The sequence below is a fragment of the Melanostigma gelatinosum genome, assembly GCF_949748355.1.
Source record: "Melanostigma gelatinosum genome assembly, chromosome: 7".
In the NCBI taxonomy this organism is placed as follows: Eukaryota; Metazoa; Chordata; class Actinopteri; order Perciformes; family Zoarcidae; genus Melanostigma; species Melanostigma gelatinosum.
The window spans coordinates 18,467,627-18,611,805 of NC_136640.1; the positions used below are offsets into that span (position 1 = coordinate 18,467,627).

General features: G+C 41.0%; 4 protein-coding genes across 6 annotated transcripts in view; 1 reads left to right on the top strand and 3 right to left on the bottom strand.

Annotated features, from left to right (window-relative positions):
• Positions 1–3,253, bottom strand: part of postnb (periostin, osteoblast specific factor b) — a 15,719-nt gene extending 12,466 nt beyond the window's left edge. The window contains exons 1-2 of the mRNA XM_079271931.1: positions 3,115–3,253; positions 2,482–2,580 (exon numbers count right to left, since the gene is read on the bottom strand). Coding sequence (XP_079128057.1) covers positions 2,482–2,580; positions 3,115–3,233 — 218 coding nt within the window. The 5' untranslated portion in view covers positions 3,234–3,253. The remainder of the gene's footprint in view (positions 1–2,481; positions 2,581–3,114) is intronic.
• Positions 3,254–7,160: 3,907 nt separating this feature from the next.
• On the bottom strand, positions 7,161–16,422 carry trpc4b (transient receptor potential cation channel, subfamily C, member 4b; the record flags this gene model as incomplete). Its single annotated transcript, XM_079272292.1, has 10 exons — positions 7,161–7,700; positions 7,785–7,874; positions 8,007–8,048; positions 8,339–8,533; positions 8,627–8,822; positions 8,933–9,246; positions 9,582–9,721; positions 10,015–10,360; positions 14,151–14,669; positions 16,045–16,422. 10 exons carry the CDS (start codon positions 16,420–16,422, stop codon positions 7,161–7,163), a joined length of 2,760 nt encoding a protein of 919 aa, XP_079128418.1.
• Positions 16,423–30,635: 14,213 nt separating this feature from the next.
• Positions 30,636–78,677, top strand: frem2b (FRAS1 related extracellular matrix 2b; the record flags this gene model as incomplete). Its single annotated transcript, XM_079271893.1, has 24 exons — positions 30,636–35,646; positions 36,620–36,709; positions 52,951–53,097; positions 56,134–56,364; positions 58,700–58,825; positions 59,075–59,326; positions 66,220–66,369; positions 67,203–67,412; positions 67,517–67,714; positions 67,827–67,991; positions 68,252–68,434; positions 68,525–68,655; positions 68,758–68,913; positions 69,167–69,470; positions 69,668–69,799; positions 69,977–70,308; positions 72,362–72,554; positions 72,672–72,776; positions 73,022–73,149; positions 73,226–73,360; positions 74,655–74,781; positions 75,374–75,561; positions 75,646–75,792; positions 76,395–78,677. 24 exons carry the CDS (start codon positions 30,636–30,638, stop codon positions 76,881–76,883), a joined length of 9,330 nt encoding a protein of 3,109 aa, XP_079128019.1. The 3' UTR covers positions 76,884–78,677.
• A 428-nt stretch (positions 78,678–79,105) lies between these two features.
• On the bottom strand, positions 79,106–93,849 carry LOC306779846 (tripartite motif-containing protein 3-like). Of its 3 annotated transcripts, none has more exons than XM_079271895.1 (13): positions 93,738–93,849; positions 86,149–86,321; positions 85,309–85,549; positions 84,955–85,106; positions 84,659–84,839; positions 83,832–84,561; positions 83,451–83,554; positions 83,198–83,365; positions 82,940–83,108; positions 82,303–82,362; positions 81,987–82,057; positions 81,397–81,537; positions 79,106–81,304 (listed from the first exon to the last, which is right to left on the bottom strand). In XM_079271895.1, exons 2-13 carry the CDS (start codon positions 86,292–86,294, stop codon positions 81,152–81,154), a joined length of 2,316 nt encoding a protein of 771 aa, XP_079128021.1. In that variant the 5' UTR covers positions 86,295–86,321; positions 93,738–93,849; the 3' UTR covers positions 79,106–81,151. The 3 variants fall into 3 exon arrangements, 2 of the variants coding, with proteins under 2 accessions (XP_079128021.1, XP_079128020.1); XM_079271894.1 differs by lacking the exon at positions 93,738–93,849 and adding an exon at positions 87,770–88,428; XR_013772124.1 differs by lacking the exons at positions 81,987–82,057; positions 93,738–93,849 and adding an exon at positions 87,770–88,428 and having other exon boundaries at positions 81,167–81,304.
• Positions 93,850–144,179: the final 50,330 nt, after the last annotated feature.

Consider the following 144,179-nt stretch of genomic DNA (forward strand, 5'->3'; position numbering starts at 1 on the left):
ATGATGGTTGACAAGGAACATTTAAAAGGTTTGATGGTCTTTATGTAAACATTTGGGCTAATCTGAAAAACAGTAGTACTACTGAAAAGTAGTGCTGGACAATAGCCCGAGGGGGGTAGTAAAATTCAAAGTGCAGCTGCAACATATAAACATGACTATGCCCCTTGGGTCAGCAGGTTTGAACATGTTGGAACTATATCATTGTTTCCAGCTCTTGGAAAAGCAGACATTTGGAAACGTACGATTCACCTCAAATAACTAACACCAATAAAAGAAACACAAGACATAAAGAACAGAGTTGGCTGAGGAGTGCGTTACTGTGGACTGCCCAGTAGAATCGTTAGAAAACTCGAAGCTGCTTCTTTTCCCCATTAATCAGCTCAACATGATTTAAATCATCTTGAAAAATAGTAAAAACATTATTCATTCTTTGTCTATTACAAACTGATCACTTGTAAATAGCATAATGTAACAAGTGGCTTTTCATTTGGTTGTGTATGGGAGTGAACAGAGCTGGTTCTACATGACACAAAAGGAGGAGGAAGATGAGGACTGGACCAAGATTTAGCAGTTTCCCTATGAGATCTGCACACCAGGAATGCTCCATATGTGTGCTATATGTAGTTCAAATCAGACAATTTAGACTTTGTCAGCATGGTTAGGGACAAACAAAGACATTCTTGGATTTAATGATTGGATGACTAAAAGATGCTACACGTGCAGTAATTGTTAATAGTGAGATTCCAACACAAAAAAAAGTTTTAAAAAGAAGAAGAAGAAAAACCTATTTCAACTGTCTCAGACAGGGTACAGGCCGACGCTTCTGGGTCATGGCTGACTGCAAATCTTGAACAGCTCTATTTGAATCAAAGTTGAATGGAGTTGGGGGTACTTGGGGATGAGATCACACAAGCCCTAATGGGGCCGAGTCAGCAAAACCCTCGCTACACTGCTCTCCCACACAGAGGGATTGTATCTGGCCATGGCGTAGGAAACTTTTGACTTCTCAGCATCGCTATAAAATAACTGTTCCAAGAACCATGATCATTTTGTCAAACATATAATAAACTGTATGTGCTTTTATTCCAATTCAACCCATCACTAATGGGCAGTTTAGAAGTTTGGTTGTGCAAAGTTTTCTTCTTAGAGAGAGATAGCTGCTCTGGAAGCCGAAATAATATTACTTCTTGAATCAGTGGGACATGTACAAGTATTTGGCTGGCTAAATTAAGTTGCACAGCATCAATTGCCAGATACCACTGTAAAAAGGGCAATCTAAGCCATATTAGATCATTTTGGTCAGTGAGTTAGCGTGAATTAGTTTATATGTTTGAGATTGTAATGCTTTCCTGCTGCTTCTCTGATACAGTAGGAGAGATATCTTATTTTATTTGATCTTATAGACAAGTTAACCTTGCTGCATAAGTTATACCAATTTCATTAAGAATAAACTTGATTCTGTTCTGATTGGTCTAAATCAGTGTGGGACAGAGACGCTGAAGTCAAAGGTGTATGTACTCTGCAGCAGGCAAAATCAACAGCTGATTATCGAAACAGTTTTCTTTTCAATCAACTCCACGAAAACACTCATGAAGGGTAAACTTCATCAATTAATTAGAACATTTCTGCCTCCAGTGCAGCTCAGTTTTGAATAAATGGGTGTAGCTCAAACTTGTAATTACTAGTTATATGTTGTGATTTTAGGACACCTTGCATCCTCATACAATAACCGGTGTAAATTAGTAATCCAGTCCACCATGTGAATTAAACTTTGGCCCTCTTATGTTTTGATTGATTCCTCAGTCCCATTGAAATAGATACAACTCTTTGGCTGTTTCCAACATTATCATTTGCCAAGTTCAATGAGCAGTGGGTATGCATCATAAAGAACTCAGCCTTTAGAGTGCTAAGCATGACTTAGGCATAATGCATGCGTCAAGGGCAAGCTGAATGTGTGTGTGGGTGCGAGTGAGAGAGCGAGAGAGGAAGCGAGAGACTGTAAAATAGGCATGCTTCAATTCATGTTTAAACACAAAAGTGCTGAAGGGGCTGGAATAATATGAAAAAGAGTCTGTCTAGTATGACTGAGCTGAATCATAGCCTGGAATCAGTGATTCACAACTCCACGACAACCAGGCTTCCTAAGTTATGAAAACCTGAACGCACAGTTTATAGGATCAAATAGGACAGTCTCCCATACAAAGGATTTAGGGCTGTGTCCACAAATGTGTTTTTCATTTTAAGCGGTAGTCTATTCAAAGTAAGATAACAGATGTCTGTCTCTATGGAAACATTCAAGTTTCCACGAAACCCTTAAAGAAGAAGCAGGAGAAGAAGCAGACACAAGATAAATGCTGTATTTCCAAAATACGTACAGAACTGAGCACCCAGTAAAACTTTTAGTCACTGAATTTGCTTAGAATGTTCATCTTTAAACAAGAGAAATAACTTGTCCTATTGGAAACATAAAAATACACTTACGCTTTCTTTCCACAGATGGTCCCGCGGTACCAATTACGACAAGTGCTGAAGTACTTCTTCTTGGTCCCCATGACTTGCTGGAGCGCGCAGACATTGGGTCTGATGAGAATAGAGAGTAGAAAAGAGTAATGAAGCATATATCAGCAAGGCAAGGCAAGGCACGTTTATTGGTATAGCACATTTCAACAACAAGGTAATTCAAAGCAGGTAGAACACAGGAGTAAGAATAATTATGTGACAAACAGCCCTGCTGGGTAAGACATCAGTGTGTCAAGTGTGAAGATTTGTATATTTGGCAACTGGCCCAGCTGCTTTGTGAAACAGTAGCAGTAAAATATTACTAATCACAACATCCACATCTGCTGGATATAAAATTGGTTTGTCAGATTTGGGTTATAATTTGACAACTATAACCCTGCTGGTTTGTACCTTTTCTAAGTGAGACGTAATGTTATGATATAAAATGTGTCAAAAATGAACAATTAAAAGCAGATTTAGCAGAGACAAATAAGCTGAAATGTTTAGAACTATGATTGTTGTGCTCAAGGCTCAATACCTTTGAATGCAACATGAACTAACATGACATTACAAGGGTGTACAAATATTCATAATGAAACATATTGATAAGCTTACCCTTGTTTTCTTGCCCTGACACGACTGTGGAAAACAATTTTGTCATAAGCTGAAGAGTCGGCCTTGTCAAATGTGGAGAACACAAAGAGTGCAAATGCAGCTACAAAAAGGAGCTTCATCCTTGATTTCTAAGCTTGCCCCTCCAGACCCAGAGTGATGGGAGCAGACTCAGCGTGGGAGTTTATATACGAGTCTCATCCTCCACTCATGGAGGATGGCAAAATTTCATGTATGCATGGACCACCCAGAACCTCTTAAAAACCACATTCTATGAAAAAATATACTGTTTTTTTTTGGTGTGATGAATTATGATGATTAGTATTTAAATAACTTATGGAGGACTATTTAAAAAATAAAATAAACGAGACCACCATCACATTCACAAAATGTTTTGTAATAAGGATAAGGATAAGGATGTTTATTGTCATCGTACAAACATACAACGGAATTTAGTTGGCGACTCATCAGTACAGCAGCAACAGTTAAAAAGTGTATAAAAACATTAAGACAAGAAGATTTAAAAACAAGACATTAAATAAATATATACAAGATAAAACAAGATAAAGCACAGTCATCAATGGCTCCAAAGTGAAAAATGTGCTTGGTTACAGTGTCGTGTTATTGACTATGTTTGTTTGTTAATATTTGCCTCTTTATGCATATTTAAAGATGCACACATCTCACAGAAAGCTTTGTCATGTCAAAACATTCTAAACATGTTTATTTAACCTGTTTTAATATCTTTTTCAGACGTCACATTACAGCTCTAGAACACTGGCAGTGTTATTTGAGAATGCTTTAACAAAAGAGTAGATTTTATTGCATTGGAAAAAATTTAAACATAAAAACAATTTAAGAATTTAAAGCTCAATATTTGGTTTTAGATGGATTTAAGTAAATATACTTCTCGCTTTCAGAGACATGATGGCATGCATAATCCAGCTGCATCGCTTCTGTTAAAGAGTCATTCATTTGGACCGCAAACAAAGAAACATTGCATAATCTCTGCTCTGAAGAAATGCCAGAACACTGATCATATAAATCTTTCAGAATGTAGTCTGCTCCACCAAGTGGTGGGAAAGAGTGCAGGCAGTGAGTGTTAATGAGTATCAGTATTTTAAGTGGATAATATTTTTTTTACATTGGAGAGGCATTAAACACGGCGGTAAATCATGACCGCCCAACCGTAACACCCAAACTTAGATGTAAAGTCTCAGTTCTTTTCAGTTCTAAATCTGAAAACATGTACTTGTATCTCTACTACATAACTGCTTTTATCATTTTGTCAAATGTATTCTCATAAGAGCCACACCAACCTTTCAAAGCCACAAAACTGGATCCAGATCTCAAACTGATTGACAAGTCTTGTAACACAAATACTAACAGGACACAGACATTTGTACTTTAATGTCAACAATCACATCTTACAGAAACAGCACTTCTTGTTGTGAGCAATTGTCTGTGAATTGGCACACACTTGTACAATGTGAAATCCAAGAATTATTTGAAGAAAATGATAATAAGCTGCAACCTACAAACAACATGAGCACACATGTGTCAAACGTATTAAATCCGCTAATTTAAAATATGCTATTGGATCTTCTTGATTCCTTACTAATAAGCAAAAGGACATATAGCAGCAAACATTGTAAGTTCTTTAAAAGTGCAGCTGTTGTTAAGCTTTACCAGTGGGTGTTGTTACTCACAGGATGCCCAAGTGGCATCACTTACACCATTCACTCTGCCACATGTTGTCCAACCTCCTGGCTAGACAGATGTTACAAATGTGTGCAGTCGATTGTTAGCTTTACAATCTACATATCCAACAAAAGTAAAGTACAGACTCAGTACTGGCTTGCATGGAGGAATAATGGTACAGATGAACTAGCTGCAGTGATAATAAAATGTGTTTTTACACTTTCACATACACTTTCACACAAACACTGCATGTGTCACAAAGAATGGGAAAAGGTCTTGGTCATGGGTAGTTTACTCTCTTTGTATCTTGGTAGTAAGCTCCTTTTTGGAGCGGAAATTTAAGGAAAAAAAATGACATCCAAATAGGTTTGCTTCCTAAAGACAGTGTGATTTGCTCACAGCTGCTATGTTAACAGAAACCTAAAGATTGCTTGCAGTTTTAAGCTATGAAGGTGTGAAGTTGAATATCTGTGCAAATACCGAATATAAGTAACTAAACTTCGATAGCACACCAATACAATTGATAATAATTAAACCCTACTAATATCAATAAACACTGTATTTATAGCAACAATACAGTAATTACTGTACCACAATAAACTCAATGTTAGTGGTTAAAAGCTGCTTAAAGGAAGACCTAACATATGTATGTGAATGTTCTGCACAGATTGATAGGTTTTCTTTCACTTTAAAAGTATTCATGGGTGGGTGTCCAGTATTTATACAGTTATGCCATATTTATATATCTTCATTGAGCCCACAACACTCCACTAGTCTTTTATATTCTTACATATCACTAGAGGGCGCCTGATGCTTGATAAGTAGTAATAATTCAACACAAAGTATTGAGTCTTCTAACCACATAATCACGAAATTATGAGAGATAGCTGGAAAACAAATATAATCAGTGTTGTTAAGTGCTACATTTTAACAGTGTTAAGGCCCCTAAATTAATTTAGTTAATACTTTAAATCAACGTCAACATGCAGAATTGCCCCTTTCAGAATTATGTTATTATTGGATGATCATCACTCAGTTTACAGCTGATTGGAAAGGCATGCAGGATGTGAATAATGTACCAAAGAAGAATTCATTCTAAAACTAAGAGTGCACCAGAACCTTGGGTAATGCTTGTTCTCTGAAGGTCTGAAAGAGAGAAAAGTCTCTCAGAAGGAGGACGTCGATGTTAACTGTGCATCTAGTGCACTGTGTTAGAGGGACCACTGTATATACAGCCAGAGAGAAGGTAGCAAACTATTTACTGAAATCTTTTCTGCAATAAACAACATGAGAGCGAACATTCCAGCCAAAAAGCAACTCAAGTGAAAGGCCAACTTAAAAAGTTCAGTTGTTTTCTTCTCTGTTATTGTGCCATCTTCTCTCTGTCCTAATGTTAGCAATATGCATATTTTGAAATGGATAGAGAGTACAGCATGTTGAAAGGGGTGGCAACAAATGACTCAACAAAAAAATTTAGGAACAATGTTTTTTGAATTACATTCTCTTATTTATTTGCAGAGTAATTTCATTACATTACAAGGAATAAATAAAATAGCACAGTAACACACAGTTCAAATAAGGGCCCTTACGCCTGCAACTTATAGTACATGGCACACCAGGTTAAGGAATACAGCTCGCAACAAATCTCAATTACCGGTAGATTGCATTGCGTGCCTCTTCTGCTTCAACGACAGAATACCAGTAAAATATGTTGCTCTCACCCTAAACAGGTTATGGAGTTCATGGTGGAGTAAAAGAGAAGCTGAGTCTACACTCTGAACTAGCTAGGTGTTACAGTGCTAGTTAATCAACAGTATTATTTGTCCAAGTTTAATATAGAATATAGAAAGTATTAAATACAACTAAACTTCTGTTAACTCAGTGGCGGAGGAATGGATACTGTAAGTATACGATGAATGTTACTTTTCTAAAGACATAGAGAAGATGAATTTGCATATCACAGTCAGAAGTTCAAGGTGGATGATGATAGGCAGCAGGATGTCAGGGCTCTTTGGAATGAAATGCTCATGGTAAAATAAGAATTAGGAACTTGCTTCACAATTCAAGTTAGCCCTTACTGAGGTCTATCCTCTCTCAGTTTTGTTGTATCTTCTATCAATCAGAGGTGAATGCATGTAATATAATGTGAGATAACATAATATTACTATACCATTATATGTATTGCAGGATACAAGAGTATTTTAACTGCACATATGGTTTAACTTATAATCATGAGATAATACAATCATTTTTGATCAACTGTTTTACAAATGGTAGTTGAATTACTGAAAGTTTCAATCCAAAAATGTTTTAAATCATTTTCAAAATCTCTCCATTAAAAACACAAATTAATTTTCATATTTCTTTGGACCATTTTTTACTTCCTGAGTGTGTTCTTTGCAAGAAATGTCAATCTCCTGAATATCCTTGTCCACTTTCTGTAGGACTTCAACGATCACTCTCTCAGTCTGAAGGTGTTTTTGGTTTTGTCCACCAAATCCCTCCGTATCTTCCTCTGAGTATATTTTATCATATTTCGGAGAAGGGAGTCCCTGTCCCTGGAGGGAACCAGAATCGGAGACATTCTTGGATAGCTCCTTCTGAATCTGTCCAATGCTGGACAGAACAACTGAACCATGTGCTTGCCTGTTAGAGCCCACAGAGCTGGTGGTGGTGCCAGCTCCGCTCTGCAGGGTGGGGGAGGTGATGTCAAACACGTTTAGCTTCTGTTGAGGCTCATCGGTAGGGAATTTGGGAGAATACTTGAATGAGTTTCCAGGATAAGCCAAGCTGGAGCTTGCGACGTTACCTGCGACCCCACCTTGAGGTTGACCCTTCATCATTCCGAGGACTTCATAGCGGAAGCTGGAGATATCCTGCTTGAGCTCCTATCAAGTGTTGAGAACCAGGGATTAAACAGCAGAGATAACACAGCCATGAAAAACAAACTTGAGTAATTGACTGCATACTACCTTGAAATTCTCTTCTGTTAGACCTTCCTCTGTCTTGGCATCTCTGATCATTGCTGCAACATAGCGCTTCATGAGGTTCCTCAAAACCTCCTAAAAAAGATACATAACGTCTTGAGGTGAAAAACCATGGAATTGTTTTTACATAAAGTTTCATCAAAAATGACCAAAGTCAAAAACAATACATCAAATCTTTACAGTTCATTGAGTAATACAAGTCATTACCTGATACTCATGGTTTAATCTTACATTTTCGGCCGCACGTCTCTGAAACAAAAAGAAAAAATGGAACATCAACCAAGTGACATGTTATCTCAGTTTGCAATGGTAGGGCGAATTGATCTTACTTTACTTGCCCTTGCTTATTACAAGGTTTTATTATGTTGACTAACTTAGCGACTAATCAAATTCTGAAGATAACAGGTGATTTATTTTACTCTTCATTCTTTTGGAGCCACCCGCTTTGACTCTATAATACCAGACATGCATTGAAAACATAGAGTATGCAATGCATAGGTGACAACATAGATCAGAAGAAATATCAAATATCTCCTTACCCCCAAAGTTTCAAAGGTTTCAAGCCTTTTTAAACTTGTCCTCTTAAATAAATGTGTATATATCCATCCAAAAAAATTATAAATTGACTTTGGACTGGGTATGATATTGAATGGAGATGGCAAAGTTCCCCCTTCTTCAAAATAGCTCATCCATAATTTTGTTCTTGCAAATTTCCACTCTATATCTGCATGATCCTGAAAAGAAAAAAAAACTGAATTTGTAAAATAAACAATACAAGACAAATTAGTGTGGTAAAACTAAAACAATATGTAAGCGCTAGCACTCACAGCAATGTGCTGGTAGGAGTTGTTCATCATTGCAATTAGCATGTTCAAAAGCACTACCAGGGAGATGACGTTATACGTGCCAAACATGGTGCGGCCTACAAACTCAGTGAATTCATGGGGTGGGTCCACATTGGTCACATGGAGGGGAATCAGGCCAAATATAGACCAAAATAATGACTGCAGTGTCTCGAACAGCCTGAAAAGCAAACAACCATACATCACACAATGCGCTGCTGAAAAACTAACGGTGTAATTACTAACAATGCAGGTTCGTCAGGGACAAAATATTTGAAAACTCCAACTTGCGTTGAGAAGGCGTTGTTTTGAACATCACAGCGAATACCCCTGCATTTAGTGCCCACATTTGTGTCATAATAAAAGTAGAGTTGGTTAAGGCCATTTGCAAAGGCTATCAGCACGAGACAATAGATGAAGAGGAACTTGAGGATGTCCAGGAGCATGCGGCCCAGTGAGATCTGTAAGGGGCCCAGATGGGAGTTGGCAGTGAAAAGGCAAATGAGGCGCAAGGAGCTGAAGATGTTGGCAATGGCAAACAATGCCTCTGCAACCAAAGTCGGATGCCACATATCCCAGCAGTATCTCGCTTTGGCCCCACCGTACTGTAAAAAAGAAGAGAACAAGAACAATGAATTCATAGAATTCATAAAGAGTTTCCCCACTGGGGATTAATAAAGTTTTTCTAATAGACTACCATAAAAAATAGATGCTGCAACATTTCAAGTTTTTCAGCACACAAATGAACCGTTCTACTTTAAAGTACAATACTGTGATACCATTTATTCTCTCTTTCCTCTTAATAGTAAACTATGATTGAGGCTGCAACAAAGTTAAAAGCTGGGGTTAACATACCTGTTTTTTCAATTACATTAAATGCTGCAATCTTTGATATACTGTGTTAATAGTCAAATACCTTGCACTGTAAGATGTACAATACCTTTGTAAAGGCAACAATCTTCAGAGAAATGGTTGCAATATACAAGGTGTTCATTATGAAGTCCATTAAGTTCCACCAGTCATCTATGTAGTCTTGGAAACCACTATCCCACATCTGTTTGATCTCAGTCCATATAAAGCCTCGGAGAGAAGAACAAAAGGTTATTTGTCAAAACCATCAATCAAGTATACAGTAGAAAAGATAAGATCTTTTCCACAAGAAAAGATATGTGACAAACAACTGGTGTGCAGATAGAACAGTATGGTCGTGGTCACAGTAAGCACCTTTGTTTGACCTTTTTCAAATGTGTGTGTACAGTGTAGAAATGTACAATAGTGCACGATAACATCAGGATAAACAGCAGTCTGTTAGAGTGTGTGTGTGTGTGTGTGTGTATGTGTATGTGTATGTGTGTGTGCGTGTGTGTTGTTACCAAGCACCCAGGGCAGGATCAGCCATTCCACAATGGTGGGTGCTGGGCCTTGATAGTCTTGATACTTCGAGGGTTTAAAGGCTATATGCTGCGAGGCCAACAGGAGCAGGAAGAGGAAGGTCAGGTAGGAAGCAGTGTGACAGATGAACTTGATGAAAGGCTTACGGATGAATAAGCCATAACGGCTCTTTGGAGCGATCATGTAGAAGATGGAGAACAGTGGAAAGAGGAGGCCAATGAAGATACATGTGATGAGTTTCCCTGCCCAGTGACGCCTCCTCCAGCCTGGGAACTCATCATACCACTGAGATGCCAGCAGCTGCTGACAGTTGGGCTGAGCAACAAACTAGAAGTAAGAGAGAGACAAATAAAGACATATCAACTAAAAATGAACTACCTCCTTGTCTGTGAATTCCATTCAGAAAATGATGGACAAATCAGAACAAAGGCCATTAAGCTACCTGCATGAGAGACCTGCAAACTGTACACAAAAACAAAACAATACATATAAAACCATCAATTAACAAGACATTAAAGGCTGTATTCAAAATGTTTGTGTCATGGTGCTCACTGCACCACATAGTATCTCCCTAATGTTGGGATGTGAACTTGAATTAATACAATTATCTTGGAAATAACGATCTCAGTACCATCTCATCTCTATACAATGAAATAAATGGAGGAAAAGCTAACTAGCATATACATGTTTTGATTTAAATAAACATGTTAAATAAATTATAATGAGAACAATGTGCAACTTCTGTTGTTTTTGTTCTCTGCAAACAAAACTGCTGACATAATTGCTTACTCACTGGATAAATGTTTATTTGTACTATTATGTTATTAAGTATGCTAAGAAGAGGCTATATGTTTTTTATATTTTTGAGAAGATATAGTAATAGCCCGTGTTTGTTTTATGAAGTCTAAACTGCCACTGAAACTGGAGGTATAAACACCTCAAATCAGATTCTTCCTCAAAGTACCAAGCTTGTCTGTCCCCTACAAGAGGCTCAATAGGACATGTCCCAACTACCGGTACCTCCATTTTTATACAACAACTCAACATCTAGAACCTTCATGAAATCTCTAAAACCATCCTTCAGGAACCCCTCCAACGGAGGACATTGAACAAACACGTAAAATAGATTTCCATTTTTTTTCTTACTGTATGTTGTCTATTTTATTTTTAGCACAACTTATCTAACATCCAATCGCAAAAGTTGAATCCAATCACTACATGACTGTAGACTCGTATGATGCAAAATGAATAACAGACTTTTATCTTGTGAGCATGCAAGGCAAAAATTTCAAGTGGGAAAACATTTCCGAATTGACTGTGAGATTTGATATAAACATCTGCTGGACATCTGCAGACGGGGATTGAAGTTAATTTCAGTTTAACCAAGTCACGGCCAAATGGATGTCCATTATGGTTCTATAAAGCATTACATGGGGGATGATGAGGTCATCTATCAATGCAGAATCTGACATCGTTAATGTTTCCTATTCGTCCTTGTGAGATGTTGACTTGCCGTTACATGACTGGAGGCAAAAGGTGGCATCTGTTGGGAACAGATTTTGCCTGAGGACATTTTTGGAGGGTGAAAACCCCTTCTTTCACATGTCACACCACTCTCCTCCTAAAAAAATATAATTAATTCTGTCCTAAGGCATGTTCTTCGTGATGACATACTGTGTTAACTGTCAGTTTACGTTTCTGTACATGCATATTGTAGATATAAATACAACAAAAACATATTCAGCGATTACATTTTTTTATTCAACACTTGACCATGTTTTGCACTTGTTGCACTTGGGGAGTTTTCTGAATGCTTAACCATTACAGTGACACAGCAGAAAAGCTACATGGTTCTGACCCTTTTCTTAATTTTGTCTTTTACAGAGCTAAGAGCAAATCTCTATAATGCATTCTAATTGTACATTTGTGAAATAAAAGGTTTATGTAAGCAACAGCTGCTCTTCTTCTAACGGAGGGTGGTCAGAGTAAAACGAACCCATTAAGCTGTTTGTTTTATCAAGTTCAATGATTTTTCTTGATTCAGCATCACTACAGGACACACAGGCCAAGTATTTCAATACAGAAGATAAAGTTGTCTTATGCATTATTGCATCCAGGATTTTACTGGCTGAAAACTGACAGCATCTCTGTTTCCAAAGCTTGATTCAACTCTTAAAGAATTTGAATCTCAAGGAAGTCAAATCTCACTGCAGAATCATTATTATCATTATCACTGCAATTATTATTATTATTGGTAGTAGTAGTAGCAGTAGTAGTAGTAGTAGTAGTAGTAGTAGTAGTAGTAGTAGTAGTAGTAGTAGTAGTAGTAGTGTGGTAGTGCAGGGATGATCAATATAAAATGTAATCCACAATTGACCAAAGAAATCTTGTCCTAAACACCCATCTGTGTTAAAACAAATAGCCACTGAGCCCTTGAAGTTGAGCGGTAAAACCTTTTGCCATGGAGACCAATTGTGGCACAAGGGGCTGCTAACAGTCACACTGATCTTTCATTCTCACATTACCAACTGTCACATCAAAGCACAACAGAAAAGCACTGCATGGAAAGACTCTTAGATGCTGAAGGCGAGACCAAATGTAATGTAGAAGGCAAGGCAAGGCAAGTATATTTGTATAGCACATTTCAACAACAAGGTAATTCAAAGTGCTTCACATAAAACCAGAAAAGGAGATTTAAAAACAATTTAGCACATTCATTAAAACATTAAAAAACAGTGCAAGAAATAAAATGCAGTAGTAAAATGCAGAAATGCAGGAAATTGATTAATATATGAATTGAACGTGGTTCAATTAAAGGCAGCAGCAAACAGAAAAGTCTTCAATCTTGATTTAAATGAGCTGAGGGTCTCAGCAGACCTGCAGCTTTCTGGGACTTTGTTCCAGATATGTGGAGCAGAAAAACTGAACGCTGCTTCTCCATGTTTAGTTCTGACTCTGGGAACAGAAAGTAGACCGGTCCCAGACGACCTGAGGGGTCGGGATGGTTCATAAGGTAGCAGCAATTCAGAGATGTATTTTGGCCCTAAACCATTCAGTGCTTTGTAAACCAACAGCAGGATTTTAAAGTCAATTCTTTGTTGGACAGGAAGCCAGTGCAAAGACCTCAGAACTGGAGTGATGTGATCCACCCTCCTGGTCTTAGTGAGGACTCGAGCTGCAGCGTTCTGAATCAGCTGCAGCTTTCTGACGGACTTTTTACAGAGACCTGTAAACACACCGTTACAGTAGTCCAGTCTGCTGAAGATAAATGCGTGGACAAGTTTTTCCAAATCCTGTTGAGACATAAGTCCTCTAATCCTTGATATATTCTTCAGGTGATAGTAGGCTGATTTTGTAATTGTCTTGATATGGCTGTTCAGGTTGAGATCTGAATCCATAACGCAAGAAGAGCATTTAAGTATGCAACTACTACACACTGTATGCAAACAAAACCCAAAAGCTTGATGTAGTCTCTTTAATGAGTGGAACAAATAAAAGACAACTGCTGAAATGAGTCTGCACTTTATCCTGTTGTGCAGGAACCAACAGAAAAAGCAAAACAACCCTGAGCTTTCCTCTACTTGTGTAAATGCAGTAAAATGTTATCGTGCCACATTTCCTGACCTCCCACTATAAAGAGAAGTCATGTTTACCAGCTTCCATTGTTATCACCTGTTGCTGTGTTAAGCAAAAAAAGTTAGCATTGCATCCAAGGGATACATACTCCAGAAAAGATGGTAAAATACAGTAAAAGGTTCCCGCCCTAATTAAAATATTATGAGTATGTATTTCAGGGAAATGGCCATCACTTATTCCATCATTATCCCCAATTATCCAATTGTCACGGGACTGTCTTAGAGTGCTACTGTAATGCATTGCTAAGAGCCAGCCTGGCAATTAGATGTTGCTCTAAACTCCCTAAGGACATCTCCACCCATCTGAGGCCATTTACAACTCATCTTGGAACCGTTATCCAGTCCATGTTGTTATAATAATGCAACAAGTAGTCCTTGTGTGTGTGTGTGTGCCAGTGTTACCAAGACAAATTGTTATTAAAATACTGTTGGACACTGCAATAATGTGAAAAACAGGATATCATAATCTACAAAGAGCTTACCTCCTTCTGGAAATATTTGATAGCCAGCTTCAGTCGGGCCAGATCATTGGTGATCTCATCCATCATAGGGTTGATGTCATCGCGGTAGTTGAGGATTATTTCCAACTCTTTAGAGCTCCGGGTCTGGTCCAAGAGGTCCTTTGCAAATTGTTTACACATTCGGGCCAGTTCCTCATACTCTGACTTGAACTCGTTCTCTACTGTGCTGAGCTCCTTCAGCTCCCAGCTGAGTTGAAACGCCGTGAGGAAAGGATCTTCACTGGAGAGGGCGATAAGAGACGAGCTGGCAAGGGCCTTGTAGATGTTAAGCCGGGAGCGTGAGTGGCGTAGGCCGTCCACGTCTGAACTGGACAAACACTCCACACAGTTGCAGCGCACAGCATGTGGCTGAGGTATGGAAACACCTCGCTGCAGAAGTAGTTTGATGATCTCGTAGTTGTTGGTGTGGGCTGCAAGGATGATTGGAGTGATGTCTGGGGTGAAGTCTGAAAACTGTTTGTCCAGTAGAATTTCTGGAACCTTTTCAGGAAGCAGAGAGAGGCAAAGAAAAGTTAGGAGGAAATGAAACGGAATAAATGGGTTGCTTTTGAAACCCCTCACATGAACTGAAACAACTGGTTTGAATGGGTCTAATTTCATTTGCCTTGGGTCTCTGATGATCTTGTCTAACAGCAAGCACACAGCTAATGGCTTGTGGTTCAGCTGGCCTCAAAATATCTTCCTGGTAGGAAGCAACTTCATCCTTTATTTTTTTCCTTGTCTTCACATAATACACCAAGTCCATTACCAGACCCAGCAGTGTCAAAAACATACAGTATTTGCAAAGATGTCAAGAATTTGAAAGCAACCCAAACAGTGGAACATCACTATTTGTTGTAAAAGCGGTGGCAAAAAAAACAACAGTAAAGAAAATATAAGATTCCTAAAATAAACACAGCCATGTCTGAAACTAAGAACAGAGGAAAGCGCAATCATTTTGTTTCTTTCTCTCTATCAGTTTTAGACTGAAGAATAGAATGACTGAAAACCTGTCACTGATAGCTGACATAACATTGACCTAAATGGTTATATTGTGATCTCCTAGTAGCTTAAAAGTATAGCTGTCCAGCTAGTGATAGTTTTGAGGAATAGCAGGCATGTTACCAAAGTCTAGGAAAATCGATTTTCTGAACTGCATTTGTTTCTGACAGTTCTGGAGTGTTGTAGTATAGTCCAGGCAAGCAGGGTGGAGTCTGGACAGGTTTCCAGTGTTAAAACAAACGTAACGGTAGCGAAATATACTGTACTCTGTTAAGTATTTTAAATCTTGCTTTATAGGGTGAATTGATTCATTGAAGAATAAGAATACTTGTTGCTAAACAGGACAGCTAAGAATGTTTTGCATCAAAGCAGATTGAAGGCACCACATATTGTACATGTGCCCACTGACTCCTTTTTTCTGTACAGTACGTGCATTTGCAAGTCAGACAAACTGTGAGTAGGATGTTTTCAAAAAGAAGTATCACATAATAGAAACAACTCTATAAGCCTAACTGGAATTCGTAGCCGACAGTGAGACCCCATGATTCTTCTGCCCTAATGAGTAAGACGACTAAGTGCCCTACCTCGACAAAGGTTTCTGGAAAATTGATACACGGGTTGGTGACAAATGTAAATATGAGTGTACAGTACAGTAATCACAGGAGGCATAACTGCATGGGCAGGTTGGTTCAAATTCTATTACGGAAGAAATGCGGCTCAGAAAAAGTCTTGTGAACAAAGCTTGAAGTCCAAAAATGAATGAAATGGAATTGACCGATGCCAGAAAGGTTAGCAATAAACAACAACTTCAACAACAAGAGAAACCCCTGTGGGAATGTAAACTGTACATGTGATGTGCTCATGCATCTACTACCTGTTTTTCCCCACGGGGCTTCTTGTGGTTGAGCAGCAGCTCCACGGCCCCCACCACTTCTTTGCGGATGGCATGTAGCAGGGCATCACCCAAATATAAGTTAAAGCTGAGCAGCAAATCAATGATCTCCAGGTTCTCATTTTCAATGGCAATGAGCAGCGCTGTGCGCCCCAGGGGGTCGATGCAGTTGATGTTGATCCTGAAGTAGATCTCAGCCTCCTCCAGGGCTTGTTTCACACTGGCATAGTCCCCCTTCTCAACAGCACCCAGGTAGGCCTTCTCCAGGGCAGAGAGCTCAGACTCGGCTCGCACGATCCGCAGGGGGATGCGGTCCCTGTATGACGAGTTGTCAGTGTTCCTGTAATACAGCTGTGACATTGCTGCTACAGCTTTAAAGTCTCAACTGAGAATGAATGAGAAATTATAAGACAAGGGAGAATATGGAATCAAGTTTCAGTGTTAGCTCTCATGTTTCAGACACAGTGGGAACAGTATCAGTATGGAACCTCCCAAAACAGTCTTTCTATAATCATCTGAGCAATCTAACTAAATTAAAATGTTACAACGGAAAACAAAGCATTTAGGTCAGTATTAGTTTATAAGCTTATTGCTTTTTTGACAACGCATTTTGCCTAAAAAGATGTATTTGTCTTTTTCATTCAAATTATTGTTAAACATGTTATTGTTAAACTGAAAACACTCTTCCACTAATTAACATAAACATAACCTGAAACATGATTGAAAGTATTTTTTTCGTTCTCAGTTTACAACGAGATAACTATATAGATGATCAAAAAAAAAAGGACACATTTTCGTTAGAAGCGTGCGTAATCACTCATAACAACTCGGCCCCCGCAATAACATTGCACAAATAAAACACGGAAACTTTACCTTCCTCCTGTTTCTTTCCAGTTGTGATTAAATCAATAACCACTCGACGGAGAACCAGATGATGGGGCAGTCAGAAAGAAAACAGGCGCATCATCATCTTATCAGTAAAAGTCTCCACTGAGACTGTAACTTATCACTGGCATGGCCCCCTCCACCCCTTTCGCTCTCGCGTCTGTTGGAGCATGACGCAAATGTTACTGCCCCGTCCTGCACGTCTCTGCAAAATACACGCGTCGAATCAGGTGACAGACTGTATCCTCTTATATAAACTGTTAATCGGCGGACAACGCATCTTTAGCCATCACCGCCCCTTTTCACTTTTCTGTATCAGTGTAGCCTAAATTTTACAAGGTGTAAGGGGGAGTTTCCCATCGAGGCAACCAGTTCCACCTTGTTATCCACTATATGTAAAAGTTATACATTTACTTTTTTATTAATATTGTCATATTGTCCAACAACAATGCAGCGTTGACAGTAAAGGTATCCCTTTATCTTTGCTCACTTGTTTTCTTTTCAGGTTTTATTGGCTAATTAAAATAAAACGTATATGTATCGTGGACATATAGGAATTCCAATAGTTTATACGTATTTATTTATGCTTTATTCATTTATTTTTGACTGATTAAAATCGTGAAGCCATTGCTTGCTACTAATCAACAAAACCCATGCAGATCAAGCCCTTGTTAAAGTCTCGTTGATACCACTTAAGCAAGTTAAAATAGAATTCACGATATAATATGAGCTAAGATATGTTTTAAACAAACAAACAAACAAAAATAGTCATTCTGCAAATGTCTGCTTAAAGGTGTAGGCCCAGTCACTGCAGCACTAGACAACTATTCATAGGTTCACGAGATGCATGCACTTCAGCATCGTATTCTCAAGACGGTTTCCAAGAGTTCTGTGTCTTTCACAAGTGTATACGTTTACCACAAACACAAATAAGCATGTATATGCGAGACTCCTACCTGGAAAGGAGAGCACTTTACCCGAATGAGAGATGCGCGGACATAAACTTTCCTTATTCATGTGATCAATGATCAGCGAGTGACCTGGAGGGAGGAAGCCGCAGGTGTCCCTTGACGGAGCTCAACATTGCTAAGATTCCCCTGCTGGTGGCCTCTGAGAACTACTACTACTCTAACGGCGGATGACGTTATGTAAATATAGCATAAGAAAACACAAAACGACTGTACCACGACTGCTGCAACTGGCAGTAAACATTGGAGCCATATAATTTGACAAAACTGAATATGCTCAAATTTCTGAACATGAAAATACTAAATAGGTAATTACAGGTTACTCTACTTAATCTAGCCTGCTGCAAATTATCTCATCTGTCAGACATGTGAGTGTTGATGTAGCCCAGCTGTATTGGCAGTACCAGTGCCACAATGTCAATAGCTACATTGGGCATACCCTGCAAGAAATTTCCACACACGGTCCTGCAAATGTTTCACTATAAAGCCGTATTAGGAATAAAGGGAATCTGTCCGATGAATGCTAGAGGCTGCGAAGAACAAATTAATACAGGGATTAGCAGGATAATGTAGTAACATGAATTAAAAAGGGCAAAAAAGAGCAGATCAGGAAACAATGAGGTTGGAGGTTGACTGTGTCTAACAGGACATTTTACGGGAAGACCCTGAGATCCAGGTCCTCATTCTGTAATGCAGAAATCCAATATGCCTTGCGTCTCAGGAGGGCTTCTTTCAAGTTGCCTCCTCTTCTGAATTTGAACTCTCTTAATTCCAGTCGGAGGATTCTTCATATGTGCAAAACGCAGGGCAACTGGACTGTCTTTGTTCGCATTGTTTGCAGAACGATGTTCCGCCATAGTCTTTAGGAGTTATTTTTTTCTTACCAATGTGTACTTCACCACAGGCACAGTTGATGAGGTGGTTGTACAGGAAATCACGTTTTTTTTAGCTGTGCCCTGTTTAAGTATTCATAGGCACTATACCATGGAAGACTTGGAGTGGCCTCTTTCCACTCTTGAATCTGCAAATACTTCAGTCAATGCTGTGTTTGGTTGTTCATCATCATATCCTCTGTCCTTGAATCTTGCCTTCATATTATCCACCTGTTGTTCTAAATACTTTGGTGTGATACAGATCCGCTGTAGTATGTGAAACTAAGAAGTAGCATCCTTATTGTACCTTCTCTAATAAATGCCTATTTCAAATAAGGCAAGGAACCATCTGCATACCCTGGCCACTATTGGAGGATTTATGGTAATAGTTCTCTCATGGGACTACGGATGCAGAGAGGATGAAAACAAGCGGGCAGGCGCCTTAGACTAGTTAAATATGCAGCCTGACTAGAAATGCACAAGAAAGAAGGCCTATAAACACAGAAGACTGTTTGTATGTGAGAAACTGAACTAATACTTGCCTTTTAAGATTGATTATTCAGCAGATGAGGGCCATCACACAGTACAAGCACATGGCTCAATAGAGACAATTAATCAAACCCAAAGTCTTATAAAGTGTAATAATCTGGAGTGCTTCAGACAGCTTTGTCTAAAACTATGACTAAAATATGACTAAAACTGAAACTTAGACTAAAGGGAACTTATCCACTGTTGAAAATATATTATATGATGTTTGCTGGAAACCACAAGGATGACATAAACATCATTGGAGAGTATACTGGGGGTATAAAAACACACAGTGGGGCCACTGTGGGGCCACAGTGGGGCCACTGTGTATTGACTGCCATTACAACATGCTTTACTGCAACTGAAACATGCATGTGCACAATTTGCCCTTCAGTAATGCAACACATCTTTACACATGAAGCACATCATTTGATGATTGTAGTCCCACATACTCTGTTTCACACTGTGGCCTTCAGGGTTTTCCCAGAAATCAAACATCCCCAGCCTCTAACTGTTCTGTGTCCAACCTTTCTCCATCTTATATATTTGCACTGCAAGGACTGTTTGTCAATATCCCCCTCACCCCCTTGAGATACAGCTGATGTTTAAGTGTGTATAGAGAAATGTTTTGTCAATGGCACTTTGACCAAACCATGGTTTTGTGTTTTTCTTTTTGCTATTTTCCTGTGATTTCATTGAAGATGTTTTGTAAAGCTAAAAGAATGGGGTAAAAATGCTCTTGTGTAGATGCACTCCAATGTGTGCAGTCTTGCAGGTTTGACAAAAAAAAGTGCATTAAAAAAATATCTAGGGACAAAGTTCATTACAATCTACATAGGCATAGTAAACATAAATAAACAATAAAAAACGTATGATTATACGATGTCAAAATTGAGGATTTTGATCAGCATGTGTTGGGTTCTGGAGAAATGTGTGTGCTTTTGTTTGATTCTGGCAGATACTGTTTGTGTCCAAGATGCATTTGCCTCCCTTTGAATCAACAGAATCCCTCACTTACAGGACTTGTGGTTATTTTATCATCAGTGCAGCTATTATCACGCCACAATCGTCATGAGACATCTGCAAGGCAATCTTGTTTGTGCTATTACCAACTCCATCACAGAATACCAGCACCATTATCTGGCAGCACAGTGAGAGACAATATCATGAACAGACACACGATTTAATAAGACTTTTCACATTATGTACTGTGAAACATAGCTGGATGATATGGCTCTAACTAGAAAATGCATTTCCTGCTGAAAATGCGTTGGAATGCTGAAAGCTGAAATTAATCTCAAAAACATTGTTTTTAAATGACAGGTTATTAAATGACAGGCTTCATCACAAGCAGTTCAGTTAGAATTCACTCTCTGGGGCTTTTATTTTGAAATGGGGTGTGGGGTGTGGGGGAGAAGGGGAGAGGAGACAGAATCATAATGTTAGATAAACACAAACCGGTTATTAAATGACAGGCTCATCACAAACATTTCAGTTAGGATTCATTCTGTGGGGCTTTTATTTTAAAATGGCGTGTGTGTGTATGTGTGTGTGTGTGGGGGGGGGGGGGGGGGGTGGAGGAGGGGGGAAAGACCTCTAAAGATCCCTAAGACGTATTAGTAATTAGAAGAAGTAGTAGTAGTAGTATCAGTAGTCGTAGTAATAGCTGTAGTAGTGGTCGTAGTATTTAATATAACAGTAGTAGTAGTAGAATAAGTCGTAGTAGTAATAGTAAAGTCAGTTTTTGAAGTAGCAGTAGTAGTAGTACTAGTAGCAGTCGTACTAACAGCTGTAGTAGTATTAGTACTGGTGATAGCAGGAATAGCCGTATTAGCAGTTGTGGTATAAGTAATAAGTAGTGGTAGTGTCGTAATAGCAGTAGTGGTAGTAATAATATTTATGGTAGTAGTAATAGTAGCAACAGAAAAAGTTGAAGTAGTCGTAGTAGTAATACTAGAAATATTAGCAGTAGTAGTAGTTGTCGCAGTATTAGTAAGAGCATTCATTATTTCAACAAAAAAGCCTAATTTTGAGCGAAACGTTTAAATACAGTGAATCCATGAGGCTTTTATTTTGAAAGGGTGGGACTGGGTGGGGGAGGGAGGGGAATTCCCTAAGATCCTGAATGACTGTATGAGAGACACAGAGAGAGAGGGAGAGGAGTGTATGTGCGCGTGTGTCTGTGAGTCTGTGTTTATCAACATCACTAATTGGCTCAATCGCGAACACCTGTGTGCCTGAAGCCATTTGAAAATATTCTCCATAGAGATCCCATTGAAAATAAAAAGCTTAATAATTCAAAATGTTTAAAGGTTCGAAATATGAAAAGTCATAGCACCCCTTAACAGCATTCCAACAATAAAGAAACAGGATAACAATAGTTGGAATGCTTAACAGCATTCCAACAATAAGCGGGACATATTTTGTACAATATCACTTTAAAACACAACTCACTCATTATTATTAATATTAATTACTATGACCCAAATGTGACATCCAGGAAAAAAATTTAAAAAGTCGGATGTACTGTATTGCCAAAATGATTAATAGTGTAATGAGAGTCCATTCAGCTTACTGCTCTCTCCAGTGTAATACGTTTCCTATTGGTTTTAAGTATTAAAATATGAGTGAGTCAGTCTCAAAACACGATCTTCTATTTGTCACTGGGACACGAGAATTCCCCAGAAAGTGAGCACAGAGTCCCTTCAAGTTTCAAGTTCAATTTGACATTAAAGAAGACGAAGAAAAGGTATTTTCTAAAGCCTTTACGGCCACAGCGAATATGCCCATTGAAAAAGTTTATAATCCACAAAAATGTATACTTTTGAAGAGAAGAGATCAAGTTGCAGTTCCACCACAAATGAGAATTTGTAAACATCTTGAGGTGATGAATACAACATTAGAGCTTCCTGCTTCTGTGCACTTACAGCCAACTAATTTAAGGTAATAAATACTTAAAGGAAGTCTGCACACTGTAGCTCCCTTAAGTGCACATCCACAAGTATTGTATGTGGACGTGCCAATAAATTACACTTAAGTGTCACAACGGTGTCCACACATTTACTTATGTTTTTATTGATGTGCGTTACCCCTATGCATTGATTTTACTTCAAATCTACACATTCATTTTTGATGCCAAGTAGCATCCATTTTGGCAGCTCAGAACATGTTGCATTTTCTTGTCTTCTGAGGTGTTCATCCTTTAGATTATTTATTCAGCTTGTTAAATTTAATCTAATACAGTTTTATTTAACTGGGAAAGCATAATGGCCAATAAAGTATAGCTAAATTGACCCTGTCATTTTGTTGGGAAGGTTACAGAAGTAAATAAAGTTGCTCAACTGAATATGAAGCATTGTCAACCCTTTTTAATTGAATATGGGAAACTGAGAATAAAAAATATATATTCTAGGTGTTTTGTGTGGTTAATTTTTTCATAGAAAAATGTCTTAAAACAGAAAAAAGCAATGACTTAATTAAGAACAAGACATTCTTCATAAAACCATTTTAAAGCAAAGAATGATTGAAAAGATGAACTAATTCATTCTGCCATTAATGATTCAGGCTGAAATTAGCTTAATGATGATTGACATGATCAATAGGTTCATGACATTTGAAAAGGTCTATGACAATATAAGCAGATGCTGCATCTGTCCTTTTTGGCCCGTGTGTCTTTTCAGTATACAGTCGAGGCAGCTGCTGTACAGTTCTTTGCCCTGAGGAGCATTTTGCAGACTATTTTCTTTTCAGTCCAACCGAACAAGTGAAGGCCAGGATGTGGCCACCTTTCAGATATTATATCTATTTCCTGGATGAATTTCCTGCCATAACACTCTGATGTCAATTTAGGTTCAGGTCACACGTGTGATCAGCTCATGTACTATATTTTGTATTTTTGGTCCCTTTTGTAGAGGACAGTTGTTGATAGAAAGAGCTGATGCCAGACTGCAGAATGTGACCTGTATTGCAATATTTTTCCTCTTCCTGGTCCAGACATAATGCAATAAATCTAGGTCTTTTTTACACCTTCTGTTTATTGCTCTGCGGCTAAGCATTTGGTTTTTCGCCTTTAACATTGTCACAGACCTGAAAAACAGACTCTGTTGGTAAGACCCCAATCAAAACCATTTTAAAGAAACCATCCTTGCAAACAAAATGTTATCCCCCACAAAATCCAGATATAAAACTATTATCAGTTGTGAGAAACACACAAATGCTATTTTTTTATTGAGAAATCATTCTCTTTAACTTTATGTGAATGTACAAAGTCTATCTTATTGAGCTAGTAATAATAACTCTGTGATTCACGTGATAAATTACTAAGCTCACTTGCCACTAGAGGGCAGAGAGAGATCCTGATGAGCCTTATCTGGAGCACAGATTTTTAAAGCCGCCAGACTACTGGCACTTTTTTAAAATTACTGTCTGTCTTATCTGCTCTTTGGTGGAAGCTAAGTGAGGGTTTCAAAATCTAGGCCACATGTTTGTTAATGACGTTTGCTTTTACTAAAGCGTCTTAGTTCTGACCCAGTTCCCGGTATGTTGATTACGACTTTCACCTCACTTTTCTTGTGCCAGCACTTGGGGTTTATGTCTTTAATCTGCATATGATAAATAATGAAAACTGAAGAACACTTAGAAAAAGAGTGTCTGAATTCTCAGCGGTAAACTTCATATCAGATTTCATGGTGAAATCAATGCATTTCCAAAATGTTGTTTTGTGTGTTATGCATGGCTGGTTTCACTTCACAGGAGGCCGTCAGTCTTTGCTGTGTGGGTGTAGAACATATTTGGCATTGCAGTCCAGCTCTCTGTCAATTAGATGCAGAATGTATCATCCATGTTTTGACCCCGCTTCTATAAATGAACGCTGATGCAGTAGTCAACCTGGCAACAGAAATTCAAAGTCATTAGATAAGATCTTGAACTAATTAGGCCTGCCCGTCTTTCAGCTGTGAGACGCTACAACACAGCTACAGTAAATATTTTCTACAGGTATGGCAGTAATGTTTAATGATGGTTATTATTCTCTCTCCCAGATCTGCCTGCAAGCAGAACATTCATACGTTTGCACTACATGTATTTAATTCTGTCCCATACCCAGCGCATGCACCATCATTCGAAGTAGACTTACAGTTTCTTTCATCTCTGTTTTTCGGTTAAGATGTTTCATGTTCATTATCAACCCATATATATGTACTTTACATTAGCTTCATATTAATCAATCAACGTTAATAGACATGAAATTACACTTAATTCATCAAAGTAAAGTCAGACATTATGTTTTAAATGATGTATTATTCTTTATTCTTAGACTGTCACCATCATTATATAATAGATGCTTTGCAACACACTATGTATAATGTGATGTTGCCATCTTCTGGCAGTGGTAGTGAAGTATATGGTAAATAATATTCACAGTTGTTATTATACACAAAATGTACATGTTTGAATATTGTAGCTTGCTTTCTGAAAATCTAAATCTAAATCAAATGTTGACTTTTCTCACTATCCAAATAAAACTGGTATATTGTTTGTCTCCAAATACTCTGCAGCAGTTTGTTATTTGCTTCCCGTGGAGGTGTGAAGATGCTTGGAGGTTATAGGTTCTGTTTATGTCTGTCTGCAGGGGTATTTACCAAACTCAATGAGATCAGCAACACCCCATCACCTGACAAAAAGGAGCAAGAGTTTGTCAGTTTGTGTGCTGGTGCTTATTAGCGCTGTCAGCAGATGAGATGTGTGTATGTTTGTGTGCAGTGCTGTGGGGTAAGGGGTTGAAAATCACCCTTAAATCTCATAGCTAAAACTCACATCTATCAGGGAGCATAAAAAGCACCTTGTTACACCAGTTAACTCTAACAGATGACAGCTGACTTTGGTGGCTTAGGGCTAATGGAAAAGATTAAGTCAATTACAGCTTGGCAGGGGGACTTTGAGACATTCCCCAGACTATTGGAACAATAGGCACCCACATGCTGTCGACACTGTCACTCCGAGGCAGTACATGTCATCATGTCAGAGTAAATCCAACACAATGTACTTTGTTCTCTTTCTAAAAAATAACAACATAACAATGATAACACTGAAAAGCAGTCCAAGAGAAAGCATTGCTGTCCCCACATGTGCAGTGTGTGCAGCTTTTTCATGAGCATCTAGTGAATGCACTCTGTTTCATCAAGGTGATATTGTTGCTGACTTAGTCCCCAACTTTTGATCAAACAGCGTTCAGCTCAGCAGAAACCGGGAACTTCAAAGGCTTGAGGAGCATAACATGTAGCAAAGAGGAATGGCGAGACTAAGCAGCTGCAAGTCCACTACACATAAGAAGATTCAATTCTTGAATTTAATTTAATTAAATTTAACGAAAATATCATTTCTATTTTCTAGAATTAAATAGTTTTCATTGCACTATTTAGTTGTTGTTTTTGTGAATCAAAGAAATTTCCTCTCAGTGCAGAAAGTCATACGCTACACAATTTGCACTTTGTTTTATAATAATCAAATCCGAAATCTCATAATAACATTTTTCTGCTGATGATGTGACAACATGCAGATGGCACAGAGTGAGTCCCATTGGCCGAATTCTCATTTTTCTTTGGTTTTGCGCAGTATAAATGAGTTCAGCCCGCAGGGTGGCCAAACATGTTAAGTGCCTCTCAGCTTTAAAACTCATCAGGAGAAGGAATGCCTGCGGGGTATCTGGCAGCAATCCGATTACATGATGTAACCTTTGGCCCGTGGGCGACTACACCTCCACAGGAAGCCCAAGATTTTGAGTTTTTAAAAACATAAAAGTCTGAAGTCAAAGAAGCGGTTTTCAGCTACGGATGAATGGTTAAATGTCTGCTGGTTGGCCTTTGCTTTTGTCCTTAACTGACACCATATTAGTCAGGTTAGTTAGAATATAATGAAGGCAGCTTTGACAGTGACCTGGTGCCCCTACAATTGTTTTTGCACTGTTAGAGGCTTTGTGGCACAGCACTACACATCGTACTACATTAAAATCTCTCCGTAACTTGCACCTTACAAGAGTGCAACAACATCAAGCAATTAATGTCACACATACAGAAGTATGTTATTTTTACTGAAGATTATCAAATGTGCCCACATGTAAGCAACATGATAGAAGCATAATGAAATGGAAAACATATTTAATTTGACTATATTAGATTGCAGACGGACAGAAAGGTTTAAATGGTACTTGACCATATTTTACAGCCAGATTGGTGTCTTTTAACTCAGAAGTCTGTGTGCAACATTATACAGAAATAACAATAGAATCACTGTATTTTTCCTAAAACAGAAACAAATCCCGATACAACAATCAACCCAAAAATCTACATTTATTCATATCTTACCTTACAATGACATATACGTATTGACAAACACAGAAAGTATTCAAGTATTTTCAGATTTCTTTTCCAGAATTTACATGACAAAGTCATCTATGAAACTTTGCATTTCTGAATTGTAAATTGCATCACATTCACGACTAAATAAGCTTCATATTCTGCAAAGAAAAATGTTTTTGAGGTTTGAAATTGGAAGACCGGCAAACATTATTCTGCTTGAATGCCACAACATTAGTCACGTAAGCACCACTCTCCATTTCATTCTGTGGTTTTACTCCTGCATTTTGATGATAAACCGCAAGTCCGAGGTTATGCCCTGCTTCAAGTGGAGGTCAACAATGTGGTCAGAGAGTTTTAACCAACTGAAACTTCTTATCTACACACACACACACACACACACTCATATTTTACACAGAGATTATTAGAACTCAATTTATTTATTTGTCTTATGTTTTGTCCTTGGATTTTCTTTGCCTCATTTGTTTTCCACAAAGCACCGCAGTGAACATATTTGTTAAAAGCAGGCTATAAATAAACCTAAATAAGACTTGATTTGTTTTGGAAGTAGTATGATTGCTCTGGCCATACATTATCTTAATACATGCGTCCACACACACCTGGGGATTTTGGGAGCACAAATGCAGAATATGATTCAACCTGACTGGTTCTGCTGGCTTTTTAGATATGTAGTATCCCAAGAGTATTATAAGCTGTGGAAGATGGATTTGGCTGCCGGTTGGCTCTGCTTTGTGTTTCTATGGGTTACACCATTTTCCTTTACAGTGGAGGACTTCAGAATAGCTGCTGCCACCAATCCGGCTTCAAACGTCAAAAGAATTGTCCCTGACAGAGTGAGGGACAATTGTAGCGGAGGAACTAAAATACCGTTCATGACATCAGTGGGGCTGGAGTTGTTTTGTCTCCAGGGAATAGCTACCAACAGAAATAGTCCTGATAAGTCCAAGGTATTGTTAAAATGGAGTCACTCTAGCAACACCACCACAAACAGTTGGGTAACACCAAAGGAGACAATTATCGAAAGTATTTCGAGCCAGGAAGGGAATATATTTGGGATTGATAAGAGACGCCGTCTAAATTCACATTTGATCCAGGATGTATGTCTGATCTTGACAATTGTATTTACTTTATTATTCATTGCTTTATTAAACACAGACAGTCAATGTTAGGGGTGTAGGGCTCAAGCATGCAGAGCAATAAAACATGTTGTTAATGTTGATAAAGACATTATACACAAACAAAACAATGATTGGAGTTCACTTGGCTGCTGATTTCAGCACTGAAGACACAGATAGTCCATCCAGCAGCACCTCATTATCCATGTAACAGGTTGACTTGATGTCACCTGTCAGAGCTAAGGCAGCTTACATGATGCCGATCTCTGCTAACCCGGGTACAATGACAGTGGTGTCAATGACAGCAGGGAACACAAGCCTGTCAGTGTTTGGCCTGTCAGTGTATGACAAGGCAGGGCATTCAGCTGAGAGGATATTGAAAGTAAGTATTTCTGTAAACAAGAGGCAAAACAGGATATTTTTAGATTGTGGGTACATCTAACATTAATATGTTTTATTTGGTTTCTAGGCAGTCAGTATCTTTGGACTGCTGTTACATGCAAAGTTAGCTGTCAGCTGAGTTATTGCAAAGCAAAACAACTTTAGTTTCTCGGTGCTAATAGCCACAAAGACAAAAGATGAGCTTTGAAAAAAACAGCTTTAAATGTTTTCAAATGTTCCGCAGTGAGAACATCATGAATTAATTAGCAACCGAAAATCATTTTTAAAATTCTGATCAAGATTTATATACGTGGTGTTCAAAAGTGAGCTGAGCTACAATATTACAGCCACAACCTGCACCATGTGTATCTTTGCCCAACAATAAATCACCTGCACATCAGTGTGACTGGCATCCTCACTTCCTTTATAGGCCAACAGTTCGATCTTCTAAGAAGGATAAATCTGATAAAAATGTGATGTGACAGAATATCATCAAACTTCCCCTCGCCTCAAAAAAAAGCCAGAAGGTTTGGGTATGATCCAATTCCCTCTCTGCCATCGCTGCTTTCAGAAAGTTCTATTCATCTTCTTTTTCATTTTCTCTTGTAACTAGGAGCTGTCAAGGCCTGGGGGCTTTGCCTTGCAGTTTGCTTGGCTATATTTATAATTGGACCCTGTCAACAGTGTCCAGTGCAACTCAACTGCACGGTTTATGGCAACTACTGTGTATACTGACTTCAACACATGCCAGCTGTGAGACGGTGTGTATGTCATTAAAGTGAAACAATAGGTAGGTGCAGACACAATGGTTGCACCCACTACTTTGTGGATGGAATGAAAAGCATCTGAAAGGGATCAGAGGGTACTGAGCACAGTAAAAGTTACATTTTTCCAGGTAATAAAAAGCTCTAGGGATGCTACACATTGACAGGTGGGCATTGGTATGTATGCATATATAATATATACAAAGGCTGAGGGCTAAATCAAACATGCAGAACAGCTGTTCCGTAGCTATGCACAAGAAAAACAACAGTTGAGTTCGATAAATCCGATTTTATATTTCAATTTAATGTCATTTGAAGTTAATTTAAGTTAACAGTAAACACAATAGGAGCCTAGGAGTAATGAGTGTTATGGCTCCCTCTGCCTTCAACATGTTTAGACTCCCCCACATATAGTAACCTATTCCAAAATATCTGTGATTCTTATCTTGCAGTGCAGTGGGGTCACCGTGCCAAAGTCAAACCAGGTTTTAATAAAATGTAGTGGTTAACCTGCTCTGCTGTGCTGCACAATGTCTGCGTGGGTGTCCTCTTGACTGGGGTCGGATCATGACTGGGCTTGTCAAGAGTCAGAGGAGAATGCACTGCTGGAGGAAGCGTCTGACACCTTGTGGACCTGTGTGATGAGAGAGTAGCATAGTAGGAAACAGGACATTGTCACTGCATGACTCTAGTAAATAGAGCTTTTGACTCATGCTTTAAGAGTAGATTTTGGGCTATTTTCCAGGGTGAATTCTGTGAAGAGGATTACTGTGTTGTGGCCACACATGGATTGGCTGCATTGCGAGGCAGTGCACAGTCAAATTCCGGCTCTGATGTGTATGACTGCGGACGCGACGTACCACCGCACACATTGAAAAGCTGCTGTAGGAGATTTACCTCATTGTGCGTCCACAAACAATATAGCAATCTATTGTATACTGTGTGGCACTGTGCATGCAACGCAGAACCTGTTTAAACTAAGCATTTAATGACCTGGTTTCATCAGTAAGAAGGTGGAAAATGTGCATAACATCGAGGTGGAATTTCTGCTGAGGGGTGTCGAGTATCCTCTCTCCTTAATCGAGCAAACCACGAGGGGGAGACAAAGCCTTTCTCCAGTTAGAATATCAGTGAAGACTCTTCTATACAGCTTATATATAGTTCTGATTGATAAATCCTGTCGTTAGGAGTATTTCTGAGTGAATAGCTTTAATTAGAGAACAAATGTAGATTATTTAAACAACATCCAACTGTGTAAAATTAAATATTATTCACATAATAACATTACTGGCCATACTGCAGGCTCTAAATCTCGCCTTGTGCCCCAAACACCGCTTTATTCTTTTATTTTTCTCACCTGATGAGGTCCAGCCCACGCGGCATCGTTTTGTCTGCCCCGAATGACACGAGCCACGTCCATTCAAAACCCGACAAACGCATTCCAGCGGAGATATTAACCAATCGGCTGAGAGGAAGGCGTAACTCTCCCTACTCCGGCAAAGCAGGAGTATGAAGTTTATGTTATCAGTGTACAGCCGCTGTGAGAGAATGGTGCACCTTAGTGCGCATAGGTGCGTGACATTATCCAACTCTGGTTTTATACTCTTGCAACTTTAACCGCCGTACTTAGTTTGTAAGGGTGTATGCGCAAAGTTCAACGTGTCTCCTTTGCGGTTCCACACTACAAATGGCTTGGATTATTCCCCCGCATCTGCACAGGACTGGCGCTGCTTTTGTTCTGCTCGCAGTGATTCTGACAGGTGATGCAGTTGCGCAGGTTTTTGACAGCTATGGATTATCATACGCCTTGAGGTCCGAGCCGTCAGAGGACACGATATTGGTTGCCAATAATGGGATCCGCGTGCCTTTCGGGAGATCAGTCTTCATTGATCCCATCAACGATTTGGTTATCCAAATTCAACCCGGTGATAGATGCACTATAACGGTCCTGGACAATGATCCCCTGTCTCAAAAGCCTGGACACCTGTCTCCGAAAAAGTTTCCGTGTGAATTTGGCCCCAACGACGTTAAGTATTCGCACTTTGGCTCCAGGAGCCCTCCGACGGACAGAGTGAGATTACAACTCAGGTATGACACCCAAACAGATACCATTATAATACCTTTCATGATGGAGGTGGAAGTCATTTTCACACAGCTGGAAGTTCTAACCAAAAATATGCCACTCACTGTCGAGAAACTGCTCGGCACAAGTAACCCCATCGATGGAAGAATTTTAGAATTCACCTATGATAAAAGTACACAACAATGCAAAATAGTCTCTCTCTCAAGTGGCAGCATGCTGCCCAGGTATGGAAAACTTGTGGATGAGAATAGCCTTGGAACAATGTTGGACTGTGATGCATTTATTACAATGAATATCCGTTATCAGCACACTTGTGCTTTCAAGTCACCAAACAGAGATTACATTCCAATGCTTGTGGAGTTACATGATAAGGAGGGCAATTTGCTCAAGCAGGAATTTTTCCAAATCTTGGTGAGGATTAAAGATGGAGAGGAGAACACAGCTCCGAAACCCAGCTTTGTTGCGATGATGATGATGGAAGTGGATCAGTTTGTAATGACAGCGATAACCATGGATATGCTGGCTGCAGAGGATGTTGAGTCTAATCCTGATGAATTAATTTTCAACATCACATCCACCCTGTCTTTTGAGGAGGGCTACATAGTGAGCACAGATGATAGGAATTTACCAATAACCTCGTTTTACCAAGGAGACCTCAAAGACTTGAAAATTGCCTACAAACCCCCTGCTGTGGATTCAGACACTGAGCGGATTTTCCAGATTGAGTTTGAGGTTGTGGACACAGAGGGGGCTGTGTCAGACCCTTTTGCTTTCATGATTGCTGTTAAGCCTATGAACACATTGGCCCCTGTAGTGACTAGGAATACTGGCCAGTTACTGTATGAGGGTCAGTCCAGGCCTCTGTCCAGCTCACAGAGTCTGGAAATCAGCGATGAGGACAGTTTAAACAATGTCAAAATCACTGTTATTGATGGCCTGAGGCACGGAGAATTAACCGTTCTGGGCTCAAGGAGGAAATTTTTCACCCCAGCTGACCTTGAGGCAGGAGTGGTCATTTATCAACATGATGGCAGTGACACATACAGTGATAATATTATTTTCAGAATGACAGATGGCACAAATGAGGTGGAGTTTCTGTTTCCCATCACTGTCGTGCCAACTGATGACGAGCCTCCCATAATCAATGCCAACACTGGTTTGGTTTTATTCAAAAACCAAATGATGCCAATCTCATCACTCATGCTCAGTGCAGCAGACATCGACTCAGAGGATTCTTCAATAAAATTCACAATGAAGCCTCCCTTTTCCACGACTGGGCAGGTGTTGCTGCGTCAGTCTGAGGCCCCAGAGGACCCATCAACCTGGAAGTTTAATACAGAGGATGAATTGTATGAGAAAGTAGTGACTGAATGGCTGCAGCAGGATATAACTGATGGTAAACTGTTTTACAAGCACATTGGGCCTCACAGCATCAGCACAGTCATGGATCAGTTTTTGTTCGGAGTTCAAGATGACAACGACCCGCCAAACCAATCAAGTGAGAGCTCATTCATTATCAAAATTCTCCCTGTCGACGACGTCCCACCTGAACTTCACCCCGACACGACTCTGCAAATGACTGTGCGCGAGTATCAGCTTACTTACTTCCGAAAGAAATTCCTCCGTTACACTGACCTGGACTCAGAGGATCGGGATCTGAAATACACGATCATCCAGCCACCGACGGATACAGATGAGAATAGCCCTCTTGTGTTGGGAGCTCTGGTCTTAACTGAAAATCTAAACATTGAAGTCACAGCTTTCACTCAGGCACAAATTAACCACCATAAAATAGCCTACAAACCGCCTGATCTTGAGCTTGGAATTACCAGTCATGTTTTGCAGTTTCGGTACACTGTGGAGGATGTTTCTGGAAATATTGTCGAAGGAGATTTCACTGTATTTTTAAAGCCTGTGGACAACACGCCACCTCAAATAACCAACTCTGGATTCACTGTGTTTGAACGCGGCACACATATCATTACGAGCATTGAGCTGGACACCTCAGACACAGACACAGACAGCAAACAGATATCCTTCACTGTTACTCAGCCTCCGCTGCATGGCCAGATCCAGTTTACGTTCACTGACATCACAAGAGGAGACACTTTCAGCCTAGAAGATATTGGAAATGGTAGAATTTCATACATCCATAATGGAGATGAATCAACAGTTGATTTGATACAAATAGATGTCAGCGATGGCATCCACATTGTCCCAATTATTATACAGATTAATGTGAAGCCGATTGATGATGAGACTCCAACTATCAGCCTTCCAGCTGGCACAATTGGCTCCTACATAGATGTACTGGAAAATGGAGCAACAGAAATCACAAGTAATGTCATTCAGGGAAGAGATGAGGACACAGATGATCTCCGTTTGACCTTCATCGTTGAGGACCCACCATCATTCGGTGAAATTCTGGTGAAAGGTGTCCCATCTGGCACATTCACCCAAGCTGATGTCATTAACGGCTTTGTCGTCTATGCTCACACCAGTGGTGAGATAGGCTTGACCACAAAGGAGGACTTTTTCAATCTCACATTGACTGACATGTCTGATGAGTGGACTGTAGGCGGAAATAAAATCACAGGTGTAAGAGTGCATGTAACTGTTCTTCCCCTGGACAGCCAGGCTCCAGAGGTCTTTGTGGGGCCACAGTTCTCTGTTGTGGAGGGAAGAAAGAACGTCATTCAAATTCTTCACATTAGCGCTGATGATGCAGACACCTCCAATGATCACCTCCTTTGTACAATCATTGTACAGCCGAGTTCAGGGTACGTGGAAAATATATCCCCTGCCCCAGGCTCAGAGAAATCCAGGTACGGGACAGCTATTAGTGCTTTCACCATCAAAGACATCAGACAGAATCACATTTACTATGTTCAAAGCATTCACAAAGGAGTCGAGCCAGTGGAGGACAGGTTTACTTTCAGATGCTCTGATGGCATCAATTTCTCTGAAAGGCACTTTTTCCCTATATCCATAATCCCCTCTAACGATGAAAAGCCTGAGATTTACATGAGAGAGTTTGTAGTTATGGAGGGCACGAACATAGTCATCGACACTCCCATTCTGAATGGTGCTGATGCAGATCTCCCCTCTGATCAGCTCACATTCATTATTTCCAAACCCCCCAAGCACGGATTTATTCTCAATCAGCTCACCACTGGCACTATCCCTGTCTCTAACTTCACCTTGGATCAGATCAGGGAGGCCTCCAGCATTGTGTATGAGCATGATGACTCAGAGACCACAGAGGACAGCTTTGATATTGTTCTTACAGACGGAAAGTTCAGTGTAGAGAAAACAGTAATAGTCATGATTCTCCCTGTGGACGACGAGACTCCGAGGATGGAAATCAATGACGGCCTTGAAATTGAGATAGGTGACTTGAAAGTCATAAACAGCAATGTTTTAAAAGCAACTGATCTGGACTCTGAGGATGACATGCTAACTTATATTATTCGCTATGGGCCCAGTCAAGGATATTTACAGAGGGCAACAATTTCTGGGACTTTGCAAAATATCACAGTTGGAATTAACTTCACGCAGAACGAAGTGGATCAGGGTTTAATTGTGTACATCCATAATGGGCAAGAGGGGATTCGGGACCTCATCAAATTTGATGTGACAGATGGCATCAACAGACTGATAGACAGATACTTCTATGTCACAGTGGGTGGCATTGACATGGTTTTCCCAGATGTGATCAATAAGGGTGTATCACTTAAAGAGGGTGGCAGGGTTACTCTGACAACAGACTTGCTCAGCACCAGTGACCTCAACAGCCCAGATGAACACTTGGTTTTCACAATCACCAGAGCTCCCATGAGAGGACACCTGGAGTGCACAGACACACCTGGGATGCCCATCTCATCCTTCACACAGCTCCAGCTGGCTGGCAACAAAGTCTACTACATCCACACTTCTGATGATGAAGTGAAAATGGATAGCTTTGAATTTGAAGTGACTGATGGCTACAACCCTGTGTTCCGCACGTTCCGCATCTCCATCACTGACGTGGACAATAAAAAGCCTGTATTGACAATACACGGCCTAGTGTTAACCGAGGGAGAGAACAAACTCATCACGCCTTTTGAGCTAACAGTGGAGGACAGAGACACTGTTGACCGCTTCTTGAAGTTCACAGTCACTCAAATCCCGGTTCATGGTCGACTGCTCTTCAACAACACCCGGCCTGTCACCTCCTTTACAAAGCAGGACCTGAATGAGAACATGATCAGCTACAAGCATGATGGCACAGAGAGTGCAGAGGACAGCTTCTCCTTCACCATCACTGATGGCACTCATACAGACTTCTACATCTTTCCCAACACAGTATTTGAAACTCGAAAGCCCCAAATGATGAAGATTACTGTTTTACCAGTGGACAATGGGGTGCCGCAGATTGTGGTGAACAAGGGTGCCCCAACATTGCGGGTTCTGGAGAATGGTCACCTGGGGTTTGTGATCACCAGTAAGACTCTTAAAGCAGAGGACAGAGACAGTATTCAGAATTTTGTGACCTTTAGGATTACTGTTGTCCCACAACACGGCTACCTGATCAACCTCGGCAAAGGAAATGCCACAATCACCATCTTCACACAAGGTAAGAGAGCTGCATTTCAAACAGCTTTGCATTCCTGTGACTTACACCAAAGACAGTTCTAATAATAATTCAAAATTTTTTATTTACCTACTTTGCAAAATGTACTCCCCTCGGATTACTGAAAAATGCTGAGTTCAAACATAAGGCTTTTGTTTTCACTGAAGAGACTGCCTATTTACATAAGATGAAGTATGCCAGCGCCTCAGGCTGACCAGATCTCACTGGAGGATTGCATTTTTCAAACAGTGCCTAATGTATTTCACTTAGGGAGAGAACTGATGGTGATTTGTACATTATCAGACTCATATTTCTAACAGACGGAAAAGGGATTACAGACATGCTGATATGGCAAGGGTATAGTAGTCTGGCTCACAGCAGACCACTGGCTGCAAACATGAGTACAGTTATAGTTCAAGCAGACCAGAGGGGTGTCTTAGTACATCTTGGTAAATGCTAAATATCAAGTTAGCAGCATCTGTGTACAGTCAATATCCATGTATTCCCTGCTTTTATTTACTGAGTCACTGCGAGATGCTTTCCTCAAGAGACATGTTCAATATTTCAAGAATTCTCACAAGAATGAAAAGACAGTAAATACAGTCACTCAAATAAACACAATTGTAAGGAACCCTGTCTTGCACCACACTATCAGGATGGCAAACAGACCGCTGTGATGGAGCCCCAACAATCAAGCTATTCTTTATGTTGTGTGTCATTCAGCGGTCTATTAGGTATACAGCGCTTGTTACCAGGCAGTTTCTCCTTTCAGATCCCCCAGATACTGTATGCAGTGGGCGCATTTCATCTCGCAGCCTCAGCCTGCTTCTTATAGCTGCACTCAGTAGTTATTGACAAATAGTATTTCAGGAACAAACTGGACATATTTTCCCGCTCGCTAATTCAGCCAAATGTTGGATATACTTTTTATGAGTCGGATATCATGGACATTTATGCAAATGTTTCTCTTTTTCAGCTGAAATTGATGACATGAACATATGCTATGTTCTGAGGGATGGTGACAATGCTACAAATGACATCTTCTACTTCTCCATTGAGGACAGTGGTAAGTGAATTTGCTTAAACATGCCCTCTTGAAAACATATAAGCACACCATTAAGATGCTGACTTTTGAGGACTAAAAACCTTTTTTTGAAACACAGTCCCAAGTTTAACTTTGAGTAACTGATTTCTTTGAAAATGGGAAACAAAAGGTGTGCATAATATGCCTTATTAAGCATAATTTATAAACAGAGCTGTGTGCACAGATGGGAGAAATTTCTTAGAACAATAACTTCACACGGTTTCTTATTTCAGCACGAGTAAATGATTGAATAGGCTTGCAGTGAAAGAGAAGGATAGAACAATATACTATTTGTAGATAACTTTTGTTCATGTCATGCTCTGTTGATTTCCATTCAACCAATAGTTCTGTCAAAAAGTCTGAATGTCAGAGCTTCCACGCTTATTAACCTTTTATCTGAACATTCATGTTAGTCTTACTGTGCAGTATCGGTCTTATAGCACCCCACCCATGATACACCTTTATATTTAGAAAGTAATGATTGATTTAACAAGTAAGTAATTAGTAGAACAATTAGCGAAGACCTTCCTTTCACTGTAGATATGTAATCAGGCACAGGCTCAGTAAATGGTTTGAGGCAATCATGCCAGCGTTGCCGATTAGCAGAAGCAGCGTGTCTGACAGTGTGTCCTTTTTGCTACCCTTGAGCTGGAGGGGACAACTCCTTAACAGTGGGCGATACTGAATGAAAGTGCTTTACCTGAGCTTTACCTGAGCATATGCCCTCTGTTGTTGGTCCCTTTATTATTGTCTCAGTTGGGTTATTTATTATGGATCGCTCCAGACTTGTCTCCCTCGCAATTAGATTCTGCTTTTCCAGCACTCCCGACAATCTTTGTGGCTATATAGTTGCACTTAAATTGCTTGACAAATTGATAAGATGTCTTGTTGGACGACCCATCAATAAGGATTCAACGCATACTGCACTGCAGCTTGTGAGGCAGTCAGTGAACATTTTTAAAATAAGATTTAAGCTGTGCTGGTGGCTGCCCTAAATCCCCAGACAGAGCCTCCAGCTCTTTGAACAGTTGTGTTGGGGAGAAGCTGAATGGTGTTCACTGGAACACAGCTGCACTGTGTTATGTTCAGCAGTGGAAAACATTCTCCTCCTCACTTCAATTTCATTGGGAAATATACCAACTGCACTTGGCAATTTTCTAAGGGTGAACTGTTATTTTTCATGTTGCAGCTGCTCAGTGGGATTCTGGGAGTTTTTGTTAACAGCTGTGATGAACCGTGAACGTGTGCACAGTTCTGAGTATGAATGCAAATTAATATTTGCGACTGCATGTTTCTGCATATGTATGTATTTTAGGATGGTGGTCATGTTTACAGTACATATATACAATATCAATAGACAGTGTTGAAACAAGGACAGTAAGTATTAATTATTCATCTTTAAAATGGTCAAACAAATCCCCATGACATTTTCTTACATAGCGCAAAGTGAGGCCTTCAAATTGCTGGAAAATATCCAACTAAACAAATAGACATTCAGTTAATTTCCAATTATGTTAAAGAGAGACAAACTGCAAACTTCACAAAGCTGGTAACATCAAACTTAAACGCAATTTTTTATTTTATTTTCACAATTTATCAATTATCCTTTTTACTGGAGATAAATTTCCTGTTGGTTCACTAATCGATGAATCGACAAATCATCTCAGCACGAGTTGTAGCCACTGACATTACCTGTCACTTTGCTGCTAGAGATAAGCTTACTGTACTCGGATCAGTGCCCTACCCAACCGATTGCTATTGAATCTGTGCTGGCTCCATTGTCAATACAAAAAGAAAATGACTTACAACCTGCACTCATGACAGGGGAGGGCACTAATTCACTCTTGTTGTGTGAAAGTGCCAAGCCATTTATTTCACTTAATCCAAATACTTATTGCAGTTTGAAAATAAGGTTGTTTAGCTGTTGAAGCTGAGATCACAGTGTCTCTGACAGATGGATTGTCTTGGTGCAGGCCACAGGCTCTCTTAAATTGAGCTGCCAGGAGCTGAGTTATTCTTGGCAGCGATGCTTCTGCTGCTTGATGTGTCATTTTAAAGTTGTTCAGTGTTCAGAGGCCAAATTTGTATCTATGTTGGACCTGGCTTCCTCTTGTACATTGTTTGGCACAGCTTTATGTGCATATTGAGTGCAGTAATGACCTTTGCTTCATGTGGCCAAATATTATGAACTGAAATAATAAGAACTGCTAAAAAGGATGATAAACTGTGAACTTGATAAATGATGCTGATGTAAATTAGACTTGACGAGAATTAGATGTTTCACTCAACGAGCTTATCATAAAGACACCAGATTGGAATTTTGCCACAAATAACAACATGACAATTAGGCCAGAGCCTAAAATGCTTATCATTTCGATTAGTATGGGTCTCTCAATAAAATTATTCTCACTCTGTGACTAAAGCACTGTTACTTGTAGCCCCTGTTGTTATCGAACAAACTGAATAATAATGCTGTATAATACTAATAATACACAACGAAATGATGCTGCACATTCTTCATAACAGTCTATAACTTTATAATCGTGCGTAGTTTGTGGATTTTATGTGTCACCAAAAACACAGCATTTTTGTGCTGCTTGTGTGTCTCACTATTAGTCACGCTTGTCAAAGCTTTGAATGAATAATCGCAGAGGACTGAAATTACACATTTATTTGTGGGTGTCAATTTTCTGTTTTGGAAAAACATCACACGTGGACAGCAGAGTACGAACAGACGCGTGGGCCAAAACAACTCTTTAATTACTTTGAGAAAGTGTCTTGTTTAGAACACAATCAGTATCTGGATGTTTGTGCACGTGTGTTCTGGGGAGGGGCCTGCTAAGTCAGTTAATTGCTGTGTTTGGGTGGGCTCCATCCCTCCCCTTGTCTCCTGAGGATTCGGGTGCATTCAGGTGAGCTTACCTGAGCACACACAAGCACTGGCATTCCCAGACATTTGTTTGTGAAGCAGAATCCCTGTCTGCCTCCAGTCAGCATCAGGGACGGTCCTACTGACAGACACACTGCTGTGGCCATTGTTTTTCATTCCAGGCACTCTGTACCATCTCTTTTTTTCTTTCACTAAGCTACAAAGAGGCAGCAAAATACCATTAATTGTTCAGTTCTTAAAAATAGGCTACTTCTGATTGTCAAAATCCACCGCTACGTCCAAAGATCTCTCGTGTTTCCCATTTCACTTGTGACATCTGTTTAGTAAGCCCTATGTGCAATGAGTAGGAAAACCAGTCGTTCAGAATATCAGAGGAAGAGGTAAAATTCCTGACCGGAACTTTTTTTTGACATGGCAGCCCCTGAAACAGAGAGGAATGTTTCTCCTTTCAAGTTTCCAATGCAAGTCTGCAGTGCCCTCTTCAACAAGCATGGTTTGTTTGTTGTTTCTGCCTCATGTAACAAGATAAATTCAGGTCGCCGTATGTACCTCGACCGAATAAATCCTCTGAACCGTTTCGGCCTGCAGTAACATCTGCCGTGCAAATCTTCAACATCTTCCATGTTATCGGTGTATAATTGCGTGTGCCACTGAGTGCATACTTAAATCCATCTCCCTTATCTCTCCGCCTGTCTAATCCCAGGTTAGCAGTGATTCTTATTCTCCCCATAGCAAGTGCAACAAAAGGGAACGTGCACTCACATGCAGTTGTGAGGTTAATATAGACTTTGTGAAAGCTATAATATTCCCATCACAGTGCAGATGATGACTCTGCAGTTTCTGTATGATTTTGTCCTGAAATTAATGAAAATGTCTCCCCTACACGTTTCTTGGGGGATATAACATTCCTCTGTCCTTGGGACCTAGGGTGAATCATATGCATCATCATGTAAGTGTCAGAAAATGACATAGCTAGTACAGTGATTTAAAGGGATTTTGGGGGCGTTCAGTTTTCCTCACAGTCCATCTGTGCTGCAGCTAATAAAATATTAGGTCGTCATTTTATTCTTATGGAAAAATGTTTTGTGATAAAACATCTGGAAGTTGATTAGAGGAGCTATTCCTGGGTAACAGCTGCTTTACTTTGGGGATGAAAAACTGAATTACAGAGATGATTTAGGCTAATCGTTTTAGATGGAGAGGGATTTTCATATCTCATTGGCCATTATGTCCTCATCGTCACTAACTTCGAGTTATCATTTTCTCACCGGTCTACATTGCAGTTATATTTTCAATGTTCATATATGTCGTAAAGTAAAATCACACGTGGAGAGTGCTGCGGTGATGAACCAAACAAGTGAAGAACCTGTGCTCATTGGTGAGGAGATGAAACATTAATTGTGAGCTAACATACTTAAGCCAATGTAATTCTTCTTAGAAAACTATTAAAAAGTCATGATTAATGATTGGCCCATTCTACAAGGCAAGTCAGCTAAAACATGTTGATGAGAGGTTTCAATTTTATAATATGAATTATGCATTTGAATTAGCCAATGGAGGGCTTTTCCTTGCCTCAAGTTTGTTGGATTTCTATCAGCAGTTTTATGCTGCTTTTTCTACATTGTAGTTTATTTTTCTCTTGAGGGCGGATTACTGCTAAATAGTCTGTGTTTGTCATAAACAAATCTTCATCTGTTTGAGATGTGTCTTCTGGGCCAGAAATGTTTTTATTAATGATAGATAATCATTTAGGAGAGTGGCAGCATCTTATATGTTCTTCTCTCTGGTTGTGATTGTGTATTACATAGAATTTGAATGAAACGTGGCTAAAGCTTCTAAGACACACTGATGTGCCCTCATTTTCCTTTGGAAACAGACTTACTTAATGATTCCCTTCCTCTGTAATATGCTGCCAAAGTTAGTGTGTGGAGCAGAGGTTAACAAAGCAAAGACAAATTCCCAAAAGTACAGATACCCCAGGCCCAGGCTTGTTCTCTCGTTGATGATATGTGTCGTCATACCTGCCTTAGGATATCAGTCTCGCATAACTGGGGTTGTTCAAGCAATACGTTTGTAGAAAATCTCTCTTTTGTGAAAAAGGCTTGAATGGTGAAGTTTGTGTTTGAGGTTTGGACAGTCAACTCCAGAAAAGCTGATGCATACATTTATAAAATCATAGAGCTCTCTGGCAACAGAAGAAGATAAACGAAATGGAATGGAAAACTGAAATGTTCAGCAAAATCAAACTGGAATATTTTCACATCGACAACGAAAGCAAACTTAAAATCTCAATTTCTTATGGGAGTGTTTCATTTGTATCTCGTTTCATTTTTGGCCATAACTATTTAATGAGGCTGTGTTTTGAAAAGTCTGATAAAAAAAAGAAAAACAGCAGGAGCTCTGAGAGTCAATGATGACACAGTTGCTGCTGTGACATCTCTCTTTTCACAGTAGCAGAGCTTTTGTTCAGTTTTGCAAAATCACTCTGGATAATGTGTTTTTGGCCCCGGAATCCCAGCAGTGGACCGGAGCTGCTCCTCTCAGGCCTGCTGCACGATAAGCCTCTGACAGCTGGGCTGAGGCTGGAGAGTCACAACTCTCTCCAGCTAAGTCTGGGTTTCAGGATTGGAGCCCAATGCAGTGCTACATCTCCTCGTAGACACTTTTCATGCACAAACATTCACACAGTCGCATAAATCACCCACCATCTACCCATCTCGGGGCCAGCTGCCTGATCCTTTAATCACAGATGAAGCTGGCGTTGCTAAAACGTTGTATCAAGATGCTGGGCATCAACTACAGTTTAATTGATAACTGCTTTGTCTTTGATTTCAAGCTGTTGTCTCTTTTGATTGTACTGCCGTGATGGAGGCCAGAAAGAAAGAACAGCTTCTTTCATTTTGATATCAGCATTTCAGTATGCCAAGAAAATGTACACAGTAGAGGGGAAGCAAAGTGTTACACAGCTTAAAGCACACTCTCTTGAGAAGGTTTGCATTTTATGTTCTCGCTATGAACATGATTTGAGTGTGTCTTGAGAGTAACATGGCTCTCATATCATAAAAGGTGCTGATGAAATCCTTTGGGGATTCTGTGTGTGGATCAAACTCCCTCTCACCACCACATACTCCACATGCTTTCCCTCACAAGTGGAGCCTGATAGGCAGGATATGAGAAGCCATCTAGTTGAGAAAAGGGAGGGAAGAGCAGTCGGAGGAGATGAAAGACAGAAGTGCTCTGTTGGTCCCAGTATTGGTGGGGGCAACGCTTCAAGTTGCTTCCTGTCGCCTGTAGCCATGGCATGAATGTGCTGATGTGCACTTCACTCTCTAAACACCGCTTGTGTTGACAAGTTGTGAGGGCTCAAATGTAGAAGATGAGCCCTGCGGGTACGCTGCCTCATCTACATATGAACAGAAATGATTTTGATAATTGCAGTAGACTTGATTGGTCTGCTGCAAATACACGCTAATCTTTCATTGAATTTCGATCGATTTTGTTTTTGCTTCAACATATAAACTACTTAAAACATGTCTGGAACAACCAGGGAAATGTCCAGAGATCTACCCTTCCCCCATGAAGAATAGTGAGGAATGCCTTGCTGCCTGAAATTAACTAGACCATGCCTGGGCTTATCTTGGTTTTCCAGGACATGGGTTTAGAGTGAAGAGTTACATATTAGCAAGCAAACGGGAAGAGGGAAACAAAGATAGGTCACCGGGTGCAGGTCTATACCACTGGGCAATCTGATACAGCAGTTACTGTTATTTAGCTCCTTAAATCAAAAAGTAATTTGCAGAAGCTATTACAATTACCACAAAATTGTTCTGTAATAGATTAAAGGTTATCACTGGTCAAAGAGTCAGATGCAAAAAAAAAAGCATTTTTCAGAACATTATGTTTCATTACAGGGAGGGATCATTTGGTGCTATTGTGGTCTTGTGAAACCTCTGGGATATTCAGCTGACAGATTTAATTCACACTAAATTTAGCTTCTATAGAGAGTTAATCATTTTTTAAAGGGCATCTAGTGTGCACGAGTTAAAATGTCGAGAGCTAAGGGCAACAATGCAAGGTCTCCGCCTCTCATGTTTATCCCCTCCACATCTAATTACTTTATTCCATTCCTGCGGGGTCCAGGTGTTGGCTTTGAAAACCCATGGTCTCTGAATTAATAGTTCAGCCCGACATACACAGCAGCTATTTGGAGCTATTCTTGTTGAGAGTTTTTATCACGTTTGATCCATGTCTGTGGTTATTTTCAAAGTGTTAGGTTTGTTATCATAGCTGTTATCTCTACCTGTCTCTATCAGTGAGCTTCAACTTGTGAGCACTTCTGCTGTCATCATTTTCTACATTGTTTCCTGTGCCATGATAAATAAATGTTCTCACCTTCATGACAATCTAAATTAAGTATCAATACTGTCTATTTGGCATCTTTGGAGATTCACTTGCCCAGGTTATATAACCCACTTGTTGTCAGGCGTATTCAGACAACACTTAGTTGATCTCTTTGTAGTAATACTGCTGATACAGCATCATTAGCTGCTTATCACAATCACCAATTGGTGATGTAAAAAACTGTAAAATCTGTATAAAACATAATGCCATTTTTGAAGTCGGAGGTGTAACACCTGATTTACCACTTGGAGATCATTAAAGCATTAGATGTAACATGATTCTGCAGTACCCCAATTCAAGGTACTGTTGCTGTATTAGTAAGCTAGACAAGGTTTATTGTTAATATTATACATACTATTTCTGCTCTGTTAATGCTATTCTTTAACTGATGGATTTTTAAATGATCTGTGACTACTTTAGTTGAATGACTGCAAACTAAATCTCCTTTTAGGTGACAATAAATATAATGACTGTGAAGACTGGAAATATTGTGGTCAGTTATGTGACTTACAACTTTGCATTTAATATAGGCTCCAATAGTTCAATTCAGTGTAGGCTATTTATCAGTATGATAAAATTGCCAAATGAAGATATAGTGTTGAAAACTGATGATGATAAATGTAATTTTTATAGTATGTCATGGATAACAATGTTTTTCTGTTCGACGAATGCATCAGTGTATTCAAAATCAAAATATACTGGCAATAATTTGTCCAAATGATAATGCTTCTTTTGAGTCGGCTTTTAATGACCCTAAGAAGCTTTACTTCCTGATGGCAAACTACACACAGCATAGTGCACTAGATTGCACTCTAACCATTTTTTAAAATGAGATATGATTGAACGATAGGATTGAATACTACATGTAAATGATGTAAGAGAAATACTGTACAGTCGCTGTACATGAATACGTTTCTGAATGCTATTTTATGGCCCCTACTATGCCTACATAGTCACAGAATCCATCCCCACTGTCAGAGTGTCTCTGACTTTTCACCAAAAGTTATTTGATATTTTTCTGATGTAAAATTTGCATACGCGTACAAAGACATCCAGAAGTTGTTTTTACAACGATGCAAGTACAGGGGGGAATACTTGCAGATTGAGGGGCTAAACTAAATTTTGCAAGCATCCTTAGAAGTAATCTTCTCGTACATAGTTTTGATGGGTTTGTTTCGCTGCACAGACTCATCTTCAGTTCAATATTACAAGAAAGAGACAATAACAACAGTAAATCCTTAGAAATCTCCCCTCTTTTCATGAATGTAGACTAGCATGCTTATCTTTAACATGCAGGTTTGCGTAGTTCTCCTTGAAGTCTCCTTTTCGCAAGTCATGAACAAAGAACCAAGAGTCATTTAACACTTATTTAGGGATTACCATTTCAGCTTTTAAGGGAGCATTTTCCTCTCAAGCAAAATCCTTTCAAGTAACAACTATGAAATGCAGCTGAAACATGTTTTCAATGAAACCAATGGAGGCCCTGAGAACAGCCTTGACAAACACCCAGCTCTATTAGTATGGAGCGCATGAGTGTGTGGGACTGGGATGGGGTTTTATATTCTATGGCCTCACACTGCTGCTTTCAGCAAACAGTCCACCATTATTCGATCTGACAAGAGAGCAAACACTGTGCATTCAAGGGTCAAGAAAAAGCACGTCCCCCTCCCTTTGTCAAGTCCCTTCATCCTGCAACCTTATGTTGCTTTGTTTTCTCTCACATTTCCACACTTCCCCTTGCATCCCCTTGTTATATCACAAACTACATTCTTTTCAGTTCAGTCACCAGCAGAATTGGCATTTTAGGCTTTTTGCGTGCAATTCATGCACCACTTTTTGAGTGTGATTTATATGCCGCGGGGTTTGTGAAACAGCTTTGCGTGTGTCATTTAACTTTCAAAGTAATGTTTAGGCAACAAAACAACGGTAACGGCCGCAGCAAATCTACTTCGTTAGGTTTAGGAAAATCGCCCACCATAAGCAGTCTATTTCACATTATCAGAGCGTATCAAAGCTACAGATGCATTTACATTGCAGTCAGTACAGACTACATGGCGTACAAAAGACACGTTAAATGCGTCTATACTTTATCACAGTATACTTCAGCAACTTTGGCCTCATTGCTCTCAGGGTTTTCATACTGTACATAATTGACTGGTAATGAGCGAGAAACTCTTGCTTTTCAATCCACAATGACCTTTACAAGTGAATGCTGAAGTAAGCCCTGCAGCTGCTAATTCAGCCTTTTGTGATTGTTTCCCCTGCTATTCAGAGTTCAAGGCGGCATCCTCTTTGACAGACAGGAATGTCATTCAAGGGCAATCAAGGAATTATATGTCTGACCTCAGCTACACAATCAAAACAAGCAAAGCCCTCAGCAACGACTTTAATGCTTCCTTTGGATCGGCTCCGAAACTCAAGGCCGGCTAATTGATTTATGTACTCGCTTGTAAAGAGAGACTGGAGAATAAGACTTTTCATGTTTTCAGTTTTTAGGGAAAATCATTATCATTCTGCTGAACAAGGCCACGCAACAACAGGGGTCTCACAGTTTGAATGTTAATCGAATTATATTCATATTTTCCAGATGCACCGTATGTATTTCATGGAGAGGTGAAGATGTGCTCTAAAACTTTCCAAATGGAGTTAACGTGAATCATGATCTAATCAATGATTGTAGCTTAATCAACAATAAGGAAATATTTCAGAATAACTTGTTTCCACCAAATGTGAACAGTCTGTTTTCCAGCCCCCCATGATCAGGGATAAGTCCTGACCTCGGGTGCTTGTAGGACACCTTGCGGCCCTGGTTGGAAATCAACAACCCGCGACAGAGCAGATCTTCTGCAGAATGGTGCATCCAGAGTTGGCTGCTTCCTAATCCTTAAAGTGCGAGGCGAATAGGATTACACTTAAAAACCCAGGGTGTTTGCTTGTATGGGATGCCAGTAATTTCTAGACACCGAGAAATATTGGCCATGGCAAATATCCAAAGGGCGCTGTATTGAGTTGTTTTTCTGTCTGCAGTTGGGGATTTGTTTACAATCAAATGTACACCATTTATTAAGATTTGTTAACAAATTCATTTTGAATGTACTTCAACAACTTTTAAAGAATGCAATATTCCAGCAAATGTGTGAGTTTTTTTGTCGAGTGACGACATTTGTGGCAGTGTGTGAGGTGTCAGAGCATGAAGTAGAATCCTGGACCTTTCCATGCAGTCACATTGTACAGTATTTCCTCTGACACAATTCTCTCCTGGGCCACAAATAAAAGAGCCCCATCTGAAATAAGAGCTCTGGGAATCGTCACTGCTTTTCCACACAGGGGGCTCCTACATTGTGACCCAGCAAGAAAGTCAGTGAGCAGTTTCCACAACAACCTTATGCTGCAATTTGGAATCAAAAACAGAACGTGTGAGGACTGGATAAAGGTTGTTGCTTTGCTTAAAAGGTATTTTACAGTGACTCATACTGTGTAGGGCAACATTTATAAGAACATTGAAGCACCTTTTCTGCTTCAGGGAAGGCACATTCAATTATAAACTAATACAAGTCTTGACCTTGAATGGCTTCAGGTGAATGTTCGTTAATGGTGCAGTATTTCTAAACCCCACTCTTGTTCTCATGTGCCCATCCAACCATCACCATTATGTACTGAGCAGTTGAAGTAAGTTTGTCAGTCTCAGTGTCAGGTCTTGCTTGCATAATGCCGAACAAGGGAAATAATATAATGATTTATGTGAGTTATTTCTGCAACCGTAAAGTGTTGAAAATATGATCCAAAAAGGCCTCCAAAATTGTATTGTAATTTCATCACAGCCAACATAACAAGATAACTATCTTCCCATGGAAATCAACTCAAAGTCATATTTCCAAACAGAGGTGTAAAGCCTCGGACAAACTCTACTTCTACAATTGTAGGTCTGTAGGCAAATGTTTATTAATGATATGGTCATTGAAAGTTTAAGAAAAGAAAGTAATTGTATTCCAAATTTGGACAGAGCACTTTAAATCACCTCCATAGTTGTGGTTCATATGTTAATCTAAAAGAACATTCCCTGCTGAGAGCAAAGCCTTGCTTGCTTTAAGTCATGCATGGCTCTCTGACCCAGCACCTTTGTTCAGAAGCGCCTTTGGCCTTTCTTTTAGGTCCCTCAAATGTCTCGTCAGAGTGACCACCGTGTAAGAGCGGACACAGAGGCGACAACAGCCGGAATGGAACCTGCGGAGCGGCCAAAATAATGGTGGACCAGTTCTATGAAACTCAGCGCTTGTAGAAAAGGGTTTCGGGCCTGTGAAATCACAACAGTTCTAAATCTTTCAAGCCATGGCCAACTCGTTACTGCTGATACGAGGCTTAAGGTGATTAGACCACAGCACTCTCTCTATCCGCTCTGCCATGTGCTTTTCCTTCAACAGGATTATCATATCCCTTTTCCCTTGATTGGAGACTGGTCTGGAACCCAGAGACAACTCATTTTATAGAGATGATATATTTTTTTGTTGTGCCAGAAGAAACCTCATTGTACTGTTCTCAATTGAACTGGTTCATCCCTCTCAAAAGCATGAATAGCACAGTTCATTTCCTGATCATTAGTTTTCAGCATACCTTGTCATGCATGGGCCAACATTTTAGTCAAGGAGAAACCTTGACATGGATAAAGGTCGAAGATCACCCAAATTATTAAGAGTCATCTTGTGGGGACCATGAATATTCATAAAATCATCCTTATTAATCTCAAGCTTCATGGCAGCCTGGTCAGGATCAAAATGTTGGATGGACAAACCAATAGATTGACGAATCTCTCATGTCCATCTTTTGGCTCTGCTGCTCAGATCTAAGAACCAAAAAGGGTCGAGATAGTTATTTTGTAAACAATACATTTTTGCTGTTTACTTAAGACGAATAATAACAGTTCGATAAAGTTTCTCTGGCTTTGATAAATTGTAATTATTATGAGTGAATTGGCTAAAACAAGGTGCTTAAATCTCTGTGGCTCCCACTACAGGTGTGAAACCTGATTTTGGCAGCAACCTATCATTACAATTTCCCCCCATATATGACAGTCAAATTAAAAGTGTATTAATAGCTTGCGCCTCCCATCTCCCTTGACTGCAGCCTAAGAGTTGTGCTAAAATGGTTATACTTCACCAGTATTCAGATGTAATGCCTTTATTGTGAAATAAAAACAAGGTCAAATAAGAAGCTCCCATGGCTTTATCTTCCTGTGTGGTCCGTTTTAATACTATTTGAAAGGACTCTTTGTGAATCACAAGCATACAACTAAACTAAACTCGCTGGCCTTTGCAGGTCCTGTATACTTGTTCATTTATCTCTATAGTTTTATTTGACGTCTTTAATGCTACAGTAAAACACTGTTATTGCAGATCATGGAAACTATTAGCCCACAAAGTCCATTTGCAGTATGTGATCATGAAGTATTTTTAGATGTATTCTGTCTATTGAACAGGGTTCACAGGCTTATCCCAATATATCCTGCCTAATCAGTGTGGTGCTGGCTCTGTGGGCAAAGGGCCGCCTGTCTGTCTGCCTGGTTGAACGAACAGGCGAGAGTCCATGGGGCATCGTGGCCCCACGATGCGTCACGGTGACCAAATAAGGGCTGTCTGCCACATGTATTCTGGGAGGAGACAGGGGCACTAAGTTGGCACAGTCCAGTCTCTCACATTCTTTGGCCTCTCTCAAAAGGCTTTTGTCCCTCAACACACATCCAGTATGTAAGCGAACAGAACTTGTGTTTAGAAGTGCAGCCACATGAACTGCACAAAACATCTTTAAAGGTTCATATACAACTCATATTCACCATAGAGAGGGTGTGATACAACGGATTTCCTTCCCTTTCCTCGTCGCGAGTGCTAAAAAGTTTACTAGAAACCAACAAGACAGAGTGCAGGCAGGCAGTCAACTAATTCAGTGAATGAATTCAGATGACTAACTACTGGAATTTGTAGGACTCCTGCTATAACCACATGGTTTTAATGAGAATGTGGACATTGTGTAAAATACAGTCCAATATAAAGTTCATATACCTTAGCTCATGCGATGTATTCACTGCTTATGATGTACGTTTCTGTATGAAAATGCACAGCAGTGCAAAGACCCCAACATAAGAGATACCGATATTGTTCACTAAATTCTGTCTCACTGCTCTAAGTGCCGGTTAAAGATTAACTCTGGTGTTTTCCTTGGGGCTTCTTTGAAGTAGACTTACTCCAACTTATGCTTATCTTAATTAGAAAGAAATCTGGAGGAGTGAAGTGGTGCTTTGGAAACGAGCACCTCCACTCCCCAGCTCCCTGAAGGCCACACTACAGCTTTGCGGGCACTTAACGGCCTCCGCAACTCAATATTTGCTCATGTCATGGTGCGATTGCATGTTGTATAAACTGTGAACATACATTATTTTTCTGAAATTTGAAAGCGCTGCTGGATGTATCCTCCTCAGATCTTGCCAGATGTGAAAAATGTATAATTAATAGAGGCACTTCATGTGAGTGAGTACTGTTGAAAGCAGACATGTGTTTAACGTGATTCATGTTGAAAGGGAGAGCTGCCTCTTTGACGCTTACCTTGATGTGTAGGCTGTTTCTTTCATTGAAATAATTATTCAAAACAGAACCATTTCATGCTTTTATTGAAATGTATACGTTACTTGGGATAAATCCAAACCATACACAGCTCTAAAATGTCCCTACCTGAGTGTTTGATTTTAGAGAGATGATTATATTCTCCATTTTCTCGAATTACGCTTGAGATCAAGTGTATCAGCCGTGTCCTGGCTATTTCAAAGTCTATGCCAAAGTGTGAAATTACATAAATAGCCAAGACCTTCTCTGTTTCCATTACCTCAGTGGAGAACGGTCTCCTTCTCGACTCAGAGATCACACACGCAGTGTTTACCGGTGGCATGCGTGCCATGCAGCTGGCTTTAATCCAAATGGAGTAGGGAGGTCCTGTCATACACAGGTCACCTGTCTCCAGAAGAATGATGTGGAACACACAGGAAGCGTTAATCCTACACTGTGGAACACCTCAAGAATGTATGAGGTGTACCATGTATCACTTGAGACATTTTCATGAATAAGAAAAACAAAACATGTTTTGAGAGTCTCTGATTTCAGTTGATATAATAAAGTAAGTTAACCTCCGCATTTTCTATATTTGTTGCTTTTAACACATCCTTTAGTGGAATGCAACTCTAAAGCCAGGGATGCATTAACATTGCTGCAGTGTTGCCTATTTTCCAAGAGATAAAGTAATTCTGTGTTCATGAGAATTTCATGAAACGTATACAACTAAATGATTCAAACTGTTCATTTTGCAGGAGAGAAAAACAGAGCAGTTTCTCGTATCATTTCTGCTCAAGCTTCACAGTTTCTGCAGCCTTTTGTCCCAATTACAGCTCGGTGTTTGCATCACCGAGTCTGTCTGGAGTTCACTCTGAATGGATCTACAATGTTCAAGGAACATCAGTCTCCATCTTCTGTATTCTTCCTCTTTCAAGCATTTTTGATAAAGCCCATTAGTGCAGGTAACCAGAACTGCAAAGATCAATTATGGAAAGTCATATTTCTTCTGCATCTCACTAAATGCTTAGTTTTCACAACTTCAGTCAGTCTGTCTGTAAAGTAGAATACATCAAAGTGACTCCTTGTGTTCATTATGGATCAGTGAACATTTATTCAGCTAAATGATTGAACTGAGTTGTTGGCTTTGTATGAGATGGAGGGAAGCAATTTGAGTTCCCCTTTGTCCTTGTGCATCACACTGACGTTTTGTTCCAGTTATGGCACAATATTGTCTAAAAGCATCGATGTCCAGGCATTAAGACCCAATTATTACACGCCGAAATATGTACACTGTCAGACCAAGTAAAAGAGCTTTGAACAGGTGCAGAGAATATTTCACACACACACACACTCAGACACACAAAGTTGTAAATGCTTACACCCTCACAAATAATAAAACACCCAGGGTGAATGTGTATAGGTCTCACCGTGCCCATCGAGGAAGGAAATGGACACAGCGGAGCGGTCAGCTGGACGTAACAGATTTACGACTGGGGTGGGGTGGGGTAGAGACTCTCAGTCGGGCCTAACATAAACACCAGGAACACTCCGAACAATGTCCCTGCTGCCTCCCAGCGGTTTCACTTTTATTACACAACTTTCAGTACCCGCCAGATGTTTAGTGGCTCAGTCATCTGTATCTCATCCTTCCGATCCAATACAGCAGCAGGCACAAGCTCTCACTATGCAGCCTGGTGGATGCATTCATGTAGATTTCTAGGAATCAGTGGATAATTATTTAGACTGCCAGTCAGTGCTCTGGAAATTGAAATAAAATTAAAGTGTGGTGTGGTTTGAGTATGACCCAGTGTGGGTACATCTTTGCACTACTTTTGTCAGTGTTTGTGAACCTGTGTGTGTTTGATGCCTGTGTAAGTGGATCTGCTTTGAGTCTTTCCAGCCATAATGGTAGCAGTGATGCCCTCCTTAGCCTCGGCCTTTGAATCCCAGTTCAAAAGGCAAGGATGACATAACCCAGTTCAGACAGGATTCAGAAACTTAATCTTATCTTAATTATGAAATGAAGCAATTAGACGCACAAACTCCATTCCCTCAGCATAAGGGCTGTGCACCCCTCCTACCTTCCACTGAGTGCTGGAAAAGAGTTTAAAAGTCAAGTCCTAAGGGTAACCAAGAAATCTTCTAATAAGGGGAATTAAAAATTCCTGTGCCAGCCCAGAAACAAAAAGCTATGTTAATCTTCCCAAACGTTATTATTGAATAGATTGTTACGTCCCAGAGAGGCTATCTGACCTTTCTTCTGTGTTTTCCCTTACTGTGATGAGTTCTATGGAGCTATTTTAAGTTTCTTTAACTTGATCAACTGTATCTGTTTGCAGGAGGCAACAAACTGAAGAACCAGCAGTTCCGTTTGAACTGGGCTTGGATCTCTTTAGAGAAGGAACACTACATGGTGGACGAAGAGGTCAAGTTCCTGGAAGTGGTGCTGAAACGTCGGGGCTACCTGGGGGAGACTTCATTCGTTAGTAAGCAGAAACCGCCTTTAATTTTAATGGAAAAATGTTGATCTGAAAAAATAAGAAATGAATGAGTCAGTAAATAAATACATGAATGTAATATTTAGTAAAGAAAAAATATTGACTAGATACTACAGAATAAAAGGTAGAAGTGACAAATTAAAAAAGGACCATGAGATACATGTGCCATATTCTATTCATGAAGGTAAGTGGATGATAACAACATATGCATATTTGTTTGTGTTGTAGTATAAAGACTTAATATATTCCTGCATCCACACCAAAAACTACTCAGTTGTTGCTTTGCCTAACGATGTATTTACCACAACATTTCACTGAATCTGCTGATTCTTCTCAGGTATCCTGAAAGCTAAAGTTCATACAGACAAAGAAACAAACAAAATGAAAAACAAACACAGCACACAGACACAACTTCACGCAGACTTATATATTTCAGGACAACTCTAAGGCTGACCTAGACACCCTTTAAGGTCACACAGGTCATGACCTTTCACCTGACTTCTCCGACCAGTATTTACGTTTCAATCGGACAAAAGCACGGGACAATCCCTCAGGGACCACATGAGAAAGGTCACTCAAAGTTGGTGTCCATGGAAAGGCGCCATTCCAAATGTTAGTCGAGGGATTTTACTAAACAGACAATGACTCTTAACACAGTTTAAAAAAACACTCTAGAGATCTACAGGCAGATATAGTTGATAATAATCCACAGTGAGAAGTAAATTGCTGTGATTTAAATAGTGTTGTTTGTGTTGCGACCAAAACAAAAGAAAAATCAACTGAAATGCCTGTGTGATTTGCAAATTAATATTAAACAACAAAATGTATATTGTGTAAGGAGCTCGGTCAAACAATCACATAATAGTCCTTTGTTTTGGTTTCCGAGAGCATCGCTACTGTTTTATTCATGGTTGCATTTTAGATTAAAGAAGCGCTACATTGAACTTTGGATGCACTCTGTGTTCAGTGCCCAGAGAAAACATGCCTTGAATTTTCAAAATGTTCAAAATGACTGTTGTGTGCTTTCAAGTCCAAACCATCGCTTTTCATAGTGCAGTTTTCTTATGATTGAGGGGGAAAGCATGGAGGGGAATGATAATGGATGAGGGAGGCTGATGTACCTCTCCATACCGGTGATGGAAAGCACACAAAAGAAGCTGCAATTTATTTATTTTTTCAAGTCAGTACCATTTTATTTTACAGAGCCTTCAAAGTAGCAATACAGTTTGTCTTTCTAAATGCATGAATTGTGACATATTTTGTCAATTTCCCATGATAGTAAGACATGTTTACATCCTCAGGCATTGCTTCTTTGATCACACACCACTCTGTTCTTTTTTCTGTCAATCCTATCAAATGGCTTTGGAAATACATATTTTTCAATTTCTTACCAAGAAAAACATTTGCTGACCTAACTGAAAGCAACAGAAGCAGTTTTTGGCTTGGGATGTGACCTGAGTATATTAAAATCTACAGAAAGTAAAAGAACACTTCAATAAGTAACATTGTTTTTTTAGTAAGAAACATGTTACCTAAGAAATACATATTTTGGACGGATTATTTTTGTCATACATACTTTAAAAACATCTCAGCAGCATTCCCCCTGCAGGTACACTGCTAAAAACAGTGCAATATCCTGTCCCAGTAACGTAAATAAACCAAAACACTGATTATTCATTTCTTTCTCACAGTAATCATTTGGAGTTTGCAAAAGCAGAAAAGGCATGTTTGCAGGCCACCAGCAGCCTGACAATTCAAGCCATCCATCTGCCTCAGTGTTGCGATGAGATAGTAACTGATCCCTGGCCAGTGCCTTCTCATGAAGACTGGGGATATCTCTTCTTGCCCAGCCCCGCCTGAGTGAACCCTGATCAGAGGAGCCCACATGTGGGCTGCTACTTCACTGGTCAATGTGCACATGTACAGGTGTCACCAGTTTGGAGGCTACAGAGAACCCACCTGCCGCGAACCCTCAGAGTAGCTGCTGTGATCCGGGCTACCCAATCCAGGCATTGTGCAGGAGATGGTTTGGAGCAAACCTTACTCTCTCCTCTCCTAGCTACTCTTTGAAGACTGCTGATTTTTCGAGCTCCATTGAACTTTACCGCTTTATCTCACCACATATGTGCGGGGGCCTTTTCCTTCCGTCTGTACTTGCATATCAAAGCCCACTTTTTATTTTCATCAAAGAACAGAATGGTCATTTTCTTAAAAGCCCAAACTCATGCATTTCTCAATCTGTGGTCTTTTGAAGATCTTGCGTAGTCCTGATGTGATATTTCAGTTTTTTCTCTTCTCTTTCTTCTTCCCTCAGTTGTAAACAAACAGCATTTTTTTTAAGTTTCAGTTATTCATGCTTCTACTAGTGCTTCATTTATACAGTAATAATGAATTCTACATGTATGGAAGCCAATAGGATTGCCGTTGGGTTTGCGGTTATGTTCTCTCTATTTAGTGCCAGACCCCTGCTGCTTGTTGTGTGGCCAGATAACAAAGACAATGGAGAGACTGTGTGACATTTCACCAGCTTCAGTGTTCCCGCTCAACATGAATCCTGCCAGTTTCACAGCGATAGTGACTGTAGGCCCCATCAAACAGCTCACATGCTGAAGGTCAGACATTGCAAGTCAGCCTCCAATCACTGCTGCTGAGACTAGGCTGACATGAGCAGTAATTGGCTTTGTTCCCACCATGGCCATTGGAAACACACTGGGGGAGATGGGCAGATATTGTCGGGTTAGACCAACTGGGACCTGACATTTTCTCGGAAATACTGTTGTTTAATTGTATAAAGATACAATCTGTGCAACTGTGACCATTCATGGTCACACAGATATCAGGATGCACAGAATGGACATACGTTACACAGAAATATGTTTATTAAAAGATAGGTATGAAACATTAATATTAATGGTTGTTGGTATGAAAACCTGACCAAAGTTATACATTCTCTGACATGCCTGATGCAAGCAGATGCTACCTGATTATAATAATAACCAATTTTTTTCCCACGTCCTTTCTAAGGTATAGGCACCACGGATGGCACTGCACAAAAGGACAAAGACTTTCGGGGGAAATCTCAGAAACAGGTGCAGTTCAACCCAGGCCAGACCACAGCCACCTGGAAGGTGCGGATCCTGTCAGATAGCGAGTACGAAGTGTCAGAGACCTTCCAAATCGTTCTGTCTGAGCCAGTGATGGCAGCCCTTGAATTCCCAGAGATTGCCACTGTGGAGATCCTGGACCCTGATGATGGTCAGTAATGATAAATGTCTACATTTAACTATCTTGCTTACAATCTTGATTGTGCTTAGTTTTAGTGAGATTAAATACATTCATTTAAAAAAAAATATATATATATATATTGGCAAGGCCCCTTACTTTTTTTGCATGTTCGGGCTTTGTTGCCTGACAATGAAACACTCCAGGTGGAGCTACAATGGAGTTTGACAGCCAAACATTTTCCAACTTTGTGAAATATTGTTGGGCGTTTGATGTCACATGTCTAACAGTAAATTATGTGACATCATTTTGCATGGATGGTCAACAATCATACAGAAAGAAATTCATTGAAGAGGGGACAAAGATGTCAGTCATATTTTGAATAGGGGGTGCAGCGTCAATGGCCGGCACACCCATAATACACTCGTTGGCTACTTGAAGGGCCAACAACAAATAACACAGTACAAGAGCTTTCTCTGTGGGTTAGAACATGAAAAAAAACATAAAGAAAGAGAAAGAACTGAGGTAATGCGTTTTTAGGGAAAGCAGATAAAACAAAATGATAGACAAGTCATATAATTAGGCTACATCTAAAGGAATGCATTGCATTTTACAGATCTGGCAGAGTAACTAAATGTGTATCTCAGCTGAAATTCAAATTTAAGAAAATGCTTCTCTCCATCTGCCCAAGGACATCAGCGAACATGACATTTTGAATACAGAATTCATTCACATGGAAACTGAATGCTGAGAGGAAATAACAACATCTTGAACGCAACTTTAAATGTAAATAGCTACATAATGAATAAAAAGCAAACCATATTCATGGGCAGTGTTTTCTTTCCACAAGTGTAGATAAACAACGTCAAAAGGACATATGGATATAACCACGCTCACCTCCCTTGCATCTGAAATGAGCTCTACGAGAACAGATTAACGGTGTGACTGAAAACAGCTTGACTGGGATCGAGCTGAGATAGATAACTGCACAGTATAAATATGGATACTGCTCCTCCTCATCTCATAGGACTTCATTGGGTGAAAAGGAAGAATTTGCTGTCAATAATGTATACGGATTAACATGTTTAGTTGGAACTTTGTTTCACAGAACATCAGTCTCCAGAGGGAAATCAACAAAACTGGCGGCTATCTCTCCATTTTCGTTTCTTTATTCCTGTAACAGACATTGTCTTGCAACAGCCATGTGTATATTATCATATCATTATACTGTTTATGGTTCCGAAAGATTTCATGTGTTTTGGCCTCTCAAGGTCAAACAAACTCTTAAGGCTCATAAAAATACATTTTGCGTTGCTTTTCACTGAGAGCAGAACGATGGAATAGCCTCGGGGCTGCCACCATGAAGCTGTGAAAAATAAATTATCTCACACCAGCTCAGGCTGAAAACAGCTTAGTGTTTGAAACAAGAAGGGAACAGTGGCCACAACATCCCATGCAATTGCTTGCTTTGTCTTTAGGGAGGGAGAGGACGTCAGGTTAAGATCTGTTGACTTACCAACACCGTGTTAATGTGGGTGAACACACCGCTCACTGAGAGGGAGACAAAGCCTCTGTCTGAGCTCTTTTGTTTCATAGCCGAAATGTTGCAAGCTCATTACCTTCCTGGTTGTCATATGCAGCTCATAGAAGGAAGGATACAAAGGGATGGAAAGCTGCCAGTAAAACTGTTGAGTAGAAAAAAAAAAAAAAAGTTGAACTTGTCTCTGCTTGCAGACAGAATTAACACACGTTTTTCATTCAAGCCTATTTTTGTGAACCTTTTTAGATTAAAGTGTGTGAGACACAGATTTGTAATTCTAATTCCCTTAAGGACTCCTTCTTTTCAGAATCAGCATTGTCTGACAGATAACATTTTCCTCATGCACGTCTCTCTGTGTATCAGTGTAAGCCGACTCCGGGTTGTAATATTGCTGCAGATAAACAAACAGTAAACAGTGGCTTTTAAATAAACATGATGGAAGCAGAGCGTAATGAGAGCTGTCATTGTGTGTAAGCTGCAAGCCTGTGTCAAATGTTACTTATGCAAATAATGTCACACATGATTTGATGTTTTGAAAGCTTTTCCCTTTTCTTCATCGCTTCTTCATTTTTCAATTTGATTCACCTGATATTCGAATTATCACATTCACTTTACCAGACAACTGATCATAAACAGTGTAGTGAAGGGCAGGGTATACCCACCTCTTCGGAGAGTAGACCCACTTCTTCGTCTGCAACCTACCCATCTACCTAGTAGTAACCCCACCTCATCAACGACCACTACACCACCGATCCTACAGAAGTCTGATAGAATTGAACGTATTCTAACGCACTATGTCTGATGCATGTTCATTTTTCTCATACACAGAGTCAACAGTGTTCATACGCTCAGCCACATACAACATAGAGGAGGACATTGGTGAGCTGCTTATCCCAGTGCACAGGAGTGGAGATGTCAGTCTGGAGCTGATGGTCATCTGCTACACTCAGCAAGGTAACGCAAGAACTGTGTGGGGAAACTTTAGGGGTAAACTTCAAAGTGAAGCGAGTCATTTCTAGTCATATCAGCCTAAGGTAGTATTTCAGTGATGCATGTAAACGTTGTTAATGGAAAAAACTATTTAAAAAGGAAAATCATATTTTTGTATTGATTTTTATGTGGGAAAAAAAAGTATATTTTGTATTGTGACATAGTGTGGATGATTAACTTTGCTTTCTGTAATTCTGTTTTCTTCCCACTCAGTTTCGGCCACGGGCACCATCCCCACCAGAGTGCTCTCCTACTCTGATTACATCTCCAGGCCTGAGGACCATCACAGCATCCTGCGCTTCGACAAGGGAGAGGTGGAGAAATCCTGCCGGGTGGTGATCATTGATGACTCCCTGTATGAAGATGAGGAAAGCTTCAATGTCACCCTCAGTATGCCTATGGGGGGCCGTCTGGGCTCAGAGTTCCCCGCAGCTCGAATCACAATCATCCCTGATATGGAAGACGGTAAGATGACATTTCACTGATCATAACTGTAAAATGGAATGCAATACGGTGTCAAATAGTCTGTTCGGGTTCAAGAAATGAAACGGCATCGCTTGTTGAACACCTTTGTGCCATTTAGAGATAAGTCTTTTTGTTCCTTTCACTTTCAAAGGTTTTTCAATCGTGATTAAAGCCTCAAGAAAAGGCAGAGTGAATTTGTTTCTTGGTTAGAAGGGCTTTTATCTGATTTAGACGGCGGTGTTAATGTATTTGTAATGGATAAGCACTTCGACAATAACTGAAAATTTGTTTTAAAAAAGGCTTTGTATGTGCAGTATTTTTTGCTGAATTGATCCAAAGAGAGACATTCGAACAGTTAGGAAGGTGGGCAGACAGACTAACAGAAACATTGTTGTGCATATAAAATGTGTATTTGAGTGTGAATTTCTTTCGGTGTGTGTTTGTGCTTGCCTGACAACTTCTCGGGATGCGTGAGTGCGCGAGCCTCCTTCCTGGAGACGAAGTCTTTATCTCGTATATCTGCAGGCTGAGACTAGAGGACTGATAGTAGTCTCCCAGATCTTCCTGACGCCTCTTTGTTCCCCGACACCTGACGCCATTCCTCAGGTTCCCTATCGCTCTGACGATCTCCGGAAGCACTGCTCTGAAGTCAAGACTCTGTGATCGCAGGCAGCCAACACTAGAACTGAAAACTCCGACATGATTGCAAAATCGTCTTTTTTTCCTTGAATCAAAACCCATTTGAAGCTACATAATTGGGGTGATGATGCAATATTCAATTCATTCATTATGTTATCTAAAGTCTTGGTTTAAGTAGTGAAGTAAATTCATGACCATTGGAAAATTATTCATTTTTTGCATGTATTTTAAGTTGTTGTCACTGAGGCCCTCCTATTTCATAGTACTGTACATGTTGCCGAAAAGCGTCACAGGATTTAATGTGAATTGTAAAAATATCATGATTTGAGTACAGCATAGCGCTGATCCTGCTAGCTAATGAATCTCCAACGTAAAATGAAATGTGTGGCGCTTGTCTGTGACGATGCTCCTGCTCGCACCTTTTCCGCTAAACATGACGACTGCTGAAATAATCACATCAATTAGTGAATAATCTCCAGTGCTTAAGCAAGTATTCAGACATCAACGATAGAGCTAAGGATGTGAATCATCCATCCATCCTGTGCTGAGGAGGTCTTGTCTTTGAGGCTACTGCAGCAGCAGTTTTCAGACTGTGTAACAGGTTATTCTCCTCCTCTACTCCTGTGGGACTCAAAGCACACACACACTTCAAGTGAATTTGACCAGTTTGAGGAAAGAGGAGGTTACGTGGTTGGAATGTTTTCTTACTGTAGCACCATCCGGTGTAACCTGAGAGTTAGTACAGGGCCTTTTGACCTCCACTGCTCCTGGGTATTGACTCCAGTCTGCCAAGGCAGCTGCTGAGACACAGGTTTTTAATAGGATGTACACCAGTCTGTCCTTACAACATTCAGTGTGCTTCACACTCTTCAATTGGAATTTACCTCTACAACTATTACATTTCCACAGTGTCACTGTCTTTACGGATGACTCTGACTCTAACAAGTTATCCATGACTCTACAACTGCCAGACAGCTCATTGATTGGAGACGTTATCGATTAATGTCATACTATGAATGTCTGACTCTGTCACATACTGTTGTTTGCATTTCTATTTAGGATGAGGGTGAAAGCTGTTTAAGAAACATGGGGACTGACAAACAAAGCATATATATATTAGAAAGTACTTGATTATATTATAAGCCAATTTGAAGAATTCTTTGGAAGTAGTCTCAGAAGAACAAAGGCAAAGGCTTAACTGTTTAAGAAAGTAGTTATTTACTGGGGCAGAGTTTCCTGTTACTAATAATTAGCATATTTATGTTCATGCATTACTGCGTTTTCATAGTGTGGGAATGTACACTCTATTTTCATGATTGCCCCTGGTTTATTGAGAATCAGCCATCGTGCAATGTTATAAACAATGACTTGCCTGAGTAATCCAATTTGTGGGGCTTGAAAAGTAAATTCATTATAAAATATACTAGAAATATTCTCGCTCTGCATATTTCAGATTTCCTGGCATGCATTTGTGTACATTAGGGATCCTCTGGCTCAGTGCATTATCACACAGAAACAGGAGAAAAGAATGCTCAGTGCTTTTTAGGATTAACTCGACTCGGACTGACAACCAACAGTCTGTACCCATTTATTCCTGCTCTATCTGTAATCATGTTTTTCTTGGCTCTGGCTTTGTCAGGGTGTCTGAGTGACAATCAAAATCTACTTGTGCATATCGGCTGTCAGAAAGCTCCGCACTCACACAGGTGCCATAATTGTAAAGGCCAGAATACAGCCTCCGTTCCTGGAAACATTCTTTGTTTAGATTTTATTGTTATTGTGGAAATTGTGATGTTTACTGTTGTCAAGAATGTCAATGTGACACTGAGAGAAACAATGCCTGAAGCTGTTGTCCGACAGCTTGGCTCCTTTTTATACCGACACAAGACATCAAATTGACTGCCTGAACACACATGCACACACAGACACACGCACACACAGAATGTGTGTATAGTTTGTGCAGCAACACCTCCAAAGTGTGAATTGGATTAGGTGCTGGGGGTGTTTAGGTTGCCTGCATCCACTGAATAAATGGAGCGTGAAGAGCGGGGAAAAATACGGTGGTGCCAAGCCTTCATATCTCCCAGAAGGAGGTGATAATGAATGGCTTGAGTACTGATGGTGAAGTAAATGGTAAATAGCTCTGAGGCAAGCAGAAGAAGACTAATCTCCTGTCTGGAAGGGTAAAATGGCAGCAGGGTATTCATTCACACTCTTAAGTTCAGCTGTACTGTCTTGGTATTAGATTTAAGTACATACTCCAGGTTCCTAACTCCCCTCCAGTATATATGGAAGGGAGGCAAATGGGGGCATCACATCCTTCTTTGTCATCCCTCTTGCAGCGGTAGCTGTGCACTGGGTGTACATGGAAGGAAGGAGTCGGTGCATGGGCGAGCACCTGTCCCTGCCTGTGAGAGGTCTATGCTGGGGCTCAGGAGGGCTTTCAGCAGCTACACCGAGCCTTGGGCTCATAGTTCTTAGAAACACAATCTACTGATATCAGCAAAAATGCATGTCAGCAATATGTCTTCTATTCAAGCCAGGCAAACCAGAGTAGCACAATGTGATGAAATTAGAAGCCACAGGGCACACATGTGTGCACTCCCTGCTCCGTGCAAACACACAGTCTTGGCCACCTACATGGGTACAAGCACGTACAAGGAGCGCCTATTGTCTGCCAAATGTGTGATGTTAATCTGACAATTTATGGGAATCTAAATTGAGAATGTTTATAGCTTTGACAACTAAATAAGTTGAAGTTTACTGCAATAATAACCAGTTTTGTAGAAATGTTGCCATGGAAGAGAAGGCTCTTTCCAACCAAAACATTCATTTCACTAATTAGCACACCTTAACCTGCAGAGAGCGAGTAATTAAAATCAGCTTTGTTTGACATGAAAACCAGCAGACTTACATGGCACAGGAATTGATATTTCTGCCTTTGTTGGCAACTGATATCAGACACAAAGTAGAATCAAAGTCGAGAAGATCCCACTGGGGGGTCTCCCATTTAAATATTTGGGTCAACAAGAAACTCATTCAAAAACAAATGTTGTACATTATTAAATGTTATGCAAAGCACAATAATTGAGTACTGGCCTTCTTCCAACTGTCAACATTAGCTATTGCTAATGTTGACAGTTGGCTACTTTTTACAACAGGGACATGACTTATGTTTTACCTTTTTTTCTGTATAAAAGGTACATTTTCTGGCAACTTGGCAACAAAGACTGTAAAGTGTACAAGCTGTTCAGGCATTTTACAGTATGCACAGCTGCTATCCTCAGAATATGTGCTATTTCTTGGGGCAGACCATCTGCACATAAACGTCCACACCCTTTCAGTTTCCACTCTTGGCTACTATGGGTTTGGAGAAACTTGTCTTTTCTTGCAGAGATAATTGCTGTTTGATATTGACTCTGCATCCGGGAAAATGTTTTGGTGGTTGGGGGCTGTAAGACATAAGAATGCTTGTACAGCAGGACTTCACTCGTGTATTCATAGTCTTGGTTCTAAAGGTGTGATTATGAGCTGTTTTAAAGATGGGCGGGTCCCGTGCGTGTGCAGTATATCCTGGATGGGGGTAAATCAAGGGGGAACACACTAACCCTGTCATTATGTCTCACCTGGATTTTCATTCATTCTGATACAAACAGATGTCCAAAGTACTTAAGCAGAGAGGCGCTAAACAGCAGCCATAACACACTGAAACTCAAAAATGTGAATGTTTCTCACAGTTGTCAACAATTAAAGTTGTAGATTTGTCTGTATTGAGTGTGGAGCTTCTTTTGTATACTTTTGCTGAAGGAGAGAGATTTGCAGAGCACACAGTGGGCAGAGAAACATTTGACAGGGCCCAATTGAATCTCACCATTAGAGAAGCCACTCAGCGCTGTGGGAATGTCATGCAAAGTTCAAGTGGAATCAAGCAGTCAGTGGGAGTGTAACAGTCCCCTTAGGGATGCCCATGTCTCTCTTTGTGCCTCTTATTTTATAGTATTGTATGCCTTTGTTATTTTTGGCATATTGCACAACAGATTTACAGACATAGTGATTATACGTAAGGCTCTCTAGTTTCTGACCGATGTTTTATATTTTTAATTTCGAAGGACACCATGTGGTTAAGCAACAATTAATGACAATACTAGTAAAATGTATGTAATAACTATATTAAATCAGTCAAATGCATTGTTTTTTTAATGAATGAAAGTTTACACACCTTACATCATTTTACACAATAGGCAGGTTTAAATCTGGATCATCTCCACTTACATCCAGGTAACCTGAGATGTGCTGTGTGCCGTAGAATGGTGCTGCTGGCTGGGCTGATGGAGCCAGGGGTTTACCTTTCAGTTAATGGGCCGTAGCTCTTTGAAGCTCGTCATCTGCTTCACAACCCTTATCTGATTTCTGGACTAGTACAACAGGGCCCAAGTTCCTGGCTGCCAACCTAGTAGATCCGATTACCCCTCCTGTTGGGGACCCAGTGCAGGCAGCCACAACCATCTTTGTTTGGTTTCTCTGTGGGGAGAAATGCTGGCAGCTGCAAGCCTCTTGATGCAGCACTCATTGTCCTGACTGTGCTCTCAGGACAGATTAAAGCATAAAAGTTTTCTGTCCTTTGCTTGCTCCTAGATGAAATATTATTCCAACCACAGAGAAGGCTCCTCTGAGAACCACAAATCCCAAGGCTTTGCCTAAAAAGACTATTTCCCTTTTAGAACGTGTCTTATCTTGTTAATATAGAGCTGCTACTGGCAAAGCAGACAACCTCAAAATATACAATATCATCTGAGACTCAGATTACTTTGAACAATAATTATACAGTGCAAAATAATAAGCATATTTTTCTTGATATGTAATTGTGCCTTGCAGCACTCTTGGCAGTGAATCTATTTGTTTGCCCTTGTATTTTGGTTTTATTAGATAACATAATCATCATGCAGTTACAACAGTACGGATATGTTTTTGTTCAAAGCATTTATCACCCAGTTCCACTTCCCCGCTCTCCCTTTTACCTCGTACTGTGTGATGAGAAACGGCTAAGTATCATTTTGTAGGTGCAGAGTTCCATTGTCATGGAAACCACAACTCTGCCCATGGCTGTCGTCATTCACTTAATTTATTCATTATTTGGTCACAGTTGCTTTCTAAAGCACAAGGTTTTTAGTGTTCAGTATTGGCTTGTTCCCATTCGTTATCCTAAAAAAATGTGTTTTTTTGATCAATTATGAGAATGTAATTTTGTGCACTCGACTTTACTTTAGTTTATATTTCACTTTATCTTATATTCCACTTTATTTTATATTTCACTTTATCTTATATTCCACTTTATTTTATATTTTGCTTTATCTTATATTTTCTGTAAATTTAATTTGTTTCTACTTTGCATTGTTGATTGTTGTTGATTGTTCTTAAATGTTACGCACCTCCCGTCATGTCAAATTCCTTGTATGTTCAACATACAATGGCAATAAGCGGTTCTGATTCTGATTCTGATTCTGATGTATGTATTTTGTAAGTAGGTAAAAACTGCTTCCTTGGATTGGTTTCAGCTTGTGGCCCCTCAGGTTATTTCTGTATTATTCTAATCGACTATGACTGACTCCCTGCAGTTTGAATCCATAAATAAGTCTCTTTGTAATGGCACTGCACCAAATATACAGAGTGCCAGGTCATTTAGCAACCATTCTGCAAACAGCATGACATGAGAGAAAACAGACGCCGAACGGGTTAAATAGAATATTAGTGGGTGAGTTTAGCTACAGAGGAATCTCAGCTCAGAGAAACACTAATTGCAGTCAGGCAGGCCTGGGCTGGCACATTGAGCTCTACATCCCCCAGACCTCCTGTCAGGCCTCCTGTCTGCCTCTCAGACCCATCACTATCAAAGTCAACTTCACCACCAGGCTCATCCACAACAAAACCAGGAACTTCTGCCTCCAGGTTGCTTTTTGTTGTTTAGGATTAGAGTGAATACAAATTTAGAAATCCCCCCTAAACATCATTCCAGGAAGTTAGAAAGTGTTGTTTAAGGGCGACAATTACAGTGTTGACTACCTGCTGGTGTTTCAATGGAAACGTTCCTGCAATTTCTCCTGTAATCAGAGGCAGGTTATGCTAGCTATTACAGATTCAACTCAACAATTACAGCAGGCATTCAAGTATCCTGTTGTGAAACAGATAAAAGATGATGATGTATTTCATCCTCCTGTGTGCTTTTCCTCATTTCCTTCATCTGTTGTTCTTCCCAGCTCCCATCTTCTACTTTGGCAACACAGACTACCACGTGGATGAGAGTGATGGCTTTGTGGAGGTGCAGGTATGGAGGACGGGGACTGATCTCTCCAAAGGAGGAACCGTCACAGTGCGCTCCAGAAAGACAGATCCTGTCTCAGCTGAGGGTACGTGTCCCTGCGAGGCGCCTTTCTCTGACAGCTTTAGCTAGTTAGTGCTTAGAGAAATGCAAGCCACAGAAAACAGTCGACTTAAGTCATCGTCCTGTCACTCTTTGTTTTCCTGAGCTCAAGAGTCAATGGTGATGTTAAAGCTGGATATGTTGGGTGGATGACCTGTGGAATGTAAACATTGTTTTAGGTCAGGGGGAGAGAAGTTAGGACTTTTTTCTGTTAGGCCCTTGCCTTGAGGCCATCTGATATATATCCGCTTTGGATTCTAAGACTGGTCGCTATGTCCTTAAGCCTTTCCTACAACCTCTATTATGTCCTTCCCCCAGGCAGGCTTCTCCCCCTTGCACAGATGCTCAACATCTCTGCCCTTGCCTGCGTTATATCCGTAATTACTAGGAACGAATCGCAGCATGGTAGATATGCAAGCTCACACTTATGCACATAACTGGTCATAAGTACATGAGAAAAGCCTGCGGGCAAAGGGTGAGCGCTCAACACTCAGACTCTTCATAGAATGGCAAATGAATAACCTGTTTGCGCTCGGGGAGATATCCAGTTTCTTGCAGATCTCCTTTAATCACGCAATGAATTCCAACTGTTCATGCCTATCGACTACGAGATAGAAAGCGTCATTTTGTCAGCACACAGGGTATATCCTTTCATCTCGCTCACTGCCTGACATCCACGAATGAATTATGAAGTAACATGAGAACATGCTGTTATAATAAGATCAAGTGCTGTAGTCCATTTGTCTTCATATCTTCACTATATCCCATAAGCGCTATATTCTTTGAAACATTCCTGACCTATATTGTGTTGTGGAGCAGCTGGTGTGGATTACGTTGGGATCAGTCGGAATCTGGACTTCGCACCGGGGGTCACCATGCAGACGTTTCGTGTGACCATCCTGGATGACCTGGGCCAGCCGGTGCTGGAGGGGCTAGAGAAGTTTGAACTGGTTCTCCGGATGCCAATGAATGGGATCCTCGGGGAGCCGAGTAAGGCTAGCATCCTCATCAATGATTCCATTTCAGACTGTGAGTGACAATCTTGGTTGTAATTAAAACTTATTCAAATGGTTGTTCTTGTGTTTTTACTGTATTTCTGATAATGATTTATGGGTTTGGTAATGTTGTTCCAGTGCCAAAGGTGCAGTTCCGTGATGCTGTGTATGTGGGCAATGAGAACTCAGGGCAGATCTCCACTACTGTTTACCGTAGTGGAGATATCAGCTACAAGTCCACAGTTCGCTGTTACAGCCGGCAGGGGACAGCCCAGGTCATGATGGACTTCAATGAGAGGCCCAACACAGATGGTTCCCTCATCACCTTCTTACCAGGTGGCGTAATAAAACCTAGCACACATGCCTTTCCATGGTTTGTGTTAGTTTACTTTTAAAAACAATTAAAAGGACATAATGCAGTCGCTCAATATCTTTTCCACTTTTTCAGGAGAGATTGAAAAACCTTGTGTACTGGTGCTAGTTGATGACACAGAACATGAGGAAGAAGAAGAGCTCCGACTTGTGTTGGGAAGCCCCAAGAGTGAATCTCCATTCGGAGCATCTATTGGAGGGCAGAATGAAACACTCGTCAAGATAAAAGACGAGGCAGACAGTAAGAATGCTTTGTTTTGTTCTTACATGTTCTTCCTTAGAATGAGTTCTGTTTAAATGCCGCCATGTGCAGAATATTTAACATTGTTTGAATCATCCCAATGGTATGGTTTAGTCTGTGTGTTGCTGCAGTCTTTTATGATATTACCACCTGGGAAAATAAATTCTGAAAGTTGCACACGTGGGTTTTAATATGTGGTATGCTGTAATGTTAGTCACAGTTTACTACCATGATTGAAACTATATTTCATGCTTTCTCAGAGGCAATTATTAGGTTTGGAGAGACCAAATTTAGTGTGAATGAACCGAAGGAAAGTGGCCAGGTGTCTGTGGTAAAGATCCCAGTGCTGCGTGTTGGGGACACCTCCAAGGTCTCTGTCGTCCGAGTTCACACCAAGGATGGATCTGCTACGTCTGGGGAGGACTACCATCCCATATCTGAGGGTAAATAACACCGCAAGGCGCTTTTATCAGAACAGAATTCATTTGAAATTTGCTATGAAAATATTTTTCAAATCTCTACTTTGTCTGCAGAAATTGTGTTCAAAGAGGGTGACACACAGCACTATGTGGAGGTGGAAATTTTATATGACAGTGTCAGAGAAATGAGGGAGGCGTTCACTGTCCACCTGAAGCCTGATGAGAACATGGTGGCAGAGACAAAGGTGAAAACCAAGCTTAATGAACATGATTTAACTGTCAAGTGTGTAGCTACCTTCTCCATTAACATCCTCTTAATTACCCTTGCGTGTCGTGTCAATCAACAGATGAGCAAAGCTATCATCTATATCGAGGAGACCAACAGCATGGCGGACGTGACCTTCCCCTCGGTTCCCAGAGTGGTTTCTCTGTTGCATTACGATGATGTCGACCGGACTAGTGACTCTCCCCCTGTAGCCGGATACCCTGTCATTTGTGTCACTGTATGTCCCAACTGCAATGAATACTTAGTGGCATACTTTTCAGTCATTTACTCTGCTAATGATTCCCTTAGCAAGACTCTCTGTCAGTACAGTAACCGGTACATACTGTTAATGAGGTAGTATCGAGCAGATGTGCAGACTTCGCTCAATTATCAGCTACCTTGAAGGCTCATCAGGAGTATACAGAATTACTTTGGCTGCTGCAGTGGTTTTTGGGTGCTTTACCCAAGCATTTCTTCTCTCCCTTTTCCAGGCCTGTAACCCCAAGTACCCAGACTATGACAAGACAGGCTCCATCTGTGTGAGCGAGAACATCAACAACACCCTAACTCATTATCGTTGGCTCGTTAGCGCCCCCACCAGCCTCGATGGCGTCACAAGCTCTATGAGGGAAGTAGACTTTGACACCTTCTTCACCTCCTCCAAGCTCATCACTCTGGATTCAGTCTACTTTCAGGCAGGTTCCAGGGTCCAGTGTGCCGCAAGGGGCGTGAACTCTAACGGGGATGAGGGTCTGGAGCTCAGTAGCCCCATAGTGTCCATCAGCATGGACGAGGGTGAGTGCAGCTCATTCTCTCGCTTGAAATGTTTAGTCTCTCTCGTGGAAATGGCTCAATGCGATGCATTTTGCCCTCCCACTGCAGTACTTGCTGTCCTTGCTCGGACAGAAAACTGAAACATAAAATAATTTCTTGTGGAGGATTGGTAGGAAAACAAAACGTTTGATGTTTGTTTGTGTATTGCTTGGTTGCAGGAATGTGCCAGCCTCGTGTTGCAGGCACAGTTGGGGCCGAGCCCTTCTCTGCCAAGCTGCGGTACACTGGAACAGAAGACACGGACCACCCCAACCTCATCAAACTAACTGTCACCATGCCCCACATTGATGGTAAGAACAGCAGATTGCATGTATAAAATCATTTTCATCAGTACAAATATCAACCAGATGCAGGTTGTTTCAACCAGTCTTTAAATTACGGGCTACTTTAGTTCGTTTTCCCTAATTTGTGAATCTAACATTGATATGCTTCCACTCTCCGACTGCTATATGTGTATCATCTCTCAGGTATGTTACCTGTAGTGTCCACCCGAGCCCTGTCCAACTTTGAGCTCACGCTGAGCCCAGACGGTACCCGTGTTGGCAACCATCGCTGCTCCAATTTGTTGGATCACGCTGAGGTCAAGACTCGCTACGGCTTCATTACTGAAGCCACCAAAAATCCAGAAGTGATTGGCGAGACGTCGTCTTACCAATACAGCACTTCCCTTAGGGGATCCAGTACACTGCGATTCTACAGAAACCTCAACTTGGAAGCATGTTTGTGGGAATTCACCAGCTACTATGACATGTCTGAGCTGCTCAGTGACTGTGGAGGCACCATTGGGACTGATGGACAGGTAAAGCAGCCCCACCTTTGAGCTTCAGCTCACCTCTGACCCTTTTTGTCATCCCTAGACATGAGGAGCAAGGAGTCGGTTCAATAAAGCAGCAGACTCCCTTGAGGATAGGAATGTGGACATAGCAATTACTGGTCTGTTCTGTCCATTTTAATTTTAAAATCCTCCTGGATTTTCAATCATAAGTAATCATTTCAAGGCATATTAAAACTCTGTTTGCCTGCTCGGTTTTCCCTTAAAGATCCTAAAGTAAATACCAGCCTGTAGAAGTCATCCATTATTGTCTAGAGACCCGTGTTAACCTTTATAGTAATGACTAACCCGACACTCTGCTCCCTTTAACTCCTAGACCGATTATTTATCTTCTTAAAGTGACAAGTCAATAGCCAGCAGCCTCGTAAAAATCTGTGTTCATCTGTATTGCTATGTGTGCAATGTGCTCTTTGTAGCAGCAGCTGTTGTGGAGCTGGAAGGAGGAAATATTAAACCCCTCTTTGTTCTCCTGGCATACATGCATCGCAGCCCTCAATATTTGCATTCACCTTGGAAGCATACAGTTAGTTGGCTTGCAGTTAATTAAGGTAGAGTGTTGATAAAGAAAGGCTGTAACAGTGCATGAGGCACATCATGGTTAAAACCTCCTCCACACTCCCGACTGAGGATTATTAATTAAATCCCTACAGCACTCGCAAATATATTTAGGTATCTTGGTTCGTTTTTTTTAATGAGAGTTTCTCATTTTACATTGCTTCAGGTTTATTTAGTAACAAAGGCATCACCCATGGTGATAACAGCCAAAGTGGAACTTTGTTGCCTGCAGCCACACGATGTAAACGAGAACGTGGCAGTAATAAACCTGTTTTGAAAGTAAGAAGACTGCCGTCAGCAATACAAACTTTACCTTAAGGTCAAATAAATGCACACTTTGCATTAAATGGTGAGAACTAACTAAATGGATTTTATTCTGAAGAAAACACGTATAGCAATGCAACCTCTGTTCTTTTCCCTGTCGTCTTTCCATCAAGTGGCAGAGTGGCATACATTCAGGTCTTGTACGGCACCGTATGTGGATGTTGTTGCTATGGTTACTGAACAGAGCAAACGGCGGTATGTAGATGCATAAACCGAGGCGTCGCCAGTTCTGTTTCGAGATATGTCAGGCAGGATCAATGGGAAAATAATCTGCCTTTATTTGTCGGTGCCCCGTGGCCCGATTGCTCCTCTAGGTGGGCAGGCAGTCTGAGCACAGGCTGTGCAGGCCGGGGGCAGTGTCATGTCACAGTGTATGGCTTAGTGCCCAGCTTAACAAGACCATAGGAATCTATTAGGCCCAGCAGGATGTGTCACATTGGCCATTCTGCAAATCATGGGCATGAGCTTTCAGCGCCCAGAGGCGTAGGCACGTTTCCACATGAACACAGAGCCAGTGCAGGCAGGTACCTCTCACAGGTCACAGGAAAGTGCAGATACCAGAGAGCGCTCCCTCTGAGGATTTTCACCAGTTGGAATCCTTTGACCATTTTAGGACAGCTCTTTTAGAGGGGGGAAGTTTGGAGTAATCCAATACCTCCAACTAATGTAAATGCAGTGCATTCTGTTTTTTATGTTAACCAACAACAGCACTATATAATGTTAAAATCAATTTAAATGTTTTAAATTGATTTAGTTGAAAATATACAAATTGCAGTATTTCATCTGTAATGGTTAAGAGTCCATGACCACTTAGAGAATACATTCAATTACAGCCATAAAACTACTTGAAGTTAATGTTACAGCCTTGATTTCTCAGAAGAGTATGCTTTGAGTTCCTTGATACATGCATTGCCATGTCTGATCAATCTGTGGACTGTCTGAAGCACTATTCAGAGCAGAACGTGTTTAAATCAGCCATATTGATAAAATAGTGTTCATCGTCTCCAGAGGTATTGTACATGCACTTTATTCAGGGTGTTTTGATGTTTTCCTCCCGATACCTCTACAACAGGAATATATTAATCTTTGAAGTATGATTTACGTGATTTGCTTTTACACAACATGTTGGTTTTCACTGCAGGTGTTGAATCTGGTCCAGTCCTATGTCACCCTACGAGTACCGCTCCATGTGTCCTATGTCTTCCATTCCCCCGTGGGAGCAGGAGGATGGCAGCACTTTGATTTACAGTCAGAGCTCAGGCTCACTTTTGTTTACGACACTGCCATCTTATGGAGGGATGGTATAGGTAGCCCACCGGAGGCTGAACTACAAGGTAAGACTTGATCAGTAGTATGCGATATAAAAATTGAGGACTACTTAAAATGTGTCTTAAGATGGGATTGCAAATAAATGGCCAAATAACAATTGAGGTCTGTGATTGTCCTTGTAGGTGCCCTGTACCCAACCAGCATGCGTATAAATGGCCAGGGACGACTAGTAGTCAACTTCCGCACCGAAGCTCGATTCAGAGGCTTGTTTGTGTTTGCACATCCAGGTACAGTATGTCATATAGAAGAGTACAGTAGTTTTATACATTGGATGTGATATATGATGCTGCTTTATAGTTTAAATTAAACTTTATTTCAAGCTAAACTGCCATCTATTTTTATATCATTCATAATTAGTTAAAATTGATATTACAGTATTTGTCTCAGTTAGTCTTTTTTTTATTTTTCTAAGTATTTCAATTGTCCACTGAGCATGCTGCAAATACTTTAATTGATGTATTTTTTCCATCAGCTTCACCACTGACCTCCATGGTCATGTGTCCCGACCACCCTGGTTTGACCTTTAACCTCAGTCTTGTGAGGAATGAGCCAACCTACAACCAGCCCATCCAGCAGTGGACATATGTGTCTGATTTTGCTGTGAGTAAACATTTTGTTCTCCAGTTTAATTGTTTTCACACCTCATTCTTACTGTAAACATATTTTCCCTTCTCAGGTGCGCGACTATTCTGGCACGTACACAGTGAAGCTGGTCCCCTGCACGTCCCCTCCCAGCCTGGAGTACACCATCCCTCCTGTCTGCACTCCCAGAGAGCCGCTTACCTTCGACATGGACATCCGCTTTCAGCAGGTCACCTCACCTTGTCTAAAATCAAACTGGAAAAAATGGAAAGGTTCATTGAGTGAGAAAGATTTGTCAGCAAAAAACATGACTTGCATTTAAATAGCACCTTAGTCTTCAGCTTAGTCAGTTCTAGTTTGAAGCCTCGTCACAAATGCATTTTGAGAGCCACTGTGAGAGCAGGAGACCTGGTTAAAAGAGGAAACTAACAAAAGAATGCTCTAAAAGGACACTGGAATGTATGCTTCACATGAGAATAACCATGTCCACAATGTTTGCCCTACTCAAAAGTCCCCGTTAAACAAGACCACACAATCCAACCAAAATGTCAGAGGAATAAAATGTCCTCCCTTCTGGACGCCAATATATAAATCAGAAAAAGAAACTAATTTAAAAAACAAACAAAGTGAATTTACAGGATGCTGTATTGGGGATTGGCTGCTCTGGCCTTGACTCTGCTCAATAGTTATGGTCTTAGAATCACATTGATTTCCTTGTTGACTTCAGATCGATGAGAAACAGCCATAAAACGGGACTAAATGTCCCCCTCTAGACTGAAGGCTGCCTGGCTCCTATATTACTCCTCCACCTACCACAAAAAATACATTTCCTGTCTCGCCACCCCAAACAATTCTCTTCCCTTTGTTCCCCAGGCCACGCCCCCTTAAACCTGTGATTCTGGGGAAATTGATCCCATGACCGGTGTGATCTACATGCATGGCAAACCAGATAAAGCATGGGCCTATGGATCTTTGTGAAAGTTAAATCAAGATTCATTACTTCATGTAAGCCAAACATCTTGGCTCCTATTCAGTCATTTAGTTTCTTGCCTCAATTTGTCATCCCATCTCTTGAGATCTCTAAGAGAAAACTACCTCCTGGTTCACGCCATCTAATCAAGTACTCATAAAAACTCTTCTCACTTACACTGAGAGCAACAAATCTCCAATCAACATCTCCCTTTTAATCCATTTAGCTGCACCTGCAGTGCTGAGTCCAGCTCCTGATGCTGATGCCAACGTGTAACCAGCCACAGCATCAACACACCATCTCCACTGATAGTAGCAAAGCTGGCCAAATTTATTCATAGATTTTTCCATAAAATGCCAGAAATAAAGATAAAACCCCATCAAAATTCAAATTAGATGTCCCAGTGACAATTACATGCAATAGAATAACATATGTACTGTACAGAAATGCTGTGATTACTAGGATAAACATTTTTTTAAATCTTGTGTCTATATTTGTTGACTTTGCTTTGCTGTGGTTTGTGCGTGTTTGTCTATCTTCCATGTGTTTGTAGGTTAGCGACCCTGTGGCGGCTGAGTTCAGTCTGAACACGCAGATGATCTTACTTTCTAAGCGGACGCTCTGGCTCTCAGACGGCTCCATGGGTTTCGGACAGGAGACCGACACTGCCTTCTCACAAGGTAAGGCCATAACATGCAGTCAGAAAATACATACATAGACATACATAAACAAACAGGGCTTCATAGTTAATGAAATTGTATGGATGGCTGTAAATGTATTTCATTACCGAGCTCCTTGGACTTCTACAGATCATTCTACAGATCAAAAGTAAACCCCTGTGTGATGAGTATTTCTGTAGATTTAGCAGAAATGTTCCCCATCATTCCCTGTCCCAACAGCATACAATTTAAATGGAAATGAGGCCTCGATTTAGTATAATTTTCACCACTTTCATGTCTTCTCACAAAACTTATTACAAGAGCCTGGGTTTGATTTTTCGAAACAACATCTTGAAAGTTTGTGAAACGTCCTTGAAGCTGCTGTCCAAGTGAGCATGGGAAGCGGAAGCGGCTCATTAAGGGGAAAAAAACCCACAACACTCTTGTTGCCAAGAATGACTTGCTGGTGTTTTAATGTTGTTCTCACTGCTGTTGTCTGAGCAAAATAAAATCATTTGAGAAATCTTCATCAGTGTACATATTACAAACTTTCAACTAAACCATCAATGTTATGTGTTTTGCAGTGATTAAAACTGTATTTCTCTTCCCTCAGGGGACACGATTTACGGAAGAGTAATGGTGGATCCGGTGCAGAACTTGGGCGACTCCTTTATCTGTAGCATAGAGAAAGTGTTCCTGTGTACTGGTGCTGATGGGTATGTCCCTAAATACAACCCCACCAACTTTGAGTTTGGCTGTCTGGCTGATGCTCCATCACTACTCTACAGATTCAAGACAATTGTAAGTAACAAAAGTGCATCTCGTCATGTTCTTTGTGTCCATTCAAAGCTAAATATTCCTCCCTGTGTCATCCTCTCACTTCAGGACAAGGCCCAGCCAGAGACCCAGGCCCGGTCATTTGGCAATGTAGCTTTCGATGCCTTCCTGGCAGTGGATGACCCCGGCGCTTTAACTCTAGTGAGACAACCTGCGTCAGATGGTTTCAGAATTGATTCATCAGCTCTCTTCCAGGTCGGTATAATTGCCGAGTAAAGAAACACATTCAGCACACACCCTCGAATAGTCCACATTCTCATATTTAACCAATCTGTGATGCATGCTCGAGGATATTTTGTGCTGGAATTTACATTCCTGTGTTGCCACTTATTTCAGCCTGGAATGTAACTCTCAGAGAACTGTGGCATCCTGCTGAGTGCACTGTGTAAGAATCACAGAAAGTGACCTTCAAAGATGTTCTTTTTCTTCTTAACAAGACGAGAGAAAAGAGACTCACTGACTCTATATAGCCTCTGATCACAGGGGCATATGTGGTCTCAGACCCTCTCTCATCAAGAGTCCAGATTGCTTCGTCTGGTTGGCGAGTCTGTATTTCTTAGCTCGTTATAGAGAAAAAGTCAGTATCAGTATGTCTACAGCCAATGGCTAAAACAAAACGTTTCTGTTTTTCAACTCTATGGTACAGTAACTGCACTGGTCCCACAGTATGTTTTGAGGTGGCATCATGTTTGGTCAGATATACACTACTATAAAAACAATACCACAACAAACATGCGCCCATGAAGGGAAGCAACATCTACAGGTATATTTGTTTTGAATGAGTATGCTTTCTCCAGGTATCTGCAGGGAGAGAGTGGTTCATTCACACCATCTACACTGTTCGTTCTCGTGAAAATGCTCACCGTGGCATAGGGAAGAGAAGCCTGGAGTACCACGTGATGAGCCAGCACCCAAACGTTCAGCATCGCACCAGAAGATCGGCCAACGGAGCGCCAGACGTAATAGAGGAGATCGGTCACAGTAACAATCGCGGCACCAACATCCTTCACATCGCACTGGACCGCAGCAGCCAGCAGAGGACGAGCCCAGAGAGGGAGATCTTCACCAAAGGGATCATCCCTCGTGAGCTCAACAAGGGAGACAACAGTGATGACAGACTAGTGTTGATCATTGGGATCTTTGTCGGGCTGCTCCTTACGGTGCTCATCATCATCGTGGTGGTGCTACTGGTCCGGTCCAAACGAGAGAAGAAAGACGTACCCGGGAGCTCCAGCAGCGCAGAACCCATGATGACGCAAGCCCTCAGTGACAGCTCAGAGGTCTAACAAACAGACTGATGATTGAGAGTTTTAGTTGATATTTCTTTGTTTTGCAAGTGCCTCACATTGAAGATTGTGTGTGAAGCAGCACAAACTACAAGAGCTTTGATTCTTTTCAGAAATCTACTTGAAATACTGCACCACTTCCATGGCTGGAGAGTAATCCGGACACTAACTTGGCGAAGGACTTTGTAAGCAGCTGTTTCAAGGCATTAGTCAAGTTGTCAGCACTCACTTCATGATTTGTTTTTGACGCCACTTGATCCAAAAAAAGGTGTTATTATGTTTCCAAAGGTGCTACAGAATATGTCTCCTAACTTGAATGGTGTCTGGTGTTTTTACTGAGTAGGTCAAGAGAAGGTAGATATTTTGCATACTGTAGTAGTTGTTACCAACAGGCTTTGTTTCTTTGATTTGCTGCATCAAGACACTGCCCATAGTTCTTGCTCCCTCTGGGGAAACCCATCTGTTCTTATAGAGAACGGTTTGTCCTTAGATTCAGTACGTGCCTAAGAAATCACAGAATTCTGAGGTGTTGTGATGTATGTTACAGTATCTTTTGTCCTGTGTGATCAGTAAGACATCCAGTGTTGTATTGTGCTCATGTTTTTGCATGCATTTATTTTTGTATTTAAAACCTAAAAAAGTCAAAACGCTGATTTGAATGGAATTGTGACAAATGCGTCAGATCTACTGTATTTCCATTAGTTTGTGTTTTACAGTGAGTGTATCCCATGAAAAACAGTATTTATCAATGGCCAATTGTTGTTGAATTCCCTCTAATATTTAGTTGTTGAAACACTGTATGATTATGATTGTTGACATGGCTAGCGATAAGTGAAACCGTTAGAGTCTGTAGCATTGAATTGGCTTTCGAGACAGCTGGTCTGCAATGTTCAGTGTACTACAGCTGAGGTTCCACACTATTTCAGGAACTATTTTCCCTCTTGGCACAATAGGTATGCTACATCTTTAAGTGTTAACAACAGCAGCTAAGTAGCGATAGCTGGGACTCCACGGTCCTCTCACAGCAGGACGAGGTGTTCTGTGCTTTTTTTTTTAAACCTTGAAATATTGTCCAATAAGTTTAGCAGATATCACTTAAAGGGAATGAAATGTTTTAGCCTCAATCAACATAATTATTGTCAAAACTGCTGTCTTCTCCCTGACTCATTAGTTTTAAATGTATTTATTTATTTTTCAATGCTTGTCATTTTGTGCTGACACAAATCATATATCATATCAACTCCCTTTTAATTTTTTGCGTTGAACCTATCTTTTTTAAACTATATAACTGTTTGTTATTGGGATTTCAATACACATACATTGTGTACATAAGATAAACAGTTTTGACTTTTTTTTTCAGATCCATGCACAGATTGCCATAAAATCTGATTACCTCATGAATCGTGTAACATTTACATCAAAGTCATAACCAGTTTCATTTGCAATTTTATTTTTGAAATTGAAAACAATTCTATGCAACCTGTGATATCATGAATACCTTCATGAAATGTTTACCCCAAGTATGATTTTTTTTCTTCCAATGCACAATTTGCTTGCTTATCTAGGTTTGACACTGTATCAATAATGTGGTTATTTTATTCCACTCTAATACTTTGGGTGCATTTTGAGCTTTTTTATACACATGTATGTATAGACATATGTATTACCTATAAAAATACCATTTGGATGTTTTGGGAATGGTTATTGTTAAAAAATGCATACTGTATGTGCTGTAAGTATTTGTAACATAGACCAGAAGCACAGCATGGTCTGCAAATAAATAATTTTTCAAGATATTGTATGTTTTTGTTGAAACATATTTTTTAGCTTGAAGCCATTATTGGACAGTATCGCAGAGAATGCCTTTGAACAAATATAGCAGTTATTTACTGGTCTCCAACCGGTACTGAAATAAGTCTGACTAAAAATGCTCAAAATGCAACCATTGACATGTATATAAATCTATAAATATACCGATTGATCCAATTGAGCATCAGTCCCTTTTCTGTCCAGATGTAATTCATAAGGACTACTGGGGAGAGATGGTCATACTGTTACTCGAAGCTACAAACTATTCAGAGGTTGCGCTCATTATTAATTTCCGGTTTATGAAATCTAAATTTCATTACCACCACTCAGTGATTAAGTTCAATGTGCACATGTAGACACAGATTCAATACCCCTCAGTGCAAGTCAAGCACAATTAGTCGGTAAACAACAACTCAATAAACCATGTGCTTTTATTACCAGTGCATATTCACAGAGAAATCAGTGTATATTGGTGTGACACAGCGTAGTGTAAAATGCTTCAGACACATCTGAAAAAGGTGAACCGTTGACTCTTTAGAGATGTCTGGGCTCCTGTTTGGCAAAGTCAAATAACAGATAAGGTGCATGAAAAACAGAAGCTTCCTGGTTGATTTAACTGGTGAATTCGGGTCATATCCTGTAGCGCGGGAAATCCCTGTGAATGTTGGTGTTTGGGAGTTTAGCACAGTGCTGTGGGTTATTCTGTCCAACCAGGAAGTTGCCTTTTTCCTGCTCCTGGTCTCGCTTCTGCTGTGGCACTCGGTTTTCCAATGACATTACACAAAATGAACACTAGGGGGAGCAAGAGCGGCAACAGCTCTACTGGTACATGTTTTTCACTTGGGCTTGGTCATGGCTTGATGTCGTGCAGGCAGTAACTCAGATCTAACAGTGTTTTGTCAGATAGCTTACAACAGTAGCATAGTTGAGTGGATTCCAAAGCAGGGATGAGTTTGGTGTCAAATGGCATCTATTAAACTATCATTTAAATATTTTGTAACTGTTTCCTAAAGCCAAAAATAAAAAAAAACACTTTAAAACAGAATTCATATTCCATCCGTCATTTTTGTGGTCTTGGATCTAGACTTAATATGCACAAATTTACACTTTTCTCACAAGGTCTCCATTAAAAGCTACTACTATAAACAACAACAACAATGTATCGAGTTGTTCCATTGACATGCTGATCTAATTTGGATGTATTTCCTGAGATATGTAGTCTTTCTGGTTTGTAACTGTTGAATAAAGCTCTTTAATTGTAAAAGGCAAAACAATCACTCTATGAGCCCATATCTTTAGACATTCATTTTTTAACAGAAAAATGTAGAAAACTTTTTTTCTTGGAAGACATCCCAAACAAAGATGAGTTTATGGCTTTGAAAAAGAGCTGCTCGTGTGCACAAACACTGATCAAACTGTGGTGTGATGTCCTGATGTGTGTGTGTGTGTGTGGGGGGGGGGGGGGGGGCACTGAATTCTGTTTTAAGGTGAAATTTATTTTTAAGTGAAAGTAATAAAGTGTGAACCTCTAAAGAAAAACAAAAAAAAGCACATCAATTTAGAAAAATAATTTGTAAATGCTGTGCTAGTGTATAAAATAAAATAAATTAGCTTTAAAAAAAAAAGAATTTCCTTTTAAAACAACAGATATATTAACAAAAATGATTATTGTGCTGCTTACATCAGCAATAAATATGACACTCTTCTTTTATAAGCATGTGCCTGGTACGTTCAAAAAGCACACTTTATAACAGCTGCCTTACACACATTAACGTTTAAAATCCTGGAATCCTTAACTGCTGCTCTCTGAATAGCCAAAAGGCTGTGTTTCAAAATCATAGCACATACATAGGGAGTGATCTAATATACACAATATACATTTATGTATATACAGTACATACAGCAAATCAATGCACAGATGGTGATGACATGTTTTTTATGCAAGATGTCAATAATTGAGAAATTTTACATTTCATTGCTGGAGAAGCGTAGCGTTGTTCATTTCACTGTAAGCATTAACTAGTTCATGAGAAAAGCAACCAATGGGTACACTGTGTTGTTGCCTAGGTGTTAAGATAAAATAAAACTGCATGCATTTGGACAAGTTATGGCTCATTAAATACTTCAATCTACATCCTACCCTATCCGGTCTCACAAAAAGTGTGGTTGAATAATACCATCAACAGCGTACAACACACAAAAATGTATTTTGAACATTCTCTAAAACCAGTCCATAGCTTTCAGTCCATTACTTGTCCCAAGGATGCTACATTATCCAACTTTACAAACAACCTTCAATACACATCATAGGGAGGGTAAACTCAGGATCAGACACCTAATTACATCCGGGAGATCATGTGATGTGCACATCAAAAGGCTGTATTGGATTGCACCCTGGGGAAAACATTGGTTGTGTCGTTGTCAGTGCTTGCAGTGGCGAAGATGGCCGTCTCAGGTATCTACTGCAGGTAGCGGTAGACCTTGAAGCAGTGGTTCCCAGAGTCCGCCACCGCCACATGACCATCAGATGTGAGGGCCAGACCCTGAGGGCCGTAAAGGGGGTCCGCTGATGTGTTGATGTAGGACAGGAAGGACCCTGAGCTGTCGAACACCTGGTTTGTCACACAGCACAGAGGAAAGGTTAAGTGATGTACTTACAGGTTGGCTCCCTGCATTCAACGTGACGTCGTTTTCTCAAGCTAACCTGGATCCGACTGTTGCCCCAATCAGCGACAATGATATTTCCGTTGGCATCCACAGCGACACCTGTTGGAGCGTTGAACTGGCCGTTCCCCTCTCCATGGGAGCCAAATTTAAACAGGAACTCCCCATCTGCATTGTACACCTGCAAGAGAGATTAAACAAGGAAGAGATTGGAAAAATGACATTCTGATGTCACACAAAATACAAATATGTTAACCAGGATGAAGGGCACATTGCTAAAATGATCTAAAACAACACAGCAGCTGATGAAACAGAGTGATTATAAATTCCATGCTTCTTTATTTCAATTGTTTTACATGCATCCCACTAGCAACTAGCAGTTATTGTGGAAGAATAAGAGTAGGACAAGTAACCCAGCACTTCATTTCGATTACTGAACTTGAAAGATTACTGAATTTGAAGAAAAAAAAAGTATGGAGCAAAGAAACTGGCAGAGAGGTTTGCTGTAGCTTTAGCAAGTTAAATTCATTAAAATACAGACATTTTTCCTGCAAACCATTTATCCACAATACTTCCAATGCAGGTTAACTACAATAAATAATGTACACTCATACTTGCAACACGCCATACCTTGACTGAATGGTTATGAAAGTCTGTTACCACAATTTCATTTTTGTTATTTACGGCCACAAAGTGAGGACCTGGAAGCAGCAGAGGAGACAGAGAGAGAAAGAGAGGAAAGATGAATCATCCCGTTTTACAACATACGAGAGGAAGTGCCACACTATTCATGGACGACAGGACACACAGGACACACAGGACACAAAGGCACGCTGAGAGTTGACGTGGGACAATACGTGAGACACGACAGAGCTGATGCATCGACATATAAAAAGAGCATGGATTTATTGTCGTAGTTCACATTCACGGGGAATTAATTACTTACTGAAAACAGTGCCAGATTTACTAAGCTTTTGTTCCAGTGCAATGTTTGCACCACTTTTTTCTAAAAGAAAAGAAAAGGTCCATGTGAGATATTAAAATTGAGAGCGGGTGAGTTTCAACTGAAATACTGCAGTCCGTGCAACAACTGAAGCTAAATGAATGAGGAATTCCAGTAATGCAAGCAAATCCTATGAACAGACCTTTTTGTTTCGACAGGCGAAGACAGGAAGACAACCGTTACATCGTTTTTATGCATTAGGGTGCAAAACTAACTTTTGCCTCTTTACAGCTGAGTCTTGTACTATGATGAGCAGCTGCATGTTTACAGTACAAGATCAATGCAAAAATAAAAGAATCATTACATCTGCGTAGATGTCTATAATTAAACAAGCAGCCATACATGCTTACATTAGTTAGACTCTAAATAAAGGGTGCATAGAAACATGCGGATCACTTAATAAATCAGATTTGTACAAATCAACATTCCTGTAAAGCATGAAACATAAATGAAATCCGTAAATCTGGCCCGACCTCATGCCCTGAGACATTAAGCATCATTCATTGTGTATCCAGTCTTCCTGTAAGAGACATTATTAATGAAATGATCATTATTACCTGGATGAAGTATTCCACAGTACCTGCAAAGTGTCTGTCTGATGTTCCTCTGGCTCCGAACTTTGTCACCAGCTTCCCGTTTGATTGGAAGATGAAGACACAGCAGGCCTTATTATCAACCGTGATGATATGTCCATTCTTATCCACAGCCACACCTTTGGGTCCCATCAATCTCCCGGCTCCGATTTTGCTCTGTGACAACCAGAGGGACCCTTTAGTCGTTCAAAGAAACATCTGGAATTTGTGCGGTGAAAACATTTTTCTTGGCTGCGATCGCTCACCTTGAACTTGCCGTCCGAGGAGAAGATGCTGATCCATCTGTTGTCGTAGTCGGCGACAATTATGTCACCGTTCACGTCCACGGTGACCCCCGTGGGCCTCTGCAGCTGCCCTGGTGAACGACCTCTGACCCCAAACCGCATCTTAAACTGGCCATCATTTGAGAACACCTGGAAGAAAAAGAGAAAATGAATTTACACCAATACCGAAACAACTCATTACATTTTTATTTCAGCTCAAGAGAATGACACTGACCTGTATACACTGGTTGTTGCTGTCTGCCACCACAATCCGTCCATTACTGGAGGTGGAGATGCCTTGTAGGTTAGTGAATTCTCCTTTATCTCGCCCTCTTGTTCCTATCACATCAACAAGACATCAGACTGCTTCAGCACTATGCATGTGTAAAAACAATGCACTCGGATGATCTCTTAAAATGTTTAGCGTCTACCGGCCATTTTAACAGTTTGAACAGACGGAGGAAACAATGGTGTGCCACATTAGAGGTCTAACGCCGCACACTCAGCATCATCAGGTACTCAAATTATCCAGAGATATGACTCAGTGTGCGCTCTAGCGAAAAACATCATACAGTCAGCAGTTATTAACAGCGGCTCCAGAGAGTTATTCACCCACCCACTCTGTAGATCAGCTCATCCTCGATTGGGTTTTCCTTTTTCTTGGTGGTGCTGTACATGCTGGAGGGTCTGCGCACAGCCTTCTGTCTAACATGACCTCCTCCTCCACTCGGAGACTTGACCCTTCTCTTCACGTCGTCTGGTGACTGCAGGACGTCTGACGGCTTGACGGCGCGCAAGCGGAACGGACTCCCCCTCACAGGTTGCTCGTACAGCAGCAAAGAGAAGGTGTATTCTCCCTCTGAGCGGATGGTGTATCCGACCTCATAGGTGCCGTTCTTGTTGTCCGCCACCTCAGCTTCGGTGCACACTGCATCTGCAGCGATAATCTCTGCCCTCAGAGCAGCATTACCCGTCTTCACTAGTTCTCCATCCTTGTCTTTAGTCGTGACTGTGACAGTGGTGTGCTGGCCGACCAGTGCATGGCGCAGACCTTCGCCGGTGGCGACGCTAGTATGGCCGACAGTCCCCGTTGTGATCAGGACTCCCAGGTTCTGAATGGACCGCCTCAATCCGTCCGTCTCCACCTGGCATTCCAGATGTCCATTTTCATGGGGTTGCTCGGGAAAGGTGTGTCGCGCCAGGGCACTGACCCGCTCACCCATCTGCTTCTGGACCAACAGGACCTCAGTGGCGCTGCCATGGCTCAGGGCCTGCTCTGTGAAGTTACAGCTGCTCTGAATGTTCTCTTTGCCCTGAAGCAAAGAGGTCAGCTGGGCTTGAAGCACCTACGAATGTCCAAAGAGACAGAGGCAGACAGTCAGTGGCACTTGTACTAAAACGTGCACCATTACTAAAAAAAACAAAAACAGAAAGACCTCAGACCTTCTGCTTAGTGCTGCAGATGTTTTCCACCTCGGTGATGAGAGCGGTCTTGCGTTGGTGTAAGGCCTTCTCCAGCTCGTCAAACGTGTTACTGATTTCAGTCACTGCCTCATTTTTCCGCTCTGTAAGCTGCTTGGAGATCTCGTTGACAAGCTCAATGGCAGCCGTCAGCTGAGGTAGTCTGCCAGACGAAAGCAAAGACGATGAACACAAAATAAAACTTTTAAATTAGCATTTTTTTTAATCTACCGGTACTTCACATAGTTCATTGTGGATCAAAGCACTGGAAATCCAACCTGTTGCGCACAGCATCCAGCTGATTCTTCAGCGCTGACTTGTGCTGTTCCAGCACATCCCTCAGTGGAACAGTCACGTGTTCCCTGTGTTCTCCTTCTGTACACTCCAGACACATGGCGGTTTCACATGACTCGCAGTAAAACTCCATCACCTGCAGGTGGTGCAGTGGAGCACAAGACAACTGAACATCCTATGTTTCTATGGGCAAATATGCTTAAGATTTCAAACACTTGTAAAAAGAAATCATATACAGGTCACATGTAACAGTCCACAGTGTTGTCATGAACTCCTGACAATGATTTCTGACATATCTGACCTACTATACAACACCCTCGGCCCATTTGTTTGCTTACCTTGCCCTCATGGTTGGGGCATGAGAGGGGCTGACAGGCTGTAGCTGCACTGGCGGACTCAAGAACATTACAGGCCTCAGGTCGGCTGCACTCTGGGTCTCGCTGTAACACCTCCATTAAGTTTGTGATGAAGAAATTGTTCTGCAGGGCAGCCACACCCTTCTCCGGCAAGATAGAGGTCTGTCTGCATACTGGACAGGACAGCGTCAAAGACTGGGGAGGGATGTAGTTCTGTAGGCATCTACGGAGAGACAAGCAGTTAAAGACCTTAATTAGAGGACTGAAGCGGCAATTCAGCACCTGTTCCAGGGTCAACACGGTGTAAAGAAAGCAAGAGGTTTTTTTAGACTTGCTCAGGAGACAATAAGATTCTCGTCCTAACAGTTTTGGCTGGGCACAACAGAGAGCACCAACTTATTGAAATAACTGTAATCTGTCCCATGTGGGAGCAACAGAGCTGTGGAAATCAGGGCTTGCTGCCGACAAAGCTGTTCTTTAAAGACTGCTGTCTGTTGTATTGTGGCCAAGCTCAGTGATTGTTGCCTCACATCATGCAGAAGCCATAAAGATGAGAGAATATTTGGTAGAAGTGATGTGATTCTTATGTTCTCTTATTCTGGATGATGCATAATATCTAAAGAAGAAATGATTGTGCATCTCGTGCTAAAATATGTCTCCTCTTTAAATTTTTCTTTAAAATGTTTTACCACTCTTATTTTATATTGTGTTACTGTTTATCTTTCTACTGCCATCTTAATCTTACAGCACTATTTAGCTTTGAACTGCGCTGAATGAAAGCAGCTGCACAAAGGAAGTTTGATTGATTGGATCAGAGCTTACTTCTCACAGAAGGTGTGCAGGCAGGGCAGGACCTTAGGGTTGTGATAATGGTCCAAACAAATGCTGCAGACCAGGAACTGCTTGTCTATCTGCCTGACCACAGGGCTGGTGCTGCCGGTCTCACGCTTGGCCATAGTGACGGACATTCAAAGGGGGCACAGCGACCGCTTAACCTGCACACACACAGGGGGGAAGGAGCGGGAGAAAGGTCACGAAAGCCTCGAGGAAACATTTTTGCTTACCCTCAGCATGAGCAAAGGAAGAAATGAGTCATAACGCTGTTAACAGAACAAGACGTCATCCAGACACTGTATCTGCTGGCATTCTATGCACCCTTAAATGAACTGTGTCAGGAGGATGAAAGTCTTTTTTCCCAAACAACCGCACATCCCGAGGCTGTATGACTTTACAAATGAAAACCCTAATAAGTTAATGCAGTGGAGGAAAAATGAACACATGATGATTAACACCGCGGGGCAGAACTCTCTGATGGTGTAACTGGCTCTCTGTTCAGATGGTAGTTGCTGTTACATGAAATCGCATCACTGGGTCAAGCACAGATTATCTGTGTTCCAATGACATGTTGAACATCTGTCATATTGTACATAAGCACACGGAGGATTACATGAACACCAAAACAACACAGGCCCCCTGCTTTAATGCGGTCGATGAACGCTGCTTATAAAACAGCATTCATCTCTAAACAGGTAATGTTAGGATCATTCCAACCATTGGTCTGGTTAGGTGGTTAGCTTGTTTGTATTGTAACATTACAAAGTATTTGTTTTCCCGTATGTCAGCTGTACACCATCAGAAACTCTCAAACCCTCTCCGTTTCATCCCCTGTCTTGAGAAACAGGTGTTTTCTCTTTTGTTTTGTTGTTCTGCTTATTTTCTTTGCAAGATCAACAAGCAACATCCTTCATAAACACCCGCAAAAAAGAAGAGAACGTCCAGTTGGCTGATTTAATGCCGAGCACAGATGCTGCAGGAAGCTAGCCTCTCATGCACACTGTGCCAATCACATCTACATGGAGAAGAATATCTGAAGAACACTTCACAAACAAAACATACACAAACTAGGAGACCTTTGTATGAAAAGGGAAACTCTGATTAGTTTACATTCAGATAAATAGCATACGATAGACCACAAACATATGCTAACGTAATCATTGTGAGCTGCAGAGGAGTGGAATGAAACAACTTGAAGTGTGCATTTTACAAGCACCCTGTTTGACTTGATTCAACTGCAAATAAACAAACCTAAAAGCAAAACTACAGAGAACAGATCTTTGTCCCCAAAATAGTCTTGTGGATCAGAATGGCATGCATCAGTCACTGTGAAATGTCATTCTACAGTTACTGATGATACAGTTCATTTTTTATTACGTTTTATGTACCTGAGAAAGGAGTCAGTTAACCCAAATAAAGATATGGACAAACACCATATTCATTGCAATTCAACACACCACAGGAACAGAAGAAATCTAAAAGCCCAGTGTGCACTTTCTACAATAACGGATCCACTCCACGTTCATCCCAGTTAAGAGCCATGATCTAGATCCAATTAATGCTCAGAAGTTACACACAAACCTTTCCTTAGAAGGTAATGTCAACTCACCCATCACCTCTTCATGCGTCACAGTCCTGTGACCGTACAATCCTTCAGCCTCGCCTCATCTTTCATCCACTGTTCCAACAGCAGGGGTTGTAACTTCTCCTTCGAGGTAGCATCTACACAACTGCTCTCTCGGTCCGACTTGGGATAAGGCTAATCGGGCCTGCACATCACCGAGCACCAAGAGGTAAAGCTCCCCACTGACCGTTATAGCTATAGGCCCCTTTTCTTTCAGAGTAAGGAGAGGGAAGAGGAAGCTTTAAAAAAAGCCACTCCCCAAATTCCTCGTATACTTTCTTTCCTTGAATCCCGGTTGGCTGAGTTCAGGCCTGTCTGTCTGTCTATATGGAGATGGGGGGGGAATTCACGGTGAACTAGGTTGCCTGTCCCACATGAGCAAGCAGGCCTCAGAGGCAGCTGTCCCTCTCTGCAACACGGAGCAGCTCTAACAATGGCATTCCAGATCTGCTCACAGCTCACCACCCAACATCTCTTCCCCTCCCTTCACGTCTTTTCCTTCATTCTATTGTCCTCCTTTTTTCTCTTCTCTCTCTCTCTCTCTCTCTCAAAACCACATGAATGCGCTCATAGCATCAGCAGGCCTGATCTCAGCCACAGACGTCTTGCAGATGGGGATTTTCTCAGGCAGGCAGGCCCCATTGTTGCTCCTTCCTACGTGACTACTGACTGAGGAGCTCGGCGAGCCCTTCCCCGCCCCGCTCTGCCTCCCCCTCCTCTTGTCTCCCCTCAAAAGCCCTCCCCTTCCTGGACTGTCCTCCCTTCACATGGACTCTGAATTGCAGCAGCTGAACGGTGACATCAGGAGGAAGCTTGAGAAGCCAAAGCCCTCAGGCTCCTCCCCTCTCGGCTGGCTAGCCGCTGCCTTTAGGGTTGCAACCACCTCCCCCCCTCCTTCCCTTCCCTTCCCTTCCTCCCTGCCTGCCCGTTCTCTCAGCAGCCCTTCTCGGCTCAGTCCCCCCCCCCCCCCCCCCCCACTCGCCTCACCACAGAAAGAGGATCTTCAATTAAAGACAGTCGCTCCCCGACAGCAGCTTCGGGTAGCTGTGCATGTGCTTAGAGAAAAGCTGAATAATATCAATAAAATGCATTGAATTATAAACAAAAAAGACAAAAATAACACCAATTATATTATTGCGGATTGCAGATTGTTTTAAATACGGAATTCATCACAGCCTATATATATGTATCAACACATTCTTACACTGGAGTGAGCATGGGTTGGTCATATATAAACGTTTTATAAAATAGTTTCGTATAATATAGTGCAGTAAAGGAAAATTTTCCTGTCGATAAATCAAAAAAAACATAACTAATCCATCCGTTGAGAAATTAAAATAGCTCTGATAGATCTTTGAGCCATGCAGTGACAGTAGAGTGCAGACTACAGACCTACATCTGCAGCACGCTGCATGTTTGAAGCAGCATGTGTCACAGGAACTGCATGATCAGCACTTCATATAGATGAGGTCAGTTGTATTGTTTCTCTGTCCCACTGGCTCACATGACCCATGAAAACCCACCGACTGTGACTGTTGTTCGTAAATGAAGCTGTTTGAGTGCAAAGCATCTCCGGCCACTCTCACCTTGCATTACAGTGAAGTGGCTTAATGTCTGCCACCTGGATTAGTGTCTCCCAGACACCCTCACGTCCAGTCACAGTCCGAAAAAGCAAACACCTCATGTAGATTCACGTAAACCTGGCCTGGTACATAACTCCTCTGCTATTACCATCAGTAAAGCAGGGACAGTCATTTCAGCAACATGAGCTCACACTCAGAGAAAACATTGCTCTCATCTTTACCAGCTCAGATTTCGGGCCTGATATTAAGGCCGGTTTCTGTTATCTCTACATATCACGATACAGCAAACACATGCAACATCACATGTAAAATAATCAAAGAAATTAACTGTGTTCTGTGCACTGTGTTACACGTCTAGTACAATCACATGGTTGTGACATGATTCCCCTGAAAGTTAGTCAACGAAACTGTGACTCCTCAGGATTCCAGGATGTTTGCACTTCAAGGGCCATAAAAAGTATTTCCCCTGCTTCCTCTTCCCCTGTTTGAGTATGAGGCGGCTACCTTTTCCTCAAACTGCATCCAGTATTGTTCCTGCAATGTTTGTACCCGTGTTAGATCATATGCACCGTTGTTTGTTCTCATTTCTCTGTAATTCTGTGATATCTGCTGTATGTGTCACACAGCAGAGAGGACTTTAGAATAACAGACTTCAGACTAACAGAGTTTTCCAACCGTTTAGTTTCGCAGTCAGCTGCCTGCTGGACCGGTAAACATGGGCGAAAGTCTCAGTGACCTGAAATAGGAAGTGTTGGCCCTCGATGATGTGCTGTCCAGATTGTGATTACATACAGACTGTAGTTTATGTTTCCTTCCACATCTGTTGTGTCCCTGTGCATGTGTCATCATGCAGTAATTGTTCCTGCCTACACTCGTCCTGAGCAGAACTACAGATCTATAGATTTAATCTCATTTTGTTTTGATTAAGTTGCAAGGACGCATGTACAAGCAGATTGTAATAAAGAAGTACCTGTGTTTGACTGAGAGAAAGAAGAAGGCATGAGTAAACATGAGTAAGTTATGTACCAGAGATTATAAATAAGCAACAGGGATGCATTATTATCCATGAATTACATTTCCAAAAAGCATTGTGAATTTCCCATTGGTAGTAAATCAAAAAACAAAAAGGGAAATGTGTGACCATTGTGCCAATTTGCAGCAATATCTGATGGAATCTAATTCAGACGCAGGTGAAGCGTGAGTGATTTCATTGTCCCGTTTGTACTAGCAGTACCTTTGTACTGTTTAGAACAACACGGCTGATGCAAACCTGAGAACGAGAAATCCAGAGAATCGAATTCCTGAAAGCACATTTCTGTGTTTTGGAGAGCGTTGAGGGGCTAATGTGTTGCCAGTGAGGGTGCCTGGCTCTATGATGACTCATCAATCATGATTCAAACAACACACAGAAACCCCTGCTCCTCAAACTAACAAGCTCCTCGTACACTTCACTGCATCAGACGAAGGAATCGGTCTCAATGCATCGGTCTCTGTCAGACCAGGCATAGCAGTGGACGTTGGGTTTCACATAATCATAGAAAAACTAGTGTTTGTAGTGTTGAATACACAACAAATGCCAAGCCAAAAGTTGCTAACTAAATCTGTACATAATAATAATAATAATGAAAAACTTACAGAACTTCAGAATTAAAATCGTCTTTCTCAGCCAAGTATGTGTGCACATACAATTTCTCTCTCAATGTACAAAAATAGAAATAAAAGCCAGAGAAAAGGACAAAAAAGGTAAAGAATAGACAGGACTGGTATGTACACAAGTGGCAAAACAGGTGTAAATATAAATATTGTATAAACATATATAAAAAGCACCAATGTCAAACAATAAAATAAGAAATAAAACTGTACTTCATCAGACTAATATCGTAGCTGTTGTCATGCATATGCTTTTGATTGCAGACATTAGATTGATAAGATCTGACAACGACTGACAGAAGACGATAGAAAGTGGCCACATCATGTCAAGTACAGCGGTCAGCAGAGTTTTTAATCAACACTGACACAAAAAGGGAGTCAGGAGACATTTGTGTCTCCCCCGTGAGCCCACTATCACACAGGCTGGCAGAAGACAATGCAGCGTGCAGGCAGTGTGTCTGCAGGCACAACATGCACTGCAGATTTTTATAAAAGGCAGATCGGTGCTCCAGCCCGGGCCCCTGCCTGCGACCCTCATCCACCTGCAGTTAGGGCTACAGAGGGACTGTGGCGTCGCATACGGTGACTCATATCACATGATGTCTTGTACATGTTGTCCTGTGCAAACATTTGAATAACAGACTTGTGTTATTATGCACATTATATAATCTTGGATGTGACTACATGCTTCTTCATAAGCGTATGTTATTGCGTACTTGTGATGCATCACCGACAGAATCGAGGAGAAATGCTCTGAACCAGTGAAAGTGCTGACTTTCATGAAAATGGCCAAACCTAAACAAGTGGTTCAGCACAATCCATCTTAAAAGAAGGCACATTACATCGTCTAACGATTGGCTTTCATCAATCGTAAGGGTAGACCTGCCATGCATACAGTATAGTGACCAGAATACGATCAGTTGTAGTCAACATGCATATGCAGTTCCAAGTCTGAAAATGAGCCATGAATATTTATTGGGGGAAGTGATTTCAAATTTAAGTAGTTATCAATTCAGCAAATTGACTATACGATGCTTTTATGGTGTGCATACACAATATTTCTAAAATGTTTCTGTAACTTCTCATAGGCCAAAGTTATTGCACTGCAATACTGTTAATACCTACACTTCAGATCAGACTTCATTGTACTGCAAGACAAATGTGGTTTTCTACAGATCTTATGATGACAAGTAATAAAGGTTACACGTGTGTACCATATTACATCAGTTTAATGAGACAGCAAATTAGAAATGCAATGGACAAGCCAAATAACTTATTTCAACTCATACTGAATTCGATCACTTTTGTTTTCTATCATTTGATTTCAGTGCTTGGCTTAAGGAAATAAAGCCTTTAAAAGGGTACTGCCACAGGCCTCATTTACATGAGCATAATGTCACCTGGAGATCAAGTTAACCAATGACTGTGAATGATCAGGGCAAATGATCCTGATGAATCAATATATCAATCAATCTGTTCATCAATTTGTTTAAGTTCAGGTTTGCCTGGGTGTACAGATAAATGATTTCATTTTGACAACAATAGGGTGGAGCTACATCTTCATTCCTGCAACATGTCTGCATTCAGAGGTTGTTTCTAGTCAATTCACAGCCACAATTTGAACTCTGTTCCTGGCAGCCTACACTTGGTCAATATTTAAATATTTACAAAGATGTATTGAAACAATTCATAGTGTACTGGTCGAGTCAACATAGCACTCTTGTTTGTAACACAGTTGTACAAACGCTGCCAGCCCTGTCTACCTAAAAAAGAAGAAAACACACACTGGACATAATCTGAGACTCCAAGCCCATTTATACAAAGTGAAGGGAACCCTGCAGTCCCGAGACAGACATGTAACCCCTGCTAAGCATCTGCCCTAAGGCGCAGCATCCAGGGCCGTCTGCAAACTCCCTGTGACCCATGTGCAGACAGCCGACAGAGTCAAACCAGCCAAACCAGCTGCACTCAACAAGCATGTGACATTTGAGATAGTTTCACACTGACAAATGAGCCATATTCCAGAACAAAAGACCAATCAAAAAGGGAAACCACTGAACCCTATGCTCACAGTCTAGGACAGAGGTTTGAAAAAAAATGATGCATTGGCTGTTGCTGCAGCACAATGCAACACAAGGACTCACAGGGTGACATTAGCAAACACGCTGAGTCACATGTGGCTCACATAGCTTCCCGGGCGGCAACCCCCATATATATTCAGATCAGAAAAGCAACGAACGATCGCTCATCCTCTGAACAAAAGAGCACGTACGCCTGATTACAGAGCCCGGCCCTCAGACTGCAGCAAGAGATGCCCACCTGCTGCAGAGCCCCACGGCACACAGGGCTGCCTGGGAGCCAAAATGGAGAAGTGTGTGGGCTGGTTGAGGACGCAATGAAGAATCAGAGCAGCAGAGTGTTTTAGTGCAACAGTTGCTCCTAAAACGAGGCTGGAATACAATGCGTTTACTTCATGTTTTCAACGACAGATGAATAAAAACAGAGTGTCCTAACAGCAAGGACTGGGCCTGTTATTTACCCAATGCACAGATGCTGGATGGAACGGAGTCATCAATTATTAATCTGCACTCATTCCAGTCATTGCACTGTATTATTTAGGACTCCACGTGATGGCACAAACAAGAGGAGAGGGCAGAAATGCGACATCGTAAAAAAAAAAAAAAAGAACAAAAAGAAGTGAATCGCCACATTGTACTCACGTGAATACTCAGCAGGAGGGAGTGGAGTTTAAGCATTGCAGGCCGCTGAGAAGACTTCCCATTGTCAGAGTCCCAATCCTCGAGAACAAAATCCACAGACCGGGGCGACAGAAAGGAAAGGGCAGGGTCTGTCTGGCAGAAGAAGGGGACAGTAAGGAAGAGGAGAGGGGAAAGGAGGAGATTAGGGGAGCGGTTTACACGCAGCATTGGTCAGAGGGCTGATGGGAGGAGTTGCGGAACCCAATGGCGTGTAGAGGGGGTAGGGAAGATGCAAAAGCGTTGAAATCTCAGGAACTGAATGCGGGATGGAGTCTTTCTGGTGCAAAGGGGTTTGGCTTCCTCAGATTCCGCCCAGTTCCCTTAAAAGGACAAAGGATGCAGTTTATTACCTGTCAGCTTCAAATCGATAGGAAGCACAGAATGTTTGGAGTATGAAGACACAACAAAGACACTGCTACACAAAACAATCAGCCAGTTAGTCTCTTGCCTCATGAGACCCAAATTCCCTGCAAATCAACAGTGAAAAGGGAAATTGTGAAGTTCTATTATGACAGCAGGGAAATGAGAGGGTGGGGTGGAGGCAGGGGGAGTCCTGCGTGTTCTGGTATGGATGATAGTTGTTTGGGTGGAGTCAGTCGGTTGGGATCAATGCACTTGATGAGTCTAATGGAATATATACTGTGTGTAGATGGGAGGAAATGATATTTTCACCTACAAGACAGGGGTATTTGAAGAACAAAACAATGAGCTCAAGTCTACCCTCAATGGATCTTTCACTCTGAAGGTGTATTAGTGGGGCAGTGGGGGAAGGATCAATGCTCCAGGTAAAGCCCAACAAGGAGAGGATGACAGAGAAAGAGAATGGAAAAAGGTGGCAATGTATTGTAACCTGGATGCGCTGTGTGAGGCTATTGAGGTGGTGCAGGCGGTGGGGAGTTTGTTGGGGGCGGGGCTTGGGGTGAGAGGCAAACACAGTCATCTCTGGGTTTTATTCTGGAAGATGGAGTTGCCATGGAGACTGCTTCCATCATGGTTTAGTCAAGATGGCTGTTGCAGTCTGGCAGCAGCAGTGAGCAGGTCACACGATACAGTACACATGCCAAGACTGACGAGAGAGTCAAAATAGCTCACAACATGGTTTGTACCATGTTGAAGATTCCAAACTTCAAAGTATTTCTAAAACACAAACGTAACAGCAAAAATGGTCCAATTTTCTAAAGCTAAATTATTTTTGTATTCAGAGAGGCTAAACCTTATTAGGGGGAAAAAAATATCTCAAAAACTGCCTGGTCCTGCAATTACCTGGTAATAAATACCTAACAATACAATTATATCATAGACAGCATGTGGCGCACATTTCTAACACATGATGTAACAATACAAACTGAAGTGATTCTCTTATTTAAAAATGGGTAATATTTATTTCCCACTCTCACTGATTGGAGATAGTTACAAAGAAAAATTTCACAACTCATGATTTAGTGACAATGCTGTTTGTTTCTCTGTAATCTTGATGGCTTCCATCTGAGTCTTATAACCATGTAATACCAATGAAATAGAGACAGCATTCAGATCACTCCAGTTGGTGTTAAAATTAGGACCAAACTAAATAGTAAGTCATTTTCATTACCTCATTGTTACTCTTCATTCTAACAGCTGGACAAAGTCCTAAAAAGCGATCTAAGAGACGTAGTTGAACTTGCATTTTGAAATCCTAGATTGGCAGAGTGAGGCCTCACTGACCTCTTGTATCTGCTCCTAGCTAGTGGAGACATTTGGGTCATTGCCACCAGCAGTGTACAGTACTAAATGCAGGTAGGCTGGTTCCCTTCCATCATCAAAGGCCACCAGCCGTTGGCCCTTTAACCTCAGCAATCTCTTCTCAAGTTAATTTGAGATCAGCACACTTCACTTTGCCACTGACAGTCCGTGGTTGAGCTCTGCTCAGATACACTGTCAGAACACTGACTCATTTTAGCTCAACACAATGGCTGAATTGAGTGAGACCCTGAAAGCATCCTCAACCTTCTACATTTGTGTTGTGATTCTGTGACTGTGACAACTGAGGAGGAATGCAAAGAGGCAAAATAGAAAAACATCAGTATTGAATTCAAGCATGCAGTACAAGTAGTCATTTATCAAAGTATCAAAAATAAGAATAAAACCACAATTTTGTTATACAGTCCAATCTCTCTCTGCTTTCGTCTCACACATTCATTTACTTTCTCAATACATTCTGCAAGCTTGCACATTTCAATCCTGACAAAGAACACACTCGGTATTCCACCATTTATCCAACTGATGAGGACAACGCAGTCGTGTCAAGGTAATGTTAATATCAAGGAATACAACATGTTTTACAGTGTGTGTGTGTGCCTATTGTTCTTTTGTTTACTTGGCAGTGAACACCTTGCCTGGAGATCAACAACACCCATATATAACAGCTTACTGTGTTACTGTTGTATTCTGCCATCTAGTGGTCCCACATATAAAATGGCCTTTCATGAACAAAAAACATTCTCCAACCACTTAAAAATGAATGAAATTGAAATGCAATTTTATTATAGTCGTCATGCAGGTACATGTACATGAAATTTAACTTCTGCATTTCACTCATCCATAGCTTATTGGGAGCAGTGGGCTGCTGAGAAGAGCCCGGGGAGCGGTATAGCAAATTTAAACACAGGTTTACTATATTTGATACAAGAATATTTCCCTAAAAACAATTACATTTCATAAAAGAGATAAAACAGGTATTTTCACAGATTGTTTTAGAATTAAATCCATTTATGTATTCACAATGTCACAGAACTTATTTAAGACAAAGGTTTAAAGAAATAACATTGAATATATTTACAACACACATGCGCCAACATGAGCGCATGTGCATAAAGTTAGTGCCAGCAATGAATTACCCCTCAAACAAAACACTTAATCCATGGTGGGAGGGGGTTATAGATGTTTCATGTTCCCTTCCATAACCCTAGGGCAGCGGTTCCCAAACTTTTTAGGCCGCGCACCCCCTTCTACATCCCGACCGGGTTCGCGCACCCCCCCCCCCCCCCCCATTAATAAAAAAAAAAAAAAAAAGACGCAACAGAGCCTTTTAAGCCTTCATAGCCGCATAAGAATCGGACCAATGAGAGAACAGTTTGCTCGCGCGTGGCATTTGTTTACAAGATTTAGTCCGCTGTTAAATGTTGCAGTGTGAACACAAACCGAACAAAGGAGCAACTGCAACATTGTATCATATTAATCCCTGAATCAGAACAAAGCAAACGAACTGAAGGTGTGAAAACGCCCTGAAACACTGCAACAAAGTTTCAATAACTTTCAGTGAACAAGGCGTCACTTTTAAAGAGCAATAAGGATGTGAGGACACACGCACAGGCTCAGAGGCAGATTATCACATTTAATTTACAATTAATGAGCGACTAATGTAGCCAGGATGTCTTCGGACAAAGCATCGATGCGGCGCGACACAGTGTTGTTGGACACCGGGATCATGTCCAACTTTTTTGCTTCTTTCTCCCCAATCATACATTCCACCATCTCTCTGGCAGCTGGCAAGCTCACGTCTTCGGCGATTGTGTGCGGTAGCCCCTTTCTCGCTATTCTGTAACCAGATATGAAGCCCGTAGTGCGTCATTTATAGACCAACACATGAATGAGACTGCAGTTGTTTTGGCTGTTTTGTAACTCCTCCAATTTCGATATAAAGAATGTAAGGGGCTTTTGACTTGCACTGGCATGCTTGGTGTTCAGGTGGCGACGTAAATAAGAGCTTCAGACTGTCAGCCAGAACCTCGCTGCACACCACACACTGTGGCTTTGGGGAATCTGCGTTGCCAATCCAAGTGAAGCCCAGACACAGATACTTTTCATCATATTTCCTCTTTTTTTCCCAGTCTGATGCTCACTCTCGTTTCCTCTTTTTCACCTTGACTCCGCGATGGGCCGATGTGCTCCCGATTTGTCTGTGCAATCCCTTCCTCCTTCCTCCGTCTCATCTTCCTCTGACTCGATTTCTTCTCCCGGCCTCTCCCCACGCACCTCTCCGTTCCCCTCGCCTCCGATTCCTCTCTCTCTCTCTGTCCCTCTCCTCTTTTATGACTGATAGCTTCAGATGTCCTACCTGACAGTTTTTAAATTAAAATTACATTTTTTTTTTATATTTAATATTATTACACCATCAGACCGCCATTACACTTTTCCTCTCGCGCACCCAGCGCGAGCTGCCTAGAGGCAGCTCGCACACAATCCAGAATTCCATAAAGATCAGTAAATCTCTACTCTTTTTAACTACACATGTCCATATGAACTCAGTTTACAAATAGAGACCACACTCACTCAGAAACTCAGCAAACTGTGTTTAAAGTAAAACTAGCAAATTGAAACAATGGGATGAAATGAAATGTTAATTGTTCTCCAGTGGCCTAAGTCAAAGACTACATCTCAAAAGCAGCGGGAATAATACAGATCTGATAATACATTGTTGAGGTATCCACCATGAATGTCCGAGACACACTACAACCTAAGAACCTATCTCCCTATTTGACATTAAAATAATTGATACACCATTTAATTCATCAATTTATTGAAATTATGGATTAAACAAATACATGCAAAAAGGGGAAACTGTAGTTTTGCTGCATACTGCAGATGAACGTTGATACTATCCAACACCTCTCTGCCTGAGGAGCAAGAGGCCAGACCCCAAAAAGCAACAAGGCAGTGTAGAAATATGCTCACGGTATTTACAGGCATTAAACGTAGAAGTATTATGTGTGTGCTCATTTGCAATAGTGGTGCGTGTGTCATAGAGCAAAGGTTTGAATCTCCGGGTGAGGCACTCACGCGCTTCCCGTACAAAGAAGACGCTCTGACACACAGGTGGTTTAGCTTAAACTCGTAACTAGATGTGTTGTGAAGCGGGTTAGTCCGTGCGATATTATGTAGGAACAACAGGTGGAAAGCAGGAACAGCATCTTCTCTGTCCATGAGAACTGGAGGACTCCCACACACAGTGGCCTCACCCTGGTGTGTGTGTGTGTGTGAAGATAACTCGTCCCTGTGCAGGACGAGGTCAACTCCTCATGAGAATGAATAAAGAAACAGGGAAATGATAGAACGGGGCTCACAAAACACTGAGAGGAGAGATGCGTGGACCGAGCCCTGACTTTGTGTCTGTTGCTAGGGATACTTAATCAATTCTTGTGTTTTGTGAAACCATAGATCTATGTTTTTATGCTTTGATGCTTGACTTATTAAATTGTTAATACTTGTAGATCGTCTACCGTCTTCTGTTCATCGAATTGAATTCCAATCAAACGATCTGCGCGGGGTCCTTCTGAAGGTGTAGTCTTTTGGAGTCAGATTATACGGTGGGCTTTTTGCCCGAGGGTAAATCCCCAACAGTAGCGTCTTGTGGTTTGAGCATCGGCTGACTCTTACACAGAGAAGTCTTCGAGGCGCATTATAATTGAACACCTAACGAGCATATAAGGAACATGGCCCCTGTGGCCTCTAGAAAAAGAGGAAGTCCTATCTCAAGGTGTTATTTGATCGGAATGATGGCGTTAAAGGCAGAGCTGAAGTTCACAAACAGGATCCTGGTTCCTGCTGGAGTCCAGATGCTGAAGGATGAGGTGAAGGGCCATGTTGACTGCGTCGTCTACAGACCTGTTGGCTCTGTAGGTGAACTGCAGGGGGTCCAGGAGTGGGTCAGTGAGGGTTTTTAAGTGGGACAGGAGGACAAGGTGCTCAAAGGACTTCATAACCACAGAGGTCAGGGCAACGATGATGAGGCAAAAACGAGGCCAGCAACAAATAGGCAGAGATCACAAAAACCAGGAAATCGCTGGAACGCTTGACACAGAGGACAAAGACTAACTAGCACAGAAACAGGGGATCACAGGGATTAAATACACTGGGGAGGTGTGGGGGTTTATAATAAAGGCCGGCCGGCGAAATAAAATATAATATACGTTATGAAAAAAATAAAATCCAAGCAAGGAAACAAATTACAGTCCCAAGATACAAGAATGAAATGCAGCATTTTGAACTGCAATGTTGTGTGTAAAAGATGCCATATAAAATGTTCATGATTTTTCAGATTTACCCGCACATTTCCAGACATAAATCAGGTGTGTAGTTTAAACCAAACCATCACCATGTACGGTACTGTTCCCATGAGTCTGACCTTTGTTGCATGCCATTCCCCTCACTCATTCCCGCTATGTATTCTGTAATAAAAGCATGGAACACCGCAAAATACTTGCAATAAAACAGTTGTCACTTTTTCACTTATAAAAAAACAATAGTATAAGCACAAGCTGCAAGGACAGGCCAGTTCTTTTTAATGAAGGAACATGACACTCAGTGTGGCTCACTGATGTGTTGTTTTATATTTTGGACAACATTTGAGTATTAAGGCACAGAGTAAGAGGATATGTCAGGCTGTGGATACACAGCCCCAGAAATATATTTTTCTCAATTAACATTTTTCTATACAGTAAATATACAGTCTAGAATACTTACTATTACTAACTTAAGGAACAAACCATTTTCAATCAAAGTCGGAGACAAATTGGTTATTTTACATGAAAGATTTAAAAATGCGTATGTTGGTTTAAAATGAGGTAGTTGCAGTCAAGTATTTTTACACAGGCTGGAAACAAGCTTTTAGTTTAAGCTAATTTACAAAACCACTGTATTTTAATGCCTGATTGCACAGGAAAAGTGAAGGGTTGTTTTCTCCTCCAAATACTAACCAAATTTGGCTGCTTGTGTTTTTTACCCCATTCAATTTATTTTTTGAGCAATGTCACTGTGTTCCCAGATCTCATGAAGTTAATTGATAAGTACAATTGAATCAATAATAATGGTAAATGGTGAGAATTGTAATAAAGCTGAATTATCCTTTAACCTGAACCTTATTCTAATCTTAAAATCCCCCTCCAGTCAAAAATGTCTGTTACTTATTGTTCCTTCATGTGGTTGTTCGAGCTTCACTGTGCAGAATGACGTGTGGAATGACAGTTTGTTTTCACATTCACCAGCTAAAGTTGCAAATCAGTATTCAAAGTATTTTTGTGTGTCTTACAATAGTCCCCACTATTCCTTAACCAGAATATCCAGTCTTAAGAGTTTTGATGAGGTGAGCAACAGAAAAAATGTTCTCACTTTCCAAAAGGCTGATAGTTTGTCAAAATGAGTACACACACACACACACACACACACACACACACACACACACACACACACACACACACACACACACACACACACACACACACACACACACACAAAGGCTAATGTATGTTGTCCTCTGGTAGAAGTCCACTCTTTCTTAAAACAGTATCGACATTTGGGATGAGTTTGGTGTTGTAGTTCAGCAGTAGGCCATCATAAATCAGCTGGTCTGGTGTCAGCTCGGTTTGTTTAGCAGCTCTGCACAGACAGAAAGCAGAGACATGACAGTTATAAACAAACTGAGCAAGACACTAACACCCTAGAATCAGCTTCATGTGTTGCTCTCTATTTTTAGATAGGCTAACTGATGCAGCTCTCTGGATATTTGGGTGTGCGACTATGTGATGTCATTGACATTTCTGTAGAACACTGGTAAAGCTTAGTTTCCTTTTCCACTACAACCCTTTTTATGGTCTGCGCTTTGTTTTGAACTGGCCGTCTCAGACTGTGAGACCTTTGTGAATCCAATGAAAGACACAATAAACCTTTAGATTGGAAACCCTTGCTAAAATGAAATTGCAAACTGTTAGACTGGTGGGTCTGTTTGATAAATAGGTTTACTCTTTAAACAAGCAGCTACATGAACCAAGGACTCAGTGCAATCAAACACGTGATTTGATAGGAAGGTATACAACCATCAGTCTACCTTGTGTGGTACATCCGTGCTATATTCCTGTCAACCAAGGAGCAGCCCTTTAGTGAGCTCAGCAGTCCGTGGACGGTTGCAGAAAAAACAGCTCGGGGGTTGACAATGCACTTCACGTTTTCGTAGCTGTTGAGGATGGGTTCTTGGTACAGGTGAGCCAGGATGTTCACCCCAGACACATTCTGCCAGCTGAGGCAGCAGCTCTGCGGGGGCAGAGTTTGGGAGGTGGGAGGAGGCGGGACGGTGTTGGGGAATACATTGTTCTCAAACAGGTAACACTTGTCAGCACCATATTTCTTTTCCAGCAAAGGCAGCAGCTCCAACCAACTGGTAATAGAATGATGGAAAAATACACATAAGAAACAGTTTTACACACATTTAATAATACACACTATATAAACTATTAATAAATGCCTTATAACACACAAAAACGCTATAATCTAGTTGGAAGCACATATGGATATGTTTAAAATGTTGCATTTGTAAATATTCACAACTCCTACTGTGAGACATCAATAACTGCTATATTAAAATGGATAATTCAAAACAGAGATATACTTTGTTTCAAGTTGTAGAAAAATCTACAAAACATTTCATACAACCCTATGAATGACATGTACATGTGTATAAATGGGTAAAAATGCAATCATATAATATAATAATGTGATTCATACATTTACTTACTCATGTATATTTATCGTTATCTTCTTATTCCCATGAAAAGGCGGCCTAAAGTAATGCTTAATTAAAATTGTATAACATGTTAAAAACTATTCAGCACTTTTCAGGAGTATGAGATTTGAGACTGTACTTCATGCAGTCACTGTACTGTGAAAACTTGATAAGGAACTTCATTTGATACCAGGCATCATCTCATATGCTGAAGGTTAACTTATCAAAAGACATTCGTCTCATTTCATCTGTCTACTTTCTTCAACAATGTGCTACCTTTTGACTGACTGGGCCAGTATGAGCTCATCCATATCATGCAGGGCCACGTATCTGGATTGGTACATGTGTCTGTAAACACAGTCATTAAGAGCAGGAATCTGCCCAAAGTAGTGGAGGTCACCTGGACCGTGTAAGGGCAGCCATCCTCGAGATACATTCAGAAATCTGGACAAAGACCAAGGAATCACCTCGACAAGACCTAAGAAGGAGACATCAGAAAACACTGTTAGTAACAGGGTTTTAGCTAAGCACTTTTGTTACATCCTGGAATATTACTAAGGGTGAGCTGCATAGTTGGTTATTCAATGAGTCGATCTAAGCAGACTGACTCGACTGTCAATCTCACAGTCTAAGCATAAGAAAATGTGGTAATGAAACAAAGGATTCCATTCCGGCTATATGGAGGTGCTGACAATCTGATTTAACATAGAACTGCTTGGTTTCTCCCAATAAATGATGCGTAGCCTATTTTGGTATTGTGACGGCACAAGGGGCACAAGGGGTGCTCTGTGTTGTTGTTGTTGTATTAATTGTCTTTCAGTGTTCCTGGTTGATTGGAGATGAAAGCCATCAAGGAATTGGATGCCGCTGGCCAAGCACATGTGAGAAATTCTCAAGGCAAACTCCTCCAATATGCACCGGCCACTGTTTCCGGTCTATAAGACAAACCCCATCCTGTGAATCGAGGGCTTCTTTTCCCCTGTGCTATGTTGGACTTTTTATTTGCAGTTTACTTTATTTACCATTACCTCAGTTAACCTGGCATTATGTTTTTTCTGCAAGTATCATTTGTTAGAATTCAAATTTTGTTACATTTGTCAAACTAATTCAACCTTTTTTAAATAAACCACTTCAACAAAATTGGGGTCTCATCTAACTTGAGAACTAAGGTACGAGTAGTTCTTAAGTGATGTTGCAGTTACAGTTTTGTTGGTAAGATATTAATTGGTGACTTGGATGGATTTCCTGTGTGGTGATGTCAGGTCTGGGGAATCCCTTTTTGTGCTCATTGTGATCGTTAACAACTTGTGTTTTTTTTCTTGTTTTGTCTGGTGCTGTCGAGTGAGGGAATCATGTTTTGCGTGTGCAAATTTGTTATTTTCTGCAAAACAGTCAAGAGATCAGTCAGTCAAGAGACAAAGGAAGGTAAGTTTTGACCTCTTTTGCAAGTGTAGAGCTGACTCCCCTGTAGGAATATTGCGTTTCCCCTTTGGGGTGGGTATGAATGCAGCGTGGGTTGGTCCTCTGCCCTGTTGAAGACGGTGGAGAACCCATGGTTGTGGGCCTCAGAGTACCTGTTGTCTATGAAGACTCTTAAGCATTCCGGTACTGGAGAACAGGGGTGCTGATCTCATGTCGAGGGGCGGACCCCTACCAGACAAGTGAAGGCTTACTCCGAGGTGGTGATTGGGTTACCGTTATTGTTGCCGGCAGCAAGAGACGTAACACAGGAGAGAACAGGATTTTGGCTGCTTTGCAAGATGATTGGAGAGAGGCAAAACCACCTCAAAATCTAGTTGATTATGGCAATGGTTTCAGGCAGCTACTTTACTTCAACTAGTTGGCAAAGGAATGCTTTATATTAAAAGCACTGAACTGGTGAAACATGCGTTGGCTTTTATTGTGAAGCCACAGGAAACACATTGTTTTTGTGAGGTTAGAGCCGTTAGCGATCATGTTGATATTAGGATGTCTCTAGACTGGAAAACAAGTTACCTCTATTGTAAAAAAAAAAAAGGAGAGAGTTCTAACTATTGAGGAAACACAATGGACCTGAAAAGCAGGACATGGAACGTTAGAACAGCTTCTCATCCTCCTCCTGGGGAGTTAAAGGAAGGACGTCAATGCAGGGAAAAGGGCGTTTGGCTGCTTTGCTCATACTGTTCATGTAGTGACCCTGAAAGGGGAGGTGTGGAAAACGGATGGATGGATAAAATACCCCTGCTGCTCCTTGTGCTCTGAAGAGAGACAACACAATCACACACATACAAAAAATAATACTTGTAAAAATACTCCACCTTTGGATGTGTAGTAGTCCAGTATGCGCTGTGTTTCAGGGCTGCTGCTGGTCTTATAGACAACAACTCTGTTCACCCCCAATAACTGCAGCATTTCAAAACTCTGGATCAGCTACAATGCAACACAGGTATTTGGTTAATACACTACAGGCATTTAAGTACAAGACAGTCAAAAAAAGTGTTGGTTTTCTTCATTATTAAATAGTAGAAGCTTTATAAAAAATATTATTGTGCAAGGCATGAAAATAACAGCAAAGTTTCTTTAGCCATGCCTTATTTTGTTCTTCTTCATGTCTCATGTCTGCCTGTTTTGGTCAGGATACTTTAGTAAACAAGTTCTTTGTTTCCAATTTGGGTCTTAATAAAGAAAGTAAAGTTTGAAAATAACTGTAAAATCAACGTAATGTAACGTTACCTGCAGCACGTTGGTGAATTCAAACATGGTGGAGAGACACACGGTGAAGTTGTAAGGAAAGAAGTCATTCTGCGCCTTCTGGTTCTTCACCTCCAAAAACTCTATGTGAAGTATATCTAAGTGTCCACAGAAAAGAACCAGTTTGAAAAGCGCCTGACAAAAGTAATCACCGGGGAAGATGCCAAACGCCTTTTGATGTCTGTAGAAATATACTCAATGTATTCATTTATTTGTTGTTGATGTTTCAAAGTATGAGTGACAACTGTGACTTGCTGGTGGCACTAGAAGAAAAGTCAGAGGATCACCAGAGTCGACAGGATTCATTTTCTAGTGGTAGACCAACAGGCTGACATTACCATCCCTAGTGAGCTGCTTCTAAAGGTCGAAAAGCCTTCAGTACCTTCAGAGTTGGCTGCAGCAGAGGTCACGGCGATATGAGATGGGGTCTCACAGCTCGAGGGGAGAGGACACATGATGTCTGCTGTCCCATATGCAAAGCCAAAGTGATCGCTGTGGATATCACTGACACCTTCAGAGATGTGCAGTTGCTCCTGACAACGGAGGAGGCAGTGATAGACAACTGTCTCGCTCCTCAGCACCACAGCAATAACACGGACCTGGCAAAAGACGGCAAGAAGAAGGATGTACAATGGGGAGGATGTAAACTTCAAAAATGCATTTTTATCCTCGCATTTTGCAATTTTATTTTACCTATTGCACAGCTAATTTACTGTTTTACACTTTCAACTTTTTAATCGTCTATGTACATTTTTCCCTTTTTGTGCCCATTGGTCTTACAATGTTTTAATGTTTATATTTCTGCTATCTCATTTGTTTAAATGTCCCCGTTGCAACCACTGAGCACCACAAGGAGTAAAACTTGAGCTGGTGCTCAGCTCTCTTCACTGACCTCCCCTTTCCCTGTGCGGTGCTCCAGATATGCTGACACCAGCAGCGTCTGTGTCCCATTGACTGCCACGAAAGGAACTGCATGAGTGAAAAATACAAGACAAATGAGACAAGAATTAGCAAGCTAGCGCACTCTGCGGTCCCTCTGACTCCCTCTCCACTACTAGGTGACTACTTCACTGAGAGGAGAGCTCATTGTTATTTCCCAAGCTCCGGTAGCTGTAGCTAAATGAATGTTTTCATCTCACGAACAGACATTGTAGGGAAAAAAAGACATTTGTTGTCAGTGAATTTGCATATTATTTGGCAAGCTTTCAATGATGGAGGCCAGTGGTTTTCAGCCTGGTGCTAAGTTATTTGTTATGTTGTTGGAAATGTATTTTCTGTAGAAAATTTGAACCGTATAAATGGATTTTTTTGTAGACAGGGTTGAATTATCCACGACAGAGCCTAATGATAGGTATATGTTCTAACATAAATACTGGGCTTCCATTTGAATGTGTCTAAAGAAATCCACCAACATTTTACAAGAATATTTGGATTTCATGTATACACCCCTACATTGTACATCCTGCATTCAGATAACACATAACACCAATGACTTTCTCATCGTTTTGAAATGGTGTAAATATAAATGTGAAGAAAGTGATGTCAGATCAGAAAATATCTGAAGATAAATTTTATTTCCTGCATCAAAAATGGAAACAAAGTCAATGAATAGCATTGAAACAAGAATGATCATGAGAGAGAAGTTTAGGAACAGGAAATAGGAAGTTAGAGAATACACAGCTGAGGAGGAGGAATGTTTTCTATGCGACAGATGTCAGACAAAGACATTTTACATTTCCTATAACATTGTGCAGCAGTCAGTTACAGTTACCTTTTTGTTCTGGACCATGTTTTGGAGGCACTGTTAGCTGCACTGGTAACGGGATCTCACTGGTTGCTTGGTAATACTGGGTCCAGAACTGGAAGGTCCTGTTGGACCTGCGAATCCACAGCAAATGACTGTATATTGGTAGGGTCATTTAAACTTATCACATTTTTCTTTAAATCAACTTTTAACTGAAGTTAAAAGAACAAGTCAAGAGGTGGTAGAGGATCAAGGCTGATTCTGAAGCCATTGTTCTGCTACTATAGTTTTTCTCCACTTTTTTCTCCATCATTAGAAACAAAAGAGGCTTTCCTCTTAAGAAAAAATTGACTGAGCAAACGTCTAAAAACAACAGACGTTTACACTCAAGTGACGAAGACCTCAAGTGGCCTCAGTAAAGGGCAGAGGAGGTAGTAGTGTGACATTTGACTGGTTCCCACCCAAATGTAGCGCAAATCTTGAGAAATGACAAAGAATAAATACATTTGTTTAACATGAAATTATATCCATGAAGAGACAACAGTCTCTTACAGCTAAAGCTTTCAGCATTCGATGTTTCATGTCAGATGGGGGATGTAACTCACTGAGGACATGTCAACATTAGGCCTGATCAAGCTTAAATATATACCAGGATTTGTTGACTATTTCCCAGTTTTAGACACTATTTAAAAAATATAATTAGATAATATAGTACATATTTACAAATGCAGACAAATGCTTAGGGGACTGAATTCACCATAGCTTAAAACACTAGCTGCTAGCTGTTGTGCCACTTATTTCAGGCTAAAAACGGTGTGGGGTGTGACTCACATTTTAGGTGAATACCCAAACACATACTTACATTAAATTCCTGGAGATCCTAATCATAACCACTATTGCCTGACCCTAACCTTAGCCACCGACCCAAAAATCAGCTTTTGTCCCCAATTGAGTCTTTAGTCTGAATTTGAAATGTAGCTTCAAGCTCGGTTTATACTTGCTGCATTTAGTTTTTAAATGCTTTAGAAACAAGAGGTCTTGAAAATCTACATTTGAGTATATATTTTAAAAGCCAAATCAAATTGTTTACCGGATTTTAATTTCTTAACAATGCATTTAATACTTGACCTCTTTCTTTACGGGGCCTGTATAAAGGTAATAAAGTAGTCCATAAGTAAGAGATATGATCTTATTGTTAGCTCCTTGGAATTGTCAAGGTTGGTTCATGCCGTTTTGCCGGTTACACTTGTTGTCTTCTTGCTTCTTCACAGTTCACACACAGTTCACTGTTTGTAAGCCCTTTGGCATTTCAGAAATAACGCAACAAACAGCGTGTTGAGCATAAAGGCCTTTGTGCATGCTCATAACTCGCGCGCCATCTGCGTAGGCTTGCGCTAAAGTGTAACGCGCAAGTATAAACATGATTTAGTCAGGAACACTCACACACGAGGACTTTTTAAATAAATCTGACGCCTTCTGCTTATCAGGAAAACAATAGTGTCTTCCCTGGACAGTGAGTTTCCTGCGTCCTTTTGGATTTTAACATGTCAGAGAAGCAGGACAGCAAACAAAAGCACTTAGTTGCTTTGGGGCAATATACTGTATGTCAAATGTCATGAGTAGCGCAAAATCCTGCAAAATATGTGATTTGCTGCAAAGTATATTTAAAATCACGGGAAAACATTTAGCTCGAACACACATAAAAATAGATAAAGTGAAACATTGCTGACACTTGGAGATAGTCCTTGTGGAAGTCACATTGATGTTTACTTCACAACCTGTGCTGTCAACAATAGGGACAAAATGAGTTCCAATACGGAGTCGATATCCTCCAACTGGGAAGACGCCCCAGTTGGAGTTGGTTGATGAAACCAAGATATTTGAGTCACATTGAAGTCGATCAGGATTTCACCCACCTGTAGGTCCACAGCAGCAGGGTGAGAGAGAGGATGGTGACGGCTTGACTGATGTACACCAACCGTCTGAACTTCTTAAGTTGAGGCCGAAGCTGATTGTGGCCCATCACAAACATATGACCTCACTTCTGTTGGTTTAACTTACGTCTCCCTGATCCAGGCGTAGAAACCTGAACAAGCAGAAGTAGGGGAGGGATTTTGATCTTTCGTTGTCCCTCAGATATCGAGACTCACTGAACAGAGAAAGAAGTAGCCAACAAACAAACAAAGCCATGTAAAAAAAGAGTAAGAGAAGGTTCTTATGACTACAGCATTCATTTAATCACACAATACAAAAGCAATAGAGCTGCACCGATTGCAATTTTCTTGACCGATTCCGAATTCCAATATTTTGAAAGTCTGACCTGATTTTTCCAGGTCAGCATTGTTCCATTGAAAACGCGTTTAAAAGGAGACTGTGGTCTCCGGTGACAAAACGTTCAAAACTGTTTTTTTCTAATACTTGTTTTATTTACAGATCTCCACGTTGAAAATATGGCAGATCTCCTGAAACCGGCTCCCGTGCGCCTTTGAAAACGACATTTAAAGAAGGAAAGGGAGATCATGGTTGTATATAAAGAACATTGTTGATATTTATATTGTGCTGAATAAATACAAATGAATGGTTGCCTGTGTCACCTGGTCTTCTTTGTGCTGTAAGTGGAAACTGATGATGTGTTACTGTTGATAAAAATATGCAGTCTTATTTCTTCTAAGGTGTAATATTTTACACCTTCTACTGTTTCGCAGTTAGTATGGATAAAATAGCTTTATAGCAGCAGCTTTAATAGTCACTAAGCTTTATAGCAGCAGCTTTAATAGTCACTAAGCTTTATAGCAGCTTTAATAGTCTTAGCTTTAATAGTTACTCAGGCAATACTCATATGAGACGGTAGGGCGAGGGAGAAACAGTGGAAGATTACTGGCTTAACTGCGTCACAAGGGCAGTGCCGCCATCTTAGGGTAGGCCCAACAGCCTCGGGCTGTATTAAACCAGTCCCCCCCCTGCAGTCGACAACATTTCACACACACTGACAGATGACCACGCCTTCTGGGACGGGCCAGTGTGGACGGATTTGTCCAGGCTCCTACCAGGCTCCACTTGTACAAACAAGCTCCGCCTGCTTCTTTGATTTTGACCAATGGGCTTCCATAAGAGGTACCTATATGAATTACTGCGCTGTTGTGTTCAAGCGTTTTTATGGCAGATCTCGATTGAGAGTGAAGCTATTAGAACCCATGCATGTTGAATTGCTGGGCTGCATAACTCTGTTGATAATAAACCTATTGCTTTTGATATAACTAAACGCCTCTTGAGAGCTTTCGTTGTCCTCTTAAATCTGCTCTGAGTGTGGGAGATATGTTTTTCTCACAACAAAGTTGGTGGAGAATGCGGGCATAATTCGATACGGAGCTCGGATTGGAGGAACTAACGGACCTCTCTCTCTCTGATTTCAGAACAGGCGTTTTTCCCGTGAGCCGTACACGCAGCTCGGGGAAAGTCTGATCGTACCAGTACATCTATGCAAGGTAAGCAGAAGCCTATTTAACTGAATTCTGCAGATTGTAGTTATAGACATAATCTAAATTTTGATCAGACTAACCGAACTGTGAGTATTGCATAGTCATAGAGTACTTGTAAAGAATAATCAAACTGCAACAGAGTTATGCAGCCATTTGGGGGGTTTGTACACATGAGTGAATGAGTCCAACAGAAAACGTAAGATAAAAGGCGAAAGATAACGCACCTGTGGTATTGTAGAGTGAAGTAGAGTAAAACGCGGACACGCATGGAGCACGAAGCATTCGAATTCATGCCACAGATAGCGTAATCTTTACCGTAATTTATAAGACGTTTTGGGCTACGAAGAAACTGCATAACATGACGGGGATATATGTCATTGATGTCATTGATAAACTGTATTGAGAGAATTGACCGTGAAGTATTACCGTATCAAGACATCAAGTCTCCGGACACTAAACCCGTGTGTTGCGTGTGGTGTAAAACCATGTTATCTCTGAGTAGAGTAACCTTGAGATAGTTTCTGCACGGGAGCACAGGGCTTAAGTTAACCGATGTATCGTTGATAGCGGACGAAGAGAGAAATTACCTTATCAAGGCCATCAAGTCTCCGGACACTAGGTGCGTGGGTGGCGTGTAGTGTAAAACCATGTTAACTCTGCTTAGAGTAACCTCGACGGAGTTTCTGCACGAGAGCACAGCGCTTAAGTTAACCGATGTGTCGTTGATAACGGACGAAGTTTAAAGGGAAAGTAACCAGAAACGGCCAGAGCAGAGCCCTAGGTTGCGTGTGTTAAATTGTTGTGTTGATATACTGTTATACTGATATACTGTTATACTGATATACTGTTATACTGATATACTGGTGGTGTAGTGGTTAGCATATCTGCCTTCCAAGCGGGAGGCCCGGGTTTGTTTCCCGGCCAGAGCATGTACTGCATCTGTATTTTGCAATACGCAGCCGTCGTTGGGATACATTAAAAGTAGCAGAGTTGGTTTTGTGTTTTAGGTTAGGGAAAGAAGTGTTTATTATTTGACTGTATTTGTTTGCTGAAAAGCAGTTTGTCATTTGTGTGGTGGCTAAGAAGCCACTGCACGGCAGTCGGTTTGCTGAGTTTGAGCGTACATGTGTGAGAGACAGCTGAGGGTTAATATACGTGTCAGTTTTACTGGTAGAGTTAGGAAGATTACAGATGATGGAAATTTGGTTCCCTAGGGACCGTCAACAAATTTAGAAGCGAAGACACAGCAAGGGCACAGAGGCGCTGTGAAAAGTGTAGATAAGGGCCAGCTGGCTGCAGCTGCAGCCCTGAGAATTAGGTACTAGGGACAGACAAGACAATTTGGGAGAGGCTTTGGCTCCTTCTGTGGGCACTTCAGGAACTACAACAAGAACATTTGACAGGAGCTTTGGCTCCATCTGGTGGACATTTGGGAATACTGCATCCGAACATTTTATATTTCAAATTAGTGGAGACAGTGAAGAGGATCAGTGTATCATCCACAGTCACAAGGACTGGTAGAGAGGGCAAATCAGACGCTAAAATCAAAAATATCGAAAACATGTGCAGCATCAAAGCTGACATGGGTTGAAGCCTTACCATTAGCTCTAATGGCAATGAGGAGCGCACAAGGAAATGAGACGCATCTTTCACCACATGAATTAATGACAGGGAGGCAAATGCCAGGTCCTCCAAGAGATGGTAGTCATATTCCTGCCCTAGATGTGCAGCAAGTAGAAATGAAGGCATATATGACTGCATTAATCACTCTCACGGAGGCTCTCTCCAAACAGGTCCAGCGAACCAGTGCAGCTGACCAGGAAGAGGTAAAAAATCTCATCCGAGTGGGTGACTGGGTCAGGGTCAAAGTTCATAAAAGAAAGTGGACTGACCCCAGGCGGACAGGGCCGTACGAAGTGAAGGAGGTTACTTCACACTCGGTCCAAGTCATAGGTAAAGCAGGAGCCCCTTGGTACCACCTGACACACTGTGCCCCAGCACCTGAGCCGTCCAGACCTCTAGCAGAGGTCCGAGGTGATCTGACGCAAAATGCAGGGTAATTTGTTTGGTTAATGTGGATGTTGTATAGTAACAGTAACAGGTTGCACCTGTATTCGTTCTTTGGTTAGCCGTCTCATCACCACTGCCCTCTCCAAGGAACCACCACCACCCCCTCCCTATGGAGCCTACCCCGTATGGGAGTAGCAGATCAGCCTGGTAGGGTCAGATGAGGCAGAGCCAGACACATGCGTATAACAGGACAGAAAGGTAAAGAAAGTGACGTCCTTCAGACGTCAAGAGAGGGAATTGTTGATAAAAATATGCAGTCTTATTTCTTCTAAGGTGTAATATTTTACACCTTCTACTGTTTCGCAGTTAGTATGGATAAAATAGCTTTATAGCAGCAGCTTTAATAGTCACTAAGCTTTATAGCAGCAGCTTTAATAGTCACTAAGCTTTATAGCAGCTTTAATAGTCTTAGCTTTAATAGTTACTCAGGCAATACTCATATGAGACGGTAGGGCGAGGGAGAAACAGTGGAAGATTACTGGCTTAACTGCGTCACAAGGGCAGTGCCGCCATCTTAGGGTAGGCCCAACAGCCTCGGGCTGTATTAAACCAGTCCCCCCCCTGCAGTCGACAACATTTCACACACACTGACAGATGACCACGCCTTCTGGGACGGGCCAGTGTGGACGGATTTGTCCAGGCTCCTACCAGGCTCCACTTGTACAAACAAGCTCCGCCTGCTTCTTTGATTTTGACCAATGGGCTTCCATAAGAGGTACCTATATGAATTACTGCGCTGTTGTGTTCAAGCGTTTTTATGGCAGATCTCGATTGAGAGTGAAGCTATTAGAACCCATGCATGTTGAATTGCTGGGCTGCATAACTCTGTTGATAATAAACCTATTGCTTTTGATATAACTAAACGCCTCTTGAGAGCTTTCGTTGTCCTCTTAAATCTGCTCTGAGTGTGGGAGATAGGTTTTTCTCACAACATTACTAACATTAAGTATTTAGTTGCTATTGTGAGTGGCCACCTCATAGAGATGTGAAAGAGCTCAGTATCATGGCAGTCTGTGAAATTTTACGGAATGCAATCCATTGCCTTCATGTTCAAAGTTACAATTGTCCTTTTTTTTACTCAGTAAAAATACCATGCCACTGGAAGTTCAATTAGGATCATTTTCCGTGGTGGACACAAATTAAACATTGGGCTGTTAGCTCAACCATGATGTTTTCCCCAAACCTAACGGGTTTTGTTGCCTAAAACTACATTTATTTTTGTAGTTCAATGTCGTCCAGAAAAGAAGTGCGCCAGTAACTGCATTTTTGATGGGTTACGTGTTCTCTGTTTCGTTACCTTCTGATTTACAAATGAAGCACTGCTTCCTGCATCAACAAACACTGTTGGAGCCATTCGTTATGTCTGTTTATATTGGGAGCCTACCTCAAGTTGACAACAGATGGCAGTGTGGATTAGTGTGGCAGGTAAATTGTATATTGGGCACAGGTGCAACAGACCGGCTAAGGACGCATGGGTGACGGAGAGATCGCACAGTTTGTGCCACTCGCAAGCCACACCAGAGAGACACCAAGAAGAGAAGTCAGTCATCACATTACAACTTCATGTGAAAACCGAAAGCCTATTCAAACGGGAACCTCGCCCAAAAGTGAAAGAGCCTGGAATCTCTTTATTGAAGCAAATAAGAAGCATGATCTTTTCCCGCACCCAGCCTAGTGACTAGTTGCTGGAATTAATCACTGTGATTGTAAGAAATTTGAGCAAAAAACTGTAGTTAGTAGATATAATAAAAGTGTTTAATAATTCATAATTAATAATTCATAATTAGTCATAATCATAAGGGTTTTGGGAATGCATAATTAAGATAAACATAAAGTGATGTAGGAATAGTAGCTAAAAGACAACTTTCACACTGAAGGATTATTATAGAAGGGGTTAAAACGTAACTGACGGTCATTGAATGTGTTAGTACACTCAGGGGCAGACAGGCGAATACACTCCTGGAAGTTAGCCAATAGGAATCGGGATAGACGGAAGAGGAGGTGTTTCGAACAGATGTGGGTGGTTTAATTTCAAGCCTTTTCTCTCTCGCGTGAAGGCCCTCGCAGGACAGACGTGTTTTATACCTGAGGAGCTGAGTAGAGTTTTTTGCAAATGGGGTTTTATTGTTTTAATATTTCATAGGAGTATGTACTCCACTGTTTAACTGTAATCGTACTTGCATCAGTGGAATTAAATTCCTTATAATTGTAAATCAGTTTCGGTAACATTTTTAGCGCCGTGTGACTGAAAAGATATAAGTCCACGTGTGCTGGCCTGCTCCACTTTCATTGTGAGGAGATTTCTCCCCCAACAGATAAGCAGTGTAGGCTACGGAGTACAGGTGCAACCCTCAAAGCCATCAATAGGGTTAGTGTCTATCTTTTTCAACTTCCTTTTGTTGCAGGATAACTCAAAAAATAAAAAACATCTTTTAAGGCTACAGCAGTACTCTGAGAATTTCAGGGTAAATACTCTAGAGGCAAACGGAGAGCTGAGGAGGAAGCTGAAACCACTGTCCAGTTTTTTCCACCTCTCACTCACCTAATCAGTTAATTCAGTGCACCTGCCAGTCACACTCACCTCATCAGCTCACCCGCTCACTCTCGTCTCCTCCACTATTTAAACCCGCTTCCACGCAAGACTTTCCCATGTACACCCTTGGACTGATTCCCCGTTACCGACCTTGCCTGTTTTGGACTACCTCGCCTTGCCTCTGCCCCGTTAACTCACTCAGCCTTCTGTCCCCGACCACGAGAACCAGCCGCTGTTTTCCTGTAAATATTCTTCCTGTTGTGGGTGCCGCAGAAAATAAAGTTTTGAGTCAAACTATCCCTGGTGTTTGTCGTAGGCTACTGCTCCTGGGTCCTTACTACACCCGGTACAGAGAGAAGCGTTATTGCGCATTCACACCCATGATATCAAGAGTTAATTTGCAAAAACACATAAGGTCATTCTTAAAATTAATAAACCAACAACAGGGTGAGTGATATTCCCTGGATTGCACAAAAAACAATTTATGAAAATGAATAACTGTGGCAATATGTCTTTTTTGCAAATAAACCATTAATGTAACAACTTCTTTGAAGTTTCTGTTTTTTATGTGTGACATGCGTTGTGAGAAATTAAAGCGAAAACACACTGTATAAACTATTTTACTTAACATTTTGCTGTCGCCTGAGTAAAGATGACTATAAAAGGCTAAGTACATTTTATGTCTAAGGGAGAAATTTGCAAGTAAAACTTACTTGCATATTTTGGATAAAAAACAATTCTTACTAGTAAGTAAACTTAACTTCAGAATTCCTGAGTAAAAATGACTCACGATTTCCGAGTGCAAATTGTTACCTAGCTTTTTTCAAGTAAATGTTACTCTTTTTTTTTTCAGTGCATCATCAATGTGTTGGTAACCAATTGTGTTATCTCTTTTACAACAAAAGCTATTCTCAACATACTGTAGCCTACTTGCAAATGACTCGCGTTACCGAATTCTATAGCGTTTAATTCATACTGTAAGAATGATGACATAACTTACCTTTCTCATGCAGGCGTTCACAGCTGCACACAGTGATTCACTCAGCTGATCAGTTTAGCGGAAGGAGAACGACAAGTGGGGAGTCTGATCTTAAACTATAAATGTTTAATGTCATTTCCAAGTATGTAGATATCCTCGAAATCTTCTGTGCCTCCTCTCCTCGCGTTCTCACGCAGACCACTGCATGTGGTGTGATCCTTTGCTGGAGATGGCCGGTGTGTGTGTGCGCGGGCGTGTGTGCTTTGTCACTGGGCGCCATAAAACGCCACTGAAGGGTTCCAGCGTATTCAACCACACCTCATAGACAGCCAGGGATGATGAGAGGAGAATGGTATGCTCTCTGAAATGTTTTATTTTATTTTAATTAATATATTCTTTAAATTATTTCGGGGCCTTCTGTTGGAATGCCTCCTTCAATCCCACATCTCAGGTAGGACATTTGGTTGGGAAGACACCAGCAAACGCACATCACACAGACTGTTGGCAGCAGAGAGCTTGCAGCATAGGTATCCTGTCAAAAATATTCCACTGTCTCTTTCCCAGCTGACTGGAGGTGCAGAAGCAGGTGAGCTGCGAGGCCATCGTCAAGGTTGAACATGTGGGGACTAAATGTCTCCATGCGACCCTGCTCCATGAGACATGGCCCACCGGGCAGCGGTTATCAACAGTGGGAAGACCCAGTGAGAGATGTCGGCGGTAGACACCGATGAGATGTTGTACACATCATCATCATCTGCAAATGGAGCTGATGTCCCAGCGGGGGTGACCAGCGGAAGTTGCTAGTTGGAACAGGGGTCTCAGCGTCATCGAGGTCCAGTTCATTCGCATTGCAAAACGTCACATTGAAGCGTGATCCTACCGCTGCTCACTTCTTTTATTTTAATTTCTGTATTTGGGCAGGCACTTCCTGATTGGACCTGCCAAAAATTCAGGGAGTTATAGGTGCTGAGACTTCAAGTGTGACAATCGTCCCTGGTCTCCCGTAAACCAAAATAGAGCCTATTTTGAGTGCTCGATGGGGCCGTAAAAGCGTGAAATTTGTCTTGGTTGAGTGAGAACATGAGTCTGAAAGCATGTCTGACAACAGAAGCATGAGTTACCAAACATATATAGAAATATAATTAGTTAAGTTGTACCTCCTGCAGGGTATAATTTGTGGTAAACCATGCCTGAACATTCCAAATTGGGGCAACTGTCATACCCAAAAGTGATCATCTGCCAAAAACTGATTGCGATTCGTGGGAGCGCGCAGCCTGTTATTACTGTATAGGCCACTTCACACGTCTACAGCTGCATTTATATCAAGGTTATGACGTGCAAATAGGCTATGGGCTACTACACATAACTGTATGTCTTTGGTAATATGTCTTTGAGAAACGTAAACGTTTCTTGTAACTGAATAATCGCAATTGAAACTGTCAGGTTTCAAAGGCCAAAACGGAAATAGGGGATGGACCCGAATGCAGGGAGACAATGAAACAGAGGGTTGAATTATGGTGACTTTAATTACCAAAAAAACTGTAGAGCAGGAGAGTCAAAAAAATGTATAAGAAAAAAATATCAAGAAAACAAAACGATCAAACAGGAAACATGACGGAGAAGGGCAGGAATCATTGTCAAAAAACCCCAAAAGGAAACACCACAGACGAACCGACAGTGAGACAGGGGACACTCAGGGTTTAAATACAAAGGGAAGGTGCAGGTGATGAGAGACAGCAGGCTTCAATTAAGAGCAGGGCAGACAATCACCAAGGCCGGAAACAGACAAGGAGGTGAAGTTAAGACAGGAGGCAGGGTAATTCAAAATAAAACGTAAGAAACAACTAGACAAAAACCCAAAATCACGACAGAAACAAGTGTTTGCAGTTAAGTAATCAAGCATGCAATTCATGTGATTTAGGCAATAAGCCTGCGATTGTAGTATGTGTTTGGTATTTCTAATATCCTTGTTTATATTAGAAAACAAAAAAGTGATTATAGCTCTTACTTTGTGACTGAAAGGTTATTTGTGTCACAATGACTTGGTTTCATTCATCCGTTATGTTTGACAGATTAGTGCATCCTACCTGTTAAAATACCATACAAGGGCCAATGCTACCCATAACATGCAGATTCCACTTGTCAGAAAAGTGACTACAGCTCCTACCGCATCACTGATCAATATGACTTCACAAGGGTAATATTTGACAGATTAGCCAACCATTCCTAAAGTAAGTTAATAAGTAAATGCCACTGCTTAAGCTAAAAGCCACCTTTGACAAATAGGGTTGAAGATCAACTACAGCCTGAGACTGAGAAGCCTCTGAGTCAAAACAGCTTCCACCACCTGCTGACTTAAGGAGTGTCTGTTATCTTCTGCACACGTTCAAAGTGCACAGCTTGGTGATGAAAATGCTCCTTAAGAGAGTACTCCACCATGGACTGAAAGAAGTCTCCATTGGGCCACCAGAGAAATCTCACTTAGCATGTTACAACCTTCAGCTGCACACTCACCCCAATGAAACATGGCCTTAGTGTCCACTGGGAGCTTTCATGGACCGCCCCTACCGCATCACCGAAAGGTTATTTATATCTTAAAATGACTTGATCTTATAGACACGGGTAATATTTGACAGATTATAGCCAACCAGTCCAAAAGTAAGTTAAAATGTAAATGCTACTTCTTAAGATGAAATGACTCCAATCAATGAGCTGATGAGATCAGGAATGATGCAGCACAGTGTGATGGGAAAATATGTCAGTCTACTGTTTTAGGGTTAAGAAATGTGAGTTTTAGAAGAGCAGGCACTAAACCTTGTGTCTTCTAAATGATTCTCGTAAGTTTTGCATCCAGGTGTCTTATCTGTTATTTGTTATCTGTTATCTGTTTTCCTGTGCATTATTTGTCTTCAAAGACGGCGACACACAGAGGTCTGTCTAGATTACGGTACTTCCTGATGAGCATCAGAAAGAGCATGACCGTCTGCAGGCATATATGATGTGTGATGGTTCACAGGCTTTTTCCGTCTCTGCAATACTGTGACTTAACTCTTTGACCAGGTCACAGTGACATCAAAGGAAGCATCTGATGTCTCCATAAATATTGTGGGACAAACTGATAACAAAGGGATTCGTAAACCGGCCATAAAGCGCCTTCAGGGTATCGTAAAGACAGGACACTGTGCTTCAAAGGAAAACATCTGCCTTGACTGGTTTTATTATCTTCTGTCTTCTTTTGTTTATTCTTGTTTGCGAACCGAAATACCAGCATGCTGTTTGGGTATAAATGTCTATGCATTTAACTGTCATTAGAGCACCTCTCGCAGATGACGGTGATGTGTATGTGAGACTGTGTTCTCTTTGCTTGCAAGCAAATAAATTGACTATTACAACTTTGATTGTTCATCCAGACTCTGTTTCATTTGACATTGATTTGTTAACACTTTAACACTCTTCTCCCGACTATTCATAGAAATATTCCACAACAATTTGGCGTTGTCGGCAGGATTCGCTGACTGTCTATCAGAGCTCCAGAGGGACTCACCGGAGGAGAAGGCCTCTCCCAGGAATCCACAACTGAAGTTTCCTGTCTCATACCTCATTAGCCGAGAGAGAGAGAATCGGCGGACCCGAGGGAGTTTCTGATTGACGGCACGCGAATCCAACGAAAAATAATTAATTTCTACAAACGGGTAAGAAAGTTAAAATTCCAATTGTAAAAGTAATGGTAAAATTATACTAAGGTCATATGATTTAACAGACACAGATGAATGGTCAAGTAGTCATTTTTTTTATTTTTTATGTTTGGGTAACAATTGTTTTTGACGTTCGTGGTTTCGTTTTACATGTGGTTCATGTAAACTCCTGTTTTCATTTTCTGGCATCTCACTATTTGCACGCTTTTACGTAGAAGACAGGATTGTGTTATACGGTGATAGTAGACACAGATCGCTTGACTACAATTGGTTTGTTGTAAGACCGTGGTTAAAATTACGTGAATTCTATACTGATAGAATAAGAATCGTGATAAATAACTAACGTGAACTTCAAATAACATTTGAAATAAGGTATTCGTGATGTTCCAACATAGCGTGAGTTTCAAATAGTTTGAAATAAGGTATTCGTGATTTTCCAACATAGCGTGAGTTTCAAACAAGTTTGAAATAAGGTATTCGTGATTTTCGAACATAACGTGAGTTTCAAACGAGGTTTTTTGCAAAAAGTTTTCCTTCGAGAGAATAAACATACCCTGTATGGTGACGACTGTACTGTAAAGGTAACGTTAACGTATCCACGCCTGAAAGATGGGTGGTAAAGATAGTAAGAGCGCGGAGCCCTCGGGTCCAATAATTGATATGATGCAACAGAAATATGGAAACTGGTGTTTAGAATGCCTCACGTGCTGGTTAAAGGAGTTTGGTTTTCCTGAAAACGGCTGATTGAGCGCCGCTAAGCTCAAAATGTAAAGAGGGGATTTCGAAGGTAAATTGAAACAGATTAAATGTACGAAGAAAGACCGAGTCAAAGACTTAGAAATAAAAGTGAAACATTTGGGAATGATAAAAGTCATAGAATGAGTCTGAGCAGCCCGATGCCAAGGTCTTACCGCCGATAATAAATTAATGTGGGACAAGGACAATCAGACTGCCAAATAATTGGAAGAATGAACAAAATTGGGATTCCCTGAAAGAGGCAGTTTTAGCCTATGATTAAAATCTGATTAACTCAAAACGTGCTTGGAGCAGAGAAAAAGGTGAAGCAGATACAAATAAGTTGATGTCCAAAAGGAAACGAAAATAGGTGTAACTGTTTAAAATAGACAGAGAGGCATATGAGCAGAGAGAGAGAGGAATGCAGTGGTGAGACACACACACACACACACACACACACACACACACACACACCCACACACAGACACCATGCTCGCTTGCAGCAGCTGAAAGAGGGGTCACACACACACACGCACACACACAGAGGCACGCACACACAGAAACACAGAGATCTAAGAATTGTATCTCTACATGAGACAACGTTGTCTAACATTTGCTGCTGAACTTTCGGCAGCTGTTTTGTTTTGTTTGTTTTGTTCATTTTTAGTCCTTGGTCCTGATCTGGGGATTCCGCTTCCTGCTGTATGCTCCCCAGCCACAAACAACTTGAACGACACCCACCACTCAACACGTCGAGGATGAAGAAGACGAACGAGACTCGTCAAAATCTACAGGTACCATGTCAATGCTCACAACTACAGAAAATATCTGCGGCATTCAAACCTGCAGTGAGTGCATACGACAATGGTGAAAACTGGTCGTATAAACATGCGGTGACAGCCCTGGCTGAACTTTGTAAGAAGGCTTTCCACCATCCATAAGCCTGGAGAACATCACACAAGAGAGTTGTGTGACATGCAGCATGCTGAACATGAGGATCAGTTCAACAACGGATAACAGAGAAGTTTCATCAGCACAGATGCAAGCATGCCCAGCTGATAATGTATCAGGGCATGAGAGGAAGCTGAAAGAGACTTTGAGACTTTGACACACACCAACTGAAGACTTTGTGTGCCATAAATGTGGCAGTTTGAACATTGAGGAACAGATGCTCACGCTCCATGAACAAGGAGTGGTGGGAGGGCTCGACAATCAGCCATAAGGGGGGTGCAGCAGGGACCGGAGTGAGACCAGAGCTGGACCAACGACGCGCACACAAATACAACACCGAGGGTGAGTTAACTTTAGATTCTTCAGATGACAAACTTGTACATTTAATACACACATTAGAAACTAGACAAACACCACTCACACCCACATATGTATTCGAATGAGATTGAAGGATTTAGAAAGTCACAGCAAGTCACGTTAACTGTTAAGAAAAAAAAAAAGAAAAAGAAAATGTTTAGACTGTCACATGCAGGCTGATTCACTTCACTGCACAGCACATGGGTTATGTGAACGAGATGCAAGGTTAGAGGAAGTATGATTTAGAGAAGTGGAAATGATATAATGGTATAATAAGAGGGTGTTGGACAAAAAAGTACTGCTGCTGTCTGTTTCTCTGTGTCCCACACAATCTGAGTTTGTAAAGGGGGAGGATTCCACATGTTTCCACATGTTTCCACATGGTACAAGCCCAGGACTGGTGTGAAGGACATGTCTGACTGGCAGCAAGTCAGACTCAATTCACTGACTTCAGCAATATAGAGGATCCTGGTAATGTACAGAAACAAAGGTGACTTACACAAATCAATTTTATCAGTAAAAAGAGTCATTCAACTTATGTTTGATAAAACACACACACACATCTGTCAACATGGCTGAGCTGTCTCAAATGAGAGGCTATTGAAAGTATTACACCTGTTTTTGAGTTTTTATTGAAGGCTGTATAATAATGGAGTGTGATGATTCACCAGTGTGCACACTAAAACTTTACCGGTAAAGAAAATTCATGATCTGAGGGAACCAATTGAGTGACGATTTGGCTAACATTTGTAAGCAGGTTTGGTGCAGCCGCGAGCACCTCACATTTCTAATCCACACACCATTATGTCACTCATCCCTCCAGACTTATTTCGTCGTCGACTTGGCCAATGCATATTTTATTTTATTTTTCCTGTACCTGTGCACAAGGACAGTCAATTTTTATTTTGCTTTCTCATAAAGGAAGAGTCTCTACCTGGACCCAGGTGTCCTTAGGGTTATTCAGAAAGATAGGATTAGATTAGATTAGATTAGGACAACTTTATTAATCCCCAGAGGGGAAAGACTTTTGCCACCCAAAAGCCCTGATGTATTTAACAAAGCCTTGTGAAACAATCTGGTTGATTTACACTTACCAAATGGTTCAGCCTTTTTACCATATGTTGATGATATCATGATTTGCAGGCCAAAGAAGAAGCATGTAAATTAGAATAATTTAGAATTACAGTTGTCCTATTTAGGTTTTGGCTGTAAATGGTCTCGAGGCTAACCGTCCAAATTGCAATTTGCTCTCGATAAAGTTTCATATCTGGGACATGTGATCACAGCAGAGGACAAAAACCCTCCCTCCCAAAATAATACAGGCAATTCAAACTGTGCCTAAACTATAAACTAAGAAACGAATGATGAGCTTCTTAGGAATGACGTCATATTATAGAAAGTGGATCCCAAACTAGTCAGAAAGAGAGGTACTCCTCTCTTCCATGATTCATGGTAATATCTTTATGCGCAAGACAAACTGACCCAGACTGATTACTTGACTGCTGTTTTTAATGACATAGAAGACGCATTACTATCAGCTACACTTGGACTATCTGAACTTGACACACTGTTCATATAATACGTTGACCTGAGAGACGGTTACATGACATTAGTTTAGACTTAGGAACAGGGGGGAAAACAAAGGCCTGGTTACTCGACTAGGTTAGACCTCACAGCACCAGACCTCCTCTGTCTGCATGCTGTTGCACGTGATATTGCGACATGTTTCCTTATGCTGTTTTTTACAGATTAGAGCAAATTGATACAATAGATTTGCCTAACTGCTTTGAAACGATACTACCCTTAATCCTAACACTCTTTTTCCTCCTCCAGCAGATGGAAGGCTGATTAACTATGTAGTTTCTCTTCAACGGGTCTGCATACAGAGACCTGACCTCACCGACACTCCCACTAACGCTTTTGATCCCATTTCAACAGGAAATGCTGAAGCTGATGTTGTGAAGGCGATTGTTTTTTTGTTTTAGGTTCGGTGTGTCTACGGAAATATTTCTCACTTATGATATTCAATTGTTATAAAATTATGTATGGCTTAGCTTAGATAGATTGCTATGTGGTCTCTTCCATTGTTACACTAAATTAGGTTACAGCAGAGCTTATCGTACTCATTGAAGCCTGCAAACTCGCAGAGGGTAACACTGACTATTCACACTGGCTGCAGATATGATTTTGGCGCATTATGGAAACACAGACAGTTTTCTAAAATCTGACGGTAAACCTTGTTTGCCTAAACATTATTTCTCTCACTACGCTGAGTTGACTCATGGGTTAGACCATGTGTCAAAAGGGGGGATGTTAAATGTTAAGCATTAAATGAACCACTTAAGACCAAGTTAGCAAAATGTTGTGCTGACACAGGTCTGCCTTGGACAAAAGCTTTGGTTTTCCTCCCCATGTGGGCACGGAAGCACCGAGAGCACCACTTCAACCGCCTTATGCGAACATTTAAAATGTAAACATATTGTGCACAATTGTCGTTTGCTCTATCTAACATAAGACAACAGGTAGCAGCTGCCCTCCAGAGACCAGCTGAAGGACCTCTCCATAAACTGGTGATTTCGAGGTGGTGAAAGACTTCAGAAGGAAGTCCATTCCAGGTCCTCCTCGTCACTCAGACGGCTGTCAAAGTAGCTGAGAGGGCTACTTGGGTTCACGCGTCACACTGCAAAAAGGTTCCAGACCCAGGAGAAGCTTCAGGTGAGCGAACACCTACACCAACCGGCACCACCGAGGGACGAGAGACGGACGATGGTGCCATCAACAACTGAGATGCAGTGATTCACGGACGGGATCACGACGGGCAGTTAGCCGACAGACACGTGCGTGTTCTGTGTTAACTGTCTACAACTGGACGTGGATACCACGCAAGAAAGACGGCTGGAAGAGCCCCTCTCGACACGTGTTTATGCCAACAAACACAAGAAAAGAAGACCGGTCAGGCCTCTAAAGGACGAAAAACTTTTCATGATAACTATATTCACATTATTGCTCGTTTTGTTTTCATTTTATTTCTGTATAATTCAATCTGTCTGAGCGTACCAAAAGAGTGGCGGGATAACAGTGTCTCTGACAGTTTTGTGGAAACCTCACGGTGACAACAAGCAAAGCTGCTCACACAAACCAGTTGCTCGGGTGAATTCCATACAAACTGGTGGCTGTTGCACTCAAGACAGTTTTTGATTTTTAACCTTTGTGTTAATTGAATTATATTGCCTGCTACATTCATGGGATCTTTTATCTCACAAGAACAGTTTTTCTTCAGTTCTCTCAAGTGATGTATTTTCAAATCATACTTGTGGGTAATACTTCTGTTGTTATTGAAATGTCCTTATAACATATTTTTACCATATTGTGTGATTACTATGTAATCAAAGAGTGGAATGTGATGGGAAAATATGTCAGTCTACTGTTTTAGGGTTAAGAAATGTGAGTTTTAGAAGAGCAGGCACTAAACCTTGTGTCTTCTAAATGATTCTCGTAAGTTTTGCATCCAGGTGTCTTATCTGTTATTTGTTATCTGTTATCTGTTTTCCTGTGCATTATTTGTCTTCAAAGACGGCGACACACAGAGGTCTGTCTAGATTACGGTACTTCCTGATGAGCATCAGGAAGAGCATGACCCTCTGCAGGCATATATGATGTGTGATGGTTCACAGGCTTTTTCCGTCTCTGCAATACTGTGACTTAACTCTTTGACCAGGTCACAGTGACATCAAAGGAAGCATCTGATGTATCCATGGTTTATTGTGGGACAAACTGATAACAAAGGGATTCGTAAACCGGCCATAAAGCGCCTTCAGGGTATCGTAAAGACAGGACACTGTGCTTCAAAGGAAAACTTTGATCGTTCATCCAGACTCTGTTTCATTTGACATTGATTTGTTAACACTTTAACACTCTTCTCCCGACTATTCATAGAAATATTCCACAACAACAGTCAAACCCAACTCAATCCTTCCTTTGGATGATACACACCATGGTGCAGAGAATACCATACTTTGCCATGGTTATTATTATTTTATGCCATATTACACTTCTCTACTGACTACTATAATTGAGAATACAGTAGCTGCAACCCTCAGTCATGTCATGCCTTAAACCCACACGATTTTAAATACAGGATTCAGGACTATTTGACCTGAATGTCCTATTACTGAACATTGTCAATTCATTGTTTATCATGTGCTGTTTGTTTGTTCTTTTATGTGAAACTTCTTATGCTGCCATCTTGGCCAGGGCTCCCTTGACAAAAAGATTATTCGGTGATGATGACTAGGAAAGATTCCTGAGGGCTAAAAAAAAATATGAGGCATCTCTCTGAGCCCCTTTCCAGACTCAAGACACATTACTATGCTAGTTTACAGTTATCTGACATGCTCACCTCCTTTCTCTTTAGGTGAAGCCATGTTGTGACCATCCACCAGCTTTACAGAATGTTTGACCATTTCCACAAAGTGACAATCTTCCATTGATGGACCCAGCTGTTCACCCTGGCTGCACTCAGATGAGTCTTTTTTTAAACATCATTAGCAGTGATTTCAGGTTGTTCACAGTTCGGCTCCACCAGTGCAACACGGTCCATGAACAGTCCAACCCAGCATACAGCCCTCCATCCTAACTTGGAATCCCTTTTATTGGTTCCAGTGAACAACTGACAATCTCAATAACAGAGCTGTGTACTATATAATGTATTTAGTCAAGTTTGGGTGTATGACCATTACTGAGCAACATTGCTAAATGTTTGGGTGAAGATGAGGTAATGAGTTCTTTTATAAATCTACTGTGATTTTACCACATACAGTGCAAACACTGCAGATGATAAATAAATAAGGATAGGCAAACTACAGTTTCTACATACCTACAGAGGACATTTGTGCTTTTACTTTGGAACAGACAGAGGCCCAGGGAAAAAGTATTGTCAGGAACAAATTGTAGGACTTGAATGGGGTAAAACATTGTGGATTTAGGGAACTTCAGAAGCCTGAGGTCATACCGGTTCATGTGGATTGACAATCTTGTTTCACAAGGTGCTGTTCATTGTCAATAAAACATTTGAACTGGCATTCAAGACTGAGCAGACCAAATTACAAAACCACAAGCAATAACTATACAAAACGTGTCGATAGCAACCCCCAACAAGAGCCCCATGGAAGTCTCTGCTTCCACGCACTTCACCAGCAAACATCATCCTATTAAGTTTTTAAATTCAAACTCTCTGCAATATGTGTTGAGCACAAAAACATAGTGTGTGAGCAGAACATTTTGAACCAGCTTGAATAATGTCTCTGCACATACACACGTGTGTGACTGATCTGAATAGAAGCTTGAGTTGAATGTGTGCATGTACGTCATAGACATCCTTTGTCCTCCCCTGTACATCCCACATCCTGTGTGTCTGGAGCAGCGGTTCCCAAACTTTTTAGGCCGCGCACCCCCTTCTACATCCCGACCGGGTTCGCGCACCCCCCCCCCCCCCCTTAATAAAAAAAAAAAAAAAAAGAAGCAACAGAGCCTTTTAAGCCTTCATAGCCGCATAAGAATTGGACCAATGAGTGAACAGTTTGCTCGCGCGTGCCATTTGTTTACAAGATTTTGTCCGCTGTTAAATGTTGCAGTGTGAACACAAACCGAACAAACGAGCAACTGCAACAAAGCAAACGAACTGAAGGTGTGAAAACGCCCTGAAACACTGCAACAAAGTTTCAATAACTTTCAGTTACACAAGGCGTCACTTTTAAAGAGCAATACGGATGCGAGCACACACGCACAGGCTCAGAGGCAGATTATCACATTTAATTTACAATTAATGAGCGACTAATGTAGCCAGGATGTCTTCGGACAAAGCATCGATGCGGCGCGACACAGTGTTGTTGGACACCGGGATCATGTCCAACTTTTTTGCTTCTTTCTCCCCAATCATACATTCCACCATCTCTCTGGCAGCTGGCAAGCTCACGTCTTCGGCGATTGTGTGCGGTAGCCCCTTTCTCGCTATTCTGTAACCAGATATGAAGCCCGTAGTGCGTCATTTATAGACCCAACACATGAATGAGACTGCAGTTGTTTTTGGCTGTTTTGTAACTCCTCCAATTTCGATATTAAAATATGTAAGGGGCTTTTGACTTGCACTGGCATGCTTGGTGTTCAGGTGGCGACGTAAATAAGAGCTTCAGACTGTTAGCCAGAACCTCACTGCACACCACGCACTGTGGCTTTGGGGAATCTGCGTTGCCAATCCAAGTGAAGCCCAGACACACATACTTTTCATCATATTTCCTCTTTTTTTCCCAGTCTGCGCCGTCTCATCTTCCTCTGACTCTGGCTCGATTTCTTCTCCCGGTCTGTCCCCAACGCACCTCTCCGTTCCCCTCGCCTCCGATTCCTCTCTCTCTCTCTGTCCCTCTCCTCTTTTACGACTGATAGCTTCAGATGTCCCACCTGACAGTTTTTAAATTAAAATTACATTTTTTTTTAATATTTAATATTATTACACCATCAGACCGCCATTACACTTTTCCTCTCGCGCACCCCCTAGAGGCAGCTCGCGCACCCCACTTTGGGAATCCCTGGTCTGGAGGATGAGGAGGTGGTCCGTTTCTTAATTTAATAGATTTAGGAATGCTTTTTCCAGGTATAACATTTTTTTAACTCGTTTAATTACTGACATCTGGTTCTTGGCGGCCTCATTAGCCCAACAGAGCAGGAAATGCAAGCAGTCTGACAATCACACAAACTATAAGGAAAAGCCCATATTTACCAGAAATATAAATTCATTGAATTGTTAAGTCGTGCAACTTCTTAAAAAGTCTTCAAATTTAACATGAATTACAATTTAAGTGTAAACCTTTTTAATTCAGCAACAAAATTGACGGAGACGTGGTCGGTCGGGCTGTCGCAGTGCAGAGTGGCGGTCGTGAGCTAAACATTTGTATATAACCTGAGGAAAATGTCAAATTTGCAAAAGCTAAATGTTTTTTCCCCAAGCTATCCTTTATTGAAAAAAATGTTTAATGGCTGTCTGTACCAATTCATAACTGTCAGGTTTGTAACAATACAATAATAACAGCCTGAGACCTTTACATGTTCAATATGCTGTGTTATCACACATTATAAACTTTGTAGAGCTGTATGAATATATTGTTGGTTTTCTATTTGTGAATATAAATGTGTAATATAAAGATGTTAATACTCTTCGCTGGAGAGCAGAGTTACCCTGGCCTTTGACCTTAAGTCACACTCTCACTGATTAGAGATAGTTACAAAGAACAATTTGACAACTCATGATTTAGTGACAATGCTGTTTGTTTCTCTGTAATCTTGATGGCTTCCATCTCAGTCTTATAACCATTGTTGGGATCTAATGGAGCGTGTTTGGGTTATCAGCATTTAAGAAACTGAATTCTTGACATCAATAGAATTATTGATTTATGTAACAATTATTAATGATTATTAATAACAACGGGGCACCACCCTGCGAACAGGGACCAATAACCAAACGATAAAACTAAGTCTCATAATTAGTAGTCACTCATAATGTCAATAGTCTGCGTATGACTATACATTCAGTGACAGTGAAGGTTTTTAAGTTCGAGCACAGGCTACTACATACAGTCTTATCAAATACATATGCACAAGTAATCACAGACGACTGCTCCTGAAAGTATAACAGAGTTTATTGAATCAAAATAATAAATGATCAAATCAATTAATATTGCAACCAACAAACGTTATCATACAATTGTATATGCCTAAACTAAAGAATGAATGAAATGGATGAGGGTGTATGTCTGTGTGTGTATGTGTATGTGTGTGTGTGGGTCTGTGGGTGAACAGGAAGGAGTCTTACAGCTACAGCTAGAGACTACAAAGATGGCGGCGTCGAGTGACGCTGGCCAAAAGGGGAGGGGCCTTAAGAACTACAGCTAGAAACTACAAAGATGGCGGAGTCGAGTGACTCGGACAAAATGGCGGTGAGACTGCTGTATGTAATCACGTGTGCCGATGCAGCACGTGTGTTGTGAGGCGATCGTTTCAACGGGGTTTTCCCCGGGGTAGAGCTAGGAGCTGTGTGTTACGTGAGAGGAGGAAAGAGAAAAAGGAGCGAGAACTCGACGTGAATCACATTTCGGCGTGCGATGTTGTAGGGAGCCTGAGTTTGCTGGTTCTATCACGCATAAGTATACCGCTGTCGTCTTTGAACTGCCGGTAACTTATGCCGTGATAAGCCACGTACCTCAGCTCACTCACAGAGTCGAGTTAATGAAAAGAGAACTTCCACACGGAGTGGAAGACAATGAATGAAAATAATCCCAAATAAACAGTCATAGCAGTTAATACACGAATACAGCGGCGCTTCTCTGCACCGTAATGATTGCGCAATACCTCAATATCACGCGACAGTAACTTAAGCACACAAAAACACGGGAATATCAACATATAAATGAATGGCCTGAATTAAATTTACGTTAATTTAAGCTAAGCTATGCCCAAATGCCAAGAATCTTACTTGTCGATGCTTCGTTGCAACGTGGAAGTGTTCGTGGCAAAGTTGTCCTTTTTCTTCCAGAGGAAGGGGGGGGGGCTGCTTCTCAGCGCGGCGTTTGAGCTGGCGCTGTTTCGGTCCGTCGTGGCGTGAGCTCGTTCTGGAGCGAAACGCAGACGTGATCAATCCTCGCTGCAGGGAGGATGACCTAACTTCGGCTGAGACGACGTGGTCCGTAGGTCTCCCGGTAATCATCGGTCAGGAGAGGTTTAGACGTCTTCCTGCCGGAGTGTGCACAAAAAGGAAAAGGGACAAAAAGCACTGAACGGATCGCTGAAGCAGATTCGTTATCGCGGGCTGGTTCGTACAGCGAAATGGCTCGTGACCTGTCAGGGTTTGAGTAGGGGAGAAGGGCCGTTGCGTCCTCGTGGCCTCGTTCGTGCTGACGGGGAAAGCTGGATTCTCTGTGGCCTGGACCGGGGTCCGAGGGAAGAGAGCGTTGTGTGCCTCCTGTTAACCCCGGAGGGAAAATTGGAAAAAAGCAATGAGGTGGGGGAAGGAGACAGTTTTATAGAACAGTGGCTGAACCACAGGGGTCCTGGGTTCTCTTGGCCTTCGGCCAATGAGATTGCAGCGGTTACCATGGTTTTTTTGGGGGGGGGGGGGGGAATTCACACCCGAGTGTGAAATTCCTTTGCTCTTATCAAACTACAAATCAGGATGAAACCTTTGCTTGAAAAAGTTAAGGCCTGATTCTCTTTGTCCACAGCACATTTTGAAGCCATATGGTCAGACCCCAACACCATGTACCGATGAAATAGAGACAGCATTCAGATCACTCCAGTTGGTGTTAAAATTAGGACCAAACTAAATAGGAAGTCATTTTCATTACCTCATTGTTACTCTTCATTCTAACAGCTGGACAAAGTCCTAAAAAGCGATCTAAGAGACGTAGTTGAACTTGCATTTTGAAATCTTAGATTGGCAGAGTGAGGCCTCACTGACCTCTTGTATCTGCTCCTAGCTAGTGGAGACATTTGGGTCATTGCCACCAGCAGTGTACAGTACTAAATGCAGGTAGGCTGGTTCCCTTCCATCATCAAAGGCCACCAGCCGTTGGCCCTTTAACCTCAGCAATCTCTTCTCAAGTTAATTTGAGATCAGCACACTTCACTTTGCCACTGACAGTCCGTGGTTGAGCTCTGCTCAGATACACTGTCAGAACACTGACCCATTTTAGCTCAGAACAATGGCTGAATTGAGTGAGACCCTGAAAGCATCCTCAACCTTCTGCATTTGTGTTGTGATTCTGTGACAACTGAGGAGGAATGCAAAGAGGCAAAAAAGAAAAACATCAGTGTTGAATTCAAGCATGCAGTACAAGTAGTCATTTATCAAAGTATCAAAAATAAGAATAAAACCACAATTTTGTTATACAGTCCAATCTCTCTCTGCTTTCGTCTCACACATTCATTTACTTTCTCAATACATTCTGCAAGGTTGCACATTTCAATCCTGACAAAGAACACACTCGGTATTCCACCATTTATCCAACTGATGAGGACAACGCAGTCGTGTCAAGGTAATGTTAATATCAAGGAATACAACATGTTTTACAGTGTGTGTGTGTGCCTATTGTTCTTTTGTTTACTTGGCAGTGAACACCTTGCCTGGAGATCAACAACACCCATATATAACAGCTTACTGTGTTACTGTTGTATTCTGCCATCTAGTGGTCCCACATATAAAATGGCCTTTCATGAACAAAAAACATTCTCCAACCACTTAAAAATGAATGAAATTGAAATGCAATTTTATTATAGTCGTCATGCAGGTACATATACATGAAATTTAACTTCTGCATTTCACTCATCCATAGCTTATTGGGAGCAGTGGGCTGCTGAGAAGAGCCCGGGGAGCGGTATAGCAAATTTAAACACAGGTTTACTATATTTGATACAAGAATATTTCCCTAAAAACAATTACATTTCATAAAAGAGATAAAACAGGTATTTTCACAGATTGTTTTAGAATTAAATCCATTTATGTATTAACAATGTCACAGAACTTATTTAAGACAAAGGTTTAAAGAAATAACATTGAATATATTTACAACACACATGCGCCAACATGAGCGCATGTGCATAAAGTTAGTGCCAGCAATGAATTACCCCTCAAACAAAACACTTAATCCATGGTGGGAGGGGGTTATAGATGTTTCATGTTCCCTTCCATAACCCTAGGGCAAAGCACACAATCCAGAATTCCATAAAGATCAGTAAATCTCTACTCTTTTTAACTACACATGTCCATATGAACTCAGTTTACAAATAGAGACCACACTCACTCAGAAACTCAGCAAACTGTGTTTAAAGTAAAACTAGCAAATTGAAACAATGGGATGAAATGAAATGTTAATTGTTCTCCAGTGGCCTAAGTCAAAGACTACATCTCAAAAGCAGCGGGAATAATACAGATCTGATAATACATTGTTGAGGTATCCACCATGAATGTCCGAGACACACTACAACCTAAGAACCTATCTCCCTATTTGACATTAAAATAATTGATACACCATTTAATTCATCAATTTATTTAAATTATGGATTAAACAAATACATGCAAAAAGGGGAAACTGTAGTTTTGCTGCATACTGCAGATGAATGTTGATACTATCCAACACCTCTCTGCCTGAGGAGCAAGAGGCCAGACCCCAAAAAGCAACAAGGCAGTGTAGAAATATGCTAACGGTATTTACAGGCATTAAACGTAGAAGTATTATGTGTGTGCTCATTTGCAATAGTGGTGCGTGTGTCATAGAGCAAAGGTTTGAATCTCCGGGTGAGGCACTCACGCGCTTCCCGTACAAAGAAGACGCTCTGACACACAGGTGGTTTAGCTTAAACTCGTAACTAGATGTGTTGTGAAGCGGGTTAGTCTGTGCGATATTATGTAGCAACAACAGGTGGAAAGCAGGAACAGCATCTTCTCTGTCCATGAGAACTGGAGGACTCCCACACACAGTGGCCTCACCCTGGTGTGTGTGTGTGTGAAGATAACTCGTACCTGTGCAGGACGAAGTCAACTCCTCATGAGAATGAATAAAGAAACAGGGAAATGATAGAACGGGGCTCACAAAACACTGAGAGGAGAGATGTGTGGACCGAGCCCTGACTTTGTGTCTGTTGCTAGGGATACTTCATCAATTCTTGTGTTTTGTGAAACCATAGATCTATGTTTTTATGCTTTGATGCTTGACTTATTAAATTGTTAATACTTGTAGATCGTCTACCGTCTTCTGTTCATCGAATTGAATTCCAATCAAACGATCTGCGCGGGGTCCTTCTGAAGGTGTAGTCTTTTGGAGTCAGATTATACGGTGGGCTTTTTGCCCGAGGGTAAATCCCCAACAGTAGCGTCTTGTGGTTTGAGCATCGGCTGACTCTTACACAGAGAAGTCTTCGAGGCGCATTATAATTTAACACCTAACGAGCATATAAGGAACATGGCCCCTGTGGCCTCTAGAAAAAGAGGAAGTCCTATCTCAAGGTGTTATTTGATCGGAATGATGGCGTTAAAGGCAGAGCTGAAGTTCACAAACAGGATCCTGGTTCCTGCTGGAGTCCAGATGCTGAAGGATGAGGTGAAGGGCCATGTTGACTGCGTCGTCTACAGACCTGTTGGCTCTGTAGGTGAACTGCAGGGGGTCCAGGAGTGGGTCAGTGAGGGTTTTTAAGTGGGACAGGAGGACAAGGTGCTCAAAGGACTTCATAACCACAGAGGTCAGGGCAACGATGATGAGGCAAAAACGAGGCCAGGAACAAATAGGCAGAGATCACAAAAACCAGGAAATCGCTGGAACGCTTGACACAGAGGACAAAGACTAACTAGCACAGAAACAGGGGATCACAGGGATTACATACACTGGGGAGGTGTGGGGGTTTATAATAAAGGCCGGCCGGCGAAATAAAATATAATATACGTTATGAAAAAAATAAAATCCAAGCAAGGAAACAAATTACAGTCCCAAGATACAAGAATGAAATGCAGCATTTTGAACTGCAATGTTGTGTGTAAAAGATGCCATATAAAATGTTCATGATTTTTCAGATTTACCCGCACATTTCCAGACATAAATCAGGCGTGTAGTTTTAACCAAACCATCACCATGTACGGTACTGTTCCCATGAGTCTGACCTTTGTTGCATGCCATTCCCCTCACTCATTCCCCGCTATGTATTCTGTAATAAAAGCATGGAACACCGCAAAATACTTGCAATAAAACAGTTGTCACTTTTTCACTTATAAAAAAACAATAGTATAAGCACAAGCTGCAAGGACAGGCCAGTTCTTTTTAATGAAGGAACATGACACTCAGTGTGGCTCACTGATGTGTTGTTTTATATTTTGGACAACATTTGAGTATTAAGGCACAGAGTAAGAGGATATATCAGGCTGTGGATACACAGCCCCAGAAATATATTTTTCTCAATTAACATTTTTCTATACAGTAAATATACAGTCTAGAATACTTACTCAAAGAATTCAAGTCATTGACAGCGCTAAATTACTAACTTAAGGAACAAACCATTTTCAATCAAAGTCGGAGCCAAATTGGTTATTTTACATGAAAGATTTAAAAATGCGTATGTTGGTTTAAAATGAGGTAGCTGCAGTCAAGTATTTTTACACAGGCTGGAAACAAGCTTTTAGTTTAAGCTAATTTACAAAACCATTGTATTTGAATGCCTGATTGCACAGGAAAAGTGAAGGGTTGTTTTCTCCTCCAAATACTAACCGAATTTGGCTGCTTGTGTTTTTTACCCCATTCAATTTATTTTTTGAGCAATGTCACTGTGTTCTCAGATCTCACCAAGTTAATTGATAAGTACAATTGAATCAATAATAATGGTAAATGGTGAGAATTGTAATAAAGCTGAATTATCCTTTAACCTGAACCTTATTCTAATCTTAAAATCCCCCTCCAGTCAAAAATGTCTGTTACTTATTGTTCCTTCATGTGGTTGTTCGAGCTTCACTGTGCAGAATGACGTGTGGCCAGTTTGTTTTCACATTCACCAGCTAAAGTTGCAAATCAGTATTCAAAGTATTTTTGTGTGTCTTACAATAGTCCCCACTATTCCTTAACCAGAATATCCAGTCTTAAGAGTTTTGATGAGGTGAGCAACAGAAAAAATGTTCTCACTTTCCAAAAGGCTGATAGTTTGTCAAAATGAGTATACACACACACACACACACACACACACAAGCACACACACAAAGGCTAATGTATGTTGTCCTCTGGTAGAAGTCCACTCTTTCTTAAAACTGTATCGACATTTGGGATGAGTTTGGTGTTGTAGTTCAGCAGTAGGCCATCATAAATCAGCTGGTCTGGTGTCAGCTCGGTTTGTTTAGCAGCTCTGCACAGACAGAAAGCAGAGACATGACAGTTATAAACAAACGGAGCAAGACACTAACACCCTAGAATCAGCTTCATGTGTTGCTCTCTATTTTTAGATAGGCTAACTGATGCAGCTCTCTGGATATTTTGGGTGTGCGACTATGTGATGTCATTGACATTTCTGTAGAACACTGGTAAAGCTTAGTTTCCTTTTCCACTACAACCCTTTTTATGGTCTGCGCTTTGTTTTGAACTGGCCGTCTCAGACTGTGAGACCTTTGTGAATCCAATGAAAGACACAATAAACCTTTAGATTGGAAACCCTTGCTAAAATGAAATTGCAAACTGTTAGACTGGTGGGTCTGTTTGATAAATAGGTTTACTCTTTAAACAAGCAGCTACATGAACCAAGGACTCAGTGCAATCAAACACGTGATTTGATAGGAAGGTATACAACCATCAGTCTACCTTGTGTGGTACATTCGTGCTATATTCCTGTCAACCAAGGAGCAGCCCTTTAGTGAGCTTAGCAGTCCGTGGACGGTTGCAGAAAAAACAGCTCGGGGGTTGACAATGTACTTCACGCTTTCGTAGCGGTTGAGGATGGGTTCTTGGTACAGGTGAGCCAGGATGTTCACCCCAGACACATTCTGCCAGCTGAGGCAGCAGCTCTGCGGGGGCAGAGTTTGGGAGGTGGGAGGAGGCGGGACGGTGTTGGGGAATACATTGTTCTCAAACAGGTAACACTTGTCAGCACCATATTTCTTTTCCAGCAAAGGCAGCAGCTCCAACCAACTGGTAATAGAATGATGGAAAAATACACATAAGAAACAGTTTTACACACATTTAATAATAAACACTATATAAACTATTAATAAATGCCTTATAACACACAACAACGCTATAATCTAGTTGGAAGCACATATGGATATGTTTAAAATGTTGCATTTGTAAATATTCACAACTCCTACTGTGAGACATCAATAACTGCTATATTAACATGGATAATTCAAAACAGAGATATACTTTGTTTCAAGTTGTAGAAAAATCTACAAAACATTTCATACAACCCTATGAATGACATGTACATGTGTATAAATGGGTAAAAATGCAATCATATAATATAATAATGTGATTCATACATTTACTTACTCATGTATATTTATCGTTATCTTCTTATTCCCATGAAAAGGCGGCCTAAAGTAATGCTTAATTAAAATTGTATAAAATGTTAAAAACTATTCAGCACTTTTCAGGAGTATGAGATCTGAGACTGTACTTCATGCAGTCACTGTACTGTGAAAACTTGATAAGGAACTTCATTTGATACCAGGCATCATCTCATAGGCTGAAGGTTAACTTATCAAAAGACATTCGTCTCATTTCATCTGTCTACTTTCTTCAACAATGTGCTACCTTTTGACTGACTGGGCCAGTATGAGCTCATCCATATCATGCAGGGCCACGTATCTGGATTGGTACATGTGTCTGTAAACACAGTCATTAAGAGCAGGAATCTGCCCAAAGTAGTGGAGGTCACCTGGACCGTGTAAGGGCAGCCATCCTCGAGATACATTCAGAAATCTGGACAAAGACCAAGGAATCACCTCGACAAGACCTAAGAAGGAGACATCAGAAAACACATGTTAGTAACAGGGTTTTAGCTAAGCACTTTTGTTACATCATGGAATATTACTAAGGGTGAGCTGCATAGTTGGTTATTCAACGAGTCGATCTAAGGAGACTGACTCGACTGTCAATCTCACAGTCTAAGCATAAGAAAATGTGGTAATGAAACAAAGGATTCCATTCCGGCTATATGGAGGTGCTGACAATCTGATTTAACATAGAACTGCTTGGTTTCTCCCAATAAATGATGCGTAGCCTATTTTGGTATTGTGACGGCACAAGGGGCACAAGGGGTGCTCTGTGTTGTTGTTGTTGTATTAATTGTCTTTCAGTGTTCCTGGTTGATTGGAGATGAAAGCCATCAAGGAATTGGATGCCGCTGGCCAAGCACATGTGAGAAATTCTCAAGGCAAACTCCTCCAATATGCACCGGCCACTGTTCCCGGTCTGTAAGACAAACCCCATCCTGTGAATCGAGGGCTTCTTTTCCCCTGTGCTATATTGGACTTTTTATTTGCAGTTTACTTTATTTACCATTACCTCAGTTAACCTGGCATTATATTTTTTCTGCAAGTATCATTTGTTAGAATTCAAATTTTGTTACATTTGTCAAACTAATTCAACCTTTTTTAAATAAACCACTTCAACAAAATTGGGGTCTCATCTAACTTGAGAACTAAGGTATGAGTAGTTCTTAAGTGATGTTGCAGTTACAGTTTTGTTGGTAAGATATTAATTGGTGACTTGGATGGATTTCCTGTGTGGTGATGTCAGGTCTGGGGAATCCCTTTTTTGTGCTCATTGTGGTCGTTAACAACTTGTGTTTTTTTTCTTGTTTTGTCTGGTGCTGTCGAGTGAGGGAATCATGTTTTGCGTGTGATTTGTTATTTTCTGCAAAACAGTCAAGAGATCAGTCAAGAGACAAAGGAAGGTAAGTTTTGACCTCTTTTGCAAGTGTAGAGCCGACTCCCCTGTATATTGCGTTTCCCCTTTGGGGTGGTTATGAATGCAGCGTGGGTTGGTCCTCTGCCCTGTTGAAGACGGTGGAGAACCCATGGTTGTGGGCCTCAGAGTACCTGTTGTCTATGAAGACTCTTAAGCATTCCGGTACTGGAGAACAGGGGTGCTGATCTCATGTCGAGGGGCGGACCCCTACCAGACAAGTGAAGGCTTACTCCGAGGTGGTGATTGGGTTACCGTTATTGTTGCCGGCAGCAAGAGACGTAACACAGGAGAGAACAGGATTTTGGCTGCTTTGCAAGATGATTGGAGAGAGGCAAAAACACCTCAAAATCTAGTTGATTATGGCAATGGTTTCAGGCAGCTGCTTTACTTCAACTAGTTGGCAAAGGAATGCTTTATATTAAAAGCACTGAACTGGTGAAACATGCGTTGTCTTTTATTGTGAAGCCACAGGAAACACATTGTTTTGGTGAGGTTAGAGCCGTTAGCGATCATGTTGATATTAGGATGTCTCTAGACTGGAAAACAAGTTACCTCTATTGTAAAAAAAAAAAGGAGGGAGTTCTAACTATTGAGGAAACACAATAGACCTGGAAAGCAGGACATGGAACGTTAGAACAGCTTCTCATCCTCCTCCTGGGGAGTTAAAGGAAGGACGTCAATGCAGGGAAAAGGGCGTTTGGCTGCTTTGCTCATACTGTTCACGTAGTGACCCTGAAAGGGGAGGTGTGGAAAACGGATGGATGGATAAAATACCCCTGCTGCTCCTTGTGCTCTGAAGAGAGACAACACAATCACACACATACAAAAAATAATACTTGTAAAAATACTCCACCTTTGGATGTGTAGTAGTCCAGTATGCGCTGTGTTTCAGGGCTGCTGCTGGTCTTATAGACAACAACTCTGTTCACCCCCAATAACTGAAGCATTTCAAAACTCTGGATCAGCTACAATGCAACACAGGTATTTGGTTAATACACTACAGGCATTTAAGTACAAGACAGTCAAAAAAAGTGTTGGTTTTCTTCATTATTAAATAGTAGAAGCTTTATAAAAATATTATTGTGCAAGGCATGAAAATAACAGCAACGTTTCTTTAGCCATGCCTTATTTTGTTCTTCTTCATGTCTCATGTCTGCCTGTTTTGGTCAGGATACTTTAGTAAACAAGTTCTTTGTTTCCAATTTGGGTCTTAATAAAGAAAGTAAAGTTTGAAAATAACTGTAAAATCAACGTAATGTAACGTTACCTGCAGCACGTTGGTGAATTCAAACATGGTGGAGAGACACACGGTGAAGTTGTAAGGAAAGAAGTCATTCTGCGCCTTCTGGTTCTTCACCTCCAAAAACTCTATGTGAAGTATATCTAAGTGTCCACAGAAAAGAACCAGTTTAAAAAGCGCCTGACAAAAGTAATCACCGGGGAAGATGCCAAACGCCTTTTGATGTCTGTAGAAATATACTCAATGTATTCATTTATTTGTTGTTGATGTTTCAAAGTATGAGTGACAACTGTGACTTGCTGGTGGCACTAGAAGAAAAGTCAGAGGATCACTAGAGTCGACAGGATTCATTTTCTAGTGGTAGACCAACAGGCTGACATTACCATCCCCAGTGAGCTGCTTCTAAAGGTCGAAAAGCCTTCAGTACCTTCAGAGTTGGCTGCAGCAGAGGTCACGGCGATATGAGATGGGGTCTCACAGCTCGAGGGGAGAGGACACATGATGTCTGCTGTCCCATATGCAAAGCCAAAGTGATCGCTGTGGATATCACCGACACCTTCAGAGATGCGCAGTTGCTCCTGACAACGGAGGAGGCAGTGATAGACAACTGTCTCGCTCCTCAGCACCACAGCAATAACACGGACCTGGCAAAAGACGGCAAGAAGAAGGATGTACAATGGGGAGGATGTAAACTTAAAAAATGCATTTTTATCCTCGCATTTTGCAATTTTCTTTTACCTATTGCACAGCTAATTTACTGTTTTACACTTTCAACTTTTTTATCGTATATGTCCATGTACATTTTTCCCTTTTTGTGCCCATTGGTCTTACAATGTTTTAATGTTTATATTTCTGCTATCTCATTGGTTTAAATGTCCCCGTTGCAACCACTGAGCACCACAAGGAGTAAAACTTGAGCTGGTGCTCAGCTCTCTTCACTGACCTCCCCTTTCCCTGTGCGGTGCTCCAGATATGCTGACACCAGCAGCGTCTGTGTCCCATTGACTGCCACGAAAGGAACTGCATGAGTGAAAAATACAAGACAAATGAGACAAGAATTAGCAAGCTAGCGCACTCTGCGGTCCCTCTGACTCCCTCTCCACTGCTAGGTGACTACTTCACTGAGAGGAGAGCTCATTGCTATTTCCCAAGTTCCGGTAGCTGTAGCTAAATGAATGTTTTCATCTCACGAACAGACATTGTAGGGAAAAAAGACATTTGTTGTCAGTGAATTTGCATATTATTTGGCAAGCTTTCAATGATGGAGGCCAGTGGTTTTCAGCCTGGTGCTAAGTTATTTGTTATGTTGTTGGAAATGTATTTTCTGTAGAAAATTTGAACCGTATAAATTAATTTTTTTGTAGACAGGGTTGAATTATCCACGACAGAGCCTAATGATAGGTATATGTTCTAACATAAATACTGGGCTTCCATTTGAATGTGTCTAAAGAAATCCACCAACATTTTACAAGAATATTTGGATTTCATGTATACACCCCTACATTGTACATCCTGCATTCAGATAACACATAACACCAATGACTTTCTCATCGTTTTGAAATGGTGTAAATATAAATGTGAAGAAAGTGATGTAAGATCAGAAAATATCTGAAGATAAATGTTATTTCCTGCATCAAAAATGGAAACAAAGTCAATGAATAGCATTGAAACAAGAATGATCATGAGAGAGAAGTTTAGGAACAGGAAATAGGAAGTTAGAGAATACACAGCTGAGGAGGAGGAATGTTTTCTATGCGACAGATGTCAGACAAAGACATTTTACATTTCCTATAACATTGTGCAGCAGTCAGTTACAGTTACCTTTTTGTTCTGGACCATGTTTTGGAGGCACTGTTAGCTGCACTGGTAACGGGATCTCACTGGTTGCTTGGTAATACTGGGTCCAGAACTGGAAGGTCCTGTTGGACCTGCGAATCCACAGCAAATGACTGTATATTGGTAGGGTCATTTAAACTTATCACATTTTTCTTTAAATCAACTTTTAACTGAAGTTAAAAGAACAAGTCAAGAGGTGGTAGAGGATCAAGGCTGATTCTGAAGCCATTGTTCTGCTACTATAGTTTTTCTCCACTTTTTTCTCCATCATTAGAAACAAAAGAGGCTTTCCTCTCAAGAAAAAATTGACTGAGCAAACGTCTAAAAACAACAGACGTTTACACTCAAGTGACGAAGACCTCAAGTGGCCTCAGTAAAGGGCAGAGGAGGTAGTAGTGTGACATTTGATTGGTTCCCACCCAAATGTAGCGCAAATCTTGAGAAATGACAAAGAATAAATACATTTGTTTAACATGAAATTATATCCATGAAGAGACAACAGTCTTTTACAGCTAAAGCTTTCAGCATTCGATGTTTCATGTCAGATGGGGGATGCAACTCACTGAGGACATGTCAACATTAGGCCTGATCAAGCTTAAATATATACCAGGATTTGTTGGCTATTTCCCAGTTTTAGACACTATTTAAAAAATATAATTAGATAATATAGTACATATTTACAAATGCAGACAAATTCTTAGGGGACTGAATTCACCATAGCTTAAAACACTAGCTGCTAGCTGTTGTGCCACTTATTTCAGGCTAAAAACGGTGTGGGGTGTGACTCACATTTTAGGTGAATACCCAAACACATACTTACATTAAATTCCTGGAGATCCTAATCATAACCACTACTGCCTGACCCTAACCCTAACCTTAGCCACCGACCCAAAAATCAGCTTTTGTCCTCAATTGCTGAAGTCGTCCCCAATTGAGTCTTTAGTCTGAATTTGAAATGTAGCCTCAAGCTTGGTTTATACTTGCTGCATTTAGTTTTTAAATGCTTTAGAAACAAGAGGTCTTGAAAATCTACATTTGAGTATAGATTTTAAAAGCCAAATCAAATTGTTCACCGGATTTTAATTTCTTAACAATGCATTTAATACTTGACCTCTTTCTTTACGGGGCCTGTATAAAGGTAATAAAGTAGTCCATAAGTAAGAGATATGATCTTATTGTTAGCTCCTTGGAATTATCAAGGTTGGTTCATGCCGTTTTGCCGGTTACACTTGTTGTCTTCTTGCTTCTTCACAGTTCACACACAGTTCACTGTTTGTAAGCCCTTTGGCATTTCAGAAATAACGCAACAAACAGCGTGTTGAGCATAAAGGCCTTTGTGCATGCTCATAACTCGCGCGCCATCTGCGTAGGCTTGCGCTAAAGTGCAACGCGCAAGTATAAACATGATTTAGTCAGGAACACTCACACACGAAGACTTTTTAAATAAATCTGACGCCTTCTGCTTATCAGGAAAACAATAGAGTGTCTTCCCTGGACAGTGAGTTTCCTGCGTCCTTTTGGATTTTAACATGTCAGAGAAGCAGGACAGCAAACAAAAGCACTTAGTTGCTTTGGGGCAATATACTGTATGTCAAATGTCATGAGTAGCGCAAACTCCTGTAAAATATGTGATTTGCTGCAAAGTATATTTAAAATCACGGGAAACATTTAGCTCGAACACACATAAAAATAGATAAAGTGAAACATTGCTGACACTTGGAGATAGTCCTTGTGGAAGTCACATTGATCTTTACTTCACAACCTGTGCTGTCAACAATAGGGACAAAATGAGTTCCAATACGGAGTCGATATCCTCCATCTGGTAAGACGCCCCAGTTGGACTTGGTTGATGAAACCAAGATATTTGAGTCACATTGGAGTCGATCAGGATTTCACCCACCTGTAGGTCCACAGCAGTAGGGTGAGAGAGAGGATGGTGACGACTTGACTGATGTACACCAACCGTCTGAACTTATTAAGTTGAGGCGGGAGCTGATTGTGGCCCATCACAAACATATGACCTCACTTCTGTTGGTTTTAGCTTACGTCTCCCTGATCCAGGCGTAGAAACCTGAACAAGCAGAAGTAGGGGAGGGATTTTGATCTTTCGTTGTCCCTCAGATATCGAGACTCACTGAACAGAGAAAGAAGTAGCCAACAAACAAACAAAGCCATGTAAAAAAAGAGTAAGAGAAGGTTCTTATGACTACAGCATTCATTTAATCACACAATACAAAAGCAATAGAGCTGCACCGATTGCAATTTTCATGCCCGATTCCCAATATTTTGAAAGTCTGACCTGATTTTTCCAGGTCAGCATTGTTCCATTGAAAACACGTTTAAAAGGAGACTGTGGTCTCCGGTGACAAAACGTTCAAAACTGTTTTTTCTAATACTTGTTTTATTTACAGATCTCCACGTTGAAAATATGGCAGATCTCCTGAAACCGGCTCCGGTGTGCCTTTGAAAACGACATTTAAAGAAGGAAAGGGAGATGATGGTTGGATATAAAGAACATTGTTGATATTTATATTGTGCTGAATAAATACAAATGAATGGTTGCCTGTGTCACCTGGTCTTCTTTGTGCTGTAAGTGGAAACTGATGATGTGTTACTAACATTAAGTATTTAGTTGCTATTGTGAGTGGCCACCTCATAGAGATGTGAAAGAGCTCAGTATCATGGCAGTCTGTGAAATTTTACGGAATGCAATCCATTGCCTTCATGTTCAAAGTTACAATTGTCCTTTTTTTTACTCAGTAAAAATACCATGCCACTGGAAGTTCAATTAGGATCATTTTCCGTGGTGGACACAAATTAAACATTGGGCTGTTACTTGAAGCTCAACCATGATGTTTTCCCCAAACCTAACGGGTTTTGTTGCCTAAAACTACATTTATTTTTGTAGTTCAATGTCGTCCAGAAAAGAAGTGCGCCAGTAACTGCATTTTTGATGAGTTACGTGTTCTCTGTTTCGTTACCTTCTGATTTACAAATGAAGCACTGCTTCCTGCATCAACAAACACTGTTGGAGCCATTCGTT

Coding starts and splice junctions, on each gene's coding strand:
- LOC306779846 (XM_079271895.1), bottom strand. CDS start 86,294: ATGTCCGTCACTATGGCCAAGCGTGAGACCGGCAGCACCAGCCCTGTG. Junction 83,109..83,197: donor CCTCGGACGGCAAGTTCAAG/GTGAGCGATCGC, acceptor TGGTTGTCACAG/AGCAAAATCGGAGCCGGGAG. Junction 81,305..81,396: donor GGGGCAACAGTCGGATCCAG/GTTAGCTTGAGA, acceptor GTGACAAACCAG/GTGTTCGACAGCTCAGGGTC.